Here is a 142,185-nt window from a genome sequence, read left to right on the forward strand (position 1 = left end):
CTGGTTCTCACTCTTCACTGTTTGGAGTGGGGTCTTTCTGTTCACTGCACTGTTTGCCAGATTGTAGGCATGCGGAGATTGCAGAAGTCAACTTTTCCCATGGACCTGGGGATCAGAACTCAAGGACTCAGAAAGCATTTTATCTGCAGCTATTTCCCTGCACAGTACCTAGCCTTTCCATTCTTATGTGGATGCCCAAGAGAGATGAACACGTGTCCACGTCACAGTGGTTTTTCACAGCAGGGTCTTGCTCTAGCCCAGGTTGACCTGGAATTCACTTGGTAGTCTCAGGGTGGCCTTTAAACTCAATGGCAGTCCTCCTACCTCTGCCTTCCAAGTGCTCAGATTAAAGCAATGTGGGCATCACCATGGCTGGCTATTATTATTATTGTTTTTTTTTTTTTCAAGGTAGGGTCTCACTCTGGCCCAGGCTCACCTGGAATTCACTCTGTAGTTTCAGGGTGGCCTCAAACTCATGGCGAGCCTCCTACCTGTGCCTCCTGAGTGCTGAGATTAAAGGAGTGAGCCACCACACCGGGATATTATTATTTTTTTTTAACTGAGCAAGTTATTTTTTATTTTTATTTATTTTATTGTCTTCATTTCTTTTTTATTTTTATTTTTTATTTTCAACTCCCATGATTGTAAACAATATCCCATGGTAATTCCTCTCTCCCCCCACTTTTCCCTTTGAAACTCCACTCTCCATCATATCCCCTCCCCTGCTCAGTTTCTCTTATTTTGATGTCATCATGAGTAACTTACTTTATTAAAATAGTTGGCATCTGCAATGCTGACTTCAACCTCCACTCTTGGCTAAATGCTGATGGAAGTATTCTGCTTAATAATCTCAGGAGGACTGTGTAAGTCAATGAGTCACTTGTGGAATCGCATCTGGAAGCGATCCCTTGTCTTGGAACCTTCATCACAAGGTGTGTTCCTTGTAGTCATCCTCAGTGTCTTGGTGGGCATAAGAACTGGTCCTTTCACTTAGAGGCTCTTGCCCCGGGCGCCTCTAATCAAGTCAGCACACACCTCCAGGTCTTGACGCTGTGGCTGGGGAGGGTGATCCGGATTCTGTGATTGGCCACCTCTGGCTCACCCGTCTCTTCCTGCTATCTTTAAAGGCCATGACCTACTTGTTCCTCAGCAGGGTGAACAACTGAGAGTCAGGAACAGGAGAGATGGAAGCTCTGCTGCACCCACAACCGTGTCTCAGAAAGGCTATTCTTTTTAAAATATAATTTTATTTGCAAGCAGAGAGATATAAGAGAGACAGACAGCTGGGCCTGGTGGCACACACCTTTAAGCCCAGCACTCAAGAGGCAGAGGTAGGAGGATTGGCATGAGTTTGAGGGCACCCTGAGACTACACAGTGAATTCCAGGTCAGACTGGAATAGAGTGAGACCCTGTATTAATAAAACAAAGCAAATAGAAGAGGAGGAGGAGGAGGAGGAGAGACAGAGAGTATGGGCATGCCAGGGCCTCCAACCACTTCAAACGGACTCCAAATGCATGTGCCACATTAGGCTTTGCAGGCAACAGCCTTAATCATTGAGCCATCTCTCCAACCTTTTTTTTTTTTTTGGTAGGGTCTCACTCTATCTTAGGCTGACCTGGAATCTGGAATTCAGTATGTAGTCTAAGGGTGGCCTCAAACTCAAGGCCATTCTCCTAGCCCGGCCTCCCAAGTGCTGGGATTAAAGGTATATGCCACCACGCTCAGCTACCCTGGTTGCTTTTGAAGGAGAGTCCTAAGCCGGCCTGGTACTCACTCTGTGGCTCCGGCTGGCCTTGAACTCATGTCAATGCTTCTACCTCAGCCTCCTACTGCTGGGATTGTAGGCATGAGCCATTTTGCTTAACCAGACCTTGGGTTTTGGTCCAGGTTAACAGGCATCAGGAAAAGACTTCTGGTCAGTTTAAACCCCAAGAGCAATTTACTGAAAAGTTTCTTGGTAGTGGCTAAATGGTATAAAGCATTTAAAATTCAATATGCAATTAGATATAAAACATATGCTAGATTTCCAAAGCTAATACAGAGTGTAAAAAAAAAAAAAACACCCTTTATAGTTGGCAATTAAAAAAAAAGAAAATTACACTGAGGACAAGAAAACCGAGTATGATACAAATAGGTAAATTGAACATAAAATTCATCAACAAGCTAGAAGCAGTCAGTCGTGTATGCCTTCAGTGCCAACACTTGGGAAGCTGAGTAGAACCGCTGTAAGCTTGAGACCGGCCTGACCCAGAGCATGACCCTGCCTGAAAACAGAGTGACATGAGTAAGTCACACCATGATTGGCAACAGATACAATGTGGGCTGGCTGAGCCGTGGCCGTGCCTGTGCTTCTCTTTCCCTTCACGTGAGATACAGTTCCAGGCCACGGGCAGCCATGACTCCTGCCACTGGAAAAGGCGAGTCTTGTGTCTTTTTGTTGTTAGAGGTGGTGGTGGTTTTTAGATAGGGTCTCACTATGTAGCCCAGGCTGGTCTTTGATCCAATGTCCTTAGCCTCCTCTTATTTTGAAGAATACATTCCCATAGTTATAAAAATTAAAAGAAATGATAGGGCCGGGTGTGGTGGCGCACACCTTTAATCCCAGTACTCGGGAGGCAGAGGTAGGAGGATCGTCGTGAGTTCGAGGCCACCCTGAGACTACATAGTGAATTCCATGTCAGCCTGGCCTAGAGTGAGACCCTACCTTGAAAAAAAAAAAAATAAACAAAATAGACACTTTGTAAACACACACACACACACAAAAATAACTCCTTTATGATATTTGGACCTGTTGGGTTAAATAAAGACACATTAAGATCCATTTCTCCAGTTTTCTTTGTACTGTGTGTGTTAAGATTATTTTCAGTTTTTAAAAATTTAATTGATTTGTATTTATAATAAAATTTATAATATTTTGAAAGAGAAAGAGAAAGAATGAGCACACCAGGGCCTCTAGCCACTGCAAATGAACTCTAGATACATGTGTCACCTTGTGCCTCTGGCTTACGTGGGACCTGAGAATTGAACCTGGGTTCTTAGGTTTTACAGGCAAATGTCTTTACCATCTCTCCAGCCCTTTTTTTCAGTTTTCTGAGGTAGGGTCTTACTGTAGCCCAGGCTGACCTAGAACTCACTATGCAGCCTCAGGGTGCCCTCAAACTCAAGGCGATCCTCCTACCTCAGCCTCCTGACAGCTGGGATTAAAGGTGTGCACCACCACGCCCGGCCCTATCATTTCTTTTAATTTTTATAACTATGGGAATGTATTCTTACTGTGCATATTAGATTCTTTTTCCATTTTTTAAAATTTATTTGAGAGAGAAAGAGACAGACACAGAGAGAGAGAGAGAGAGAGAGAGAGAGAGAGAGAGAGAGAGAGAGAGAGAGAATGGGTACGCCAGGACCACTTGCCACTGCAAATGAATTGCAGAGGCATGCACCACTTTCTGCATCTGGCTTTACGTGGGTACTGGGGAATCAAACCTTGGTTGTCAGACTGGACAAGGAAGCGCTTTAACCACTGAGCCATCTTTCCAGCCCCATGTTACATCTTTTTTTTTTTAATTTTTTTTGTTCATTTTTATTTATTTGAGAGTGACAGAGAGAGAAAGAGGCAGGTAGATATATATAGAGAGAGAATGGACGTGCCAGGGCCTCCAGCCACTGCAAACGACCTCCAGACGCGTGCGCCCCCTTGTGCATCTGGCTAACGTGGGACCTGGGGAACCGAGCCTCGAACCGGGGTCCTTAGGCTTCACAGGCAAGCGCTTAACCACTAAGCCATCTCTCCAGCCCCATGTTACATCTTACATTAAGCATGTCACTGTGCTCTTACTGTCGGGTCTAGATTATCTATAAGGATAAGGGCTATAGGGTAAGGTAGTAGTAGGTTGGCAATGGCAGTAACTAGTGAGAGAAGTTTGACAGTCCCATTTTCTTTTTTCTTTTGGTTTTTCAAGGTAGGGTCTCACTCTAGCTCAGACTGACCTGGAATTCACTATGTAGTTTCAGGGTGGCCTTGAACTCACAGTGATCCTCCTACCTCTGCCTCCCGAGTGCTGGGAATAAAGGCGTGCGCCACCATGCCCGGCTGGTAGTCACATTTTCTATCAGACCAGGAACATCCTGGACTACTTGCTATTGCAAAGGAAATGTGGTCTGACTTAAATGTCAGTTATATATATAGCTGTATATAGCATGCATAAACAGAACTCAGATGGATGTGAGGAAGGAAAAGGAAAAGTGAAGGGCTGGGGCCTTTTTTTTTTTTTTTTAAGTTTTGTTTTCTTGGTGTCAACCCACTCCAGGGGCATTCCATTCCAAGAGGTCTAGGATGATGCTCTGGTCTTTCCAAGCCAAAAAAAGGAACAAGGTCCTGAGCTGGAGGGATGGCTTAGCAGTTAAGGCACTTGCCTGCAAAGCCAAAGGACCCAGGCTCGATTCCCCAGGACCCACGTAAGCCAGATGCACAAGGGGGCGCATGCATCTGGAGTTCGTTTGTAGTGACTAGAGGTCCTGACGTGCTCATTCTCTCTCCCTCTTTCTCTCTCAAATAAATAAATAAAGTTAAAAAGAATAAGGTCCCGCTACTCCAGAGGCAGATATGATCCTTTTCCAACTTCCTGTTCCCATTTCCTTGCTAACAGAGGAGGGCCCGTCTCCCCGTACCCCCCCCTCACCGAGGTAGGGTTTCACTCTAGCCCAGGCTGACCAGCAATTCACTCTGTAGCCTCAGGGTGGCCTCGAACTCCCCGCGATCCTCCAACCTTGGTCTCCCAAGTGCTGGGATTAAAGGCTTGTGCCACCATGTCCATCATGAGGCCCCTATTTTTAGCTAGGCACATGGCCACCCAGAGTCCAAACATTTCCCAACTGACTAGAATCTTGGTTTGGCTATGTGAAGTCAGGCTGAGAGGATGTAAACACAAGTGTCAAGTGACTTTCGGGAATTCTCCTTAAAGGGCCATGCTAGGCTTCTCCCCTCTTTCTTCTGGCTGGAACTAGGTGCGCTGCCCACACCTGAGGGACGGTGGAGGGAGGGCTGGGTTCCTTCTTGACAGCACTGTGGAGCTACTGTATCAGCCTCCAAGTGTCCTCTAGGAACATTTTTTTTTGTCTTTTCTTGCTTTCTTTTTCTTTGATGGTGCTGAGGATGTCTCCTGGGGCCTTGTGCAGGTCAGACTAGTGTCCATCACTGAGCCACACCCCCTGCTCCCCAATATGGGTTTGTTTTCACGAGGCAGGGTCTTGTTCTAAGCTCAGGCTGGCCTGGAACTGACTCTGTAGTCCCAGGCTGGCCTTGAATCCACAGTACTCCTCCTACATCTGTCTCCCAAGTGCTGTGATTAAAGGCATTGGCCAATACGCCCAGAAATTATTTTTGGTCAGAAAGAAGGAAATGTTATGTATTTAGGGCCATATATATCGAGTTTTTTTTTCCCCTTCTGTGTTTTGGTAGAAAAGTAGAAGAGACAGCAGAAACTGGGCTGCAGAGATGGCTCAGAAGTTAAGGTGCTTGCCTGCAAAGCCTACCAGATTTAATTCCTCAGGACCCAAGTAAGCCAGATGCACAAGGTGGTGTTTGCACCTAAGAGTTCATTTGCAGTGGACAGAGACCCTAGTGTGCAAATTCTCTCTCTGCCTATTTCTTCCATAAATAAATAACTGAAAATATTTTTTTTTTAAAAGAGAGACAGCAAAAACTGAAGAAAAATAACCATAGAATGTCAAGTTTAGTCAAACACGAATCTGCGCATGAATAAGCCCTGAAGCAGAAACCGGGTACCACTGGCAGGTACAGTGATGGGCAGATCCCTAGCCAAGAACTACTGCCAGGCGTGGTGGCACGTGCCTTTAATCTCAGCACTCGGGAGGCAGAGGTAAGAGGCCACCCCGAGACTACATACTGAACTCCATGTCAGCCTGGGCTAGAGTGAGACCCTACCTCAAAAAACCAAAAAAGGATTAGAGAGATGTCTTAGTGGTTAAGGTGTTTGGCTGTGAAGCCTAAGGACCCAGGTTTGATTCTGCAGGTCCCACATAAGCCAGATGTACATGGTGGCCCATGTGTCTGGAGTTCATTTGCAGTGGTTGGAGACCTTGGCAGGTCCATTCTCTCTCCTTCTCTCTAATAAATAAAATAAATCTTAAAAAAAAAAAAATGCCGGGCGTTGTGGTACACGCCTTTAATCCCAGCACTTGGGAGGCAGAGGTAGGAGGATCCTTGTGAATTCGAGGCCACCCTGAGACTAGGTGAGCCGTCAGCCTGGGTTAGTGGGTTAGAGTGAAACCCTACCTCGAAAAACCAGAAAAAAACCCTCAACCACCAAAAAAAAAAAAAAAAAAACCCCAAAAAACAAAACAAAACAAAAAAACCACCCACACAAACAACAACAAAAACAACCCACAACTACTGACCTGCACCCTCCACATGCACATGCAGGGCAGGCAGAGAGAAAAAGAGCCGGGGGACGGGACAAGTGCTCTGGAATGCCGTCTCAGGGCCGCTGCACTCATGACCTCACACTCCACACAGGTCTCCACTATGCTGGGTGCGTCAACCTCCGTCATGGATGTTGGAGCAGGGGGGTGGGGGGGACCCATCAGAGGGACAGGTTGTAAAATAGGGATTCTGTGGAGGTGGGGGGGGGGCAAGAGAAGGTAATAGGATGACCAAATACACCAAGTGCACATGTAAGGATTTTTTTGGTCTGGATTTTCGAGTTAGGGTCTCACTCTAGTCCAGGCTGACCTCCAACTCACAGTGATCCTCCTACCTCTGCCTTCTGAGTGCTGGGATTAAAGGCGTGCGCCGCCACGCCCGGCTCTACGTGAGAATTTTAAGGAAAACCAAAAGCCAGCCGGGCGTGGTATGGCACAGCTTTAATCCCAGCACTGGGGAGGCAGAGGTAGGACTTCGGCTGTGAGGCCAGTGAGAGACGGCGACACGAGAGTAAGCCACGCAGGGCCAGGCCGGTACAGCGGCGTGGGCCACAGAGCCTTCCCCTGCGCTAAGAGCAGCCCGAGCCCAGTGCGGGGAGGGGGCGGGGGATGAACACCGGGCACCAGAGCGTCTAAGCAGGTCTACAAAATTCTGTCCCGAATCTTTCAGCATCCTCTTTATTTTTTCTTTTACTACATCCATCTCTTCGCACAAATCCATCACTTTGTTTGACAATAAACTTTCTCTTGAGCTTAGGCTGTTTCTTGCAGAGGCTGAGACAGTCCGACCCGCTGTGCAATTTACAAAGTAAATGTCAAGTACAAGGAGCCAAAAAGCAGGATTAAATCCCTGCTTCTGGTCACCTCACTTTCCAGGGCGTAAGGAAGAACAGAATACTGGACCCTATGTGGGCAGGGAAGGGGAGGAGGGACCCCACAGAATGCTCTCTGGAGAGGGGGGGTCTTCAACATGGTCTGTTCTCCCTGGCCCTGGGCCAAGCCCACTAAGCAAATTCAGCACAAAGAGCACATTGTCTCCAGGAGCAAAGCCCTCCTAGAAGACAGCTACTTTTTTAAAATTTCTTTCCTATGTTGCATGAAATTCCCCGAAGCAATCTTCGGCCACTGGCAGAAAGCAGCCTGGGAAGTGACTCACACCCCCCCCCCCCCCCACGGCGCACCTGTCTCCTCCGGCTCCCCTCAGCACTGGGGTCTGTTTCCTGTCGTCAGGGAGACCGACTCCTCCGGGAGCCTGCTGCTGCCTGCTGCGAACAGACCCCTCGTATTGTGTCCCTGGCAGTGAACTAGCGCTGCGTACTCTTTCACTCTGGGAGGCAGGACGGACGTGCAGACAATTCAGGAGAGGTGTGGACACCAGCGTAAGGCAGGGCAGGCAACCTGGACCAGCTATGCGTCATCTGAGGACAATGCTAAGCTCTGGGTTGGTGCCCACCTAAGCAGTGCCAAACTTTAGTGAGGCTTCAGCAGGCTATGAGGAACGAGACTGACTTTTGTCACAAAGTAGAGCCTCCGTGGGGGTCAGAGGTAGATGACAGCAGTGGTGTCGCCGGGCAGAGACAGGTGTTTCGGGAAAAGGTCAGCCACAGTCTACACGCTCCTATTCATTTAACCAGTTTTTCTGCTGACGCTTTGATGCTGGCCTTCTTGGTACTTATAACCTGTTTTCAAAAGTGAAATTAAATAACAACAAAATCCCAAATGGGATTTTGAACAAATAAATAACATATTTACACGAGTATATCATGTGGAGAGATCCCAGCATGCCCGAGATGGGGAACCAGGACTGCCGTAGCTGGCGCGGGCTTGGATCTGGCTCCCAGCCAGGTACAGAGAGGTCTGCCGTGGAAGCCGATGAAAGGGTGCGGTGAGGTGGGGTCGGCCGAAGGTGCTGAGGCGCTGCCGTCATGCGCAAACCCGCCGCTCTCCCACACAGCATGGTGCAGGCAGGGGCGCGCAGAAGCTGATAATCCACCTGAGGAGTTGCTCCTGGGGAGGCCAAGGGCCTCATCTGAGCATGGGCACAGGTGGGCATATCCAGGCTTCTGTCCCAGGAAGCACAAAGTTCTTCAAGCCAGTTGTAGCAGGACAAGGAACCAAAGTCAAGAACGGTCTCTTGTGGCCTTGAACTATGTGACAAGGGGGATGTGGAATTCGTTTGTATCAAAGATCAGGGGTCTTCTGGGTGGGCTTGGGTCCCTGTCGGCCTTGTGGAGCAGCTTGAAGAGCCCGGTTCCTATGTTCATGGGGATGCCCATGATGATGCACTCGGACACGCCTGCAGACAAGCAGTGCGAGGTCAGAGACCAGAACCTGGCGTGGGGCCCAGCTCCACTGCCTATTTAGGCCAGTATCACTTTCCTTTCCGCCTATGACAGTGGGGGAGGGGCATCAGAGAAGCACTGTGCCCCTAGGACGGTGCCCACCCTCAGCCCAGTGGTGCGCTGGAGACCAGGTCAGCTCAGAGCGTCCTCCTCCCTCACCCGAGTCAAAGGAACGTGATGGCTCCTCGTTAGAGAACACTCAGCATGGACAGCCAGGACAGGCACGGAGCCACCTGTGCTTCCTCAGCTTAAGGTTTTTCGAGGTAGAGTTACGCTCTGGCCCAGGCTGACCTGGAATTCACTCTGTAGTCTTAGGGTGGCCTTGAACTCATGGTGATCCTTCTACCTCTGCCTCCCAAGTGCTGGGATTAAAGGTGTGCACCACCACACCTGGCTCAAAAATATTTTATTTTTATTTATTTGACACACAGAGAGGCTGAGAGCAAAAGAGAGAAAGAAAGAAAATGGGCATGTTACAAATTCCACACACATGCACCACCTTGTGCATCTGGCTCTTGTGGGTCCTGGGGAATTTGAATCTGGGTCCTTGGGCTTTGCAGACAAGCACCTTAACTAAGCCATCTCTGCAGCCCATCTCCTTCTTTTTCATTTCACCCTTACCACTCCATTCTCAACCTGTTTTCCTGCATTATTCTGGGGTAGGAGGTTGAACTCAGGGCCTTGTGCATGCTAGGAAAAAGTACTCTACCACTGAACTATATTCTGTCTCTCACATGTTAAGCTAGTTTTTACATTAATTTATAGCAGTTACTAACCCTGTGCCCCTTTATTAATTTGCAAGTAGAGAGAGACAGACAGAGAATGGACATGTCAGGGCCTCCAATTGCTGCAAACAACTCCAGATGCATGTACCACTTTGTGCACTTGGCTTTATGTGGGTACTGGGGAATTGAACCCAGGCCATTAGGCTTTACAGGCAAGTGCCTTAACTGCTGAGCCATCTCTCCAGCTCAAATTAAGAGTCGTTCCCCCCTCCCCCCAGTGCTAGGAATTGAAACCAGGGCCTCACACATTCTAGGCAAGCACCCTACTATTGAGCCACATCCCAGACCCCTGTGCTTTTCTTAAAAGTATAAAGAGGAGCTGGAGAGATAACTTAGAGGTAATGGCACTTGCCTGCGAAGCCTAAGGACTGACGTTCAACTCCCCAGGTCCTACATAAGCCAGACTCAATGTGACCCATGTGCAAGGTGGCACATGCCTCTGGAGTTTGACTGCACTGACTGGAGGTCCTGGTGTGCCAATTCTCTCTCTCCTTAAAAAAAAAAAGTTTAAGGGCCAGGTGTGATGGCACATGCCTTTAATCCCAGCACTCAGGAGACAGAGGTAGAGGATTACTGTGAGTTCAAGGCCATCTTGAGACAACATAGTGAATTCCAAGTCAGCCTGAGCTAGAGTGAGATCCTACCTCCAAAAAAAAAGGGGGGGAGAGTTGGGGAAGATGGCTCAGAGATTAAAGGTGCTTGCTTGCAAAGCCTAACAACCTGGGTTCAATTTCCTAGTACTCATGTAAAGCCAGATGCACAAAGTGGCACATGCATCTGGAGTTTGTCTGCAGCAGCTGGAGGCCCTGGCATGCCCATTCTCTGTCTGTCTCCTGTCTCTCTCTGCTCGCAAATAAATACTTAAGAGAAAAATTCGAAAGAGCCAGGCATAGTGGCACATGTACTTGGGAGGCAGAGTTAGGAGGATCACTGCCAGTTTGCCAGTTTGAAGCCAGCCTGGGACTACAGAGTGAGTTCCAGATCAGCCTGGGCTAGAGTGAGATCCTACCTAAAAAAGAAAAAAAAGAAAAAAAAAAAGAGCCTGGCATGGTGGCATACACCTTTAATACTGGCAGTAGGAAGGCAGAGGTAAGAGGAGTGCTGTAAGTTCGAGGCTAGCCTGGGAATAGAGTAAAACACTACCTTGAACAAAATAGAGACAGACAGACAGACAGACTAAAATAAACCTAAAAAAATGTTAAGAGTACCAGAAGTGGTGCATGCTTGTCATGTCAACTACTTGGGAGGCTGAGGTAAGGTTGTGAGTTTGAGGCTTGCTTGGGTTACACAGAAGACTGTTAAAATTTAAAAAACTGAGCAAGAAGCTAATACTTGGGACAAATCCCAGGTGTGCTTGGTGAACGTAGCTTACCCTTCCGTCTTGTTGGGCAAATCCACGCACAAGCAGAACAGACCAGGAAGCAGCTCTGAGTCCCGAGGACTGGCTCGGAAACCTCACAGGAGTGCAGTGCCTGCTTTGGGTCTGAGTGGCCGAGGGCCTGGGCCAGGTTCTAGATCCTCTTACACCCTTGGCCTCTCACCAATTCCTACCACCGGCCTGCAGGTCTTGTGGACTCAAATGAGTTAAGGCAACGCCTAGTGCTTGATGCCTAGTGCTCCGGGGGAGACGCTGATAGCCCCCTGTCACACTTCGTACCTCCTGGGCCAGCCTGCCTCATGACACATGACTAGAGGCAGCAAGGTCCACTGCCCATGTCCTGGCACTGCGGAAGTGCTGGCTACCTGCCCTGCCCTGCCAGGGGCTGGGATACTTGGAGTGTGTGGTACCTGGCTCAAAAATGGCGTGTTCCCTGCCTTTCCAGGAGGGAGGTCAGCAGTCCACTGCTGTTACTGGGCGGCTGCCCAACTACTGTCAGCCCTGGGTCACACAGGGTGTGTGTGAGTCATAGCTTTAAGGGCTAAGATCCTCACAGACTCAGGGTCCATCTTTTCTTTTTGGACTCTAAAGTATCCGTACCAACAGAGAAGCCAGCTCACAGGCAGGCGATGTGGAGGCCCAATTCTGTGACCTGTGACTTTACTCCTGAAACAGTAAAAGCTCTGCCCGCTCAGTCTGCTCACTGCCCAGAGGCCTTAGCTCCAGCCTGAGCCACAAGCAACAGAGCCATCTGAGGACGCAAACTTACCGCACACGGAATCCTTCTGTCCAAAGTAGGCGGCGTCAAAGAGATGGTCAGCTGTCTTCTCAAAGGAGGCCAGCATCAACACGCTCTCCTTCATCTTGGCCAGGCCAAACCTAGTGATTCCCAGGACCTCGCCCTGCATTAGGGGACATAGTAAGGGGGGTCCCAAGCTACTCACAGAACTGAGCCAAAGTACTGTACCTCTCACCATCACAATCAACAAAACTGGGCACAACTGAAGGCCTTCAGTTTATCAGCCCGGCCTTGTTATCACATGAGACAGGGTTACCATGGAGCCTTATACTTGCTCCAAGATGCTGCGTAACAAAGGATTAGAAAGCCTTTTTTTTTTTTTTTTCGAGGTAGGGTCTCACTCTAGCCCAGGCTGACCTGGAATTCACTATGGAGTCTCAGGGTGGCCTTGAACTCAAGGTGATCCTCCTACCTCTGCCTCCCGAGTGCTGGGATTAAAGGTGTGCGCCACCATGCCCAGCTAGAAAGCCAATTTTTAACAGAGAAGGATGGGATACTTCTTTATACTAAACGCCCCGCACTGTGGTACAGGCTTGTCTAGGAAATTCATGGAAACTTGCTGCCCTACCACACTGCTGTGGGGAGTACAGTTCTTCAGAAAAGAGGGAAAAAATTACCAACCACCTCCAGCAGTCCCACCTAGCCTCCTACGTGCCTCTCAGCCTACTCTGCTTGGAGACGGCTACAGACGAAGCACACCGAATGGGCTTAATGAGGAATCAACACCCCGGGTCGCCATGAGCATCCCGAGGCTTTTGGCAGAGGCCAGACTGGCTGTAGGATAAAACTGAGGACAAGGACGCACACGTGCTCCAGCCTCGTCCTCACTGCAGGGGCCGAGGTGCCCAGGAAGTCGTACTGCTATGATGGGGTTTAACCGAACACCTGGCCCTACTGCCTACTACAGCCTGGTTTCTGGCAACGTCTCATTATCTTGACAGCAGTTGCCACAGCACCACGGGCTCAGTGACAACCGCGCAGGCTGGAGCTTCCCTGCCACACACCTTGTAGGTCATCAGGTCGGAGAGCAGCATCACGTGCCTCCGGTCGATGCTCATGCCGTGGTTGACCATCGTGTACTGAATCTCGTTGATGATGGTTGTCCGCGCAGCCTCGATGCCCAGGGTTTTCTCCACCTAGAGAGAGATGGGCGTGAGTGGTGATGGCCGCTTCTGACGCTACCACTCTCTCACCTGCCTGGCCTTGCGGGCTTCCAGGCTGAACGGTACCTCGTAGGTGTTATTGGAGGTCGTCCGGGGGCCCTTCACACCGTGGGTGGCCATGACTGCCCGCAGGTTGTCACCCTCCACCAGTAGCTTGTACCTCTCCTTCCCGCTCTGCTCATCGATGTGGATGACAGCTCTGGACACCTCTGGGATGCCCTGGACCACCACCTGGATTCACACGCACAAAGCTCAGGGCCCTGCCACACCTCGGCCCAACCTGCAAGGACTCCATGACCTGGACTGCTGACCTCACCCGTCCTGCTCCCAGTCATACGCTAACCCTTGGCATGCCCACGGCTTCCTGGATCAGGGAGCAGACAGCCCAGGGGACTGTGCTGCTTTCTACAGTCTGACGAGAAAGCAGGAAGGACTCTAAGGGACGGGGCTGCAGTGGCAGAGCTAAGAGAGAAACCTGACAGAGTCCCCTAGGGATGAGGCCATGAAGAGCTGGGTGCTGACCCCAGTCTCAGCAGTGGTCTGCTCCCCAGGCTCCACTCTTGGTTATCTGTTTCCTCAGGAGACACGGCTTTACCTCACCTTGGGCAGGTCCTCTTTGAGGAACTGCAGCACGTAGTACATGGAACTTTTGCTGTTCTCCCGGGGAGTGACGCACACCACAGCCTCACCATGAACAGCCACGTCGCCAGGCTTCACCCGCAGCTTGGATGTGCAGATGGAGTACCGCACGGTCTCCGCGTTCACCTGCAAGGTGCCAGAGTCGCTCAGGACAGACGCCTGCAGGTTTCTGTGGCTGAGGTTCTGATTGCACAGTTGCTCTCCAAGGATCCTTTTTAGTTGTTTTCACTCTGTCACCCCTTGGCAACATTTTAAACTACCACAGATTCTGCTACCCCATGAATGAAAAGCCATGTTCAACTCATGACAGCCCATAAAGAAGCTCTGGGGAGGCTGCAGGGCAGAGGCCTGGAGGCTTAAAAGCTTCTATGGGGGCTGGAGAAGATGGCTTAGCAGTTAAAGCATTTGTCTGCAAAGCTAAAGGACCCCGGTTCGATTCCCCAGTACCCATGAAAGCCAGATGCACAAGGTGGCACGTGCATCTGGAGTTCATTTGCGGTAGCTGGAGGCCCTAGTGCACCCATTCTCTTTCTCTCTCTCTCAAATAAACAAATAATGTTTTAAAAAAAGCTTCTATGGAACTTCCTTCCATGTAACTATGTAGCTGAAGATGAGCTTGACCTTGAACTTCTGATCCTTCCATCTCCACCTCCCAGGTGCTAGCACTGGAGGTGTGCTTTCCACAATCTGTTTATAAGCTTGCTTTATGTCACTTGTGGGGTTTGACCCTTCTTGTGGTTCAGGGACTGAATCCAGGACTGCACGGGTAGTAGTACGGACTTCACTACTGAGCTGCACCCCAGCCTGTAAACTAATCCTGCTACACAAGCTGCCAGGCAGGTAGCAAAATGACAATGGTCCCTGAGAGTGGCTCACAGAAAATTCTCTGTGCTAGGATAGGCTTAACTTCCGAGAGTGAGAGAGGGAGAGGGAGGGAGGGAGAAAAAACACACACCAGAGTGAGTCTGCAGTGCACATCTGCCTCCGTGCCTCTGCCTGTCCGAGAAGGGCGGACACTGTCCAGCCACAACCTACCCCCACAAGTGGTGATACAAGAAGCCAGGTCAAAGCTGCGTGTGGTGGCGCACGCCTTTAATCCCAGCACCAGGGAAGCAGATATAGGAGGATCGCCATGAGTTCGAGGCCACCCTGATTAGTGAATTCACATAGTGAGCTCCAGGTCAGCTGGGGCCAGAGCAAGACCTTACCTCAAAACACCAAAAAAAACCCAAAAAACAAAAAACACAAAACCCAACAACAAAAAAGGCCAGATTAATCTACCCATGAGAAAAAGCATTCAGCAAACCAGCAGGAGCTGCGATGGGACACACAGGTCAGTACAACAGCTGGCCCTGTGGTCCTCCAAGACACGAAAGTCCCACTCACTATCCCAAACCACGTGACGGAGAACTGGCAGTGTGGCCAGCACCCAGTCTCAGTTTCCTATTTGTCTACCAGATGGCCATGTCTATGCCAGGGCAAGCTAAAGGAGGAAGGAGAACGTGGCGGCAAGTGGGGAGACCAGCAGAGACAAGGGAAGCTCGGCACCCCGGAGTCCGCCGCAGGCCCCACAGGATGACTCCTCCACACTTCATGACTCACTTCCAGTCTCAGAAGTCTGATCCGCTCCAGGGAGAGCTTGACAAGAATAAAGCAGTCGTCGGGAAGAAACACTTCCTCGATGTACTCTGAGATCTGCGGTGGCAAAAGGGCAGAGGGTTAGCAGTCCCCTCCCTGCTCCAGGCATCACGGGCTCGCTTCTGTGGCGGGCTCCCCGGAGGGCCCTGGCGCGTCCTCACAACGCTGCCATCTTCTTTCTCTTACCTCCCCTAGGAGGGTTTTCTCGATTCTGCCTTTCACGAGGCGGGCGTAATCTGCGTCGTCATCCTTGTCGAGCTGCGCTGTGATGATTGGAGTGCTGCAAGAAGGAAAGGGGATTGGCGCACCAACCTGGGGCTGGGCGCGTGCAGCGCCGCTGCCAAATCCGAGAGCTGGGTCCGGCCGCGACTCCCTGAGCACTCGCCGCCTCTGCCTCTGCCTCCGCTCTCATGCGGGCTTGCTAGTGTGAGGAGCTCCTCAGACCGCCCCTCCCACCAGGGAAAGCTTTGCAGAAAAATCTTCCTGACCTAGGGAGACCGCCTTTCTTTCTGGTCCTGCCCGGCCTCCACTACATCATTTTGACTTATTTCAGTGGCTTTTTATTTTATTATTGTTATTTTTGGTGTTGTTTTGAGGTAGGGTCTCACTCTGGCCCACAAACTAACTACATCGTCTCAGGGTGGCCTCACACTCATAGTGATCCTACCTTTGTCCCCTGAGTGCTGGGATTAAAGGCGTGTGGCACCACGCCCGGCCTTGAGTGACTTCTTAAAAATCCATGCCAGGTGTAGAAGTGCACACCTTTAACCCCAGCACTCCAGAATCAGAATCAGGGAATCACTGTGAGTTCAAGAGCAGCCTGGACTAGAGTAACTTCCAGGTCAGTGTGGGTTGAGAGCCTACCTTGAAAGAAATTAAAAAAAAAAAAAATAGCCATGCATGGTGGCACACGTCTTTAATCCCAGCACTTGGGAGGCAGAGGCAGGAAGATTGTCATGAGTTTGAGGCCACCCTGAGACTACATAGTGAATTCAGGTCAGCCTTGGCTAGAGTGAGACCCTACCACAAAAAAGGGCTGGAGAGATGGCTCGGCGGTTAAGGTGCAAAGCCAAAGGACTTCAGTTTGATTCCCCAGTACCCATGTAAGCCAGCTGCACAAGATGGCACATGCATCTGGAGTTCGTTTGCAGTAGTTGGAAGCCCTGGTGCACCCATTCTCTCTCTCTCACTCTGCCTCTTTCCCTCACTTCCTCTCTCAAATAAGTGAATAAAATTAAATTAAAAAAAGGGCAGGGGGCTGGAGAGATGGCTCAGCAGTTAAGGTGCTTGCCTGCAAAGCTTTATGACCCAGGTTCCATTCCCCAGTACCCAGGTAAGGGCAGATACAGAAGGTGGCGCATGTGTCTGGAGTTTGGCTGTAGTGGCGGGAGGCCCTGGTGTGCCCATTCTCTCTCTGCACTTCTTTCTCTCTTAAATAAATTATATGTATCTACCTCTCTATCTATGTAATAAATTAATAAATAAAAATCCGAAATACGATCAACCCAAGTCCCCCGCCCCCTGAGTATTAAACACTGAGCTGCTGATGAGTCACAGGTATGCTTGGACGTGAGGACATCGGAACTGTAGGAAGCCAGGTACCTGATGGCCTTGGACGCGTTGATGATTTCTTTAATTCGGGGCACACCCAGGGTGATGTTCATGGAGGCCACCCCTGCAAAGTGGAAAGTCTTCAGGGTCATCTGGGTGCCTGGTTCGCCAATGCTCTGTGCACAGAGAGCGCCCACTGCAGAGCCTGGCTCCATCTGCGCTCTAGAAGGAAAAGGCACGGGTGCACACAGGAGCTGGGGACAGGCTTCTGCTGCTTCCCTTTCGACAGCAAATACACACCTGCCACAGGATGAGCCTAGCATGGGCTTGGGACAGGTGTCAGTGGGGGAGGGGGGTTTTACATGGTCGGAGGTGCTGCCAATGCAAGAAAATTCTGCATGACCGTCATGTGATGAATGGGACAGGTGTCCACTGTCTGGAGTCTAAGTGGCTTCCTCACAAATGGTACTAAAGGTGGGCATAGCAGCTGGCATCTGCCATATCCACTCGAGGAAGAAAAGACTCGAGAAATGCCTGCAATGTCTTCCAGGTCCAGCTCCACTGGAGGTGCTCGTGAGCACTGATCAGTCGCGCAGCCTCTGGCAAGGAGGATGCCTGTGCGTGCAGGACTCGGAGCCCATGCAGAGCACAAACTACTGGACCCCGTGTGGAGAATCAGTATCTTACCTCATGTACTTGTCCCTACAGGTCTCCAGAAACTTTTCTATTTGGGTGGGGGTGATCCGGTCCAACTGGTATAGCACGCGGGGCTGCAAGGCAAAAATAAACAGTCAAGCCCTGTGGCACCTGCAGAAGCTGGGTCCCGGCACGCCCGGAAGGCCGTTACCTCAGTTGTGCCGTTATCGTTAATGCCGTATTTATCTCTGGTTTTCTTGATCCTCTCGGAAACCCCCTTGATGAATTTTTTTATTTCCTGAAACACAGAGCAACCATCAGCTGCATGCTTCTGGGTAACCTGCGTGGCACCGCCACTTCATAACTACAGGAGTGGATAGAAGCTGCCACAGAAGGGCAACTCCGCACAGGGTGTCTATTTCAAAGTGCTTTCGAGGAGCGTGGCACGCGACTCATGCCTAGGCCACACATGCTTTAGCTAAGGTGTTCCTTGGGCCACTTGACTCCACCTGTTCAACGGCCTTGTTCTCTTTCCTACATGTGAGAGCACCGCTCATGTCCTACACCCTACACTCAGAAGAGGCATGACTGGACCAAATATACTTTCTCTCTCTCTCTCTCTTTTTTTAGTACTTTATTTGAGAGGGACAGGGAGAGAGAGGGAGGGAGGGAGGTGGGGGTAGCAGAGAAAGACAAAGATGCAGACGAAGGGAGTAGGCATGCCAGGGCCTCTGGCACTGCAAACCAACTCTAGATGCATGCACCACCTTATGCATCAGGCTTACATGGGTCCTGGAGAATCCAACCTGGGTCAGCAGGCTTTGCAGGCAAGCACCTTGACTGTTGGGCCATCTCTCCAGCCCCCATATGTACTTTTTAAATCTCAAGACTGACTTATTCTTTTGTGTGTGCGTGTATGGCAAGGTGTGCGTGTGGAGGCAGGTGACAACCCAGGTGTCCGTCTTTGCCTGCCACCTGGTTTGAGGCAGGCTCTCGTTTGCGCTGCCTTCATCAGGCCAGTCAGCCCATGTGCTTCTGGGGATCCTCCAGACTCTGCCTCCCATCTTGCCACAGCAGCCCTGGGATTATAGGTGTCCTTGCCAGTACACCCAGCTTCGCGTGGGTTCTGAAGATCCGAACTCAGGTCCTCATGCTTATGCAGCAAGCACCTTATCTGCTGAACCCACTCCCCAGCCCCCAACTGATGGATGTCTTGAGGGTCTATTTCTCTGGAAGCTGTGATGATCACTATAAACATCACCTGCTAAAGCACACAGTACATGCATTTCAAATATATGCACTAGAATTACCTACATTTAAAAGAAAACATTCAGGGCTGGGCATGGTGCATGCCTTTAATCCCAGCACTGGGAAGTACAGGTAGGGGGATTGCTGTGAGTTTGAGGCCACCCTGAGACTCCATAGTGAATTCCAGGTCGGCCTGGGCTAGAGTGAGACCCTACCTTGAAAAACCAAAATAAATAAATAAATAAAAAGAAAATATTCAGCCAGGTGTGGTGGTGCACGCCTTTAATCCCAGCACTTGGGAGGCAAAGGTAGGAGGATCGCAGTAAGTTTGAGGCCACCCTGAGACTACACAGTGAATTACAGGTCAGCCTGAGCTGGAGTGAGACCCTACCTTGAGAAATCAAAAATAAATCATAAATAAATAAATAAAATAAAAATGTGACCACAGAACTGAGATACCTGAAACAAATGTGTTCAGCAGACTGAAACATAAATCTACTTTTGTAAAAATAAACTCCTGGGGCTGGGGAGATGGGTTAGCCATTAAGGCACTTTCCTGCAAAGCCAAAGGTCCCAGATTCAGTTCCCCAGGACCCACGTAAGCCAGATGCACAAGGTGGCACATGCACCTGGTGTTCATTTGCGGTGGCTGAAAGCCCGGTTGTGTCCATTCTCTCTCACTCAGATAAATAGGTAAAATAATAAAGAAATTCCTACACATTACCTACTGAGGGCTTCTGTCTTCTTAGCTCCTAGCTACACTCTATCTCAACCTCGTCAGGGAAATCTCGAGCTTCCCATAGATTACCTAGCAATTCCTAGTTACTGTCTTTGCTGAGTGCAAAGTACTAGCATTTTTTTTGTTTGAGATACGGTCTCATTATGCTGCCCAGGCTGGCCTTAAACTATGTTCAAGTGCTTCTTCCATCTCGGTCTCCTGAGCAGGTGGGAGTAGAGGTCCATGCCATCATTTCTGGCTGTGAGGGTTAAAACACTTGTGTCCACACAGTCCATGGTCCATATGCCTTTTCCAGCCTGCTGCTGCCTGGCTGGAGACCTCCCTCAGGCACCAAGGTATGAGCTCCACCACGGGAGCAGAGGGTACTGGGTACTTTCTGTGACACTGTCTTTGCCCATGGAGGAATTTAGTGTGGCTGGACATGGTGCACGTTTATAATCCCCAAACCCAGGAGGATGAGGCAAGAGAATGTGGACTTCAAGGCCAGTCTGGGCTACAGAGTTAGGCCCCATCTTAGAGAAGAAAGAAAAGAGAATCATTCTGTCTTCCACAAGTCTGGGTGGCCAAGGGCTACTACCTGAAGGTCCATCACACCCTGGCTGCCCCTTCCCCATGGCACGGCCTTTCCGTGGCCCACTGAGCTAGTCTCTTCTACTGCACAGCGTAGACACGTGCAGGCGTCCGTCCCTGCAGCTCAGCCATCCTTCTACACACAGAAAGGACTTTTACTTAAGAAAAGATGGTATGGGGGCTAGATAGATTGCTCAGCGGTTAAATGCACTTCCTTGAAAAGCCTGATGGCCCAGGTTCGAGTTCCTAGTACCCACGTAAAGCCAGATGCACAAAGTTCGTCTGCAGTGGCTGGAGGGCCTGGAAAGTCCATGCTCTCTCTCTCAAATAAATATATTTAAATAAATAAATAAGAAAGAAGGAAGAAAGGAAGGGAGGGTGGGTCCTGTGTGATAGCACATCTCTTTAATCCTATTACTCAGGGGGGCAGAGGTAGGAGGCTGGAAGTTTGAGGCTGGAAGTTTGAGGCTAGCCTGGAACTACAGAGTGAGTTCCAGGTCAGCCTGAAGAAAAAAAAAAAAAAAAAGAAGGGATGTTATAAGAACTTGGACCTTCCCAGAAGCTGTTGTTACAGAGAAGCTCTCCAGACTCACCCACCATGAGCCAGGGATACACTTGAGACCTGCGGGAACCGGGGGACACATCTGGGGACAGTGTCTTTATTGCAAAGGAGAGATGGAAAGCAGACGGAGCGGGCAGTTTCTTTCCACACCTCTCAAGACAAAGAGCCTCTTCCACCTTAGTGATTTTCACCCTCTGCCACTATCTGGCCCAGGAACTGGCACTCCATCAGCAGGGGCTCAAGGCTGCCTCACCTGTTAGCACAGGTAAACACATGCAGCACTGAAGACCGAGTAGACATGCCTGTGAGGAGCTTTGCATGCGCGCGCGCACACACACTCTCTCTCTACTACTCAGCAGGCAAAGGGAAACACGTTTCAGTGGCTACTCATGTGGACATGCTCGCAGGGGCCTGGTTGAAAAGAACGCTTTCTCTTACAAGAAGGCTAGGACACACGTTCTGTAGGACAGGGTTAAAGAGAAGTCAAAAGCTCCAGTGTGAAACATGCAACTAACTGATACTGAATCCAGGCGTACGAGACTGAGGTAACCTGTAGCATGGCAACTGGCAGGCAGTTAGTCACACGGTCAACCAATTGTTAAGAGTCTCACTCTCATTCCAAAGAATGCCAGGGGCCCAGGGGCCAGCCTCTGGCAAGGGCCAGGGCCCTCAGAGCAGCCTTAGCTGAACCTTTCTCAGATCTGTTCTGGCCAGCGGGTTTTATACCCTTCTCGGCAAATCAGAGTTCATCAAACAACGAGCTCGTGGACAAAGGACGTGCTCAGCTGCCTTGGCATCCCCAAATTAGCAACGTGTGTGGACTAAGCCAGGGCTCACTAAAGACACTGGCCACCCACAAAGCAGGTCACAAGAAGAAAGACACCAGGCCCGTGTTTGGCTTGTATCTGCCGGAACCGGGACAGAGACGCGTAGCCTCCAGTGCTGACGGGGCGGGCTGCTGCTGGCGCTAACCCTGTATGCTTGACAGCCACACCATGCTGGCACGTTACCTCGTTGTATTTCTCATAACCTGTCTCAGTGAAGATCTTTAAGGATGAACAAGAAAATAAATCGCATAAGCATGTGGAAGAGACAAATTGCAATTCTTATCTATTAAAAGAAAAAAAGGAGGGACAAAATGCCTGCAGAAAAACCAGTACCAGTGCTGTTGGGTGAGTCACACTCTAGAGGACCGTGTATTTCCGCCTCGCACACCTCCACTCGGGAATACAAGTGGGGGCAGAGCTCCCCTGGCAGACACACACCCCTTGGCCTACTGTTCTCTGGCTGCAGTTGAGTCACAATCCATGCACAAAGGTGACCATTTGCTGGTTTCTGTGTCCCTTTGCTTTTGATCGTAACCGTGATTATAAACACAAAGGAAAAATCTTGCCTGAGCAGGTCTGCTCGATGAAAACCCAAAAGGCAAACCAACCAAAAGCCCTCCAGAGTCACAGCCAGCGAAGGATGGGATGACTCTGGATCCCAGAGGCAAGGGCCTAAGTGACAATGACAGGAACTCATGACTGGGGAGCAGTGGCTCACAGAACAAGAGTGAGGGTGGCGGGCGGGGGATGGGCCACGGACTCAAGCAGATCAGTTCTCTTTTCCCCACGAGGGAGTCACTTGTGAGAAAGACATGGGATACATCCTTTGCTGGGACAGTGAGCTCTGCCTGGCTGTGCCGACGTCTCAATAAAGGAGCTGAGTGGCACGTACCTGCAGGAAGCTGTCTTGGCAGCAGAGGAACTCGTTCTTCTTCATAATGGCCTCGGTGGTCAGGGTGAGCTCGTTCTTGCTGAGAGCAGGCTCGCTCTGACACGGGAACACTGCCTGAGGGTCAGCAGCACACAGTGTTATGTGGGGCGGGAGGGGGATCAGGGCAGCAGAAGGTTGCAGATTCCCCCCCCCCCTTTTTTTGAGGTAGGGTCTTGCTCTGGCCCAGGCTGACCTGGAATTCACTATGGAGTCTCAGGGTGGCCTCGAACTCATGGCAATCCTCCTACCTCTGCCTCCCAAGTCTGGGACTAAAGGCGTGCGCCACCACGCCCGGCTCAAGGCTGCTGAACTCAAGGGACATAAAACCTAACTGAGCTTCTAGCAGCCCGTGGACTCTTTCACATGAACAGACAGAGCTCCATGCTAGGGCAGTGACCAGTTCCATTACTTCCCAACTCTCCCCCTAGCCCAGGCTTGCATGGAAGACATTGTAGCCAGGCCTGGTGGTCCAGGCCTATAAACCCCAGCTACTGGGGAGGCTCAAGGCAGGAGTGTCACAAGTTCAGACCTGCCTGGGTGACTTACTGAAAACCAGCCTTCAGTGGCAGGGCACTTGTCTAGCAGGTGTGAGGTCTGAGGTTTATTCCCAGGACCACAAAATCCAACCATCCAAGTAAGCATTTCAACAGTGAAGACACTATAATGGTTCTTCTCAAGCTCACAGGGCTTCCCTGAGCTTAAGTAGCCATATGTTATTTTACTGAGTTGTGACCCACTCTCTACTGATGGCTTGCTTCTACTGTAAACAATCTGAATTTTTTTCTTTGCACATTAAGACCACTTTTGTAGGTCAAGTTTCTGTAGGAACATCTGGGTTAAAGGGCATGCAAGCTTAAGTCCAGATCAAAACTGTCAAACTACCCTCCAGACATTTTGTTGGCTGCAGGGATGGCTTAGTGGTTAAGGTGTTTGCCTGTAAAACCAAAGGACCCAGGTTCAACTCCCCAGGACCCACATAATAAGCCAGATGCACAAAGGTGCCTATGCATCTGGAGTTCCTTTACAGTGTCTGAAGGCCCTGGTGCACCCATTCTCTCTCTCAAATAAATTGCAGCCAGGTGTGGTGGCGCATGCCTTTAATCCCAGCAATCGGGAGGCAAAGGTAGGAGGATTGCTGTGAGTTCGAGGCCTCCCTGAGACTCCATAGTGAAGACCAGGTCAGCCTGGGCTAGAGTGAGTGAGCCCCTACCTCAAAAAACAAAAACAAAAACAGAAAAAATTGCATTTCTGGTCATGGTGGCACACCCCTTTAATCCCAGCACTCAGGAGGCAGAGAGGCAGGAGTATCGCTGTGAATTCGAGGCCACCCTGAGACTCTGTAGTAGATTCCAGGTCAGACTGGGCTAGAGTAAAACCCTACCTTAAAAAACAAAAATAAAAAAACTGCATTCCCAGCTGAAATAGGTGAAGAGAGCAGCCATGGCCTATAAACCTTGTCCCTGGTGCTCTGTACTAGACACAAAGGACAGCAAAGCCTTGTGCTGGAGAAATGGCTTAGTGGGTAAAGCACTTGCCTATGAAGCCTAAGGACCCAATTTGAGTCCCTAGAGCCCATGTAAGCCAGATGCACAGGCTGGTATATGCTTATGGAGTTTGTTTGCCATGGCTAGAGGTCCTAGTGTGCCCATTCTCTTTATCTCTTTGTCTCTCAAATAAATAAAATATTTAAAAAATAATTTTAGAAAATGAAAAGGGAGTTGGGCATGGTAGTGCATGCCTTTAATCCCAGCACTCAGAAAGGAGGCAGAGGTCAGAGGATCACTGTGAGTTCAAGGCCACCCTGAGACTACATAGTAAATTCCAGGTCAGTCTGGGCTAAAGTGAAACCCTATCTTGAAAAACCAAAAAGAAAAGAAAAGGAAAAACAAAAACCTCTTCCACTGGCAATGTATTACAACCAATACTAGACTTTCAAATGAAAACATTTTTTTCTCTTTCAATCCTGGAACATTACATAGACTAACATAAAGATGAAAGATATTAACGCAGGGCTGAGGAGAAGCCTGAAGTATGGACCAGGTACAAATGGTACCTACCTCCTAACAGTGCCCTGAGAAGCGCCCTTCAGAGTGCTCCAACTTACTCTGATGTTATCCAGGACCCGTTTAAACTCCAGTGGTTCATCTTTCCCCTCCATGGCCGCAGGATCTAAGCCATCTCCCCCGTAGATGAACTGGATGATGTCACCGGTGGAGCTCCGCACAGTCAGATCATACTGGGAGCAGAGGTCTTCCAGGGACTTGACCAGCCTTCTCTAGGGGAAAGGAGAAGGCTTAGCCATCTGGGGAGCACTGCTCACCCGTGCAGACGATGAGGCACGCAGCACAAAGGCACAAGAGGAAGGTATTTACTTCGTGCGTCAGTGCATCTACGTATGTCTGCAACAGAAACCCTCGCCCAGCCCCCAAAGGCCTCTGCAGACTCTGTCTTCCTAGCCGTGCCCTCCTGCTGCCTAAGGTATAAATTCATGCAATGGCTTTGCATTTCTAAACACAACTTAAGCCAGGAACCCTGTAGACATCAATGTAAATTACAGAGAAATCAGGTGCAGGCTCTGTTCTAGGAAGGTGGGGGCGGGAGGAGAAGAATGGGAACGCTGGGGCCTCCAGCCACTGCAAACGAACTTCCAGGCAACTCCAGGCATGTGCACCCTTTGTGCATCTGCGTAACATGGGTCCTGGGGAATCGAACCTGGGTCCTTTGGCTTTGCAGGCAAACGCCTTAATTGCTAAGCCATTCCTCCAGCCCGAGACCTTATCTTTTTTGAAAAACCAAACCACTAAAATAAAACAACCCCCCCCCCCCAAATACTGGTACTTATGGGCATCTGAAATGAAATCCTTTGCTGTGGCCTATGGAAGGACAGAAGGGAGGGAAGGATTCTGGCCCGTTTGCTAGTCGGGAACATTTGCAGCCAAGCTTGAGCAGAACAGCCAAGTGGCCCTCTGGCTTAGCCCTGTACCCGGCCTGTCTCCCTGCTGCTGAACAGCGCTGAGAACAGCTTCTCCCTAGTGCCCAAGCCAAAGCCTGGGGAGTGAGTGCACTTGCCAGTAACGAAGGACAGGAACAGTGGCTGGGTGCATGGGAATGTCGTCATCACACCCAGGTTCACACTAGGCAACAGGCTCGGGAGCCTGAATAGGGGCCCTGAACACACTTCCAGCTCATGCTCCCCGCAAGCACAGCTCAGGCACTCATGGCTCTGGCCTGGTTCCAATGTTCAAGATATACAGGATAATTTGGAACATATATAACCGTTTTTTGGTTTTGTTTTGTCCTTTATTTCTAGGGCATTTCTAAAATTTCCCCTTTAATACCGAGACTGGCCAAATTAAAGCTCCGTGTACAAAACATGCAGACCCTCAGCAGTCTCAGCCCGCAGAGCCCTGGCCCTTCTACCGTTGCTGGCCTGTTTCTGCAAGTTACCTGCATGTAGCCGGTTTCAGCTGTCTTCACGGCTGTGTCGACCAGACCCTCCCGGCCAGCCATTGTGTGGAAGAAAAACTCAGTTGGTGTTAAACCAGAATAAAAGCTATTAGCCACAAAGCCCTTGGCAGCGGGGAGCTAAAGAGAGGTAGAGAAAAAAAGGAAAATCAAATAAAAAGACTTCAAGGCCCACAGTTCTAAAACCCATCTTCAGAAAATCCCCCATCTTCAGGCTATAAATACTTGGGCAATGGCTCCTGAACCAGCAGGGGCCGGCACTGGCACCCGTTGCTCAGGGAAGGGAAACCCAACCTATTATCCTGAAATGGCAAAGACCCTGGAGAGCAGCTCACCTATTTTATGGGGAAACCACTGCCTTCAAGACATCCCTCCTGTGGGCTCAACCTGCCTACTTCCAAAACATCCCCAAGCATAGCTACTGCTGATGGAGTTTCATTCTGAACACTGAAAATGTACAAGTTGACTGTGGTTGACAAGTGTGCAACTTGATGACTATATTAACAGTCACTGAATACCATGACATAGAGTGTATACCGATGTAAAAAGCCATATGGAAACAGCCATTGACTTTTGATAGAGATAGAGCTGTGTTCCTCAGGAGTGAAATCTAGACAAACAAGCCTTCAAGGTTCAATCGGATGCACTATCACTTACCTTGGAGTGTTTTTCAAAATGAGGCAAAGACCTGTTTTCAAAGCCGTCTGGCACTCGAGAGCCACTGATGGCTTGCTGTCCCACACAGGCAATCATCTGTGATATGTTAATGAAGGAACCTGGGAAACAGGTAAAAATGTAACATCACGCACTGCAGTGGGGGAACAGAAGAATGAGGGACAGAACAGGAACGCGGCCGAGCACGGTGCTCATCCTCCCGCGTTAAGGCCTGCGCAGCGAAGGCCAGAGCTGTGTGTGCTAAGACACTGCGTGGCCAGCAGTCGCAGGAGGAAGGCAGAGCTGAGGGAGGGCTCGAGGGCATGCCCGCGCTGGGCGAAAGCTGGGGAAGAGCCACTGAGTGAGGCTTTCAGAGGCAGCAGAGGCCAGGCTGGGCTCCTGGAGGACTGGGGATTGGACATGAAGGAAGACGAGGAGGAGGAGGAAGAACAAAGGAAGGGAGACCCCAGCTATGCGCCAGGAGCTGGAAGCAGAAGGTAGAAGGCAGCAAGGTCACAGTGTGGACTTTATTCTATAAAAATCCACACTTAGTGCTGCAGAGATGGTTCAGTGAGCCCATTTTCTCTTTTTTCTTCAAATAAATTAAAAAAAAAAAATTTAAAGAAAAAAAAAGGGTTGGAAAGTTGGCTTAGTGGTTAAGGCATTTGCCTGCAAAGCCCAAGGAGACTCATGGTTGACTCTCCAGGTCCCATGTAAGCCAGATGCACAACGATGCAAACATGCAAGATGGAACATGCACACAATGGGGTACATACACCTGAGTTCGACTGCAGTGGTTGGAGGCCATGCTGTGCCATTTTTCTCTCTCTCTCTCATACACACACACACACACACACACACACACACACACACACACGGTTTGCCTCAAAAAAAAGAAAGAAAAAAGAAAAAAAAAAGGGGCAGGGGGCTGGAGAGATGGCTTAGTGGTGAAGGCCTTTGCCTGCAAAGCCAAAGGAACCAGGTTCAATTTGGCAGGACCCACATAAAGCCAGATGCACAAAGTGGTACATATGTCTGGAGTTCATTTACAGTGGCTAGAGACCCTGGCATGCCCATTTTCTCTCTCAAATAAATAAATTAAAAACAAAACAAAAAACTAACAAAGAGAAGGCTGGCGTTCTGAGTTTGAACATGGGAGATTCTGAGTTTGAACACAGAACTATGAGTCTGTATAACTATGAAGTTAACATCTGCGGTTGGTGCTGTAGATCACTGATAAAGCAAATGTTTTGAGGTGCTGGGTTTGATCCTAGGCCAGCAACACATACACAACAATCTGATGAATTATGACTAGTTAATGTGGCTGGAAGACAGATGACATTTTCTTCTTGGGTGTACCAAGTGGAAGTTGTCCACACTCTGTTAGAGAAGCCCTAACCCATGCTCATGTAAGCAACAGAGAGAAAGGGAGTGGATCAGACATCAAAACAGAAGTGACCAGCTGGAAAAAGGGTTCAGTGGGAGGGGGAGGTGGTATGAGCAGGTAATGGGGGTGAATACAATCAAAATACATTACATAGATATATAAGACGCTCAATAAAAAAAAGTAAATCATCGTATTTTTAGGAAAGAATATTTTGCCATGTTGATATATTTTTAAAAACTCTCTAGACTTCTTTGTAGCATCAAGTTTTATCAAAGCACCCTCAAAGTCAGAGTCTACCTACATTAACAAAACCAGTTCCTCCAAAGAAGTTTAACTTCCTCAGATGTAAATAATTATGATTTAAAAAGATACGCCTTTAAAGAAATAAAGACCCTGTATGAAGTTATAGCTATTGAAAGTATCTGTTCTTGGGCTGGAGAGAAGCCTTAGTGGTTAAGGCGCTTGCCTATGAAGCCTAAGGACCCAGGCTCAATTCCCTAGTACCCATTTAAGCCAGATGCACCAGGTGGTGCATGCATCTGGAGTTTGTTTGCAGTCGCTATAGGCCCTGGCACGCCCATTCTCTCTATATATATCTGCCTCTTTCTCTCTCTCTTTTAAACAAGTAGATACATAAAGATAAAAGTACGTTTTCTTGCCAGGTGTGATAATGCATGCCTTTAATCCTAGTACTTGGGAGGCAGAGGTAGGAGGATCGCTGTGAGTTCGAAGCCACCCTGAGACTCCACAGTGAATTCAAGGGAAAAAAAAAAAAAAGCACGTTTTCTTCTGGTGTTCAGATGAAACATGCACTGTTCGCATGCATGTGGAGGTCAGAGGACAACCTCGGGTGTTCCTCAGGTATCATTTTTACTGAGCACCTTTTAATGAGACAGGGTTTCTCAGTGGCCTGGAACTCCTCTAGTTAGGCGAGGACGGCTTGCCAGTGAGCTCCAGAGATCTGCTTGCTTCGCCTTCCCCACCACACCTGAAGATTTAACTAAAGAATCAACACACCCTCCTGTCTACAAGGCAAGCCCTTAAACAAATCGAACTATGCCCCAGCCTGAAGCTACGTATCCGGGGGATCACCCTGAAGCATGCCCGTGAGGGTCTGTGCACCTTTGGAGCCGCACAGGGCCATGGTGAGAGGGCTGTTGCTCTTGTCCAGCTCGCGCAGGCAGGCGCTGCCAGCATGGTCCCGGATCACAGACAGCTCCTTCAGAATCAGGGCCTGGGGAGAAGGAGAGCCATGCTCCAGGTCTGCAGACTACAACGTGTTCAATCGGACATTCACAGAAAGCCTAACAGCATTCGGCATCAATAACACTGATAAAGCTCATTAATCTTATGACAATCACAAGGCTACAGCAAAGTCGGGTGTGGGGGCTCACACCTTTAATCCCAGCACTTGGGAAGCAGGGGTAGGAGTTCAACACAACCCTGAGACTACACAGCGAATTTCAGTTCAGTTCAGCCTGAGCTAGAGTGAGAACTTACCTTAAAAATTTTTTTTAAAAAGCCAGGAACACCCCCCCCCCCGCCAAAAAAAAAAGCCAGGCGTGGTGACGCCTGCTGGTAGGAGGATCACCGTGAGTTCAAGCCCACCCTGAGACTACACAGTGAATTCCAGGTCAGCTTGGGCTAGAGGGAGACTCTACCTTGAAAAAACAAAAACCAAAAACCAGAAAAAACCACAAAGAAACAAAAAAAAAGTGAGCTGGAGAGATGGGTTAGTGGTTAAGGCGCATGCCTGAAAAGCCAAGGGCCCAGGTTTGATTCCCTAATATCCACGTAAAGCCAGATGCACAAGGTGGTGCATGCATCTGTAGCTCATTTGCAGTGGCCAGAGGCCCTGGTGTGCCTATTCTCTCTCCATCTGCCCCTTTCTCTCTCTCAAATAAAAAAATAAATAATTTGAGCTGGGGAGATGGCTTAGCGGTTAAGACGTTTGCCTGCAAAGCCAAAAGATCCCAGTTCTATTCTCTATGATTCATGTAAGCCAGATGCACAAGGGGACACATGCATCTGGAGTTTGTTTGCAGTGGCTGGAGGCCCTGGCCCACCTACTCTCTCCTTCCCTCTCTGCCTCTTTCTCTCTCAAATAAATAAAAAAAAATTTAAAAATCAATCAATCAATAAATAATTTTTAAAAATGCTACAGCTACATAAATTCTTTCCTTTAAAGGTTCTGGAATAGTGAGGATGGTAAAAATTGTAACAAGCGGGTATGGTGTCACACGCCTTTAATTCCAGTGTGTGGCAGGCAGAGAACTGCACGTACTACTTACACAATCCGCCCACTTTGTTTTCATGGCAGGCTCTCGCTCTAGCCCAGGATGACCCGGAACTCACCAGACTGGCTTTGAACTCATGGCGATCCTCCTGCCTCAGCCTCCCGCATGCTGGGCCTAAAGGTGTGTCCAATTTGCCTACTTTTCTCCCCCATGCACACATTTCAATTCCCATGGGCTACTTTATGGGAACATTCTGGACGATGAGGGTAAGCACAGATTGCCAGCCCTCACCTTACCATTTAATATGCTGGATCAGGAAGGAGTCATGATCCTACCAAGGCCTCAAGTCATTTTCCTCTTATAAAAAATATTGTATTGCTGGGTATGGTAGCCTACCTCTTTAATCCCAGCACTTGGGAAGCAGGAGGATCACTGCCAGTTCGAGGCCACACTGAGAATACAGGTCAGCCTGGGCTAGAGTGAGACCCTACCTCAAAAAACAAAAACAAAAATAAATTAAAAAAAATTTTTCTTTAGTGGGCTGGAGAGATGATTTGGCAGTTAAGGAGCTTGCCTGCAAAGCCAAAGGATCCCAGTTCGATCCTCCAGGACCCACGTATGCCAGGTGTACAAAGAAGCACATGCATCTGGACTTCGACTGCAGTGGCTAGAGGCCCTGGAGTGCCCATTCTCTCTCTCTTTTACTTTATCTGCTTCCTCTCTCTCTTTCTCATATAAATAAATAAAAATAAAAATATTTTTAAAAATTAAAAAAACAATTTAGCTAGGTGTGGTGGCACATGCCTTTAATTTTAGGCAGAGGTAGGTGGATCCTTGTAACCTTGAGGCCAAACTGAAACTACATAGTGAATTCTAGGTCAGCCTAGAGAAAGACTCTTATCTCGAAACCCCCCCCCCAATTTTTTTTTAATTTGTGCATTTATTTGCAAGCAGAGAGAGAGAGACAGAGAGACAGAGACAGAGAGAGAGAGAGAGAGAGAGAGAGAGAGAGAGAGAGAGAGAGAGAGAGAGAAGGAAGGGAAGGGCAGGGCAGGGCAGGGCAGGGCAGGGCAGGGCAGGGCAGGGCAGGGCAGGGCAGGGCAGGGCAGAGCAGAGCAGAGCAGAGCAGAGAAGAGAAGAGAAGAGAGATAGGGAAGATCAGCATGTCCGAAGGCCTCTGTGCAGCAGGATTTACATGGGTACTAGTGAACTGAACTTAGGATGTCAGGTTTGCAAGCACCTTTAACCACTGACCCATCTCCCAGCCCCTGCAGCCATTTTCTACATGACAACAGTGAGAAGCGTGTCCACTAAGCTCTGTCTAAGCAGCAGTGAGACCGAGGATGAGCTCATCACAGAAGGGGAGGCTCTAAGGCTCGGGCTTGTGACTCTGAGACCAGGGGCTACCCAGAGAGAGGCTATGTCAAAGCACCTTCACAGAGAAAGAAAAAGTATCTCGCAACAAGTTAGTTTCTCCCTATTTCTTTTTGTTTGTTTTTCTTTTTCAAGGTAGGAGCTCATTCTAGTCCAGGCTGACCTGAATTCACTATGTAGTCTCAGGCTGTCCTCGAACTCACAAGGATCCGCCTACCTCAGCCTCCTGAGTGCTGAGATTAAAGGCATGAGCCACCACAACCAGCAGTTTCTCCCTATTTCAAAAGATGTATTCCACCAGAAATGTCCCTTTTTTGAGGCAGGGTCTTACTAAGTTTACCAAGCTGACTTTGAACTCTCTTTAGTGAAAGGTGACAGATTTATACTATCTGAAGAGAAATCAGAATACCAGCTTTGACCTCTGAAATCTCTCTGCATTAGCCTCTGAGTGGCTGGAATTATAGGCGTATGCCATCATTCCTAGTTTGGAAAACTGTGCAATGCTCAAAGAGCCTTTCTTCCACACTTGGGTGAGTTAAAGGTCATAGCTACAGACGGCAGGGGAGAGGCAGGTGTGGTGGTGCAAGTTTGTAGTCCCAGCACTCAAATCTGAGGCAGGAAGGCCTTGAGTTCGAGTCCAGCCCTGGGCTGTACATTGAGACTGTCTCAAAACAAAACACAACAAAACCTTGGTGTCTCTATGTCTCTAATTGCTGATCCCGGTGTTGAAAAGACTTCAGTGTGCCAGCAGCTGATTCTGACCTAAGCTAGAGGAGCCATCCGCTAAGGAGTTTCACAGGTAAGGGGTGGTGGGCTGGTAAATGACTAGCAGACATGGATATTGCCTGTCTGTGAGCCCTTACTGACCACCCAAACTCAAGAGGAGTAGTGTGCACTCTGCCAAAGGACGCTGAAGACACAGAGGGCGGAGCCCGGAAGAACAGTCTCAGAGGGGCTTGGGTGAGCTCAGCCCCAAGGGAACGAAAGCTCTCCCTCATGAACAGTAACAGACGCCAACATGGGGCCAAGATGGCGCTTTCCTTCTATGTGCCCTGCCACCTTCTCTGAGTGGCTTTGGGCGCAGCCTAGCACGGAGCGCGCTCAAGGCAGGCCTCACCTCCAGCGTCTCCTCGGCGGTGCAGCCCGGCTGCTGCTGCAGCTTGCCCGTGTTCAGGGCCTCAATGTACTCGTCACACTTCTTGTAGCCGGCGCTCAGCAGCTCATTCTTGGCCTTCAGCAGTCCCTGGCCGGGCGTGACGTCACCGATCCCAATGGAAAACCCGCGGTTGGCTGCAGAGGCACGGACCGGGAGAGTGGGACAGCGGTGAGTCTTTTTAGTGACACGGCGGCATAGAGTTCACACCTACTCCGTGCAGCCTGCACGGCAGAGCACACGCAACCCCACAGGAACCACGTTCTTCCCAGACATACACACCTATGAGGTGGTGTCATTACAAATTAGGAACAGTGAGGTTAGCAACTAGCAATAAACTAGAATTAGAGCCGGGCGTGGTGGCGCACGCCTTTAACCTCAGCACTCGGGAGGCAGAGGTAGGAGGACCACCGGGAGTTCAAGGCCTCCCTAAGACCCCGTGGCAAATTCCAGGTCAGCCTGAGCTAGAGAGTGAAACACTACCTCAAAACAAATTAAATAAACTAGAATCAACATAGCAACGTGCTGTAAAAGTTATGTGAACATGCCTCAATTTCAAATGACGTCGAGTGCTGGACTCGCCCTGTGATACCACAGGGAAATGTGGTAACTAAAATTGCCAAGTGAGGCGCTCCCGTGGCGCAATCGCTTAGCGCGGTACTTATAAAATTGCCAAGTGAAATCAGACAAGCTCTCATAACGCGATTAAATAGAGGCCTTTTGTTTCCGTCCCTAAAGTCACTTTCTGGGTGGAACGCAGCTTGCTTGGCTATGACGTAACGCAGAGGCAGAGCAGTGAGGAGGCTAACGAGCGGCCCTCCGGCTCTGACTGCACCTGGCTTGGGACAAGTCTGCCAGCCCCCCCTTCTCACGGCCCCTCTAAAGCAGAGGAGACACACCGGCGCAGGAGGGGCGCGTGGCTCAGTAGCAAAGTGCCTGCTGAGCACATGGAGACCGGGGTTTCATCCCCAGCCAGGGGCGAGGAGCGTACATGTGAACTCTACCGGAGGGGAGAGCAGGCCTAACCTTCACACATGAAGAAACCAAGTGGGTGGTTGTGCGGTCAGTGGCTTAGCTGGGCACAAAAGGAGATGCCCAGGATGTTTGCAGGCAGAGGGTGAACAAGCTTACAGGCTCAGAAATGAGCCCACCAGGTTCTGTAGACACTCACAGGAGAAGAGAATGTGCTGGATACAAGGACACCTGGTGCCGAGTTAGGAAAGGCTCGAGGCTGCCTCTGTGGGGGTGGTGGCAGTTCCTCCCCAGGAATGGAACCAGAGGCTCTGGATTTGGCAATTCTAGCGACAGCCAGAGGAGACAGAAGACACTGAGGGAAAGCCATGGTGTATTTCACAGTGAGGAGCCCTGTGTCCATCTCCTGTCCGACTCTCAGGATCCTCCCAGCCAGATCCTATCCCTCAGGGAAGAACCAAGTTTAGAAGAGACATCTCTGAAGAAATTAAGTCACCCTAGAAGTAAGTGTTACTGGGGCTGGAGAGATGGTTTAGCAGTTAAGGCACTTGCCTGTGAAACCGAAGGACTCAGGTTTGATTCCCCAGTACCCACACAAGATACGCAAGGTGGTACATGTGCCTGGAGTTCGTTTAAGGTGACTAGAGGCCCTGGCATGCACATTCTCTCTCTCTTTTTGAGGTAGGGTCTCACTGTAGTCCAGGCTGACCTGGAATTTACTATGTAGTCCCAGGGTGGGCTCAAACTCACAGCAATCCTACCTCTGCCTCCTGAGTGCTGGGATTAAAGGCGTGTGCCACTATGCCCAGCTTCTCTTTCTTTTAAATAAATAAATAATAAAGTGCTAAAAACAAGTTTTGGAGGGAGGACAAATAAAAAGCACTTGACATGTACAAACTCAAGGAGAAAAGCAAAAGGCCTGGAAATATTAAACCATGAGGTTGGCTGAGCTGAAAGGCTACAGGGCTCCCACAGGCATGCTGGATGTAGCCCATAAAGGGCCTTGAACACAACGCGGCCCCATCTTGCAGGCAACAGGAAGCTACCCCAGAGTTTGAGAAAACTGAAATGCAAACCCAAATTTACAAACCAGTCAGTGCTGAGTTACTTTTGCTGATATAAGCACACATGGCTTTCTGTGGGGGTGGGGGGAATGAAATAACAGTAAAAGAATGAACTATCCTAATTCCTAAAGCCCCAACGGCTGCAGGGGCAACCTGAGCGAGGACGCCGAGACACTCACACAGGTAGACGGGAGCCAGCCTGGCCAGCCGTGACATGGCGTCTGCAGCCTCGTTCTGTCCCCAGTCTCGCAGCAAAATGTAGAAGATGTTGTTCTTGGAGCCGGACCCCAGGGTGCCTTTGTCCATGCTGCCGCTCATCAGCTCGCTGTTCTGGATCGTAACGTCTGCGGGAAGAACAGCAACGACGTGTACAGGTGAATCACTACTACCTGGTGCCATCCCACGAGAAGATGAGGTTGTGAGGAAAAAAAGTACATATGTATCGGAGATCAACGCAGAGCCAAAAGAAATTTTCCTTAAAAGTTTTCCTGAGGGAAAAGGCTCCAGACAGCTCGGGGCAGTTGACTTGTAGCACTGACCCTGAAACGTCGTGGCCCTCTCTCTCCACCTGTGAGCTTGGAGGGCAGCAGCAAGCACCTGTCATCTTGTGTCTTAGACATTTTGAGCATAAGTTGAAATAATTTATGGTAAATGCTTTGTAAACTGTAGTGTAGTAAACTAAAATACTGAAAAGTAACAGAGGCACCATCATGAAGAGCCAAAATAATAATGCAGTGAAAGAAACAAAGCATGATAAATAAGAAGGGGAGGGGGTAGGGCTGGAGAGATGGCACAGTGATTAGAAGCACTTGCTTGTAAAGCCTGATGGCCCAGATTTGATACCCTAGTACCCATGTACCCAGATGCATAAAGTAGCACATGCATGTGTCAAGAGGCCCGGGCATGCCCACTGCCTGTCTCTCCTTATAATAAATTAAAAATAAAAATAAAAAAGCAGCTGGAGTGTGGTGTCACTCAGGGAAGAGTACATAGCATATGTGTAAGTTGAACCCAAGATGTCAAGCATGCTAAGCGATCACTGTACACTGAGCTACACCTACAGGGAGTAGTCCTCCTTTCTCCCTTCCTTCTCTCTGAATGACAACCATCCCCCACAGGTAGGGTCTCACTCTTGTCTTCACTATATCATCTCAGGCTGGCCTCGACCTCATGGCAATCCTCCTACCTCTGCCTCCTGAGTGCTGGGATTAAAGGTGTGTGCCACCATGCCCAGCTACAGGAACTGTATTTGAAGAAAGTCAGTACTCTTCAAAACACTAGGGGCTGGCTGGTAAGATGGCTCAGTTGGTCAAGTGCGAACCACACAAATATGAATACTAGAGTTCAGATACCCATCACCCATGGAAAATCCGGGTGCATGTGCACTGGTAATCCCAGCACTGGGTAGCAGACAGGAAGGAGGACCCCCTGAAGCAAGTTGGCCAGCTAGTCTAGCTAAACTGGTGAGCTCTCGGTCCAGTGAGAAACCCTGTCTCCAAAAACACAGGTGGAGAGCAACTAGTCAACATCGACCTCTGAAGCTTCACACACATGCACATACACTACACCACACATGTAAACAAATGAGCTAGAACTTGGTAGAACTCCTGACCATCAGAGAACGCCCTAAGCCAGCTCCGCAATACAGCACCCTGGACTCACTCCTGGCAAAGCCCATTCTGAATGTATGCTATTCAAAGTAGCCTGTTGAAGGCTGCTTGCTGGGCACCTGGGGTGAGCTAAGGAGCTGGTGCTGGACAGTAACCAGGGCATGTTGGTCAAGATTCACTGTGCTGCTGTACTCGTTTAAACAGATTTGGAGGATCTGCATGCATCTAAATCCACCTTTTTTTAAAAGGGTTTTTTAGACAGTTTATTTTATTTTATTTTTTTGGTTTTTCGAGGTAGGGTCTCACTCTAGCCCAGGCTGACCTGGAATTCACTATGGAGTCTCAGGGTGGCCTCGAACTCATGGCAATCCTCCTACCTCTGCCTTCCGAGTGCTGGGATTAAAGGCGTGTGCCACCACGCCTGGCTCAGTTTTTATTTTATATATATTTATTTGAGAGAGAGAAAGAGGGAAGGAGAGAATGAGGGGGAGGGACAGAATGGGCACATCAGGGCCTCCAGCCAGTGCAAACAGACTCCAGATGCATGCACCACCTTGTGCATATGGCTTATATGAGTCCTGGAGAACTGAACCTGAGTCTTTGGCTTTACAGGCAAGTGCCTTAACTGCTAAACCATCTCTTCAACCCTTAAATCCACTTTCTATTATACCTAATACTCATACATACTATCAAAAAGATTTTTGGGGGCTGGGGAGATGTCTCAGCAGTTAAAGGTGCTTGCTTGCAAAGCCTGAAGGCCCAAGTCTGATAGGCCAGTACCCACCTAAAGCCAGATATACAAAGTAGTGCAGGCATCTGGAGTCCATCTGCAGTGGCAGGAAGCCCTGGAGCACCCATTTCTCATCCCCATTCTCTTTCTCTGATTGCAAATAAAAAATAAAAACTTAGGGCTGACATGTATTAATGCTACTCTCACTTTTGGTAGAGAATCTTCTCAGATGGCAGTGACCTTGGGATGACTCAGAAGGTATCATGGTGCTAAAAAGAAGTGACAGCAGTGCTCAGCACTGCAATATCTTTATCACATCTTCCAAGGCTCAGGGTCTAATGTGGAAGAGGTGGTGGAAAGAATGTAAGAGCCAAAGGCAGGGTAGGATTCCATACAACTTGCTCCTCCAGACACAAAAGGGCCTGGATATCCATGACCTCACAGTGCCTGACACTACCTACACAAGACCATCATAAGAGGAGGAAAATAGGGCTGGAGAGATGGCTTAGCGGTTAAGCGCTTGCCTGTGAAGCCTAAGGACCCCGGTTCAAGGCTCGGTTCCCCAGGTCCCACGTTAGCCAGATGCACAAGGGGGCGCACGCGTCTGGAGTTCGTTTGCAGAGGCTGGAAGCCCTAGCACGCCCATTCTCTCTCTCTCCCTCTATCTGTCTTTCTCTGTGTCTGTCGCTCTCAAATTGAGAGGGGGAGGGGAGAAGATGGAGAGTGGGGTTTCAAAGGGGAAAGTTGGGGGAGGGAGGGCATTACCATGGGATATTGTTTACAATCATGGAAGTTGTTAATAAAAAAAATTGAAAAGAAAAAAAAGGTTAAGGTCTAACAATCTCAAATGTCAGACTCAAGGTTGTCCCTTCTTGACAACCAATAATGCTCAGTGACCCTCAAATTCAAATAAAAACAGTACCTAAAAAAAAAGTTTAGGGCTGAGAGATTCCTTAGTTGTTAGGGTGCTTGCCTATGAAGCCTAAGGACCCAGCTTCACATGCATCTGGAATTCGTTTGCACTGGCTAGAGGTCCAGGTGCTTCCATTCTCTTTATCTGCCTTTTGCCCCCTCTCTGTTTTTCAAATAAATAACTAAACTAAACACTTAAATATAATTCCCAGCACTTGGGAGGCTGAGGCCGGAGGATCACCATGAGTTTGAGATCACCCTGAGACTACATAATAAATCCAGGTCAACCCGAGCTTGAGTGAGACCCTATCTTGAAAAAACAAAAAAAGAAAAGAAAAGTTGTAATACTTATTAGTTGTGCCAGTGAACATATATTCACACACAAGTAACAAATTAAATGCCTTAACTAACAAGACCCATGTAAGATCCATGTTACTGGTCTACTCCAAAAGGCAAAATAAAAGACAACTTCAGGCTGCAGCAATGGCGTAGTGGCTAAGGTGCGTGGCTGTGAAGCCTAAGGACTCAGGTTCGATTCTCCAGGTCCCACATAGGGCAGATGTACAAGGGGGCACAAGCGTCTCCAGTTCGTTTGCATTGGCTAGAGGCCCTGGTGTGCCCACTCTTCACTCTCTTTTTCTCCCTCCCTGTCTCAAATCAAACTTTAAAGACATTTCACTGACTGACAGGGATGAGTGACTTAGAACAGAACATCCACGTGGCAGCTGGCTTCTTGTCTGAAGAAAAAGCACTACACCTGTGAAGAAAGAGCTGTGCTGTCCTAAAGACAGACTTCCTGCCGGACGCCTTGAGCCCTGGCCCTGCTCACCCAGCGAAGCGCATCTGCCTGCCTGCACCCCGCACCCAGGCCTTGGACTCACAGGAGTCGTTGACGCAGAGGTCTTCCCCCTTGCCACAGTACTGCTTGCCCTTGGTCCGGAGGTTGGCCCTCACTGGATTGTCATCGCTGGGTCTGAGGATGACACTGAAGATCTGCTTTCCGGTCCACAGGGTGACAGGCTGGAGGACAGAAGCCAGCACATCAAGGGTCTCACCACCCTTCTCTTCAGTAAGGCAAGAGGGCCCAGCGGTGGTGCAAGCCAGGGGCAGCCCCGTGCCTTCACGCCACGGCCCACCCATGCGGACCCCAGCACCCACCTTCAGTATGGCGGGCAGCGGGAGGCGCACTTTAATTTTCTCATCCTTGCCAACCAGTATGGAAGCGATGATTTGGCACGCCTTGGCTCGGTCAAAGAATGTGTCCTTGAGGGTGAGGAGATAGGCACCTAGGTGCATCAAGAAACCACACAAATCAAACACAAGGACAGACGCTGGGGAAGCCACGAGCTTTCTCTCTACATGACGTTGGACTGTCACCCGCGGGAGAAATGGAACAGGGCAGCTTGTTGGTTCCCTCCTTCAACTAGACACACCGAAGCACAGTGCCTTCGTTTTACTCACTGCTTTAGCCCCAAACAGGAGGCAGATCCTAGGCCTTCACAGTGTTCAGTTTGGGGAGGATCTGAGTTTAAGACTGGTTGGGCTAAATGACACTTTGTCTCATATGCAATCCTCCCTTTAAAAAGGAAAGCATAAAAAAAAAAAGAAAAGAAAATGCTCAGTCTTGGTGGGGGCCCAATGAGCACCCATCGAGTCAATAAATATGCAGCCACTAAAAAATGTCTCAAATATACCCATGGGCAAACTCAGTATGATCACACAGGGCCGAGGCAGGAGGATCACAGTGAGTTCCAGGCCAGCTTGACCTACACAAAGAGACTCCATGTTAAAACTAAAACAAACTTTAATCCCAGAACTCCGGAGGCATAGGTAGGAGGACTGCTATGAGTTCGAGGCCACCCTGAGACTCCATAGTGAATTCCAGGTCAGCCTGGGCTAGAGTGAGACCCTACCTCAAAAAACCAAAAAAAAAAAAAAAAAAACTAAAACAAAACGGCCCTAGATGCAGGCAGCTAATCACTTTTCCAGTCACCATGGGCAGTGAGAGAGCATTGCCTTGTTCCAGTCTGAAGTCTCCTTCAAGGGGATTTCAAACTCACCTGTTAGAAAGTCCTGAATAGCAGCAATGAGGGGCTCCCCGTTCCTCGGGGTGACAAGGTTTGCTTTAGTCTGAAGGAAAAGCAAGGACAAGTGAGTCATTCTTGACCGCATAAGGCAGTAAAGGTCCACATCACAGGGTCAGACTGTGCTCAGATAAGGAGCAGAGATAAAGCTGAGATGGGAGCCAGGGGTCTTAATCTTTGCTTTGTCACAAATGCCCAGCTCCATCTGTGATGCAAAGAGAAAATTCCTTTTATTATTACTATTATTATTATTTTTTTAAAATATGTAATTATTTGAGAGAGTGACGAAAAAGACAGAGAACCTCTGAAAAAGAATTCTGGATGCATGCGCCACCTTGTGGGGAATTGAACCTAGGTCCTTAGGCTTCACAGGTAAGTGCCTTAACTACTAAGCTAGCTCTCCAGCCCCTCTTATTATTTATTTTGGTTTGTAGCAGGGTTTCACTCTCTAGCTTAGGCTGGCCTGGAATTCGAGGTAACCCTCCTGCCTCACCCCAAGCACTGGGATTATTTGTAGGAGTGTACCACCACATCTGGCTAAAAGAGTTTCCTCTTTGAGTGCTGAATATTGTGTTGCCTCTGTAATCAAACAATTCCATGCGTCTCCTCAGTGGTCCAGAAGAATCGTGAAAATTTCTCTGGCTTGAGACACTAAGTTCTAACAAAACTTAACTCAGCAATTTAGTTCTGTGGGGCTGGAGATGGAGCTCAGGGGCAGGACACCCACTGAGCATGCAGAGCTTCTTGCGAGTTCGAGGTCACCGAGTCTACAGATGAGTTCCAGGCCAGCCTAGACTGTGGCAAGACTGCCTCAAAACAAAAACAAAAACAAAAACAAAAACAAAAAAAAAAGAAAGAAAGAAAAAGAAAGAGTGAGCTGGGTGAGAGGCAGAGGTAGAAGAATTGCTGTGAGTTCAAGGCCACTCTAAGACTATGTAGCAAACTCCAGGTAAGCCTGGACTAGAGCAAGATCCTACCTTGAAACACTCCCTTGCCAAAAAAAGAAAAAAAAAAAAAGAGAGAGCTGGTTATGGAAGTGGCTCACACCTTTCATTCAAGCACATGGCAGACTAAGAGTATCCCTGTGAGTTCAAGGCCAGCTTGGAACACAGGACTTCCATGGCAGCTTAGGACAGAGTAAGATCCTACCACAGAAAGAAAATAAAAATTTCACATCAGCAATAAAAGTTACAGGAGCTGAGAAGATGCCTTAGAAAGGACTTCACAGCAGTGCCTGCTGGCCTGGGTTTGCTCCCTTATCTCCAAGTAAAGTCTGACGCACAAAATGGAGTATGTGCTTGCCATTTGCCTGGCACACACATACCCTTCTTCTCTCTGCTCACAAATAAATAAAAATATCTTTAACAGAAAACAGCCAGGTGTGGTGGCGCACACCTTTAATCCCAGCAATGAGGAGGCAGAGGTAGGAGGATCACTGTGAGTTCAAGGCAACTCTGAGACGACATAGTGAATTCCACGTCAGCCTAAGAGTGAGACCCTACCTCGAAAAAATAAAAAACAAACAAACAAATAAAACAAGAAATGAAAAGAAAAAGAAACAGAAGCTGCAGCCAGATGTGGTAATTCATTCTTATAATCCCAGCACTTTGGAGTTAGAGGCAAGAGAATTACGGTGAGTTCAGGAACAGTCTCTGATACATGGTGAGGTTTTTGCCTGTCCATATCCAGATCCTGCCTCTTAAAAAAAAATAGCGGGGAGGAGACTGGGAAGAGGGCTTAAGGGGTAAAGGTGCTTGCTTGCAAAGTCTGCCAGCCTAAAATGGATATACAAAGTGGAACATGCACCTGGAGTTTGCTTAGTGGCAACCAGGAGTGCCAATATGTTCTCTCTCTACTCACAAATCAATTAAAAAAAATTTTTTTTTAAGGGAGTGGAGGGCTGGAGGGATGGCTTAGCAGTTGCTTGCCTGCAAAGCCAAAGGACCCAGGTTCGATTTCCCAGGACCCACGTAAAGCCAGATGCACAAAGTAGCACATATGTCTGGAGTTCGTTTGCAGTGGCTAAAGGCCCTGGCGCACACATTCTCTATGTGCCTCTCTCTATTTTATTTTATTTTATTTTTTTTTCCCCCCACAGGTTCTTTTTTTTTTAAATTATTTATTTATTTATTTGAGAGCAGCAGACACAGAGAGAAAGACAGATAGAGGGAGAGAGAGAGAATGGGCGCGCCAGGGCTTCCAGCCTCTGCAAACGAACTCCAGACGCGTGCGCCCCCTTGTGCATCTGGCTAACGTGGGACCTGGGGAATTCAGCCTCGAACCGGGGTCCTTAGGCTTCACAGGCAAGCACTTAACCGCTAAGCCGTCTCTCCAGCCCGCCTCTCTATATTTTAAATAAATAAAATTAAATCAATTGAAAAAACTAAATATGGTGAAGAGCAATCAAACATACCTCAAGTCAACCTCCAGTCTCCACATGCATGTGCACTGCTCTGTCACTGTTAGCTGTGGTGCTGTTTTCATACGGGCTCTGCTCCCTCCTCTCCTAGCTGGGTGCCATGCCTCCCCACCCCCATGAGAATAAGGGCTCCCCTCCCCTCCTGACTGCACCCCACAGCCTTACATACCCCCATGAGAACAAGGGCCTCTGCTTTGGCCTCCTCCGTCTGAGGGAGATGAAGGTTCATTTCATCGCCGTCAAAGTCCGCATTGTAGGGGGTACACACACATTCGTTAAATCTGAAGGTCCGGTGGGGTTTGACCCTGGCCTGTGGAACACCAAACCAAACAGGAAAAGGATTTAGGAAGTCTTCCAAAAGCTTCTTTGTCAGAACACAGAAAATGACTGCTATAGAACTATAGACACTTCAAGGAAGTACATTTGTAGTATAATCTGTGGGTCAGTTGTTGCCGCATTCATGGAAGCTCTATTAGAGCAAACCAAATCAATGACATACTTTTGTTTTCTAGAGAGAGAGTGAGAATGAGAGAATTGGCACACCAGGACCTCAACCACTGCAACTGAACTCCAGATGCTTGTGCCACCTAGTGCGCATGTGTGATCTTGCACTTGCCTCACCTTTGTGCGTCTGGCTTACGTGGGACCTGGAGAGAGACTGAACATGGGTCCTTAGCTTTCACAGGGAAGTCTCTTAACCACCAAGCCATCTCTGTAGACCCTTGTGGTTGTTTTTTTTTTTGTTGTTGTTGTTTTGTTTTTAAGGTAGGGTCTCACTTACACACACAAGGTAGAGTCAGCCCAGGCTGACCAGGAATTCACTATGAAGTCTCAGGATGTCCTTGAATTCATGGCCATCCTCCTACCTCTGCCTCCTGAGTGCTGGGATTAAAGGCATGTGCCACCATGCCCGGCTCTTGGATTCTTATAACAATAAACACTTCTTTGTGATTTGTACTTGTAAGCAGACTAATATAATATGTGCTAGGGTTTCAAAAGACTATTGTAAAAACAATTTTTTTTTTTGGTCTCTGATTAAATGGGTAAGGTAAAACCAAAAGTCAACTTTCTGCCAAATCCATTTTACATAAATTTGTGCACAGAACACATGTGTTTGTACACACACAAACAATGTTTGTTTGCAGGTACAATTATACTAGTTGCTTTCACATTATTTTCAATTGGATCCTGCCCACTACATTGCTATGCATAACTACTGTACTATGCGTATTAAAAACACTGCTTGAAATTTAAGTTTTACTTAAACTAAAATGTGAACGAGGAAGGTGAAAGTTATAAGCATCTGAGTTGTGAGAAGTTCTGAATTTGGCTCCTAGCAGACCTTGTAAGCGCGCACGCGCACTCACCAGGTGGGCCATGATGCTCAGCTTGTGCAGCGAGGGCTGCCGGTTGAACAGCACCACGTCCCCGTCTATCAGGTGTCTCTCCACGATGTCACCAAATTTGAGCTCCTGAGCCATCTTTTCCCGATTTCCGTACTTCAAAAACCTGAATATACAGTGATGCACATGATCTTTGAATCAGAGTTCTCTCACCAACTCAACGTCTACCCTGTTGAACTTCAACAAGTCGGCCTGAGGCTGTAGCTCAGTGGTTGGGTCCTGGCCTAGCTCATGTGAGGACCCGGGTTCAATTCCCAGCACAATGAAAATGAAAGAAGGTAACAAAGTGAGATGCCACCATATTTCTGGAGGCAGGAGTCTTGCAATGCAGCCTAGGCTGGCCTGGAATTTGTGATCCTCTTGCCTCAACTGCCCACATGCTTGGATTATAGACGTGTGCCAAAATGGCTGGCTGATTGCACTTTCAAGGTAGGGTCTCACTCTAGCTCAGGTTGACCTGGAATCCACTATGCAGTCTCAGGGTGGCCTCGAACTCACCACAATCCTACCACCTCTGCCTCCAGAGTGTTGGGACTAAAGGCGTGCACCACCACACCCAGCTCATCCTTTTTATATTTTTGAGACAGTGTTTCACACTGTAGCCCAGGCTCAGGGTCACTGCTTGGATGGCTCCATTTTTAGTCATAACATTACTTTGTGTCACCAAGAAAAACGCTCTCAAATAAACTGTGACAAGTTGACTGTAAGACACATCCCAATTTTATAAAATGCTAATATATAGCTGTGCATGGTGGCACAGGCCTATAATCCCAGCTAACTGGGAGTAAGAGGCAAGAGGATCTTATGTACAAGGCCAGACTAGGTCACAGAGCAAGATTCTATTTTTTAAAGTTTGAGGAGGGGAACTGGAGCCATAGCTCTATAGAGGTACAATGCCTAGCGTGACTGAGACTCTTGGGAGGTCCCTAGACACATGGTAAGACTGGGGAGGAACGGATATTAAAATATGGAGAAAAAAAAAAAAGCAGGCTAAAGAGACGGCTTATCACTTAAGGCACTTGCCTGCAAAGCCTGAGGACTCAGATTCAATTGCCATGTACCCACATAAGCCAGATGCACAGGGTGGCACATGAATCTGGAGTTCATTGGTAGTGACTAGAGGCCCCGGCATGTCCATTCTCTCTCTCTCCTTCTCTCTTTCTCTCACATAAATAAAAATGTTAAAAATCAGTTCTTTTTTTTTTTTTTGAGGTAGTGTCTCACTCTAGCCCAGGCTGACCTGGAATTCACTTTGGTGTCTCAGGGTGGCCTCAAACTCACAGCAATCGTCCTACCTCTGCCTCCCAAGTGCTGGGATTAAAGGCATGCGCCACCATGCCCGGCAAAAAATCAGTTCTTTAGAAAAAGAAAATATGAAAAAAAAAAGTGTGCCTTAGAGTAACAAAAATACATTAACATTTCTTCTGCTCCCATGAGGTTCTCTTGACATAAAAGCCATTGGTGGTTAATCCTGCTGGCTACGCAAGCCAGGCTGGGTGAAATGAGCATCACTGGGTGTGGAGGATGTTGCAGGGAGCCCGAGAGCCAGGGATACAAAAATGAGTTCCTCTGGTCACAAGGCAGTCAGTGCACTTAGGTTGATCAATGACCCACGCCATGGACAAATGAGCACTTCACGTACACCCACGAGTCAGACAGGAAAGTATATACAGGGGTCCACTGCAATTTAACCAGCTATTATTTTCATGTGCCCAAATGTCACAGTCACTGACTGCATTCCAGAATGCAATCTAGGCTGCTATGAATGTCATCAGGAGAGGAGTAGCAGAGCATTACCTTTTCATCTGCATATGTCTCTGCTGGATGAAATTGGCTCCTGGGTGAACATCTGGGCCATTTCGAACCAGTTTCCTCAAAAAATTGATGTTTGCTTTGTTCACCTGCAAGATTACAACAAAAAACAGTAAGATACTCTCTGTTTCTAGAAGCTTGCCAACTAGACTTAACTGTTCCTTGTGTAATTACAGAGCATGGGGTAACCTTGGGTAGCTGGTGACCTGTAGTTATGTCTGTAGTCTTTTTAAAAATTCTTTGGTTTCTTTTGAGGTAAGGTCTCATTCTAGCTCAGGCCAGCTTCAAACTCATTATGATCCTCCTACCGCAGCCTCCCAGGGGCTAGGATTAAAGGCATGTGCCACCATGCTGGGCCTGATTGTTATCTTAAGACTAACAGACTAGCAAACAGGGACCAAGGTTTGAGGGACAGGATTTAGCTGTTATGAAGCCTGAGGACCCAGGTTCAATTCCCCAGTACTCATGTAAGCCAGATGCACAAGGCAGCGCATGCATTTGGAGTTCATTTGCAGTGGCTGGAGGCCCTGGCATGTCCATTCTATCTGACCCCCATTAAATAAATATATAAAATATTAAAATAGGTAGGCTTTATCTGATGTGTAGGGAGGGACTTTTCTACATATCTTGTGGTTTTCAAAGCAGGTGGCATCTTTTTTTTTTTTTTTAATTTATTTGAGAGAGAGAGAAAAAGAGGCAGGGGTGGGGATAATAGCATGAAAGGGCCTTTAGCCACTGAAAACGAACTCCAGATGTGCCACCCTGTGCATCTGGCTTACATGGATCTTGGGGAATGGAACCTCAGTCCTCTGGCTTCGCAGGCAAATGCCTTAACTGCTAAGCCACCTCTACAGCCCCTCACCTGTTATTCTTTATCAGAGGCCTCGAAGGTTTCAATGACAGCAGTGCCACAGGACCTACCCGAACTACTCTCCTTCTGTGACTTCCCAGACAACTGTGTCACGGGAAACCAAATAAGAGAAAGGTCTACTAGTCAGTACCAAGCCCACTGAGGAACACTTGGCAAAAGCTCTGCTGCGTTGGGCTGGGCAAGTGTCAAGAGCGCAGCCAGTACACATGCTCTTCTTCTCAGGCCCAGTAGCAACCTAGGGTTCAGCTGGTGGGGTGGTTGGGGTGAGCTGCAAGTATCATGAGGACTGTGAACCACTCCTTGCATGCATACTGCAGCAAGTTTTCTGGGTATGCAATAGCCTTAAAATGTATAAACTCAGCTTTTGATCCCAGCACGCTGGATGCTAAGGAAGGAGGATCTCTGTGAGTTTGAGGCCAGCCTGGAATACAGAGTTCCAGATCAGCCTGGGCTACAATGAGACCCTACCTCGAAAGGCATGGTGGTGCACACTCTTAGTCCCAGCTCTTGGGAGGAAGAGGCAGGAGGGTCACCAAGAGTTCAGGGCTACCCTAAGATTACATAGTGAATGCCAGGTCAGCCTGGGCTACAGCGAGACCCTACTTTGAAAAACCAAACAAACAAAAAATTTCTGAGACATCTGGGGGTGTGGTTAGCTGGCCCTCCAATATTGAAGGCCCTGGGTTCACTCTTCAGCCTGGCGGCAAAACCAACAGGATTCTTTTGTATTGCAGGTATCAAAAAGCTTTCTTTTCTTTCTCTTTTCATTTGGAACTATGTACAGCTTATAGCAACTTGATAAAGAATAACTCAAAAGCTGGGTGTGGTGGTGTATCCACTTAATCCCAGCACTTGGGAGGCAGGAGGATTGCCATGAGTTCAAGGCCACCCTGAGACCACATAGTGAATTCCAGGTCAGCCTGAGCTGCAGTGAAACCCTATCTAGAGAAAAAAACAAACCAAAAAAAAACTTAAAGCAAAATCAAAACATTTATTTTTTACAGGCTGTATTCCCAGTTCTTCCAAAACCTTAGAACTGGCCAGGCATGGTGGTTCACGCCTTTAATCCCAGCACTTGGGAGGCACAGGTAGGAGGATCGAGGCCAGCCTGGGCTACAGCGAGACCCTGCCTCAAAAAGACCAAGTCTGGGGCTGGAGAGATGGCTTGGCGATTAAGCGCTTGCCTGTGAAGCCTAAGGACCCCGGTTCGAGGCTGAATTCCCCAGGTCCCACGTTAGCCAGATGCACAAGGGGGCGCACGCGTCTGGAGTTCGTTTGCAGAGGCTGGAAGCCCTGGCGCGCCCATTCTCTCTCTCTCCCTCTATCTGTCTTTCTCTCTGTGTCTGTCGTTCTCAAATAAATAAATAAATAATGAACAAAAAATATTAAAAAAAAAAAAAAAAGACCAAGTCTGTTCTTGGGTTAGAGGGTGCAACTCAATGGTAGAACGCTTGTCTCCTGGTACGTAAAGATACATACAGTCATACATAAAGTGTGGGTGTCGTGAGTTACTGGGGATTTTCTTGGTCTATAACACAGAGTATCAAAATGTAAAAGGCTGGGTTTATAGCATGGAGCAGGGCCGCTGAATGGTACTTACCTTCTCAGGGAAAGTTAGAATTTTGGCCACATGAACTGGTACAGCAACCTCATCAATCCGGAGGTTAGGGTCAGGTGAGATAACTGTTCGGCCAGAAAAGTCCACTCTCTTTCCTGACAGGTTACCTCGAAATCGACCTAAAGAAATAAAAAAGAATGTCACAGGTCCCCATAACACACCACATGAACAGTGAGACTTAGGAGGGCCGATGACCTCCCACTAGACCACGCTGCCCGGAAGGGAAACACAGGCAGTGGCTGTCTCCTACAGACAGGCCTTGCTGAAAACCTACCTTGCTTCCCCTTGAGGCGCTGGACAAAGCCTCGAGTCCACTTCTTGGGCGCCATGTTGAGGGGAATGCCGGAGAGCTCGCTGTTGATGTAGAGGGCGCACTGCAGCTGCAGGAAGTCCCAGTCCTCCATGATCATCTGCGTCTTGGCTCCAGAGATACGATGCTACGGTGGACAGAGCAAAGTCATAAATGAACCCACTGCCTTTGGTTTTTCTTGCATTTCCTCGACTAAAGAATGTACAAGCTAATGAGCTGCACCAACCTTTTTAATAACATCATTTAGGAAAATGATTTCTGTCAATTTCATTGTCAGATCATCTTCATTGGTGCCAGACTTCAAGTCACTCACGACAGAGGGTCTGATACACAAGGGAGGCACCAGAAGTCTTGTGAGAATCAAATCTGAGGGCTTCCCAGCCTCTGGGTTCATTAGGAGCAAAGGGACGTCTTCAGCTGGGATACGCTTCAACAAATTCAGAACTACTAGAGGATTCAGGTTTTCCTGTGGGAGGGAGGGAGCAGGAGGGGAAGGAAGACAGCGTGTTAGTTTCCTGTAGGTTGGATAAGGTTTTCCTTCCCAATGCCTTTTCTTTTCTTTCTTTTCCTCCTTTCCCTTCCTCGGTCCTTTCTCCTCCTTTCCCCCTTTCCCCTTCTCTTCTGCTTTTCCTTCCTCTCATCTCTCCTTTCCGGAGATGAGGGCTCATGTAGCCCAGGCTAGCCTTTTTGAGGTAGGTACTCACTCTGGTCCAAGCTGACCTGGAATTAACTGTGTAGTTTCAGGGTGGCCTCAACCTCATGGTGGCCCTCCTACACCTGCCATCTGAGTGCTGGGATTAAAGGTATATGTCGCCATGCCCAGCTGAATGTTTTCTTTCCTTTTTTGGTTTTTCGAGGTAGGGTCTCACTCTGGCCCAATCTGACCTGGAACTCACTATATAGTCTCAGGATAGCCTCAAATTTACAGTGATCCTCCTACCTCTGCCTCCCAAGTGCTGGGATTAAAGCGTGTTCCACCATGACCAGCTCTTATCTTTTTGAGACTGGTTCTGTCTCATATAGCAGAGACTCTCCTCAAATTCACGGGGGCTGAAGGCGATGCTGGACTTCTGACCCTCCTTCCTCTGTACCCACCATGCCTGGCTTCACTGATAAGGGTCTAACCCAGGGCCTCATGCATGGCGGGCGGGCAGACATTCTACCTACTGAGCTGTGTCCTTAGCCTGCGCATGACTTTCTTTCTTTCTTTTTTTAATTAATTATTTATTTATGAGCGACAGACACAGAGAGAAAGACAGATAGAGGGAGAGAGAGAGAATGGGCGTGCCAGGGCTTCCAGCCACTGCAAACGAACTCCAGATGTGTGCACCCCCTTGTGCATCTGGCTAACGTGGGACCTGGGGAACCGAGCCTCGAACTGGGGTCCTTAGGCTTCACAGGCAAGCACTTAACCGCTAAGCCATCTCTCCAGCCCGTGCATGACTTTCTTGTACTTCACAGGAGGAATGGGTGGAACCTCTATGCCCCATACAGCACAGTTTTAAAATCCTTTTTACAATAAAACCGTTAACTGGGGCTGAAGAGATGGCTGAGTGGTTAAGGTGCTTGCCTGGGAAGCCTAAGGACCCAGGTTCAATTCTCCAGTACCCATCTGAGCCAGATGGAGAAGATGGCACATGCGTTTGGAGTTTGTCTGCAGTGGCTAGACGCCCTGGCCTGCCTATCTCTACCCCCCCATCTGTCTCTCTCTATTAAGTAAATAAAATATTTAATCCCAGTACTTGGGAGGCAGAGGTGGGAAGACTGCTTTGAATTTGAGACTACCCTGAGACAACATAGTGAATTCTAGGTCAGCCTGTGTTAGAATGAAACTCTACTGGCAAAAAAGAAAAAATAAAATAAAAAAAGAAAGAAAGAAAGAAGAACTAAAGGAGTTAAACATAATGACAGAAGTCTAAAATTACATCATTCATGAAGCTGAGACAAGAGCACTTGAGGCCATCCTGGGCTACACCATGTGACTGTCTCAACCTCCTGTGCTGCAACCAAAATACAAACAAAACAAAAACTAATGGGGGCAGGGAACTAGGGGAAAACCAAAATAAGTAGAGTTACAAGGCCAGCCCATATACACTTAGTGGCAGAAAACACCTGTTACAAAACCACGAGGCACTACCTGGAGCTGTCTAACAGCGGAACTCCCGTGAGAAAGTGGAGCAGAGGTGGGAGAGAACGTGAACGTGCGTGCACGCACACTTGCGCTTTGTCTGCCTGACGGAGGGAGACCTGGGCGGAGGGCGCGTGCATGCCGAGGCTCACCTGTGCCCTTCCCAGCAGTGGCTCAACTTCTTTGTTGTGCTCAATGGCTGTCTCAAAGGACTGAAGAAAATTTGATACCATGGGATCCACCACTTTCTTGTTGGTCTTGTATTTCTCATGAATTATCTTCAGTAAGCCACACTTCTTTACAGTACCTGGAACAGTTAATTTACTTACCAAGGATTGAAAGAAAACGTGAAGGCTGGAGAAATGACTTAGCGATTAAGGTGCTTGCCTGAGAGCCCTAAGGACCCACATGCTTGTGCATATGTCTGGAGTTCTCTGCAGTGGCTAGAGGCCCTGGCGCACCCACTCTATCTGCCTCTTCCTCTCTCTCTCAAGTAAATAAATAAAATACATTTCATTTTATTTTTTTGGTTTTTCGAGGCAGGGTCTCACTCTGGCCCAGGCTGACCTGGAATTCACTACATAGTCCCAGGGAGACTCATGGAGATCCTCCTACCTCCACCTTCCGAGTGCTGGGATTAAAGGCATGCACCACTACACCCAGAAAATATATTTTAAAAATAAATGAGGTTCTTAGGTTGGCCTACGGTTAGTCTAGCTAATGCCACTGATGCAGCCATGCATGGTTAAGAGGCACATTTCTGAGGTGTTCTGGGGTGCTGGGCTTACACCTAGTTCCCGAGGGAAAAAGCTGACCCCCAGAATTCGACTGCAAGCAGACCCAGGAAGCAGCAGACTGAATGAAGAGCCCCCGCCCCAGCCCCTGGGTGCCCCACTCACCGTTAAAGGCGCCACAGAACTGGCAAATGCTCTTCTTCCGGCACTGGTCGGAGATTTTCTTCTTCAGGCCCCGCTTCTGCAGGTAGGTCAGGCCGGGCCTCTTCAGGTAATCCAGAAACTGCTGCTTCTCCTCCGGGGACAGCAGGATGTGGCAGCAGGTCTTGCAGATCATCTTTGAGGGATTAAGCAGAACGGAAACAAGGCAGGAGAGGATGAAAATCCCTCCCCTTTAGGAACGGAACCCCGTGGTCCGACATACCACCTGAATGGCCCTGAGCAGATGTGCACAGGGTACAGAGGCACAATGAGGCGGCCCGTGTTCTCAGGACAGCACCAGTACTCGGCGCCGCGGTTGGTTTTACTTTCACCTTTGCTCTTTGCCCTTTCTTTTTTCCTTTTTTTTTCTTTTTTGTTTTTTTAGGGGAGAGTCTCATTCTAGCCCAGGCTAATGTGGTATTCACTATGCAGTCTCAGGGTGGTCTCGAACTCTTGGCGATCCTCCTGCCTCTGCCTCCCCAGTGCTGGTATTAAAGGTGTGGGCCACCATACCCAATGCTTCCCCCCGTAAATAAATAAATAAATACACACACACACACACACACACACACACACACACACACATTTATATATTTTTTGGTTTTGTGAGATAGGGTCTCACTCTAGCCCAGGCTGACCTGGAATTCACTATGTAGCCTCAGGGCGATCCTCCTACCTCTGCCTCCTTAGTACTGAGATTAAAGGTGTGCACCACCATGCCCAGCTCTACTGCTATTTTTTTTGTAAAAAGATTTTTATTTATTTGAGAGACAGAATGGTCATGCCAGGGCCTCCAGCCATGTAAACTCCCAATGCCCGTGCCACCTTGCACATCTGGCTTTATGTGGGTACCGAGGAATTGAATCTGGGTCCTTTAAAGGCTCTGTAGGCAAGCGCCTTAACCTCTAAGCCACCTCTCCCACCCCTGCTGTTGTGAGGTATTGAGAATTGAACCTAACGCTGTACATCTACCAATAAACTATATCTTGGCTATTCTCGGGAGGGGGGGCAGGGTTTGAGGTAGGGTATCACTCTATTTGAGGCTGACGTGGAATTTACTATGTAGTCTCAGGGTTACCTTGAATTCATGGTGATCCTCCTACCTCTGGCTCCCAAGTGTTGGGATTAAAGACGTGGGCCACCATGCCCAATATATATATATATTTTTGCCCTTCATTTTAACTTATTTATTTATGAACAAGAGAGAGAAAGAGGCAGATAGAGAGAATCGGTGCACCAGGTCCTTCAGCCACTGCAAATGAACTCCAGATGCATACATCACCTTGTGCATATGGCTTACGTGGGTGCTGGGAAATCGAACCTGGGTCCTTTGGCTTTGCAGGCAAGTGCCTTAACTGCTAAGCCATCTCTCCAGCCCTCACCCTTCCCTTTTTCTTTTTTTTTCCATTTTTTCCTGAAGTATGGTTCTGCTCTAGTCCAGGCTGATCTGTAATTCACAATGTAGTCTTAGGGTGGCCTCGAACTCATGGTGATCCTCCTACCTCTGCCTCCCGAGTGCTGGCATCAAAGGTGGGCACCACCACGCCCTGCTGATATATAGTATTTTCATAGTGTATTGTGTATATAGATATAGTTCAGCTGGTCGTGAACTTGCCATGCAGCCCAGGCTAGCTTCAAACTTGCAAACCTCTTGTCTCTGTCTTCCTAGTCCTAGGATTACAGATGTGTACTACCAGGCAGGTAGAGTTTGTAACCATCAGAATTTTAATTTTTGTTTTTATAGTGAGATGGGGTCTTAATACGTCCAATTTGGCTGTGAACTAGTGATCATCCTCATTCCGCTTCCGAAGTGCTGGGATTCCAAGCAGGTGCCACAGGCCTAGCTTATTGCTGCTGTTACACTGTGCCGCTTTTTCAAGGGAAATAAAAGAATACACAATACTAAAGGAGCTTAACCTACTATGAAAATACTACATATCAGCAGGATGTGATGGGGCACGCCTTTGATGCCAGCACTTGAGAGACAGAGGTAGGAGGATCGCCGTGAGTTCGAAGCCACCCTGCGATGACACAGCGAACTCCAGGTTGGCCTGGGCTGGAGTGAGACCCTACCTCAAAAAACCAAAAGTAAATAAATAAAATCACGTATTTAGTACAAAAACTCCCCCTGGATATATCCTTCACCACTTAAAATTCCTAGGCTCACTCCATAGTCCCTGACCAATCGTGGCAGAATCTGTCTCTCGGAAATCACGATCCGGGTGCTTACCTGTAAGATGCCGATGACAGCTCTGAAGTAGCCCACATGAAAGCACGGCAACTCCAGGTCGATGTAGCCATAGTGGCCTAGACAGTCGGCCAAGTTCTTCCCACAGGTCTCACAAGGACGGTCCTTCTCACTTGTACCCTGTGGAGGAAAGTACACCCGGCGTCGGGGAGAGCCCCGCCTTCCCACCTGGCCCCGGGAGGCAGCAGCAGGCCCGGCCATGCTGCTACGAATTCACATGAGCCACCTGAAGGCTGGAGGCCCCGCTTCGGCCTCTGGCACACAAGAGGGGCAGGGGAGAAGGGTACGTCATTCCCACTGCTTGAGGCATCCAGTGTCTTAGCAGGTCTTACCATCCTGTGGTCAAGCACTCCATATAGCAAGGGGGCATGGTTGTTGTCCTGGCTGTACAGGTTCTTGCTCACAACCTGGATGTGAGCCTGCTGGCGCATCTCCTCCGGGGACTTCACCCCAAAACAGATGTGGCTTCTGCAGCAGAAGCAAATGGGGGGGCAACAACATTAAAGCCTGTAACTGGACATGCCAATGACACACACAGCTCAGCACAACCAACCTGTTCTTACCACTGCTCTAGGGGCTCTTTCCCACCAGGGGGAAATACATTCAAAACACCCCTTACTGGGCTGGAGAAATGGCTCAGCAGTTCAGGCGCTTGCTTGCGAAGCACGATGGCCCAGGTTTGATTCCCCAGTACCCATGTAAAGCCGGATGCACAATGTGGCAAATGGATCTGGAGTTCATATACAGTAGCTAGAAGGGCCCTGGGACGCCCATTATCTCTGTCTCTCTCTCTCTCCCTGCTTGCAGTATTTCAAAATATCCCTTTCTCCTACAGGAATCCAGTTTCTACTTTCCTCTGAAGCAAATGGTGCTTACCTGGTTCACCCAGGTGACCTGCCTACTAACTAAGCCAGTGAGAACTTGGTCATCTCACTGTTCTGCTGGAACTGGCGGGCTCCCCCTCCTGGACCTAAGCTGGAAGTCCTCCCCTCCTTGTTCAGGTGACACCAGTACACCGTGCGTTTTCCTCCCCTGTGGCCACTCCTTTTTTAGTGTCTTTAAAACTTCTCAAAATTTATTTTATTTGTGTATCTGCATATATATGGGTGCATGCGTGTCATGAATAAACAATTTTCTATCCGGCTTTACGTGAGTGCACGCTGGGGAGTCGAACCTGGGCAGACAGACTGTGCAAGCAAGTGCCTTCACCACTGAGCCATCGCCCCAGCCCCTCTAGTGTTTTCTGAGGTCTGTTCTTGCACTAAAACCCTTAAAATTTCAAATACTGGGGGCCTACCCTCCACTTAACTGGGGTCATGACCCCCGCTCCCTCTACTCTCTTCATTCGACCCATTTCTCCTAAGTAGGTATGTCGAGGTCTTCCCAATCACTACAGGTGAGCCACTTCTAGTCAGCTGGAATCCTATACAGGTGCCTCCTCCCTACGGTTTTCACTTGGTGTTTTCAACTCAACATATCAAAAAAAAAAGTATACCTATACTGAACATGTACAGACTTTTTTTTTTTGAGGTAAGATCTAGTTCTAGCCCAGGCTGACCTGGATCCACCATGTAGTCTCAAACTGGCCTTGAACTCATGGCGATCCTGCTACCTCAGCCTCCCAAGTGCTGAGATTAAAGGTGCGCGCCACCATACGTGACCAAACTTCTACAGGAATTACCAATACTCCCTCCGAGGAGGACCCTCGCCGGCATGGCAGTGGGGGGAGGAGACTCAGGATAACTAAATGGGAATACAACCAATTTACAATATGCTCATGTTATTAAAAATAATAAAACCCTTCAAAGGTTGCTCACCGACTGCAAGATGCTTCCTTACTGCAGCATCCATCAGCCCACCCTCCGTCCCTCCAGTATGCTCCCCGAAAAGAAAGTGCCTGGCCTCTCTTGTGCCTGGCTACATTAGGTGCTCTCGGTCGAGACGGGGCACGTGGCTCAGCAGCTAAAGGCACTTACCGGCAAAGCTTGCTAGCCCAGGGTTTGATTCCCTAGTAACCAAGTAAAGCCAAAACCGATAAAGTGGCGAATGCGTCTGGGGTTTGTTTGCCAAAGTCAGAACCCCCTCTTGTCTGGGGTCTGTTCACTTTTGTCACACTGCATACCCAAGGCTGACCTGTCCACGCTCTTCAGCTGCCAGGCAGTGAAGACCATTTTCACGATGCACCTACGGCACCCAACACGACTGTCACCCATGCTGAGACACCGATGGAAAGCCAAGCATGGGGCCAAGGCCTCACCAATGAGCGTGGGCAGGAGAAAGCCCAGATCACATCGCTGAGCCTGTCACCCATTTCTAGCTGGCAACACTAAGCTTTTGTGGGTCAGCAGATCCTGCCTCCGTTTGTCAGGTGGTCCGTGGCCAAACTCAGATCCACATGGCTGCCCTGGCCGCAGGTGGGGGGACACTATGCCGACAACACAAGGTGTGTGTGAAGGGTTAATAGCCTTCTCTGAAAAACTAGAGGGAGCTAAAGAGTTAATAACTCTTCCTAAGACTAGCAAGCAATAAAGAAACTTCAAAACCAAGTCTTGACAAGCCTGTCCACTCTCTAATGATAAACTAAACTTCCCTTAGCTCAGAAAACCATGAGGGACCAGAAACTGTCAGGTGGGTTATTCTCCCTACACAATTTAGCTTAAAAAAAAAAAAAAGGCTTATTCTGAGCAAGGGCACAAATAACTATAGCTCCTTATCTACTTCCCTTGGATCTGCAGCTGGTACAGTCTGTTTTTCTTAGGATCCTCCTTCTAAGCTTAAACTCCAGCCTGGCCCAGTGGTTCAGCCTCCATCCCACGGGAAGGTTGCCGCTGTCCCTCGCTGCTGTTTCTCCCCCCACCCCTTTTTTTTTGGTTTTTAGAGGTAGGGTCTCACTCTGGCCCAGGCTAACCTGGAATTCACCATGTAGTCTCAGGGTGGCCTCGAACTCAGAGATCCTCCTACCTCTGCCTCCCCCGAGTGCTGGGATTAAAGGCGTGCTCCACCACGCCGGGCTCCTCGCTGTTTTTCTTAATAAACAGCCTGTCTAGAGATCAAAGTCCGGGGTCCTATTTTGCTTTTCTCTTACACTCTTACAGTGTGTGCGTTTGGGGGGTCATCGCGGGGCTGGGGGAGACTCGCATTTCCTCCCAGGACACCGCTCGCTACCGCTGCCTTTCCCGGCCGAGTACCGGGACCTCCCCGCAGGGGCTGAGCTCCCACCCCGCCACCCCGCCGCTCGGCACACCCCTGCTCCCCGCTGGGCCCCTCCTGCCCACTGTCCCTCGCCGGCCACCCTTCCAGACCCCGGACCCCGAGCCTCAGCCCTCCGCCCGCTCAGGCTGCCTCTTACATTTTCTTGGCCACATCCGTCTCTCGGAACTGTTCCTTCACCATGGTGCCGGCGGCCCGGGCGCCCCACTCGGGACCACACGCTCCTCAGCACCTTCCCCAGGCTGTACTGCAGGACTCCGGGTTAAAAAAAATAATAATAAAATAAAACGCGCCTGTGCCGCCCCACTCGGCCACCGTAGAATGCCGCACGTGTCAGCGTCCGCTTCCGCTCGGCGTGTTTGTCAGGAGAGGCTTCCTCGCACTTTGCTTGGCGCCCGGCTCCCCACACCGCCACCTGGTGGCCGCTTCTTGTCACTGCAGCGAGGAGTGTCTGGAGCTTTAAAAACTCCACCTAGGGTTCGTGCCCAGACCCAGGCTGGAGAAGTACAAGTACCCAGGAGCAAGGGGAAGAATGAAGAGCCAAAGGAAGGGTAGGACTCCTTACGATGCACTCACTCTTCCAGACACAAAATGGCCTAGATATCCATGAGCTCGCAGTGCCTGGCACTACCTACCCAAGACTATTATAATAGGAGGAAAAGACGGTGACATCAAAAATGAGACTGATTGAGAGGGGGAGGGGATAGGATGGAGAGAGTGCAGTTGTGTAGAGGAATGTAGGGGGGAGGGAATTATGGTTTAGTGTCTGTAGTTATGGAAGTTTTAAATAATAAAAAAAATTCTTTTAAACGTATGCAGTGGCAAATCATCATCAAGGTCTGTTGTGCAAAGTTTTTCTAAGGAGTCTTACCTTAAGTGGGGCACCAGCAACAGGAATAGAGGATTCCCCAAAAGTGTAGTTTGGCCAACCAATGAGTTTAATTGTGGTTATTTTAAAACTTTTATTTATTAGCCGGGTGTGGTGGCCCACGCCTTTAATTCCAGCACCTGGGAGGCACAGGTAGGAGGATCCCTGTGAGCTCCAGGTCAGAATGGAAAAACAAGACAGAACAAAATTATTTACTTGAGAGACAGAATGGGTGCAGCAGGGTCTCTAGCCACTGCAAATGAACTCCACATGCATGTGCCACCTTGTGCATCTAGTTTATGTGGATCCTGGGGAATCGAACCTGAGTCCTTAGGCTTTGCAGGCGGCTAAGATCTATCCCCAGCTCAACATAAAACCATGTGTAGGGGCCAGTGTGATGGCTCAGCGGTTAAGGCGCTAGCCTACAAAACATAACGATCCGATCTTATTCCCTAGTACCCACATAAAGCCAGAGAGGTACAAAGTGGCAGATGCAAAACAACATCAAAAAATTTAGCCGGGTGTGGTGGCGCACGCCTTTAATCCCAGCACTCGGGAGGCAGAGATAGGAGGATCGCTGTGAGTTCAAGACCACCCTGAGACTAGAGTGAATTCCAGGTCAGCCTGACTGAGAGTGAGTCCCTACCTCGAAAAACCAAAATAAGGCTGTTTACGGGGACACCAAGTAGGTATAATTCAGTATAAAAGCCTTGATCTGAAAGCCACTCGAGCTTAAGTAAACCCAAGCCAGGTCGAGCTGGTTTCCGACTCTGGATTGGCCAGTGGAAGCCCAGGGGCGGGGCTAAAGGCAAGAAAGAAGGCGCCTTAAGCATTTTCCGTCAGGCATTGACGCGGTCGGCCTCGCGGCCCTGGCCACGCCCCCTTTCCGGCACCGCCCGGGGTCCTTCCGTGTGCGTTGATATGATTGGCCGGCGGAGAGAGGCCCTCTTTTCCTCCTTTGCTGCTTGAGGATCACCGCCATCATGGTGAGTCTTCTCAGGGCCGCTCCGTCATCCGCTGCTAATCCGAGCCATCCCTTGTCTCACCGTCTCGCCGTGGGAGCTACAGCCGCCCAGAGCCCTGCCGCTCTTCTCCGGCTATGTCTTCCCGGGACCGGTTGCCTGGGGCTCGGGGCCGCCGCCGGTGCGGAGTCGGTGCCGGCTGGCGGGCTCCAGGGCCTGGACACTGCGCCAGCGTCTGCCGTCCCCGCGGGCCTCGTGGAGCGCTGTGGGTGGTGGGGATAGGACGTCCGGGTCTGGGACGGGCAGCTCCCGGGTGATGGCAGCCTGCGATGAAGAAGCGGTCACCGCCGCCCCGGCGAGCGGAACCGGCCCTACGAGTAAGCCCGAAAATGTGTAGGCAGAACGGAGCGTTAGATGCTCGTGGGGAAGTTGAGGCGTTGAAAAGGGCCCGGGTCTCCATTGCTCAACACCATCATCCAAGCCCGCTGCTCCGGTGTTTTTAGCTCCATCCCTGAGCTGTTTGGCTCAAGAGTTGGGTACCATCGGGGTGAAGTTCATCTGATCTCCCTAGCTGAGGTTGAAAGAGGAAGTTGTTGCTCTCTAGTTTTTATAAGAAATGCTTTTTTTAAATTAGCAGAACCTTGGAGAGTACCCGTGTTATTCCTGATACTGAGTCCATTCATAGTGGAGTAGCTTTCTTGTGAGCTTTTCAACACGTGTATAAAGGATCCTTTTCTGAGGATGGTTCTGCTCTTATGGGGACGAGTTTGCATTCTGTGGAGACTTTCAAGATATTTCTTATTTAGGCTGAGAGAGGTCAGCTGGTAAGTGCTTGCCTTACAAGCATGAGGACTTAAGAGTTCATTCCTCAGGACCCACCTAAAAAAATTATTAAAATTAAAAAAAAATTATTAAAATTATTTTTATTTATATGCAAGGAGAGTGCTCCAGAGCCTCAGGAACTCCGATACATGCACCAATTTGTGCTTTGGCATTTGGTACTGGAATCAAACCCAGGCCCCAAGCTTTGCAATTTTTTTTTTAACTTCTAAGCTATCTCCCCAGCCTCTAGGTTTTTATTGTCACAACCAAAGGGTACATCAGAGGGGTGTTAATCGTCTAGTGCTTAGAGGCTAGCAATTCCTGTAAGTCTTTCAATGTGTGTCCTACATAAATAAAAGCAAGCACTTTCACAGGTCCTCCCTTGGGCAGTGGGGCCAGGATTTGGTAGCTGGTGCTGAGAGAAAACCCTTGATTACATCCTTGCCCTGATACTGTACCAGTGGCAGCTGTCATTCAGGGGAACAAAAAGAACCCAGATCCCAAAACTAATATTGAGGTTGAGAAACATAGAATGGCACCCATAATAAAAAAGGGGATTGTAAGATTGACATAATAGGTGTGACTAGTGTGCACTTAATGATATTCTGTTTCTTAGCCACATTGTGACTATTGAATTAGTATAATTTAGATCTTGGGAAAACAGCCAAAATGGCATTAAGTTTTAATAACCTTGTGTGTTGTCTTTAGAATGACACAGTAACTATCCGGACCAGGAAGTTCATGACCAACCGTCTGCTTCAGAGGAAACAAATGGTAAGGACAAGTTGGTCAGTTGTGCTTTAGTTTGAAGATGAAGTTCATTGCATTGAGTACTAAACACTACTCCCTCTTCTAGGTCATCGACGTCCTTCACCCGGGGAAGGCTACAGTGCCCAAGACGGAAATTCGGGAAAAACTAGCCAAAATGTACAAGACCACACCAGATGTCATCTTTGTATTTGGATTCAGAACCCATTTTGGTGGGGGCAAGACAACTGGCTTCGGCATGATTTATGATTCCTTGGATTATGCAAAGAAAAATGAACCCAAACACAGGCTTGCCAGAGTAGGTGTCTGTTTATTTTGCTTATTTTTTTTCTTTGTTTATTTGAGGTAGGATCTTTCTCTAGCCCAGGCTGACCTGGAATTCACTGTGAAGTCAGGGTGGCCTCAATGCAGTCCTCCTCCCTCAGCCCCCAGAGTGCTGGCGATTAAAGGCATGTGCCTCCATGCCCAGATGATTTTTGATTCAGACAGGAATACTGTGGCATGGGATACACACTAGGCAGGCTACCTAATTTATAGTTGTGGCATTATGTTCTTGTTTCTTAAAGGTAGGGTTTTGCTGTTGGGCTGGCCTTGAACTCACGGCAATCCTCTTAACCTCTGACTCCCAGGTGCTGGATTCAAAGTGTGTGCCACCATGCCCAGTGAAATTACTTTTTTTTATAAAAAATATTTTTATTTACTTTATACTTGAGAGAGAAAGTCAAGAGAATGGGTGCACCAGGGCCTCCGGCCGCTGTGGATGAACTCCAGAAGCATGCGCCGCATTTGGGTCCTGGGGAATTGAACCTGAGTACTTTGGCTTTGTAGGCAAGCACCTTAACGGCTAAACCATCTCTAGCTTCCACTTTTTCTTTTTTTTGAGCTAGGGTCTTTCTCTAGCCCAGGCTGACCTGGAATTCACTCCGTAGTCTTCAGTGTGCAATCCTCCTATCTCTTCCTCTCAAGTGCTGTGAAAAAGTATGTGCCACCGTGTCTGGGTCTCTCCTGGAATTCACTATATAATCTCAGGATGGCCTCACACTCCTGGCGATTTATCTACTTGTGCCTCCTGAGTGCTGGAATTAAAGGTGTGTGCTACCATACCTGACTTATTTTTTTGGAGTAAGGTCTCTAGAGCGGGCTGACCTGGAATTCTATATAGTCTTAGGCTCTTTCTGATCCTCCTACCTGTGCTTACCAAGTGCTGGGGTTAAAGGGTGTGCCACCACACCTGCCACTTTTTGTTGTTTTTTGAGGTAGGGTCTTAACTCTAGCCCAGGCTGACCTGAGGATTCATTATGTGGTCTCAGGGTGGCCTTGATTCTGCCTCTGTTAGGAGTAAAGGTGTACACCACCACGCCCGGCACGTTTTTATTTTATTTTCTGTTACTATTTTTTTTATTTAATTTTTATTAACATTTTCCATGATTATAAAAAAAACCCCATGATCATACCCTCCCTCCCCCCACACTTTCTCCTTTGAAATTCCATTCTCCATCATATTACCTCCCCATCTCAGTCATTGTACTTACATATATACAATACCAACCTATTAAACGTTTTTATTTTTGAGGCCAAGTCTTGATAGGCCAGAGCCTTCACTCTATCCCTGGCTGACCTGGAACTCAACACTGTAGCCCCAGGCTGGCCATTCTTACCTCAGCCTCCCAAGTGCTGGACTTTTAGGTGTACACCACCATGCCTGGCATTGTTTGAGACATGGACTCAGTATGTAGACCAGCTCTCCTGGAATTTGTGGTGATCTTGCCACTTTTTCCTGAGTGCTTGGATTATAAGACTAGCTTTTAAATTTGAGGGGGATGGGATGTTGTTGGTCTCTAGTCTGCTCCCGCACTCACCTGCCTCAGCGTTCCAGTTGCTGAGCTCAGTGATGTGTGCTACCACACCTAGGGATGCTGTGCGGCTCTGAGGGTGCCTTGGATTCTTGGGAAATTGGTAGAATCTTCCAGGGAGAAACCTCAGACCCAGAGCAGTAGGTTGGGTTAGCCATAGTGTGAAGGGGAAGGGCAGACCTGTAAAAGCTTCATTGAGGAAGGTGAAGTCAGAAGGGAGGGGCTTGTGCTACCAAGCCCTCTGACCCCCAGCTGGTAATGAGCTTACCTGGATGTCCTCCTCCTCCAGCACGGCCTGTATGAGAAGAAGAAGACCTCAAGGAAACAGCGGAAGGAACGCAAGAACAGGATGAAGAAAGTCAGGGGCACTGCCAAGGCCAGTGTCGGTGCTGGCAAAAAGGTACAGTCCAAGGAAGGCAAATGAAAGTAATTGTTGGTCAGAAGTGGTTCCAAACAATAGGTTTTATTTTCTAAATAACCTTTCTTGATGTTTTTCTTTTCCCTCTTCTGGACACAGAAGGTAACGTTCTGAGCAGCTGCACACGTAGTGTAGTGTGGCCCACCTCTTACGCTCGTAGATCAGCACGCGTGGGGCCACATTGGTGCAGTGAGCTGGGGGCGGTTTGAAGCCCCGTCACAGAGTGTTCCTTTTCACCAATTGGCCTGGGATGTTCAAGGGGGAGCACATTGGTTCCCTGGTTCGCTTCAATTCTTACCACGGACACTGGATTGTGAAGCCTTTGCATCAATATGGCCCCTGTTTTTCCTGACACTGACATGTCAGTTGCTTTCCTCACTAGTTAGCCCGGATCACAGGGATTTTAGTGATAGCAGCTTTGTGCCAGCTTTGCCAGTTGTGAGTAGTCCGTGGAATTACGGTGTGGGGTTGTTGAATAATCAGTGTTCTGTGAACTTTTTCTCCCCCTCCTGTCTTGGATTTCTTGCTCATCAGAAATGACGTGTCCAGCAGGTACTGAGACCGAGCACGGTGTGGGGGTGCATCACCTTCAGTTTGCTTTGACGCTTTGCATGTTGGCTTTGGAACAAAAGATTTTAGAATGACCAGTTCCAGTACCGGTGCTGTTTAAAATGGTGTTTTACAAGCAAAATCAAAAACTGACATTGGCTTTGGAAACCCACTGCAATGCATGTTATGTGGTGAAGTCACTCACTAGAGGAAGGCTGCTTTTATTCAGCTTGCCCTTCAGAAGTGCCCTATCCCAGAGCCATCCTCCTCTGGCGCTGAAACCACAGATCCTGTTTTTTTTTTTTCTTTTGGCTTTTCAAGTTAGGGTCTCACTCCAGCCCAGGGCGACCTGGAATTTACTCTCTAATCTTAGGGTGGCCTCGAACTCAGTGACCCTCTGCCTCTTGAGTGCTGGCGTTAAAAAGGCATGTGTCACCATGCCTGGCCAGGCCACAGATTTCTCTTGGCAGCTGTGGTAGTAATTTGGCCCTTGAACTTGGACGAAGCCTGTTTTGGTAGTGTCTGCTCCAAGCTAGTGCCGACCATTCCCCTCTCTTATAATCTGTGTCTGATGCCCCCATTTTAGTAAGAATTTTGAGGTAGCTAGGTCACATTGAAGCCTTTGATAATGTTTTTCCTCACAAATAATTTGGTCAGAATGGTCCAGTAGTCCACTGTAGGCACATTTTGCACATTTGAACAACCAAGCTTGTAACGTGAAGTCAGTTAAGTGTGATGGAGTTGGTAGAGTGTGAGAATGGCCATTGCCCATGTGACTTCTCTTCTACTCCTTGCCTGATAAGGAGGAAACTGGTATTACCTGCCGGGGACCACCATCATGCTTGCAGTGATGAACAGACTGCCTCCATAGCTCCCTGTGGGTGCTGAAATTACAGAATTGCAGCCACCTTTGGCCCAGGCCCGAAGGGCATTTAGCAGAGCCCTCCCCCCCCATCACAAGCTGGCCTGGAATCACAATCACTATGTGGTCTCAGGCTGCCTGTCTCTGCCTCCCCATGTGCCACCACGTCCAACCACACTGAATCTTCACTCATCCTTGGGGTCTCTCTCGCATGTTAGTACTTAGCCTGAAACCCCTCATGCATGGAGGGTTTGGTGTTCCTCTGTCCACCAGCACTGCCCACAGCGAATGCTCATGGAAGCACTTGCTCTCTGCTTGGAGTAAATTCATCATAGCAGTGGTCCCTTGAATTCAGTTAAAATTGGTTTTCTTTCCTTTATATACCTCAGTTTGTTTTAAACAGAGGCACGAGTACTTACATGTGTAGCATTTTAAGCTAAATTCCACGTCAGTTTCATTACGAATTTGTATTTGTGGCTGTATGAGGTCTCCCTGTGTATAGCCCAAATTTAAAAACTCACTGTATCTTGGACTGGCTTTTAAAGTATCGAACTGAGGGCTGTAGAGATGGCTTCATAAGACAGCTTTAGACTCTTGCAGTCTAAATGAGACCCGGGTCTGTGAGTCGTGGTGCTGTGCCTGTCATGATGCTGGCCGGTACCCAGGGATTCAGGCTCAGATTTCCATCCACACGCACATAGTGGCAGCTGGATTTGGTACCACATTGGAGTTACCAATGCTGCCTTGGTAACTATCATTGGAACTGCAGTACCCAGACAACGTTCTCAGTCAGCACTGACGGGTGTAAGGAATGTACCGTGTGGTTAGAAAAGAAGCGCAGTCACTTTGGGACCTGCTTGCATGTACTTAAATGCTGATTTTGGACTTTGAAAGGGACCACTAATGAACTGTTTTTGCTCTTTCCTTTTCCCCTTTCCTGCCACTGGTTCAGTGAGCTGGAGATTGGATAACAGGTATCATTCAAGTTCTTAACGTAGAAGTTAGATTCCTTGTTCTGATGCACAGGTTTGAAGGGCATGTGGAACATATTTATAAGTAGATTTACAAGTGCACCAGAGCTGTAACCATAATACTAACTGATATGTTTTTAGTTCTAAGTTTTAGTAGTGTTTTAGCTTTTTTATTCCTAACTTGAATGTTTGTTTAATTTTCTGGTACTTACGTCACATTGTTCTTATAAATAACTAGTTACTAATTCTTGTTCTGCATGAGCATTACTTTTAGAAATTGTTGAAGACTTGGAAGGTGGTGGTTGCTGACTAATATCCTTTTTATTTTTTTGATTCCCAGGCAAAGGACTGAAGACTGACTGCGGTGACTACCACAATGCTGCAAATGTTTAAGATGACCAATAAACTGTAAAAACTCCCATGTGGGTGGCTTTTCTTTGGGAAGGGGGAGTTTGGGCATGAAAGTGTCCTTAACCTCTGAGCCATCTCCCCGGTCCTGCGTGCCTCTGCAGTACACCGACACTCACTGGGGGTGTTAGAAGGCCTGGAATCTTTGCAGGTTTAGGTTGCTGCCCACCTAAACATGTCCATTGAATGCTCATTGTAAGCCTGGAGTGAAGGGTTGGTGCATGGCCTTCTGAGTTGGGGAGGAAGTGGCAGGTGTGTGGACTCCACCAGGAACATTTGAGCCAGTCTGGTATGCACCGGTTCGCATTTGCCTGATGATATATGATTTATTTCCAGGAGGGACATGAAATCTGAAGTCCTAGATACCAACTTAGTCCATACTGCTGAAGTCATTTTCTGGCTTTACTCGGAAGTTAAACTTGCTGGTATGGTGGCATGTGCCTAGAGTCCTAGTGCTGTGAGGAAGACCCTGTTTCCAGATGAAAAAAACTGGCAACAAAAGCTGATGACTATGTCACCTTCATTTACCCTGAAATAAGTTGGATTTTGTTTTTCTTCCTCTAGTGCTTGGTGGTTGAATTCTCCTTCCAGACTTGCTGGCCACCCTCCAGTCAGTGTGCTATCTTTGTGGGTTGCTAACTCATACTGGTGTTGGAAATCAATTTTTGTTTGTTTTTTGAGGTAGGATCTCTAGTTCAGCCTGACCTGGAATTCACTATGTAGTCTCAGGGTGGCCTCCACCACCAGTGTTAGGATTAAAGGTGTGTGCTACCATGCTGGAAATCACAATCTAAGGGCCTGAAAAGGTATTTATGGCTTACGTTTTGTTTTTGTGGTGGTGTGGGTAGAGCCTAGGACCTTGTATATGCTTGTCGCTGAGCCCTGTCTGTCCATCCTATGGGTTTTAGATAACAACCCCTCTCACCACCACCACCAATGTTCTATCTACTGATAGGTGTGCACAGAAAATGGGTTCTCTTAGGAATCAAGTTTTGGAAGTGGAAGCTAAAACTAAAGCAAGGCGGTTGCTGAAAGACCTGGTTGGGCAGAAGATGAAACTGGGAGAAGAGCGTTAGGACATGCAGGAAGTGGAGAGCATGTGGAGGGTCCAGGCTTTGAACTCCAAGCTGCGAGGAAGGAGCCTTGACAGTTCTGTAACTGCAGCTGAGGGCTTGTTGGTATGTGACCTTAATGGCTCTTGCCTTGAGAAGATCTGATGGCTGCTAGGGCAGGACAAGACTTCCAAGTTATTCCCCTGAGGTGCCCAGAGTGTGGAGTAGTGCGTGGAGATCCGCTGTGGTCGTTGAAGGCAGCAAAGGCTGGAGTGGGAGGTTGGTTCATGGGACTGCGGGTGACGGGGGCGGAGGGAGGTCTGGAACAGGACTAATTGGGGTTGCAGATGGGGCTGACAGAACAAGCTCCAGTGACCTCTGAAGCAGGTTAGCTTTAGCGTCAAGTATAAGTGAAGCTGAATTGGGCTAGGGAGATGGCTTAGTGGTTAAGGTGTTTGCCAAGCCAAAGCACCCAGGTTCAGTTCAAGTCCCATGTGGGACAGATGCACAGGGTGGCTCATGCACTTGGAATTTCTTTTATAGCAGCTAGAGGCTCTGGTGTACCCATTCTCTCAAAATACTTAATACTTTAATCCCAGTACTGAGGAGACAGGTAGGATCACCATGAGTTCGAGGCCGTCCTGAGACAACAGTGAATTCCAGGTCAGCCTGGGCCAGAGTAAGACCCTACCTCAAAAATTAGTAAGTAAATAATAAAGGAATTCTAGGGCTGGAGAGATGGCTTAGTTAAAGCGTTTGCCTACAAAGCCAAAGGACCGAGGTTTAGTTCCCCAGGGCTCCATTAAGCCAAATGCAAAGGGTGGAGCATGCATCTGGAATGCTCTCAGTTTTTTTTGTTTTTTAAATACTTTATTTGAGAGAGGGAGCTAGTGGGTGCACCAGGGCTCCCGGCCACTGCAAGCAAAACTCCAGACACACGCACCCCCTTGTGCATCTGACTTACGTGGGTCCTGGGGAATCAAACGGAGGTCCTGTGGTTTTGCAGGCAACCGCCTTAACCCCTAGGCCTTCTCTGCAGCCCTCACAGTTAAAAGGCTTGAGGTGACAGGACTGTGTGGAGATAAGTGGAAGCAAGCACTTGGAGAAACCTGCTCTAAGTTGTGGACAGCTGTGCAACACTTGGTTCTGACTAGACCACTGCTTGGCTCTCAACAGAGTTTGGGCAAGTCTTTGTAACAGTGCCAAGTTGATTTCACTAGAAGGAACCAACCAAGAGAACACACACCCCGTCTATCGGCTCTGCTGGGAAGCTATGGCTTCATGAGAGGGAGGGGTTGAGCCCAGGGCCTTGTGCATACGAGGCAAGTGATATTCTCTCTACTGCTCTGCTCTAGGTTCATAGAGACTGGTGAGAAGGGAGGCTAGGGGTGATTCATTAAAAAAAAAAAAAAAAAAAAGCTTTGTGACCTGGAGAGATGGTTCAGTGGTTAAGGCGCTTGCTTGCAAAGCCGGGTTTTGATTCTCCAGTACCCAAGTAAAGCTGGGTGCACAAAAGGGCACATGAATCGAGAGTTCATTTGCAGCAGCTGGAGGTTTTGGTGCTCCCATTCTATCTTCACTTGCAAATAAAAATGGATCATGTTTCCAGGGAATATTTTGTGGGGATGAAGGGGTGCTGATTTTGGTTCGTGTCAATACCCTTGGGTTTATACCTGGCTATGCCTGACTAATTAGGAAGCTGTCTGCTGCTTCTCTTCCCTGGTAAGTTATTTTGGTTTGTCCTTGAAGATGGCATCTTACAGTATACCCTCATGACGTTGAAGTAGTGTTTCAAGTGCTCTGGAGCCTCTACTGGGAATAGCATGAGATCACAAATAGGGATATCCTCCAGAGAATGCCTCCAAGGTCCCTTAGGGCCACCTGGTACACTACTAAGGAGGCTGCTGTGTGCTGCCATGGCATACCGGGCCAGCCACCATCAGGAAAGGAACCTGGTCAGTTTAACTGGCTGCAGAGCTACTTGCTTTTTTTTTTTTTCTTCCAAGGTAGGATCTTGCTCTAGCCTAGGCTGATGTGGAATTCACTATTTAGTCTCGGGCTGCCCTTGAACTCACAGCAATCCTATCTCTGCTTCCCAAATGCTGGGCTAAAAGGTGTGTGCTACCATGGCCGGCTACCTGTGTTTTTGACAAGCTTTCAACCTGGGTATGGAGGTTACTCAGCTTTTATATCTGATAAGGAGGCAGAAAAGTGAAGAGTTAGGGCTGCAGAGATGGTTTAGTGGTTGGTTAAGCGCTTGCCTGTGAAGCCTAAGGACCCCGGTTTGAGGCTTGATTCCGCAGGATCCACATTAGCCAGATGCACAAGGGGCCGTACGTGTCTGGAGTTTGTTTGCAGTGGCTGGAGACCCTGGTGCACCCATTCTCCTTTTCTCTGACTCTCACTCTCAACTAAATAAAAATTAACAATTTTTTTTAAAGTGAAGAGTTCTTGGGTTGCTGCCTGTGGCCCCTGCTGGCTCAAGGCTGAGTGAGGAGTGGGGTTCCCGGGTTCCTAGTGGGGTTCCCGGGTTCCTAGTCTTGGTCCCTTTTCCCAGCTACGCTCTTGGTCCACCTAGAGCTGGATGGGGTCCGGGACACCACACATCCCCTTCCATCTAGTAAACGAAGGACCGACCTCCCAGCGTCCACAGGCTGAGTGGTGGCAGGATACAAGAGAGGTCAGCAGGGGACAGTCCTGGGAGGTCCTTGAATGCCAGGCTAAGGACTCCTCTTGTTCAATATTTTGGTTGAGTAAAAACATGTGGAGAATTAGATGTTCAGCAGTGGGTCAAGTGTCCTTGTCACATGCTGGGTTCTTCTACACAAAACACTTGAGCTGGCTGACTGCTCATCAGGCGTGGTGGAGAGTTTTGTGCAGGAGGAGAGGGCTGGATGAGGTGGAACCAAGAGCGAAGCGGGGGAAAAGGGACCAGACCAGGAACCCGGGACCCCGATCCTGGCTCAGTCTTGGGCCAGCAGGGTTCACGGGCAGTCCACGGACTCTTTTCCACCTCCGTGTCAGCTGTGACAGCCAGCCGAGTAACCTCCACAACCAGGCTGAGAGCTCGTCAAATACGGAGGTAGCTGGCTGTGGTAGCACACAGCTTTGATCCCAGCATTTGGGAAGCAGAGATAGGAGGGTTGCTCTGAGTTCAAGGCCAGCCCGAGACTAGTGAATTCTATGTCAGCCTGGGCTAGACAAGACCCTACCTTGAAGAAGAAAAAAAAAAAAAGCAGGTAGCTCTGCAGCCAGTTAAACTGACCAGGTTCCTTTTCCTGATGGTGGCTGGCCCGGTGTGCCATGGCTGCGCACAGCAGCCTCCTTGGTAGTGTACGTTACCTGTGCTTGTACAGGTGGCCCTAAGGGACCTTGGAGACATCCTCTGGTGGATATCCGTATTTGTGATCTCATGCTATTCCCAATCGAAGCTCCAGACAGACATGCGGGGTGCTTTTGGGAAGGCCCAGGGCGCACAGGCCAGGGTTCACACTGGCCAGGTCATTATTTCCATCCACGCCAAGCTGCAGAATAAAGCGCATGTGATTTAGGCCATGCACAGAACCAAGTCCAAGTCTCCCGGCTGCCAGAGGATCCACCTCTCAAGGGAGTCCAGTGCAGGTGGCTTTGAAGATGTGGCGGCAGAGAAGTGGCTCATTGCTGATGGCTGTGGTGTCAGGTACAGTACATCCCCAGCCGTGGCTCCCTGCATAAGTGAGCTCTGCGCTCGTTTTACTCCTGAGTGCTGGGGCTAAAGACATGAGCCACCATGGCCGGCTTTTTTTTTTTTTTTTAAGGTAGAGCCTTGAACACACAGCGATCCTCCTACCTCTGCCTCCCCAGTGCTGGGATTAAAGGCATGTGCCAGCATACCTGGCCTGTCCCATCTTTAGTAGACCTGAGTGGCACTCATGCATCTTGAAAAAAATTTTTTTTTCAAGGTAGGATCTCTCTACTTTGGGGTGGCCTCGAACTCACGGCAATCCTCCTACCTCTGCCTCCCAAGTGCTGGGATTAAAGGCATGTGCCACCATTCCTGGCAGTCATCTTGAAGTTTTAACAACTTTGTGGTGGTTTGGATGGGAGTGTATGGTCCCCATGGATACAGGTGTTTTATTAAGTTTGTAATTCCAGTCTCTGGCTGGAGGAGGTGTCACTGGGGACAGATCCTGGGATCCAGCCCAAAGGTGTAGAGAGAGCAGTCTCAGTTCTGGGCGTCCTGCTTGCTGCTGGTTCCTGCTGTCTGCTGGTATTGGTGTTTTGGCTTGCTGCCATTTCTTTCTGTTTGGACATAAAAGCAGTCTCTCCTGCCACTGATGAAACATCCCCCCACCCCCGATCTACAAGCTTAAAATAAACCCATTTCTCCCATAAAGTGTGTCTGGCTTAGATGTTTAATCCCAGCAAGGTGGAATGGAGTACAACCTCCTTGTTTGGACCATTTGGGGCTAACAGTTTACAAAGGTCCATTCTTCTGTTTCTGAGGAGCCCATATCTCTCAAATGGCACCGTCCCTGTCCTCAAGAAGCTGACAAATGAATGGCAGTCCTTTTACTATTGCCAACAACAAAGAGTACCGTGGATTTACAAGCATTTATTGTGGGCATACATACTATAGCCCAAGTCTGTTGCGTGAATTTACCATTTACATGCATTCTCAGAGAGGCACTATCACCCCATTTTTCTGGTGAGGAAGTTGAGGCACACAATATTAAGGTGGCACAGTGCTGTCAGTCAGTCAGGTCTGATGTTCCGGATGACCCCGAGGGCATTCGGAGAGTATATCAGACTTGGGTGCTGTCCCATGACGGGGATTTAGGGACTAGCTAAGGCAGGCCTCCCAGTCGTTCACTACAACCTTCTCGTATCATCTGGAAACTTTTTAGAATTGCAAATTCTTGGGCCTCACCTGCCCCAAGGGATGAATCAGAAAGCAAGGGTGGAGCTGGAGAGATGTTCAATGGTTAGGGCACTTTCCCTGCAAACCTAATGACCCGAGTTCGATTCCCCAGTACCCATGTAAAGCCAGATGCACAAAGTGGTACGTGCATCTGGAGTTCCTTTGTAGTGGCTAGAGGGCCCTGGAGCACATTTTCTCGCCTCGCCTCTCTCTCCTTGCAAATAAAAAAAAATATTAAAAAAGAAAAGAAAGTAAGGGTGGGGTCCCTGCATGCTGCCTGGGCTTTCACAAGCCAGGCTGGTGACGCTGGAACCGGTTAACACGAGAACCGCTGACCTAGGCAACACTGCAAAGGGAACAGCTGTGGAGGCTGGGAAAGGACGGCGTGTTACTGATCACCCATTCCCCACCCTCCTTTTGGTGAAAGAAAAGAGATTCCCGTGGCACACTCCCACGAGGGGGCGCTGTGGGCACAGGCTTGGAAGTTGATGGCTTTGTTGTCAAGGCGGCTGCCCTCCTGGAAACAAGAAGGAAGCCTGATGCCAGAGCCACTGGAGGGGCCTTTTTTTCTTCTCCGAGAAGGTCCGCTGGGGTGGTAATCTTGTTTACAGCACTCAGCCCTCATAGGGAAGTGGAACCTGGAGGGCTTGCCGCTGTCCGCACGGGCATGGCGATGTCTACTTACCTGGGCACCAAGGCCTCTGCAGACCCTTTGCAAACAGCGTCCCCCTTTTGTAGCCACCCAGCCAAGCAGCCTGTAGTTTCTTTTTCTTTTTCCAAGCTAGGGTCTCACTCCAGCCCAGGCTGATCTGGAATTCACTGTGTAGTCTCGGGCTGGCCTTGAACTTACAGTGATCCTCCTACCTCTGCCTCCAGGGTGCTGGAACTAAAGGCATGTGCCACCATGGCTGGAAGACGGAGAGAATGGGCGTGCCAGGGCCTCTAACCACTGCCAACGAGCTCCAGATTCATGTGCGGCTCTGTGCATGTGGCTTTTCGTGGGCACTGGGGAATTGAACTCGGGTAGTCAGGCTTTGCAGGCAAATGCTTTAACCGCTGAGCCATCTCTCCAACCTCACAGCCTGCAGTTTCTTTAGAGGGTGTGATACTAGAATCCCAGCAGCCAATACAGTGGCTTGGCATTCAACTCTACAGCATTGTGCCTCTACCTTGTTTTTGGACAAGTCTGGGTAGGAGGCTAGGGTATTGGGGCCTGGACCTGTCTTCAAGCTGTGGCTCTGACCCCTTTCTGCTTCGTGATCTGGAGCAGTAGCCCCTTTGCCTCTGGGTCTCAGTCTCCTAGATGGTAGAGTCGCTCTGAGAGGGTGGCTCCCAGCACCTCTTTCCGCATCTAAAATCCTGGCTCAGGAAGAAGAGGAGAGCAGGCGGGCATTAGCATTCTCCTCACTCTTCTTGGCCCACCACGATGTGAGCTGTTCTGCTCCACCATGTCCTTCCTCCCTGTCGTGAGAGGCTGAGCCTTCTGAAATGAGGAGCCAAAACAAACCCTTCCCCTTCTGTCTCAAAAATAAGCAAACAAGCTGGGCGTGGTGGTGCACGCCTTTAATCCCAGCACTCAGGAGGCAGAGGTAGGAGGATCGCTGTGAGTTCAAGGCTAACCTCAGACTACAGAGTAAATTCCAGGTCAGCCTGAGCTAGAGTGAGACCTTACTCCGAAAAACCAATAAATAAATAAATAAATAAAACGAGGCTGGAGAAGCCGGGCGTGGTAGTGCACGCCTTTAATTCCAGCACTTGGGAGGCAGAGATAGGAGGATCACCATGAGTTCAAGGCCACCCTGAGATTCCATAATGAATTCCAGTTCAGCCTGGGCTAGAGTGAGACCCTAACTCGAATAACAAAAACAAAAACAGAAAAAGGCTGGAGAAATTGCTCAGTGGTTAAAGGCACTTGCTTGCAAAGCCTGTTGACCTGGGTTTGATTCCCCAGTGCCCATGAAAAGCCAGCTGTACAAAGTAGCCCATGTGTCTGGAATCCATTTGTAGTGGCAGGAGATACTGGCGCACCCATACACACACTCAAATAAATAAATAGAAGTATTAAAAAGAATACATCCATATGGATGAGGCTTGTTTATAGCAGTCAGCCATCACATGGAACTTTCCTCACATGGAAACTAAAATCCTGCCCCCGGGGAGCTGAGGAAGAGCCTGACCCGTGCTGCTCAAAGACTCAGGATGCAAAGAGGCTATAAGCCCTACCCTGTGCCGTCCATCTTCTGTATCCATTTAAGTAAGTGTTTCCAGGGACTTGCTGCAAAGCACGAAGGTGGAACCTATCAAATTGGAATTTTTTTTTAAGAGCCCAGATCCTTAGACACCCAGGATTTGCCTCTATAGATTTCTAGTCTGTGTTGTTTAGAAGAAGGGAAGATTTACACCATGGTCTTCTCTCAGCAGCAGTGTGTGTTTCTTCAGAAAATACACCGCCTTGGACAAGCTTCAGCATTTCCCTCATGAATCTGGGGCTCAGTGTCCTATACTCGCAGTGGCTGCTCACCCAGGCAATGGGTGTTTGGTGTTCCAAGCCTGTAGATGTGCACAGCCCAGGCCCCCAAGGGAATTCCAGAGAGGGTCCGGCTCATCCCTGTGCTGGCTCCTGCTGTAACTGGTGATGTTCAGAGTGTTGGGTAGTAGTTGCCTATCCTGGGCTGCAGAGATGGCTTAGCGGTTAAGGCGCTTGCCTGCGAAACCTAAGGACCCAAATTCGATTCCCCAGGACCCACGTAAGCCAGATGCACAAGGGGGCACATGCATCTGGAGTTTGTTCTCAGTGGCTGGAAGCCCTGGCATGCCCATTCTCTCTCTCTCTCTCTCTCTAATAAATAAGTAAAATAAAATATAGAAGTTGCCTACCGTACTATAAGCATCCACAGTGGGTGATACATGTTAAATGAAATACCTTTTCCATCAGCTTCCTCAGAGAAGCAAAGGAAAGTTCCTGACTAATTTGGCACCTCCTCAGAGGTACAGAGAGGGTAGGTGACTTGCCTCTGACCCTCAGCTCACTGATGGTGGGGAGATGACTGAGCTTCGAGCCTCTTTCTCAGGATTCACGTGCCTCTGGACAGCAGGTGAGCATTTGCAGCTCAGGTGCCGTACACGCGCAGGTACGCGCGCATGCACACGCACGCACGCACAGAGTGCTAGGAAAGAGCCTAGGGCCTTGCACATGTTGGCTACTATCTGTGAGAGAGAGCGTGTGTGTATGTAAGCACGGGCATGCCAGGGCCTCCTGCCACTGAAATGAACTCCAGATGCATGCAACCACTTTGTGCATCTGGTTTTGTGTAGATACTGGGGAAACGAACCCAGGCCATCAGGCTTTGCAAAGCAAGCACCCTTAACTGCTGCACCATCTCCCCACATGCCCCCCTTACAGTTTTTGGTTACAAAGCATTATGGCGCAGCCTTTTCCACACTGTCCAGCTCACTGGCCCATGCCACCCTGTGGAGTCTGTCAATGGGAGGCGGAGACTTGACGCATCAACCCGTGGTACTCCCTGAGCTGACTTTGTCATCAGCTTAGTGGGTTAGGAAGGGACCTCCTGCTGCAGAATAACAGAACTCAAGCATAAACAGGCAAGACACAGAGCTCGTATGTGAAGCCCTCTAGCTGCAGAGGAACGTGAGGGTTGATGGATGCAGCAACTGAACAGCGTCAGCAGGGATCCAGATGGTTTCTCAGTTTCCCCTCAGCTTGGCTGGAGGGTGGGGGTATGCTGCTCTGTGGGATATGCCAATCACAGTGGGACTGACTAGGGCAAAGAAGTGCTCCAAGGGAGGCTGGGTGACACAGTGCTGGCTCAGGCCTTTCTTGATGCTCCCCACCCCACAACAGGCCTAGGACAGGCCACGCCTTCTACTCAAGAGCCTGGTCAGCAGGCATTTGTGGTGTGTCATTTTCTGATGTTATCTCATTGGCTGGGACTTGGTCTCCTGGCAAATCTAACTGGCCATGGAGGCTGGAGAGGGTAGGCCAGCTGTACTCCAGACCAGTACAGGTCAAGGTTTTGGGGGCAACTACCGGTTTTGCTTGGGCAGAAGGAACACAACGGATGCTCTGTAGGAATCCTTTGGACGGAGACCTCTGGAGCATGAGGAGAATCTATCAGAGAACGGGTAGGGGTCTAGCAGAACCAAAAGACAGGCAGTGCTGCAGGTCTAGCAGGGACTGGTGCAGGAAAATCATTCAAGAACAACTCAGCCTTAATGCTCCAATTTCTGTACATCCTCACCAACACTTGAGAGTACATGTAGTGTAGACCTTAACCGCCCAATTGACTATGATGGAGTAGCTCATATTTTTAAAAAGTTTTATTGATTTAGTGCAAACACACCGAGACAGACAGAGAGAGAGAGAGAGAGAAAGAGAGAGAATGGGCATGCCAGGGTCTTTTACTACTTGCAAAAGAACCCCAGATGTATGTATCACTTTGTGCCTCTGGCTCCACATGGGAACTGAGAATTGAACTCAGGCCAGGAAGCTTTGTGAACAAGCACCTTTAACCACTGAGCAGTTGCCCCAGCACTGCTTATTTTATTTGTATTTTAAAAAAATTTTATTAAGTAGGGCTGGAGAGATGGCTTAGCGGTTAAGCGCTTGCCTATGAAGCCTAAGGACCCCGGTTTGAGGCTCGGTTCCCCAGGTCCCACGTTAGCAGATGCACAAGGGGGTGCACGTGTCTGGAGTTCGTTTGCAGAGGCTGGAAGCCCTGGCGCGCCCATTCTCTCTCTCCCTCTATCTGTCTTTCTCCCTGTGTCTGTCGCTCTCAAATAAATAAATAAAAAATGAACAAAAAAAGATTTTAAAAAATTTATTAAGTAGAAACTTTGTATGGACGCATCATATGTTGGTATCATCATTTCCCTTCCATTGAGGGTCCTCCTCAGGGCAATGGTTGTTATTCCCCATGGAGATGCGGGTTGTTTTATTTTTTGGAGAGCGGCTCTCATTATATGGCCCAGGTTGGCATTGAATTCACTGTGTAGCCCAGACTGGCCTTGAACTCTAAAACTATTTATTTATTTATTTATTAGAGTGAGCAAGAGAGAGAGAGAGAGAGAGAGGATGCACCAGGGCTTCCTGTAACTGCAAATGAGCTCCAGACATATGCGCCACTTTGTGCATCTGGCTTTATGTGGGCACTGGAGAAATGGAACCTGGGTTCTTTGGCTTCGCATGCAAGCATCTTAACAGCTGAGCCATCTTTCCAGCCTCCTAAGCAAAAATAATTTTTTTTTTCTGTTTTGGTTTTTTTTTCAAGGCAGAGTCTTGCTCTAGTATAGGCTGACCTAGAATTCAATATGTAGTCTCAGAGTGGCCTTGAACTCATGGCAACACTCCTACCTCTGCCTCTAGAGTGCTAGGATTAAAGGTGTGTTCCACCATGCCTGGCTTTTCACATTTTTTTTGAAAGCTTCAATAAGTATAGATCATAAATCATGATAATTCCTACCTGACTCCCTTTCTCCCTCTCTCAAATTCACCCTTCATTGAATCCCTTCCTCTTTCTGATTAGTCTCTCTCTCTTTTATTTATTTATTTGAGAGAGAGAGAGAGAGTGAGAGAAATAGGCAGGGAGAGAGAGAGAGAGAGAGAGAGAGAGAGAATGGGTGCACCAGTGCATCCAGCCACTGAAAATGAACTACAGATGCATGTGCCCCCTTGTGTATCTGGCTTACGTGGATCCTGAGCAATTGAACCTGGGTCCTTTAGCTTTGCAGGCAAGTGCCTTAACTGCTAAGCCATCTCTCTCCTTTTCTTTCTTTTCTTTTTTTTTTTTTTTTTTTTGGTTTTTCAAGGTAAGGTCTTACTCTAGTCCAGGCTGACCTGGAATTCACTATGTAGTCTCAGGGTGACCTTGAACTCATGGCAATCTTCCTACCTCTGTCTCCCAAGTGCTGTGATTAATGGCATGCACCACCATGCCTCCTGGATGCTGCACTTCTAGTACTACGTCTCCTCCTCCTCCCTCTTCTTTTTGAGAGAATGGGCACGCCAGGGTCTCCAGCCACTGCAAACATACTCCCGACATGTGTTCCACCATGTGCATCTGGTTTATTTATGTAGGTTCTGGGGAATCAAACCTGGGTTCTTAGGCTTCACAGGCAAGTGCCTTAACCACTAAGCTATTTCTCCAGCCCTTTTTTGGTTTTGTGAGGTAGGGTCTCGCTCTAGTATAGGCTGACCTGGATTTCACTATGTAGTCTCAGAGTAGCTTCAAGCTCATGGCAATCCTCCTACCTCCCAAGTGTTGAGATTAATGGCATGTGCCACCACACCCGGCCATTTTGTGTCTCTTTTCTTATTAGTTTTTTATTTTTACTTTTGGGTTTTCAAGGTAGAGTCTCACTCTAGCCCAGGGTGACCTGGAATTCACTCTGTAGTCTCAGGGTGACCTCGAATTCACAGTGATCTTCCTACCTCTGCCTCCCAAGTGCTGGGATTACAGGCGTGTGCCACTATGCCCAGCTTGTCTCTTTTATTTTGATGCCATCTTTTCCTCCTGTTACGAAGGTCTCATGTAGGTAGTGTCAGGCACTGTAAGGTCATAGATGTGGAGGGTAATTTCTGTCTGGAGGATTGCACTGTAAGGAGTCCTACCCTTCCTATGGCTCTTACATTCTTTCTGCCACCTCTTCCGCAATGAACCCTAAGCCTTGTAGGGTGTGATAAGAAATGTCTTTGTCGGGCTGGAGGGATAGCTTAGCGGTTAAGGTGTTTGCCTGCAAAGCCAAAGGACCCAGGTTCAATTCCCCAGGACCCATATTAGCCAGATGCACAAGGGGGCCCACACACGTCTGAAGTTTGTTTGCAGTGGCTGGGGGCCCTGGCATGCCCATTCTCTCACTCTCTCTCCTTCTTTCTTGGTTAAATAAATAAATATTAAATAAAAAATAAATGTCTTTGTGCTGAACACTCCATTGCCATTTTTTTTCAGCATTATGGTAACTTTGGAGTCACTCCAGTGGTCACTGTCATGTGAAAAGAGAAGCTTCTCTAACCAAAAGTGAGAGTAGCATTAATATATGGGTGTAAACATTACAAAAGTGCTTACAGGGCAGTTTGGGGGGCATAATATGTACATTTAGCCAGACAAGAGCAGGCTTTACACCCTTAGGGCTATGATCTGTCCAGCCAGAGACTTTTTGAATAGGTTTTTATTTTATTTTATTTTATTTTTTTGAGGTAGGGTCTCACTCTAGCTCAGGCTGACCTGGAATTCACTATGTAGTCCCAGGGTGTCAAGGGTGTCAAGTCAAGGGTGGCCTTGAACTCATGGCTCCTCCTACCTCTGCTTCCCGAGTGCTGGGATTAAAGGCGTGCGCCACCATATCCCGCTTCCTTCCTTCTTTTGTGCTGCAGATCAAACCTAGGGCCTTGTGCCCTTGTACATGCTAAGCACATGCTCTACCACTAAGCTACGCTTCCAGCCTTCATTATTTAGATTTCATAGTCACTAGTGGTTTTGAACATCTTTTCATAGGCTTATATAGGTTTATTTATATACCTTCAGAAAAACACCTTTTCAGGGCTGAGGATGTAGCTCAGTGGATAGAGCATCTGCATAGCACAAATCTCTGCATTTGATTCCCAGCACTGCATAAATTGGGCATAGTGGTGGACACTTGTGAGATAAGGGCAGGACAATCAGAAGTTCAAGGTCTTCCTTGTCTACATAGTGGGGTTCATAAAATGCAGTCACACACACACACAATAAATAAATAAAAAAACAAAAAAAAAACCAGAAAAATATCCTTTAAAATAATTTGCTTGGTTAAAATTAGTTATTTGATTTTTTTACTGGTGAATTATAAAGGTTCGTGTGTGTGTGTGTGTGTGTGTGTGTGTGTGTGTACAGGTGCGTGTACAGATACTAGGAGAACTTTTGGCTTCATCTTTGACTGTCCGCCTCACTCTTTTTGTCTGTCCACCTCGCTTGAGGCAGGGTTTCTCTCAGTCTCACTCTGCTGTGCTTTGCTTACCCTCACCGTGACCTTCCAGGAAATTCTTCTGTCTCCCTCTCCCATTTTGCAGTCAGCATGCTGGGATCATACAAGCCGGGCAAGGTTCCCGCTTGTTCCATGGAGTCTGGGAATCAGCTTGAGCAGCCATCTCCTTAGCTCCTTAGTATCTTCTGCTTCCTTCCTGTTTTGTTATTATTATTTCATTTTTTTGAGGTAGGGTTTCACTCTAGCCCAGGCTGACCTGGAATTCACTATGGAGTCTCAGGGTGACCTCAAACTCATAGTGATCCTCCTACCTCTGCCTCCTGAGTGCTGGGATTAAAGGTGCAATACCATGCCTGGCGCCCTCTCTCTCTCCCTCTCTCTTTTTTTTTGATTTTTTTTTTCTCTCTCTCTTTTATGACTTTCTGAGGTAGGGTCTCACACTAGCTCAGGCTGACCTGGAATTCACTATGTAGACTCAGGGTGGCCTCGAACTCTCAGCAATCCTCCCAACCTCTGCCTCCCAAGTGTTGGGATTAAAGGCATGTGCCACCACATCCAGCCTTCTCTCTCTCTCACTCTTTAAAGATTTGTTTATTATTATTTTTATTTATTAGAGACAGAGAAAGAAATAGAGAGACTAGCCACTGCAAACAAATTCCAGATGCATGTGCCATCATGAAAAATCTGACTTACCTGGGACATGGAGAATCGAACCTGGGTCCTTAGGCTCTGCAGACATGTGCCTTAACTGCTAGGCCATCTCTCCAGCCCTCTCTCTCTCTCTCTTTTTGAGGTAGTGTCTCACTCTAGCCCAGGTTGACCTGAAACTCACTCTGTAGTCTCAGTCTGGTCTCAAATTCTTGGTGATCCTCCTGCCTCTGCCTGTAGAATGCTGGGATTTAAGGTGTGCGCCACCATGCCCAGCTCTCCTTTTATTGAGAGAAGTTCTCACTTTAGCCCAGGCTGATCTGGAACTCAGTCTGTAGTCCCAGGCTAGCCTTGAACTCACTATAATCCTCCTACCTCAGCCTCTCAAGTGCTGGGATTAAAGGCGTGTGCCACCACACCCGGCTTCTATCATCTTTACTAGCCACAGAGGCAGAGGCGTTTGTGGTGAAAGTCTATAATTTGTACCTCGCTATGTCCCTGAGGCTCCGAGCAATGTCTGGTACATAGTAAATTAAGTGCTTGTTAACTGACTGAATGTTTGGTGGCCACGTGGGAAGGACTGGCCTGGAGCAGAGGCAGAAGCACAGCCAAGAGGCTCTGGTAGGAGTTCTGACAAGGGCTGCCGGTGGGAATGGTGATCTGTGGGTCTGTGAGGTGCCAAGGCTTAGAAGCTTTCCCTCACTGCGGGTGCCAACTAACAGAGCTCCTAGATTCCACTTACCAAGCCCTGTTCGCATCTTGGAGGAACTCAGGCATACCGAAGGAATTCTGTGTCCCTTAGTGAGCGCTGTGGCAGGCTGAAGGCTTATCGTGGTGACAGGGACGCACACAAGATGTTTTCTCAGTAGTCACCTTGCGGTTGGTAAATAGGTGGCTCCTGTCCAGGGCATTGCCAACTAGTTTATATGTGGAGATGCTGGCTTAGTGGTTGATGGGAAGACAGGTCTTCAAGGATCTTCTAGTTTCCTCTCCCAGAGTCCATTCTATATAGCTGTTTCCACGAGTTGTGTGGGTATCTTGGGAAGTGTTTTTTTTTTAATTAATTATTTATTTATTTAAGAGAGAGAGAGAGAGAGAGAGAGAGGGAGAGAGAGGGACAGAGAGAGGGAGAGAGAGAGAGAGAGAGAGAGAGAGAATGGGTGCAACAGGGCTTCCAGCCACTGTAAAGGAACTCCAGACACATGTGCCACCTTGTGCATCTGGCTTATGTGAGTCCTGGGGAATCAGACTGAGGTCCTTTGGCTTTGAAGGCAAGTGCCTTAATTGCTAAGCCATCTCTCCAGCCCATTGGGAGGTATTTTTTAAAAGTATTTTATTTCTTTTTTTTTTTAAATTATTTATTTATTTATTTGAGAGTGACAGACACAGAGAGAAAGACAGATAGAGGGAGAGAGAGAGAATGGGCGCGCCAGGGCTTCCAGCCTCTGCAAACGAACTCCAGACGCGTGCGCCCCCTTGTGCATCTGGCTAACGTGGGACCCGGGGAACCGAGCCTCGAACCGGGGTCCTTAGGCTTCACAGGCAAGCTCTTAACCGCTAAGCCATTTCTCCAGCCCTATTTTATTTCTTTATTTATTTGAGAGAGAGAGGGAAAGGCAGAGAGAAAGAGCGAATGGGCACACTAGGGCCTCCAGCCACTGCAAACAAACTCCAGACACATGTGCCCCCTTGTGCATCTGGCTTACTTGGGTCCTAGGGAATTGGACGGGGTCCTTAGGCTTTGCAGGCTAATGCTTTAACTGCTAAGCCATTTCTCCAGCCCATGGGAGTTGTTTTAAACATTTTTTTAATTGATTTTTTTTCCTGTTTTTGTTTGTTTTGCTTTTTGAGGTAGGGTCTCACTGTAACCCAGGCTGACCTGGAATTCACTATGTAGTCTCAGGATGGCCTTGAACTCATGGCGATCCTCCTACCTCTGTCTCCCAAGTGTTGGGATTAAAGGTGTGTGCCACAATGCCTGGCTTTAAAAAAAATTTTTTATTTATTTACTTGAGAGAGCAAGAGAGAAAGAGGGAGAGAGAGAGAGAGAGAGAGAGAGAGAGAATGTGTGTGTGCCAGGACCTCTAGCCACTGCAAAAGAACTCCAGACACATGCACCACCTTGGGCTTATGTGGGTCCTGGGGAATCGAACTGAGGTCCTTTGGCTTTGCAGGCAAATGCCTTAACTGCTAAGTCATCTCTCCAGCCCCCATGCCTGGAATTTTTTTTTTTTTTTGAGGTAGGGTCGTGCTCTAGCTTGGCTTTTTATTGATGTTTAAAATACTATTTATTTATTTTTTAGATCAGAGAGAGAATATGAACGAGTATATAGGGGCCTCTTGCTGCTTCAAACTCCAGATGCATGCACCACTTTTGTATCTAGCTTTATGTAGGTTATGGGGAATTGAACCTGAGCTGACAGGCTTTGCAAGCAAGTGCCTTTAACCATTGAGATATCTTCACAGCCTTACTGATATTTGTTTTGAGAGTGGCATTAATATATGGGTATGAACATTAAGAAAGGTGCTTACAGGGCAGTTTGGTGAGCATAGTATATGCATTTAGTCAGACAAGAGCAGGCATTACACTCCTAGGGCTCATGACTTCCCCGGCTATAGGTTTTTGATTAGGTTTTCAGTACCAGGCATGTATTCCCTCCCATCAAGCAGGCCTCCAGTCCAATTAGAGAGCAGTTGGATTCCCTGTTTGGTCACTTGGCCTGGCCGGCCAAACTCAAGGTTTGCCATATCCACTATTTTCACTGCTGATGACTTCTCTCTCCCATAGGGCTGCATGAAGCATGTCTTTTTCCAGCTGTCTGTCAGCTGGTCTATAGGGAAGAGGCTTATAGCTCAGTTGCAGCTTGATTTCTCAGTGACCTTGCAGCCAAAGCATGTGGAATCTTCAGCAACAGGGTCTTACCATCTATATCAAGAGCCTTGGCATTCATATATATTTTTTGTTTGTTTGGTTTTTTTGAGGTAGGGTCTCACTCTAGCCCAGGCTGATCTGCAATTCACTCTGTGGTCTCAGGGTGGCCTTGAACTCATGGCGATCCTCCAACCTCTGCCTCCCTAGTGCTGGGATTAAAGGTATGCACCACCACACCTGGCTATAAAAATATTTCTTATAAGAGCTGGAGAGATGGTTCAATGGTTAAAGGTGCTTGCTTACAATGCCTGATGGCCTGGGTTTGATACCCCAGTACCCGCATGTAGCCAGATGCGCAAGTGGGTGCATGCGTCAGAAGTTCACTTACGGCAGCAGGAAGCTCTGGTGCCCCCATACTCACTGCACCTGTGTCTGTCTACCTGTCTCTCTCTCAAATAAATAAACAAGTCAATAAATAAAAAAAAATATTAAAAAGTAGCTATTTGGGGGCTGGAGAGATGGCTTAGAGGTTAAGCGCTTGCCTGTGAAGTCTAAGGACCCCGGTTCGAGGCTCGGTTCCCCGGGTCCCACGTTAGCCAGATTCACAAGGGGGCGCACGCGTCTGGAGTTCGTTTGCAGAGGCTGGAAGCCCTGGCGCGCCCATTCTCTCTCTCTCTCCCTCTATCTGCCTTTCGCTCTATGTCTGTCGCTCTCAAATAAATAAATAAAAAATGAACAAAAAATATTGTTTTAAAAAAGTAGCTATTTGGGTTGGGGAAATAGCACTCGCTTTGCCAGGCTTGCTGGCCCGGGTTCAGTTCACTAATGCCTGCGTAAAACCAAAAGCATAAAGTGATGCATGCATCTGGAGTTCATCAGCAGTAGCAAGAGGCCCTGGCACATCTATTCTCTCTCTTTGGCAAATGAATAAAAATTAAAAAAAAACAGTTTTTTAGAATTTATTTATGTATTTGTATATATGTGTGTGCACGTGTGTGTGTGTGTGTATCTATGCTACGGTCTTGCTGCTGCAGAATAATGCCAGACACAAACACCACTTTGCATCTGGCTTCACATGGGTGTTGGGGAATCAAACTTGCACCAACAGGCTTTGTAGGCAAGTGTCTTTAACTGCTGAACCCTCCCTCAAGCCCCACATTTTGTTATTGCTGTTTTTCTTTTTCTTTTTCTTTTTGATATAGGGTTTCACTTTATCCTAGGCTGACCTGGAACTCACTCTGTAGTCCTAGGCTGGCCTAGAACTTATGGTGATCCTCCTATCTCTGCCTCCCAAGTGGTAGAATTAAAGGTGTGAGGAGAGGCTAAGGTCAGAGGATTGCATGAGTTCAAGGCCAGCTTGGGCTATAGAGTGAGTTTTAGGTCAGCGGGGCTATAGTGAAAATCTACCCCCAAAACATTTATTTTTCTCTTTTGGTTTTTACTTTTTCAAGGTAGGGTCTCACTTTTGCCCAGGCTGACCTAGAATTCACTAGATAATCTCAGGGTGGCCGGGCGTGGTGGCGCATGCCTTTAATCTCAGCTCTCGGGAGGCAGAGGTAGGAGGATCGCCATGAGTTCAAGGCCACCCTGAGACTACATAGTGAATTCCAGGTCAGCCTGAGCCAGAGTGAGACCCTACCTCGAAAAAACAAAATAAATAAATAAGTAAATAGATAATCTCAGGGTGACCTTGAACTCACACCATCCTTCTACCACTTTTTTTCCTTAGAACTACACTTTAATATTGAAATAAAAGCAATAACAGTTATTTTTTTATTAAAATATTTTATTTATCTATTTATTATTTGCAAGCAGAGATAGAGAGAGATACCGAGAGACAGAGAGACACATACAGAGAGAATGGGCGTGCTAGGGCCTCCAGCCAGTGCAAACAATCTCCAGATGCATGTGCCACTTTGTGCATCTGGTTTACATAGAACTGGTGAATGGGGTCTGGGTCGTTAGAATTTTCAGGCAAGCACCTTAACTGCTAAGCCATCTCTCCAGAACCAAGAGTTATTTTTAATTTGTTTTTAATTTATTTGAGAGAGACATAGTGGCACTTTTTACGTGGCAATTGATTCTCATTGCCAGAAGACCCTTGCTGTAGGGAACACACCACCAACTTGAGTAAAAACAGAACCAAAACAGTCTCTCGTGGCTAAAAACTATTTGCTTGCCTGGAGTCACGTGGACAATCTGATTTCATGTTGGTTTCCTCCATGCTGCTCATGAATCCTGGGAGTTCTGGAAAATCCTCACCTTCCTGTGACGGTGGCTGGTTGCGGCAGTCAGAGCCTCTGGGTGTCAAAGTGAGGCCAGACACAAGGCCCCTCTTTGTGAAGGGGAGGCTTGTCCCTGGATGGCCCTGTGTGCTACCAGTTTTGTTAAGAAGATGTCCTTGCTGGTATCTGGATGCCAACTAGTGATGGAAGAGGAAGGGCCAAGCCTGCTTTTGCTTAGGAAGTTCTCCAAGGCCCTGTCCACACTCTATTTCCTTTTTAGAATGCCTGTCCATGCTCTGGCTCCTCAAAGACAGTAGGGGCCAACAAACCCCCTCCAAGCAGTTTTTTTTTTTTCCTAAATGGCAGCCAGCATGGGCCGCCAGCATGGTTCTGAGCAGTTTTGGGGACAATGGGGAGAAATCCATTTCGTTTGCAGTGGCTCAGTCATCGGTATCTTACAGGCACTCGCCTCAGGGTGTGGGTGACATTTGGAATAGGGAGAAGTTGTTTTTTTAGGCAATCTCAACAGACTGGCCTTTTTTTTTTTTTTTTTTTTAATGTGGGAGCGAGGGGGCGTGGGGCCAGATTGGCTCCCCAGAGCCTCCAGCCACTGCAATTGAACTCCAGATGCATGCACCCCCTTTGTGTGCACGTGTGACCTTATGTGCTTGTGTCGCTGTGTGTCTGGGTTACCTAGGACCCGGAGAGCCAAACATGGGTCCTTGGGCTTCGCAGGCAAGTGCCTTAACCTCTAAGCCATCTCTCCTGCTGGAGGAGCCGGTTTTATTACCCTTCTAATTCCTTCTGTGGGTGTGAATCCTCTGTGAGGGGCTCCCTCAACTGGGATGGCACCTGCCGCGTCTGCCACCCTGAGCCGGCACCTGCTGCAGCTGCAATGGCTTGGTGCCACCCCACGTGTGGAGTCCTTTATTTCTCATTGCCCCTTGGTGGGTGGTGACCAGTGGGCTCCTTTCTAGGATATCTATGAATACATAAATGACATGAGTTTACAAGCCGGATGTGGTGGCCTGTACCTGTAATTCCAGTACACCAGAGGCTGAGGCAGAAGAATCACATGTTTGAAGCCGGCCTGGGCAACACAGCAATAAGCTGTCTCAAAACACAAACAAAAAAAAAACAACAAAACGCGAATTTATAAAGAAAACCAAATCCCTCTCAAGGACATACAGCAAACCATTGTGATGAAAAACTTTAAAAGCTTCTTTTTGAATGCAATGACGGTCACAGCTCATAGCAGATCCGATTGCCAGTGGGATTCAAAGTAGTGAGGGACAGTCCCCGAGCGTCCTGAGGTATCTGTGACAGCTGTAATGTTGTAAGAAGACAGTTGATTGCCGTTGGCCACTGAGTCACACTGGTACTGCTCAGACTGTGGGGTTTGTTGCTGACATTCACAACCGAAAAATCTTAGAGAGCTGAGAAAAATAAAGATGTGATTTCTTCCCCCCATTCATGTTTCTGGACCCCTTGTTTTCTATCCATGTATCCCATAGGTGGTACTTGTGGGTTCCAAGCAAGAATCCCTGAGGGATAGGTAATTAAAAAACAAAACAAAACAAAACAAAGCAAAGCAAAACAAAACAAAACAAAAGCAACTTCTGGCTGGAGGGAAGGCTCAGTGGTTAGGTGTACTTCCCGAGCAAGCATGAGGGTCTGACGGGTTTAAGACCACAGAGTTCCAATCTCTAGATCCCATGTAAGCAGCTGGGTATGGCCACATGCACCTGAAACCCCCCGTCCTGCAAGGGAGCAGAGAGCTGAAGAGTCTGGAACCTCACAAGCTCTGGAAACACCAAAGACTCCCGCTAAAAAAAGGGGGGTGGTGCTGGAGGGATGGCTTAGCAGTTAAGGTGCTTGGCTGCAGAAGCCTAAGGACCCCAGGTTCGATTCCCCAGTACCCACGTAAGCCAGATGCAAATGGTGGTGTATGCATCTGGAGTTCATTTGCAATGGCTGGAAGCCCTGCTGAGCCCATTCTCTCTCTCTCTCTCGAATAAATAAATAAAAATAAAAATAGACTCTATAAAAAACAAGATGAAAGCCGGGTGTGGTGGTGCATGCGTTTAATCCCAGGACTCAGGAGGCAGAGGTAGGAGGATTGCTGTGAGTTCGAGGCCACCCTGAGACTCCATAGTGAATTTCAGGTCAGCTTGAGCTACAGTGAGACCCTATCTTGGAAAAGCAAGACCATGAAGGAAAGCCATGTAACAGTGTACCCAGTGTTCAGCTCTGGCTACTGAGAGTGAGTACCCTTTACCACAGACAAGCACACACACACACACACACACCACACCACACACATACACATGCCACACCAAAAATAAAAACCTTCCACCTATGTGTATATAAAATTATATAAACCAGGTGTGGTGGCGCATGCCTTTAATCCCAGCACTTGGGAGGCAGAGGTAGGAGAATTGCCGTGAGTTTGAGGCCACCCTGAGACTCCATAGTGAATTACAGGTCAGCCTGGGCTAGAGTGAGACCCTACCTCAGGAAAAAAAAATTATATAGCTATATTTGTCCTCATTCTTTTTTTTTTGGTTTTTCAAGGTAGGGTCTCACACTAGTCTAGGCTGACCTGGAATTCACTCTGTCCTCTCAGGGTGGCCTTGAACTCACAGCGACCCTCCTACCTCTGCCTCCCGATTACTGGGATTAAAGGCGTGTGCCACCACGCCCAGCTGTCCTCATTTCTTTTTTTTTTTTAATTTAATTTTGATTAACATTTTCCATGATTATAAAAAAAATCCCATGGTAATACCTGTCCTCATTCTTATATATCAGAATCCTACTACTTCAGGAAAAAGAAATATATAGCTATATTTGTCCTCATTCATATATATCAGAGTCGTTCTACCCACACAGTCACTGAAGCCACCTCATATACTGGACATGAGTGCACACACACACACACAGCCACCACAGGCATGCCCAGAGAGATTGCATGCGCGCGCGCGCGCGCGCGCGCGCGCGCGCGTGTGTGTGTGTGTGTGTGTGTGTGTGTGTGTACGCATGTACACATGTCCGGTATATGACGCCCCCTCAGAAGCGTACACGGAACTGACATCTATGCAGGTCCAGGGATCTGGACATGTGCTAACATACATAGCTTCCTCCCCAGGGCTTCCAGTTCCCATGTGCTCACAATCAGGGCCCAGGCAGGGTGAACGGAGCCCCTGGGCTCTGCAGGGTCGCTGGATGATGGCTAACATGGGCAGAAGCTGTCAGATTTATGCCATCTGGACCCTGCCCCCAGATACCAAGGGGCTCAACCCAGAGGGACACGAATACTATCTAAGACACAAGCCAAGGAACTAACAAAGCCTTAATCTGGCCCCTCATGGGGCCAGGGATTTGGCTGAGACCGCTGCCAGAGAGCCTTCAACCTCGCTTGTCTGACCCTCAGGGAGCAGTGGACCTTTGAGCCTTGCCACTGTACTAGGAGGTCACTCTCCAAAGACAGCGTTCTTCGTTGGTAATGAACATTATGTCTGCAGAAACGAATGGCCCCACCTCCTATTCAGTTTATGTAAAATAAAACAGGCCATATGCTGCTGCTTTCAGAGTTTGGGTGTTTAGATTAAATGTTGTTCAATGAATATTCAAACCCATTTGCTCCCGAGTTGTCCCGCTTTCATCCCTTCCTTCCTCGACGCCCCCTCCCCGCTGCAGCACCCAGGGTATTAAGCCATTAGAACCGAGTGTGAACATCCAGGCATCTGTCTTCCAACGGAAAGTTGGATATTAAAATGCCGGAGCAGATGACAGTATAAATAAAGACATACAGTGAGAGGCCGGGCTGGTGATTTTTTTGTTTGGTAATTAAGACTGAGGTGGGGGAGGTTTGACTTGAGTCCTGTGTGATGGAGAAACAGAGGTGGAGAGCTGAGAGCCGGCCGCCTCCTTTACCCCTCACTTTGCCTCAGCCCAGAGACGGGGCTCCGCGCTGCTCTGCGCGTAATTGGCTTGTTGATGAGGGCCAACTTGGTGGTGTCGTGATGTGAAATGGTCTCATTTTTCTCCAGCCACTTCTCTCTGCTGAACTCTGTCAAATTACTCTTGACACCAGCTGGAGTGGAGTCCATAGTTTCATAGCTACGCGGTTCAAAACCACAGGGCTGGAGGGATGCCTGAGCGGTTAAGGGGCTTGCCTGCAAAGCCAAAGGACCCAGGTTCGATTCCCCAGGACCCACATTAGCCAGATGCACAAGGGGGCGCATGCGTCTGGAGTTTGCTTGCAGTGGCTGGAGGCCCTGGCGTGCCCATTCTCTCTCTCTCTCTCTCTCTCTCCCTCTTTCTCTGTCAAATAAATAATAATAAAATATTAAAAAAACCCACAGGCTCATTCAGGGCTGAATTCTCCCCACTGGGTGTGTGTGTGGGGGGGTCACATTTGGACTTGGAGCATTGCAGCAGCTGGGGCAGTATGTGTTCTGTCCTTCCTCTGCCCATCCAGAGCTTTGGCTCTGCTCTGGGGTTGGAGGCGGGGCTTCCTGGGGTGGTGGTGGGAGAACTGATCCCCACGGAGGCTCCAAGGTGGCTTCAGCCTGGTCCTTGCTTCTGGACTGCTGTGGTAGCCTCCATGTAGACCACGAGGCTGGTGTCAGGGACAGAAGCCAGCTTAGGCCGGTCCCACACACTTCCCAGATTCCCTTCTTCAGTCTCCTGAATGGTGCATGCACCTAGTCTCTTTTTGTTAAAAAGAAAAAATTTCTCTTTTAGAGAGATAGAGAGAGAGGATAGAGAATTGGCGTGCCAGGGCTTCAGCCACTGTAATCAAACTCCAGATGCTTGCACCACCTAGTGGGCATGGGAGACCTTGCGCTTGCCTCTCCTTTGTGCATCTGGCTAATGGGGGATCTGGAGAGAGATGGAACATAGGTCCTTAGGCTTTGCAGGCAAGAGCCTTAACTGCTAAGCCATCTCTCCAGCCCCTAGTCTTCTTTATTATTTATTTATTTGAGAGCGACAGAGAGAGAGAGAGAAAGAGGCAGATAGAGAGCGAGAGAGAGAATGGGCGCGCCAGGGCTTCCAGCCACTGCAAACGAACTCCAGACGCGTGCGCCCCCTTGTGCATCTGGCTAACGTGGGACCTGGGGAACCGAGCCTCGAACCGGGGTCCTTAGGCTTCACAGGCAAGCGCTTAACCGCTAAGCCGTCTCTCCAGCGCCCTTAGTCTCCTTTTTGAGTGAGCCGTTGCTGCTCCAGGGCTGACCCAGGGTTCTGGCCCACCCTGTAGCCCCTGCACCAGCATCAGGTAGGGTGGTGGGAGCAAGGGTGTAGAGGCCGCTCCCCTTTTCTTCCCAGGCCCCCACCTGGTGTGGGTGGGAGTCAGGTCGCTTTGTTAGGCAGTTAGGGTACTCCCGACAGGGAGGTCTGCAATCTGAAGTTTCTAGAGATCAAAGGATGATATAACTTCTTATCTCTTTTACGTAGTTCCCTAGACCTGTTTTTCCATACCCGAGCCCCTCCCTGGGAGGGAGGTCTCTCTTTCTGGAATTCAAAGCTAATCCTGATATTGTGGGTGGTCAAGTTTACACCCCAGAACTTGACATCATGGCTGGCCTCTTCTTGAGCTAGCCTCTAGCCCAGATCAGCTGTCTCTCTGGCTCCCTTGAGCCCGAAGGGGAACCCCACCACAATAAGGTTATAAACAGACGAGTGCGCGGGGACAAGGCTCTCTCTGGACTGCCTCACAATCACTCTTGAACCTCCAGGCTCTGGTGAGCTTCCTCTTGTCTCTGCCCGGCTGGGCTGAGACAAGAAAGCCCTTGATCCTGCTCCCTCCTGGGCTCTCTGCCTCCCACATGGCAGGAGGTCTTTTTACTTTCTTTTCTTCCCTATCTTTCTTTTTATGGTTCTTTCAGGCTCACTCCATGGGTTCTAAGACCATATGTGTGTATTCATTTTCCTTCCTTTGGTTTTATATTTCCTTCCATAAATATAATAATTTTAGTATTTATCCTTCTCAGTCTTATTCAATTTTTATTTTTTAAAAAAATTTTATTTATTTGAGAGAGACAGAGAGAATGGGCGCACCATGGCCTCGAGATGCATGCACCACCTTGTGCATCTGGCTTACATGAGTCCTGGGGAATCGAGCCTCGAACTGGGGTCCTTAGGCTTCATAGGCAAGCGCTTAACCACTAAGCCATCTCTCCAACCCTTATTCTTTTTTTTTTTTTGGTTAAAAGTAGGTATGAACCAAGGGTTTGGGGTTCAAGGACTTTCCTGAATGCCTAACACTCCGTTTCAGATAGTGTGAGCTTTTTCATTTTCGGAGCTCTCCAGGGACACATGTGTACTGTGAACCACGCCCATGTAATCCTGGGCTCCGCGGGACCATGACACTCTGGGCCCTGCTCTCCCTCCTAGGCTCTGGACCTCTGTCTCTGCAGCACTAGAGAGGGTTGTAAATGCTACAGCTCAGTGGGCACCCAATGAGGCGGGGAAATGCCCCCTCCCATCTCTTGGGCACTTCCTTTCCTTTCATAAGAGATTTCTCCTTTTCTCCATAGGTGTGTGTGTGTGTGTGTGTGTGTGTGTGTGTGTGTGTGTGTGGCCCATAATTTAGAATGGTGGGTCATATTCTTTTCTTCCTTTATTTTTTGGGGAGGGGTTTCAAGGGCCTCACTCTGGTCCAGGCTGACCTGGAATTTGCTATGTATTCTCAGGCTGGCCTCGAACTCACTGAGATCCTCCTACCTCTTTCTCCTAAGTGCTGGGATTAAAGACCTGTGCCAGGCAAACCCATTTTGTAAGAAGGGGCTCAAGCTCATTCTTTTTTTTTTTTTCCTTGAGGTAGGGTTTCACTCTAGCTTAGGCTCCATCCTCCTCCTCCTTCTTTTTAAATAGTTTATTAATTTATTTGAGAGCGAATGGGTATACCAGGGCCACTGGCCACTGCAAATGAACTGCAGATTCATGTTGCCACCTTGTACATCTGGCTTACGTAGGTACTGAGGAATTGAACCTGGGTCCTTGGGCTTCCCAGGCAAGTGCCTTAACTGCTAAACCATCATTCTAGCCCCCAAGCCCGCCCTTTCTTTCTTTTTCTTGGTTTATCAAGGTAGAGTCTCACTCTAGCTCAGGCATGCTAATGATGTTCAAACATCCCCATAATCCAAGGTCTTTTAACTGAGCCTAATACCAAAAAACCCATAATAGCACAGAATAAACATTCACATTGCAAAAGATGGCATTGGGTGTAGCAAAGAAATATTCAACCAATACGTTTTAAACAGAGCAAACATCAAACTCTAGCTCCAAGTCCAACAACTCTAGTCAGTGACATATCTCCAAGTCCAATAATTCTAGTCAGCAACAAATCTCTGGAATTCTAATTCCACCTTTCCAGCTAGGCTATTCACAGTCCTGGAAAACTTCATCCAAGCCGGCAGCTTTCCTTAGCAGCCATTTTTCGGTCCCGGCATCTCCACTGAGTCTCCACTGCAACCCACAGTCCATCTTCAAGGACTCTACTGGGTCTCCAAACCTGCTTCACATTGCCCATGGCCATTTCCAAAACATAAGACCTTGTTACAAATTTAATGATCTTTTCTCTCCTTCATTTCTTTATTTTATTTTATTTTATTTTTGAGGTAGGGTCCCATTCTGGCCCAGGCTGACCTGGAATTCACTATATAGTCTCAAACTCATGGCGATCCACCTACCTCTGCCTCCCAAGCGCTGGGATTAAAGGTATGTGCCATCACGCCTAGCCCCTGCATTTCTTATAATCCATAATACCAGGTAGGGTGCCAATTTGTTAATCTGGGGGGAGGAATAAAGCAGACGTTGAAGAACAGGACACTCCTTTAGCATTTAGGCCCCTTCAAAAAGAGTCTACATTCTTCCTGTTGTCCCAATGCAGGTTAGCTGGCCCATATCTCTTATACAATTGCAGTTGAACAGGCAGCAGTTTTGGCCTAAAATTTTCATTTCTATGTCATATCCCTATGCTTACATCAGTCTGTTTCTACCCAAAGCAACCCTGCACAACTTCTCAGTACACGGCATAACAATAAGCCTCTCATACAAACTGCTTCTAGGCCAGTCCAGGCAAAGCTCTTTCTCACCCTCACAAACCAAACCTCACAGTCCATAGTTCTATCTGCATTCAGGTCTTTCAACTTTGACCAGAATAGCCCATCAGGCTGTACTTACAGCACCGCAAGTTTCAAATCCTTCCACAGTCTTCTTGAAAATCAGCTCCAAAAGGCCAAAGCCACACAGTCAGGTTTCAAGCAGCAATCCCATTCCTTTGGTACCAACTTTACTATTGCAGTCAAGCTTGCATTGCTGCCAGAAATCACCCAACCAAGAGCAAGTTGTGGGGAAAAAAAAAAAGGTTTATTTTGGTTTACAGACTTGAGGGAAAGTTTCATGATGACAGGGGAAAATGATGGCATGAACAGAAGGTGGACATCTCCTGGCCAACACCAGGTGGACAACAGCCACAGGGCAGTGTGCCAAAAACTGGCAAAGGGAAATTAGCTACAATACCTATAAGCCCACCCCCAACAGTACACTGCCTCCAGGAGGCATTAATTCCTGAATTTCCATCAACTGGGAACCTAGCATTCAGAACACCTAAGTTTATGGGGGGACACACACCCGGTCCTATTTTGGATGAGTTGGGAGGAGGGGATAATCCCTGGGTTCCCTGTGGGCTGGGCAGGGAAGACATGTCAATGTCAGAGCGCTAAGCAGGCAGGAGGAGGTGGCTCTGATGTCACAGAAAAAGCACTGACAGAGGACTCACCAAATTCTAATGTTGTAGCTAATGAGATATCATCCATCTATCTATCTATCTATCTATCTATCTATCTATCTATCTATCTATCTATCTCAGAGTGTGCCAGGCATCTCTTTAGGTACTTTACATATTTAAACACCTCAGATTCAAATTTAAATTCAAAACAACCCTATAAGAGAGGTGCATCGCAACACGCCTTTAATCCCAACATACAAGATGTATAGGTACGAGGATCACTGTGAATTCAAGGCCAGCCTGGGACTACAGAGTGAGTTCCAGGTCAGCCTGGGCTACAGTGAGACTCTTACCTTGAAGAAAAAAAAAAAGGAAGAAAAAAGATTAAAAAAAGAAAAAGAGGCACATTACACAGAGAGGGTAGTGACTCGCTGAAGCCCACAGAGACAGTGGTGGCGGAATGGCTGCGTGACCTGGGCTAGGCCTCCGGGCATCTTGATAACAGAGCCTCCTGGCCATCCATCTGCCTTTTTGTACCTGGTTTGGACCCTGGAGTCCGGCTGTGGACCTTTCTGAAGCACGTGAGGCTGCCAGGGGTAGAGCTTTTCTTCAAGGAACAAAGGAGCTGCCCTAGCCAGCCTTTCGTGTTCCATCAGGCCGGCCATCAATCCCACCCGAAGCACAGCTTGGGACCCGGCTGCAGACCCTGTGGTCCGTGCCCCGTTTATATGCGCCTGATAAATGAGCCTGCTGCAGAGGCTTGGAGGGCATCTGTGGAAAGTGGTTCTGAGCACAAGTCTTTAAGACCTTCCTGCGCATCCCATCCATCCTCTGCTGCCCTGGGAGCAGAGGATGCTTGCAGCGCTGCAACGTCGTGGTCCAGAGGTCTGCGGTTATCCTGAAGAAATCGGTCAGGGTCTCTCGGCGAACGGAGCCTCGGGACAGTGTCTATTCATTTTTTTCCCACCGGATTCTCATCAGCTAGAAGGGCGTAGGTCAAGGTCAACCGCATTAGTCTCAGCACTGAGACTATTAAAGCCAATTCCTGACCTCTTGGAACCATGTTATAGAGCAACACATGTATTATTTCAATCTCCACCCCTCCCAGAGAGGTGGATGTTATTAAGTCCATTTTACAGATGAAAAAATTGAGGCCCAAGCAGCAAAACTTTTATCAACCCCAAATGTTTCTATATTGTTCCTTGTGTTTCTCTGTACTTTTATTTTCTTTCTTTCTTTTCTTCTTCTTCTTCTTCTTTTTTTTTTTTTTTGTTTAGATAGGGTCTCACTGTAGCTCAGGCTGAGCTGGAACTCATTCTGTAGTTCCAAACTGGCCTCCAATTCACAGCACTCCTCCTACTTCTACCCACCCCCCCACCAAGTACTGGGATTAAAGGTGAGTGCCACCATGCCAGGCTGCTTTTATTTTTATATATTTATTTATTTATTTAGTTTGGTTTTTCAAGGTAGGGTCTCATTCTAGCCCAGGGTGGCCTCGAACTCACAGCAATCCTCCTACCTCTGCTTTCCAAGTGCTGGGATGAAAGGCGTGTGCCCGGCTGCATGTTTTTTTTTTTTAATCTTTTTGTGTGTGTCCATGGAGGCTATGTGCATGTGCATGTGCAAGCTTGTTTGTGTGAGCGCAGGAACATGTGTGCTGTGGAGTGAGTGTGGCAGTCTGAGGATGACCTTGGGTGTCAGTCCTCTTCTTCCAGCTGTTTGAGGCCGTGTCTCACGGTCACCGCTGCATCCGTCAGGCTGCCTGGCTTGCAAGCCTCTAGCATTCTCCTGCCTCTGCTTCCTGCCTGCCTGCCACTGCATCTGGCGTGGCATGAGCTCTGGGGATTTGAACTCAGGCCGACACGCTTGTGTGACAGGCTCTTTACCCACTGAGCCAGCTCTTCAGCTCCTGTCTACAGATTGTCTGGTAGCAGTACTTGCCAAGAGGCTGAGGTGGCTAGTCTGACCTCAGAGAGCCCAAGTTTAAATCCAGCCCCAACATTTAGTAAGTCCTTGAACAGATCAGGAAAACCCAGAAGCCTGTTTCCACTTTGTAAATTGGGAATAATAATAATTTCTTTCTTTCTTTCTTTCTTTCTTTTTTTTTTTTCTGAGGTAGGGTCTTGTTCTAGCTAGCTCAGGCTGACCTGAAATTCACTCTATTGTCTCAGGTGGCCTTGAATTCATGGCAGTCTTCTACCTCTGCCTCCCAAGTGCTGGGATTAAAGGCATGTACCACCATGCCCAGCATTTAAAAAAAAATTAAAATATATTTTATTTATTTATTTGAGAGAGACAGAAAGAGAGAGAGAATGGGTGCACCAGGGCCGTTAGCCACTGCAAATGAACTCCAGATGTATGTACCCCCCTTGTGCATCTGGCTTACGTAGGTCCTGGGAAATTGAACCAGGATCCTTTGGCTTTGCAGGCAAACGTCTTAACTGCTAAGCCATCTCTCCAGCCCAGGAATAATAATTTCTAAATCACAGAGCTTTTTTTTTTTTCTTTTTTGGGCCTGGCAATTGAACCTGGCTGCTTAGCTAGCTAGGCAAGTGCTCTATGTCTTCCTCCTCACAAGGCAAAGCCCAAGGGCCCAAGTTCGACTCTTTAATACCCATGTGAAGCCAGATGCACAAGGTGGCGCATGCGTCTGGAGTTCATTTGCAGTGGCGATAAAGTTCCTTTCTGCTTCTTCCCAAAGAAGCCTTCACCTTTCTTCCTTAAGCAGGCCCTTCTGCCTGGCGAAAGCTGACTCTCAGGGTCATCTGCAGAGCCCTGTGTCCCTGGGGTTCTCCTGGTGCAGTCAGCTTGTCCTGCAGTGCTGAGAACAGAACACAGACCAGGCGGTGAAAGTCCTTGCTTTTGGCCTGACTTTCTGGAGGCGGAACTAGCTCCTTGTACCCTCCTTGTGTTTGGATACAGCATGTTGTCACGGTCTCCACCCAAGGCCTGTCCCACAGGGGCCTTGGAGAGGTGGACATTGGTGCAGGCCTCACATTGTAAAGGGTTTCCCACATGCACTCTTGGTTGGGGTAGGTGGGTTCCAACAATCCTTTGGTGAATGTACATGGTGAAAATTCTCTCCTTTCCTTTCCTTTCCTTTCCTTTCCTTTCCTTTCCTTTCCTTTCCTTTCCTTTCCTTTCCTTTCCTTTCCTTTCCTTTCCTTTCCTTTCCTTTCCTTTCCTTTCCTTTCCTTTCCTTTCCTTTCCTTTCCTTTCCTTTCCTCTCCTCTCCTCTCCTCTCCTCTCCTCTCCTCTCCTCTCCTCTCCTCTCCTCTCCTCTCCTCTCCTCTCCTCTCCTCTCCTCTCCTCTCCTCTCCTCTCCTCTCCTCCCCTCCCCTCCCCTCCCCTCCCCTCCCCTCCCCTCCCCTCCCCTCCCCTCCCCTCCCCTCCCCTCTCCTCTCCTCTCCTCTCCTCTCCTCTCCTCTCCTCTCACCTTCCCTCCCCTCCCCTCCCCTCTCCTTTCTCTTCTCTCCTCTCCCTTCTTTTCTCTCCTCTCCTTTCCTTTCCCCTCTACTCCCCTCCCCTCCCCTCCCTCCCCCTCCCCATCTTTTCCTTTCCCATCCTTCTCCTTCCCTCCCTCTCTCCTTCCCTTCTTTCTCTTTCTTCATATTTCAAGGTAGGGTCTCACTCTAGCCCAGGCTGACTTGGGATTCACTATGTAGCTTCAGGGTGGCCTTGAACTCATGGTGATCCTCCTATCTCGGTCTCTTAAGTGCTGTGATTAAAGTCATGAGCCATCACTCCCAGCTGGTTCTTTTATTTTTTCCCTTTTTAGGGTAGGTTAAACAAAGCCTTATTAGGAAAAAAAAAAGCGAGCTGGGCATGGTGTTTCTCTTGGGAGGCAGAGATAGGAGGACTGCCATGAGGCATTGCAAGAAAATGCCTTTAACTGCTGAACCATGTCTCCCACCCCACTTTTCTTTTTTATGAATTTTGGTTCTACACAGTGATTTAGGAAATAGAAGAGTTGATCTTCCTCACTTGGAGGTTTTGACTTCAGCCTCCCCACTCCTATTTTTATTTATTTATTTATTTATTTTATTTTCAAATTATTTTTTATTAACAACTTCCATGATTATAAAAAATATCCCATGGTAATACCCTTCCTCCTCCCACTTTCCCCTTAGAAACTCCACTCTCCATCATATCCCCTCCCCCTCTCAATCAGTCTCTCTTTTGTTTTGATGTCATGGTCTTTTCCTCCTCTTATGATGGTCTTGTGTAGGTAGTGTCAGGCACTGTGAGATCATGGATATCCAGGCCATTTTGTGTCTGGGGGAAGCACATTGTAAGGAGTCCTACCCTTCCTTTGGCTCTTACATTCTTTCTGCCACCTCTTCCACAGTGGACCCTGAGCCTTGGAAGGTGTGATAGAGATATTGCAGTACTGAGCACTCCTGTCACTTCTTTCCAGCACCATGATGCCTTCTGAGTCATTCCAAGGTCACTGCCATCTGAAAAGAGAAGATTCTCTACCAAAAGTGAGAGTAGCATTAATATAAGGATATGAACATTAAGAGAAGTGCTTACTGGGCACTTTGATCAGCATAGTATGTACATTTAGCCAGACAGCAGCAGATGTTATACCCCTAGGGTTCATGACTAGCCCTGTTTTAAGTTTTTGGTATCAGGGATGTATTCCTTCCTGTGGAGTGGGCCTCCAGTCCAGTTAGAGGGCAACTGGTTTCCACCATAACAGATGTGCCACTATTGCACCTGTTGGCTCATTTTGCCTGCACTGTTGAGTATCTTCACTGGTGATTTCTCTCTCTCCCATTGAACTGCATGCAGAATGGCTTCTGCCAGCTTTCTGTCAACTGGTCTATATGGAGGAGGTTATTAGCTCAGTTCCAGCAGGATTTCTCAGGGGCTTTGCAGCCCAAATAATGTGGAGTCTTCAGCAATAGGGTCTTACCATCTATTCCTGGTGGGAAACCAAGGTCCTCGGCAATGGTCTATAATGTTTTGGGGGCATCAGGGACCTCCCTGGCTAACAACTCACTGGAAGGTATCCCATCCCTGGCACTGAAAATTTTCTAGCAACAATCTACAGCTCCTGAGTATTCCATTGTCCAAAAAAGTAGGTTTCTAAATGATTTATTTATATCCTCTTAGATTTTGATTAGCCCTCCTTCCATCTTTCCTTTATTCAGTCTCTTCACCTGACCTCACTTTGGGCCTTCTCACCCCCATGGATCTATTCTTCTACTTACATATATACAATACCATCCTATTAAGTACCCCCTCCCAGTCAGTTTGGGCTACAGAGTATTGTCTAGCACAGCCTGGGCTGGAGAGCCTTTTTCAAAAACAAATTACTCCTCACCCCCCTCCCCAAAGCAAGAAAAGCCAAATGAAAAGAATGTGCAAGGAAGGATGTCCAGGGAGGCAGTTTACTGCTAGCGTCCATTCTGATTGGCCAGGGCCAGTTCCGCCCTGAGGGTTCCTGGTTGGTTTAGTACTTCCCTTTATCCGCATAGCACAGATGAGAAAACTCCAATAGGTAAAGGCCACAGCCAAGGTCTCTGGACTTTGACAACCAGTAAGCTTTACTCTCTGCCCAGGCTGGCCCTCTTTATGGCAAATTAAATCATGCTGGCTTTAAAGACCCCATTACAACATCTCGGTTTCTTTTCTTTTTACCACCTTGGAAGGTGCCGTAAAAATATTAAAACCAAATGCCGTCATCTTTCAGACCATTGCGTTTATGAGATGTAGTTTTCAAATGAATAGAAATAATCGGAAACTCCCTCCCTGTTCCATTCTATGAGGGCATTTCAGATTTATACAATATTTCTGAAGGCTCTTATGATAGGGCATATGCACTTAGGGCATTAATGAAGTCGGCTCGGTGCTTGCTGGTCTCATTTCATGGAGCTAATTGTTAAGTGTTTTGCATACTTACAATTGAACTAAATTATCCCAAGCTAGTTGGTTTCAGGAAGTGTTAATTATATTTCAGTAAAGGAAAATCAACTCTAAAAAATCATCCACTTAGAGCTTATCTATTTATGAACATCTCATTCTGGAGCTCTTAAACATATATTTTAATGCCATGTGAATATTGTGATTAATATTTCTTTACCAAAGAAACCTTTATTCTTCCCTTGAATAGGCCCCTTCCCCACCCCTGCCCTCACTCCAGCCTTCTCGTTTTATTCAACAGCCTAGTCTGGAAGTTGAAAGGAACCTGCCTTTGTATTTCCAGCGCCTTGAATCTTTAAGTTGGGTGCCAAGAACAGCATTAGCCCCATTCACCCCGACACCGACTACTGGTCCTCTGTAAATGATATGAAGTAATTAACTTACGGGTGCTATGTAGGCTGTTTAGGACCAAGCACCTCCTTGCTCCTGGGATCTGAGGTTGTTCAGGGCAGGGCTTTTCACCTGGGACTCAGGATGGAGTAGTTGTATGACAAAGGGTAGAAACTCAGGCTTCAGAGCAGGCCTGGAGAGGTTGGGGAGGCTCTTGCATGCCCTTGTCTTCTTCCTCATTGGATCAGAGCCTGAATGAACACACAAGTGCTCTGAATTTCCTTTCCATTGGAAGCACAATTTCTTCTCTATTTTGAGGTAGGGTCCTTACTCTAGCCCAGGCTGACCTGGAATTCACTAGGTAATCTCAGGGTGGCCTCGAAACACACAGTGATCCCTCTACCTCTGCCCCCACTCTAAATTCTGGGATTAAGGGCATGTGTCAGCACACCCGGCTTTCTCTTTGTTTTTAGCATTTTGTTCATGAACTATTGTTTTTATGTTAATTATTTGATCCTAGATTTTTGAAGTGGATTAATTTTTTATAATAGAATTAGTAGTATTATACAGTCCTGCATGAGTGCATTCACTTATTCAGTACACATGCATTGAACTCAAAGACCCATTTCGTGGGGGCTTGGTCATGGGCTGGACATGCGGAGCTGAGGCCCCTGCCTGCGGGGACTCTTACAATCTCACAATCCAGTTGAGCCTCTGGATCCCTGGGGGACCCGTTCCATGACCTTCCTTGGATACCCAAGTCCCAGGATTCTTGAGTTCCTTACATAAAGTGATGTAGTATTTGCTAATAACCTACCCTCATCTACCCCTTTACTGGATTTACTGCTAATACCAAATGCAGTGCAGATGCTGGGCAAACACTTGCTATTGTGAACTAAAGTTTCCAGAAAAATGTTGCATCTGCTGCACCTACTTCCAGTGAGGATGAACGGACAGATAAAGCCCTGTGATCACAGAGAGATGGAATGTTGCAAGTCAGAGCCAAATTTCCCTGGGCTGCCTTTAGCCCCTTGACAGCCATTTATTGCCCACCTCTGTGTCTGAACTAACATCCATGTGACTATCAGTTGATCAGGTGTGACCTTCTTGGAACATGCTGACAGACCACCAGCTTCTACCAATCCAAGGGCTAAGCATGCATTCAGAATACCATCTAGCACCTATGGTGGAGATTTCCCCACTTTGCTCTAACCCGCCTACTTGGTGGTCAGCTAGTGTATTTGAAGAGTGCCTTCATTTATGACTTTCTTTTGTTCGGTAACTATAAAACCTCCATGAAATCGTTAACACATTGGAACATGGGATTTGGGGTAACCTAAGCCTATATTCTAGGGCCTTGGTCACTCATCTTACTCATCTTTGGCTCCAGAATAAACTATCTCTCATCCCCTTTGAGGTGAGAGCTGTGTCTTTTATTTATTTATTTATTGGTTTTTTGAAGTAGGGTATCACTCTAGCTCAGGCTGACCTGGAATTCACTATGTAGTCGCAGGGTAGCCTTGAACTCATGGCGATCCTCCTACCTCTGCCTCCCGAGTGCTGGGATTAAAGGCGTGCGCCACCATGCCCGGCAAGAGCTGTGACTTTTGCATCAACACTCTCCTGCATTATACAGCGATAACCATGAGGCAAATGTATGTGCATGGTCAGCACAGAGGCAGTTTCCTTTTTTCTTTTTGTTTTTGTTAAAGATTTTATTTTTATTTATTTATTTATTAGTGACAGAGAGAGGGAGAGAGAGAATGGGCACACCAGGGCCTCCAGCTACTGCAGACAAACTCCAGATGCGTGCCTCACCTTGTGTACCTGGTTTACATGGGACCTGGAGAATCAAGCCTGGGTCCTTAGGCTTCACAGGCAAGTGCCTTAACCGCTAAGCCATCTCTCCAGCCCCTTTGTAGTGCTTTCTACCCAAGGTTCTGAATCTTTGGATGCAAAAGCCATCTGAGGGGCTTGTTAAAACACAGGTTAGCCAGGTGTGGTGGCGCACGCCTTTAATCCCAGCACTCGGGAGGCAGAGGTAGGGGGATCACCATGAGTTCAAGGCCACCCCAAGAATACAGAGTGAATTCCAGGTCAGCCTGGGCTAGAGTGAGACCCTACCTCGAAAAAACAAAAACAACAAACAAACAAACAAACAAAAAAACCAAAATCCAAAACCACAGGTTATTGGGCTGCTGTAATGATCTTCTCGTTGCTGGGACAAAACACCCAACCGGAAGCAGCTGATCAGGAGAAAGGATTTATTTTGGCTTACAGATTTTTATTTGCTTCTCTCTCTCTCTCTCTCTCTCTCTCACATACACACACACACACACACACACACACACACACACACACACACACACACAGAGAGAGAGAGAGAGAGAGAGAGAGAGAGAATATGAATGGGTGCACCAGGTCCTCTAGCCACTGCAAATGAACTCCAGATATATACATTACCATGTGCACCTGGCTTACATGAGTTCTGAAGAACTGAACCTGGGTTCTTAGGCTTAGCAGGCAAGTGCCTTAACCACTAAGCCATCTCTCTAGCCCTTGGCTTACAGTTTATTTTTGAGGCAAGCCCAACAGATTGCCTTTTATTAAATGCGAGAGACAGAATTGTCACACCAGGGCCTCCAGCCACTGCAATCGGACTCCAGATGCATGCAGCCCTTGTGCGCATGTGTAACCTTACGTGCTTATGTCACTGTGAGTCTGGCTTAGGTGGGACCTGGAGAGTCGAATTTGAGTCCTTAGGCTTCACAGGAAAGTGTCTTAACCTCTAAGCCATCTCTCCAGCCCTTGGTTTAGAGTTTTAAGGTGATCCTTCATTAAGTAAGGCATGAGCAGAGGCTGGACATCACCTCTGCCACAGCTGGTGGCAAACAGCAGCAAGAGAGGGCACCAAACTAACACTGGCAAGCCAGGGCTAACAAATCTCAAGGCCCACCCCAGGGACACACCTCCTCAAAACAAGACTCCACCTCCCAAGTTGCCACCATCTGGGGAACAAGCAATCAGGAGACATGAGTTAACGGGGGACATGTGATTCAAGCCACCACATGGGTGCTCCCCCAGCGCTTCTGCTTCCGTAGGTCTAGAGGGGAGTTGAGAGGTTCCAAGGAGGTCCTGATGCTCCTGTCTAGGGGTGTGGTGGTTTGATTCAGGTGTCCCCCATAAGCTTAGGTGTTGTGAATGCTAGCTCCCCAGCTGATGGATATTTGGGAATTAATGCCTCCTGGAGGGAGTGTATTGTTGGGGGCGGGCTTAAGGGCTTTATAGCCAGTTTCCCCATGCCAGTGTTTGGCATATCCTTCTGTTGCTGTGGTCCACCTTATGTTGGCCAGGGGGTGATGTCCACCCTCTGCTCATGCCATCGTTTTCTCCTGCCATCGTGGAGCTTCCCCTCGAGCCTGTAAGCCAAAATAAATCTCTTTTTCCCAGAAACTGCTCTTGGTTGGGTGATTTCTACCAGCAATGCGAACTGACTGCAACAGTAAAGTGGTACCAGAAGTGGGATTGCTGCTAGACACTCGACTGTGTGACTTTGGCCTTTTGGAGCTGATTTTCAAGAGGAATGTGGGAGGATTTGAAACCTTGACCTAAGAGATGCCTTGCAGTGCTGTAAGTACAGCTTGATGGTCTATCCTGGTCAGAGCTGAAAGACCTGAAGGCAGTAAGAGCTATGGACTGTGATGTTTGGATGTTTGGCTTATGAGGGTGAGAAAGAGCTTTGCTTGGACTGGGCTAGCAGTTTGTGTGAGAAGCTTGCTCTTGTGCCCATGTCCTGAGAAGTTGTGCAGGGTTGCTTTGCGTAGAAATGAACTGGTGTGTGCAGAGGGATATGGCACAGAAAGAAAAATCTTTGGGTGAACTGTTGCCCATTCAGATGCAACTGAGAGATTACAACCTTTGAGACTGGGCTAGCTGACCTGTGCTGGGGCAACAAGAAGAATGTCGACTCTTTTGAAAGGGCCTGAGTGCTCAAGGAGTGTCTTGTTCTTCAAAGTCTGCTTTATTCCCCCCTGGATTAACAAATTGACATCCTACCTGGTATCGTGGAGTATAAGAAATGCTGGAAAGAGGGTCATTGAGTTTGCAACACGGTCTTGTGTTTTGGAAATGGCCATGGGCAGTGTGAAGCAGGTTTGCTGGTTGCCTGCATAGAGACCCCATGGGGCCATGAGGATGAACCGTGGCTTGCAGTGGAGACCCAGTGGAGATGCCAGGACCATGAGATGGCTGCCAAGGAGCTGCTGGCCCCAATGAAGTTTTCATGGACTGTGAGTAGCCTAGCTGGAGGGGTGGAATTGGAATGCCAGAGACTTGTTGCTGGTTAGAATTATCGGACTTGGAGATTTGTCACTGGCTAGAGTTGCTGGACTTGAAGCTACAGAATTTGATGTTTGCCCTGGTTGTTTTAAATCTTGTATTGGTTGAATGTTTCTTTGCTATGCCCAATGCCACCTTTTGCAGTGTGAATATTTATTCTGTGCCATTATGGGTTTTTTGAGGTTATTTTTTGGTATTATGGCTCAGTTAAAAGATCTTGGACTATGGGGATGTTTGAGCATCATTGGGATTGATAAAAACTATGGGGACTTTTAAAGTTAGAAGAATGCATTGTATTTCACATCATGTATGGATATCAGTTTATTGGGGCCAGGGGCGGAATGTGGTGGTCTGATTCAGGTGTTGCCCATAAACTTAAGTGTTGTGAATGCTAGCTCCCCAGCTGATGGAGATTTGGCAATTAACGCCTACTGGAGGGAGTGTATTGTTGGGGGTGGGCTTAAGGGCTTTATAGCCAGTTTCCCCATGCCAGTGTTTGGGCACACCCTCCTGTTGCTGTGGTCCACCTTATGTTGGCCAGGGGGTGATGTCCACCCTCTGCTCATGCCATTGTTTTCCCCTGCCATCATGGAGCTTCCCCTCAAACCTGTAAGCCAAAATAAGTCTCTTTTTCCCAGAAGCTGCTCTTGGTTGGGTGATTTCTACCAGCAATGTGAACCAGACTGCAACAAGGGGTCACCCTTTGAGAGCTGCTATAGTCAACTCCTGGGTGTAGGAGGTTACATCTTGACATCGATATGAGGAACTATTTACCTAAAATGGGGTCCTAGGGTGCTTAGGATTAATCCTAGAGCTCCAAATCTGAACTTGTGTCTGTTAATTAACCAACGAAATTAGCAATCCATACAGAAGAGAGTTAAAAATATATTTATTCATTTGCTAGGAGAGAGAGAATGGGCACACCAGGGTCTCTAGCCATTGCAAACAAACTCTAGGTACATGCCCCACTTTGTGCATCTGGCTTTAGGTGGATACTGGGGAATTGAACCCGGGTCATAGGCTTTGCAGGCAAGCCCCTTAACTGCTAAGCCAAGGTGGCGTTTGCAACTGGAGTTCATTTGCAGTGGATGGATGCCCTGGCATGCCCATTCTCTCTCTCTGTCTGTCTCTTTCTCTCAAATAAATAAATAAAAATTAAAATATTAAAAAAATGCTCCTTCCCACTGGCTGAAAGATTGGGAGAGAAAGAGAGAATGAAATGAACTTCAGATGCATGTGTCACTTTGTGTATCTGGCTTGAAGTGGGTACTAGGGAAATGAATCCAGGCTAGCAGGCTTTGCAAGCAAGCATTTTTAACTACTGAGACATCTCCCCAACCCTCCTTCCACTTTTTCTTTTCTTTAGAGAGAGTGCACAGGGTAGAAAGAGACTTGGTGCGCCAGGGCCTCAGCCACTGCAATCGAACTCCAGATGCTTGCGCCGCTTTATGCGCATGTGTGACCGTGTGCTTACATGACCTTTGTGTGTCTGTCTTATGTGGGATCTAGAGGTTGAACATGAGTCCTTAGGTTTTGCAGGCAAGTGCCTCCACTGCTAAGCCATCCCTCTAGCTCCCACCTTCTTTTAAAAATATATTTATTTATTTGAGGGGGGGGGTGGGAGAGAGAGAGAGAATGAATATGCCAAAGACTGTAGCCACTGTAAACAAACTTCAGACGCATGCGCTACCTTGTGCATCTGGCCTTAGGTGAGTACTGGAGAATGGAATCCAGACCCCTAGGCTTTGCAGGCAAGTGCCTTAACTGCTAAACCATCTCTCCAGTCTGCCTTTTCCTTCTTCTTCTTCTTTTCGGTTTTTCCAGGTAGGGTCTTGCTCTAGTTCAGGCTGACCTGGAATTCACTCCGTAGTCTCAGGGTGGCCTCGAACTCATGGCGATCCTCCTACCTCTGCCTCCCGAGTGCTGGGATTAAAGGCGTGTGCCCCCACCACTGAGGGCACAAATCCGATCTTGAGTAGTGCCTACCACACTTCAAGGACTGTTGCACGGAGACACAACGGCTGACTGGCGCAAATACAGGAACTTTCCCATCATGGCACAAAGTTCAAGGGAACCATCGGTCAGTTGGGTGCATCCGCTGGCTCCAGATTCCTCATCTCACGGGGAAGAGGTGTGTGGCAGAGGAGGACCAGAGAGGAAATGTCGTTCAAGGACAGGCTGTGGGTGAAGGCAAGTTGCAAGTTTCCTAGGCTCCAGTAACCTGAGAACACGCCTTATTAGTGCATGGCTTCCCGAGGTTGAGAAAGCATGTATGTAGAGAAAGGAAGAGATTTACAGCCCTGCAAGTGACAGGAAGCGGACAGATTGGTCCTTGATCACCTCTCAGTCCCTGGGAGGCACACCCTTCTTTATTTTTCCCACCTGGCTGTCTTCATAGCAAGGCTGCCTCTGTGGTCAAAGAAGCTATTGCTTTTTTTTTTTTTTTTTTTTGAGGGGAGGTTTCGAGGTAGGGTCTCCCTCTAGCCCAGGCTGACCTGGAATTAGTCTCAGGCTGGTTTCGAACTCACAGCGCTCCCCCTGCCTCCCGAGTGCTGGGATTAAGGGCGTGCCCCACCATGCCCCGCCCCGCACAAGCTGCCCAATAGCACTCCTTTCGCTTGTCTTGCCCTGGGGGCGAGGGGGGCGCAGCGCAGAATATCGGAGGAGGCTGGTCAGAGACAAGCAACCCCGGCAATGAGAAGGAAGGCTGGGGTCTGGGGTCCCACTTCAGTTGCAGCAACCTAAACGCGCACTCCCCCAATTCAGCCCGGGACTGGGCGCACCCCAAGTGCTCAGCCGCAGCTCGCGGCGTTGTCCTGATAAAGAGGGGGTGATGAGGTAGCAGGGGGCAGGAGGAGGCAAAGGGCTTTCTCGCCACTCTTCCTCCCACTGCCTTGAAGGCGATGGACGATGGGTACCAGAAAGATGGGTTCGGGCTCCTCTCACCCCTTAGACACCTGGACTAGTTACCCCCAGCCCCTTGCTAGAGGCTAATGTGTGTGTGTGTGTGTATGTTGGGGGGGGGGAGTTGGCGCTGTTCCTAGTGTCTTTTCTTGCATCCATTCAGGTGGCAGTTCAGAGCCAATTAAAATTTATAAGCCACAGGTAGTGAGTGAAATCCCAAGGATTAGTTTGCGCAGCGGAGTGTTAATCTGTGCAAAATCGTGGGCGCCCCCCCCCTCCATGGTTGTAAACGCTCTGATAGGTCTCACGGGGTTGCGGGTGGGCGTGGCTCCGCTTCCTCTGAGCCCTGGGTTAGAAATTTGGCCCCCAGCTGAGCCTGGGGGACCCCAGACCCCAGCCCTCCTCCTCATTGCCGGGGTTGCTTGTCTCTGACCAGGTTCCTCCAATATTCTACACTGCGCCCCCCTCGCCCCCAGGGCGAGACCAGGGAAAGGAGTGCTAATGGGCAGGCAGGTCCAGCTGACCCCCCCGGGACTTACTTTCCTGGGCTTTGTAATTACAGCCTTTCCCAATTAAGAGGCTAAATGATTCTGCATGCAAATGAATGATGTGCAGTGCGTACTCAGGCCAGCTGCCCTCCCAGCCTTCAAGACGGCCCAAAGAGCAGGAGACAGGACACGCCCCGGATGAGGTTCAGGTCAAGACTCCATGTTGGACGGCGAATGAGTCTGTAGGTTTTCTGGTGGGCTTTGGAACCAGAGGCCTTAGCTCAGGAGGACGTATAGAGCGCTTCATGGCCTGGAGGGTTTCAACTGCAGTGTTCCAAGTCATAGAGGTGACCCTGGAACCTGGAGGACTTATATGTTGTGTCCAGATCGTGAGGCAGTGGGCAGCCATTTAATGTGATGGCTAAGGACTGGAGCCAGATAGACCTGAGTTCAAGTCCCTAATCTGTACTTGGCAGCTGGATGTCTCTAGGCATGTTTCTTTGTTCCCTTACCATGAGAATGGGGCTCAGAATATCTATCTACGGGCCGAAGAGATGGCTCAATGGTTAAGGTGTCCGTCTGCAAAGCCTAAGGACCAGGGTTCAGTTCCTCAGAACCCACGTAAGCCAGATGCACAATGGTGGTGCATGCATCTGGAGTTCATCTGCAGTGCCTACAGCCCTGGCATGCCCATTCCCTCTCTCTCTCTAATAAATAAATAAAATTATCTATCTACAATGTGGAGTGCTACCACAATGTATATGAGATGATGAGCTCAATGCTTGAACCAGCCTAACTGCAACAAGGGTGGCTTTCAATGGTACTGTTACTAGCAATGAGAATAACGATATCTTCTAAGGTCCTGGGTTCCAATTTTCATGTTTGCCTCCTTTGGCGTCTACCAGCCCTATCTGCCCATGACAATTACATGTCTTGTCCACCTGTCCTGAGAATTGTGACAATGAGGCGAGATGGTGGGTGAGACAGCTTTGTTACCCATAAGCTGAATTGGAGGCCCCAGAATCTTCCAGGGATAACATCTTAGTTCACTTTCCTTTGCAAGCAAGCGCCTTAACCAAGGAGCCACCTCTCCAGCCCTTTCTGTTGCTGTAACAGAAGACTTAAGGCTGGGAATTCTTTTTTCTTTTTTTTTTTTTTTCATTTTTATTTGTTTACTTGAGTGTGACAGAGAGAGAAAGAGACAGAGAGAGAGAGAGGGGGTGGGAGGGAGAGAGATTGGGCACGCCAGGGCTTCCAGTCACTGCAAACGAACTCCAGACGCGTGCACCCCCTTGTGCATCTGGCTAACGTGGGTCCTGGGGAATGGAGCCTCGAACCGGGGTCCTTAGGCTTCACAGGCAAGCGCTTAACTGCTAAAGGCTGGGAATTCTTTAAAAAAAAAATCTTTTATTTTTAGTTGAGAGAGAGAGAGAGGGGCAGAGAGAGGGAAAGAGAGAGAATGGATGCATCAGTGTATTCAGCTGCTGTAAACGAATTCCAGATGCATATACCACCTGTGCATCCGGCTTACATGGGTCCTGGGGAATTGAACCTGGGTCCTTTGGCTTTGCAGGCAGGTGCCTTAACCCCATCTCTTTAGTCCAAGGGAATTTTTTTTTTTTTTTTTTTTTTTTGTGAAGTAGGCTCTCACTCTCACAGGCTGACTGTGGTCTCAGGGTGACCTTGAACTCACAATGATCCTCTTACCTCTGCCTCTGCTGGAATTAAAGGCATGCACTACCACACTCAGCTAAGGCTGGGAAATTTGTAAAGAAAAGGGCTTTCAGGCCCAGAAAGCCAAGCGTCACATGTTTTCTCTCATATGTGGATACCAGCTACAGATGATTGGGCTTCTGCGTGAGAATGAAAATACTTAGTAGCAGAGGCCAGTAAGTTAAAAAGGAGACATAAAGGGAAGAGAAAGGAAGGGAGGAGGGTACTTAATAGATTGATATTGTATATATGTAAGTACAATGATTGTGATGGGGAGGAAATATGATGGAGAATGGAATTTCAAAGGGGAAAGTGTGGGGGTTGGGGAGGGAGGGAATTACCATTGGATTTTTTTTATAATCATGGAAAATGCAAATAAAAATTAAAAAATTAAAACAAAACAAAAAAAAGGGCTTTATTTGGGTTCACGGTTTGGAACGCTGACACGGCCTTCTGTTTGGCTTCTGGGGAGGGCCAAGCGCTGCTCTGTGCACGGAGGGAGAGCGGGAGGAAGGCAGGAACTTGACAGGACATGGGGACAAAGGAGCTGACTCAATTTCAAAAATATTTATTATTTGAGAGAGAGAGAATGAGAAAGAGGGAGAGAGAGAGAGGGAGAGAGAATGAGAATGAGTGCGTCAAGGCCTCCACCCACTGCAAACGAACTCCAGACGCATGTACCACCTTGTGGATCTGGTTTACATGGGTCCTGGGGAGTTGAATGGCTTTGCAGGCAAGTGCCTTAACCACTAAGCCGCCTCTGCAGCCCCCCGACTCAATTTTTAACAACTTGTTTTTGGAAAATCTTACTCTTCCTTTCATGAGAGTGGAGCCCCAAGACTCTAACCAACTTTTTTTTTGTTTTTTGTTTTTTTAAAAATTTTTATTGTTTATTTATTTATTTGAGAGCAACGGACAGAGAGAGAAAGAGGCAAACAGACAGAGAGAGAGAGAGAGAATGGGAGCGCCAGGCCCTCCAGCCACTGCAAACGAACTCCAGACGCGTGCACCCCCTTGTTCATCTGGCTAACGTGGGTCCTGGGGAGTTGAGCCTCGAACCAGTGTCCTTAGGCTTCACAGGCAAGTGCTTAACCGCTAAGCCATCTCTCCAGCCCTGTTTTTTGTTTTTTGAGGTAGGGTCTCACTCTGGCCCAGGCTGACCTGGAATTAACTATGTAGTCTCAGGGTGGCCTCGAACTCTCGGTGATCCTTCTACCTCTGCCTCCCGAGTGCTGGGATTAAAGGTGTGCACCACCACGCCTGGCTTCTTCTTCTTCGTTATAGTCATTGTCTTCTTCTTCTTCAACTCCGTGTTTCTTGCACAAGCTGCCTCTAACCAAATCTTTTTTAAAAATGATTTTATTTTTATTTATTTATTTTGAGAGAAAGAGAGAGAATTAATGGATATGCTAGGGCCTCCTTAGCCAGTGCAAACGAACTCCAGATGCATGCACCACCTTATGCATCTGGCTTATGTTGTTCCTGGGGAATTGAACCAGAGTCCTTTGGCTTTGTAGGGAAGTATCTTTATACATATACATATATATATTTTTATTTTTATTTTATTTTATTATTGTATATATATATGTATATATGTATATATATATAGAACATAAAAGGAAAAAATCACACACACACACATATATGTGATTTTTTTCTTTTATTTATTAGAGAGAGAGAGAGAGAGAGAGAGAGAGGCAGATATATAGAGAGAATGGGCATATCAGGGCCTCCAGCCACTGCAAATGAGCTGCAGATGCATGCATCCCTTGTGCATCTGGCTTATGAGGGTCCTAGGGAGTTGAACCTGGGTTCTTTGGGCTTGCAGGCAAATGCCTTAACCTCTGAACCATCTCTCCAGCCTGCAGTAAGCATCTTAACTGCTATGCCAACCCTCTAACTAGCTCTTAAAGGCCCTACTACCTCTTAACAATGTTCCCTTGGGAACTCAGTCCTCACATGAGATGTCGGGTAGCCATACTCAAACCACTGCAGAAGACCCCCTTGCTCCCCTCAGTCTCAGAGGACTCAGGGACATTAGAGGGAGTGAAATCCAAGTTTATTGTTGCCAGCAACAGAAATTGACTGTTTGATTTAAGTAGTAAAGAAATTTGTTTACCAGGCATGATAGTGCATGTCGTTAATCCCATCTACTTGGGATTTGAGGCCCATCTGGACAATTTAGCAAGAATGTGTCTCAAAATGAAAAGGTCTGAGCCAGGTGTGGTGGTGCATAACTTTAACCCCAGCCCTCAGGAGGCATAGGTCAGAGGATCACTGTGAGTTCAGGCTTCACAGGCAAGTGCCTAAGTCACTAAGCCATTTCTCCAGCCTTAAAAACTTTTTTATTGACAATTTTCACACACACATAGTCTATTTTTTTTATTACATTTTACTTTATTTTTTTTATTTATTTGAGAGAGAGAGAGAATGGACGCATCAGGGCCTTCAGCCAGTGCAAACGAACTCCAGACGCATGCGCCACCTTGTGCATCTGGCTCACGTGGGTCCTGGGGAATTGAACCTGGGTCTTTTGGCTTTGCAGACAAGTGCCTTAACCACTAAGCCATCTCTCCAGCTCACACAGAGTCTATTTTGATCATAATCCCCTCGTATTACCTTTTTTGTTCCCCTGCCCCATCCTCCCTTCCAGACTCCCTTCTTCTTTTCAGCTGCTCCCTCTTCTATTTTGATGTTTTTTTTTTTTGGCCTCCTCCGTCATCCATCATGACATGTTGATGGGCCCAATATTGTGCAGGTCTTGAAAGGTAATATGACAGCTGCCGTGAGGTCATGAATGCACTGGCCACTTTGTGTGAGGGCTCCTGTAAACAGTTACTCATTTTATTGCTGGGACAAAAAAAAAAAAAAAAAAAAGATCAGAAGCAGATCATGGAAAGAGAGGATTTAGTCCAGCTTGCACTTTCAAGCTGGGGAAGTTTCATGATGGCGGCGAAAGCACGGCAGAGCAGGAAGGCCGGGTTACATCTCCACATCAGCGGGAAAGAATTATGAACTGGGCTTGGATCTAGGCTATATCACCCGAAGCCTGGTCCCAGGGACACGCCTCCTCCTCCAGCAAGGCTCCACCTCCCAAAGCCTCATAAACTTCCCAACTTGCCAACAGCTGGGGACCAAGTTCAAAATACATGAGCCCTAGAGGGACGTTTCATTCAAACTGCTAAGGTTCGTTTATTTCAGGACCTGCCCAATGTCACGTTACTGGTATGTGGTGAAGCTAGGATTCTAGAATCCGGAATGCAGGCCACCCTTCTTCCACAAGGTTTACAGTGGAAGGAAGTCATTGGTTGCGAATTACCTGGTCAGGGAATGGGCATTGTCTTCTTAGGGCCCAGAGTGCTTTGCTTGCCTCTACTGACCGGGCAGAGGGCAGGGTCAAGGGTTCAAGATGTGGATCTGTTATTGTTGATGAGTCTCAGAGACTTCCTCTGGCTGGGACTTGCTGCTTCTTCCTAGTGGGGATGGAAGATGCTTCTGGAAACCTGGGAGTTGTTCTCCTCCCCACCTGGTCCCAATTCTCACTTCTCACTACCAAGTGCCAATCGGGTCAGACGAATGTCTGCAATGAACATCCTCCCCCTTTTGAAAGCCTCCCCTATCCCTTTAGGGCCAGTTCAAATGGTCCTCCTCCCTTCTGGGCAGATTTCGTGTCAGTGAGCCGCATCCCTTTGTTCATGCACAGCCAGAAGCCCAGACAGAGACAAACACCGATTCCCTCATCGAGAGCAGGCCGGGCATTTGCATTCTCAGATATCATCCACCGGAGACAACAGGAGTCTGGAACTGTCTGGGGGAAAGCCCAGAGCTCTCCTGCCCTCATTTCTCACCGTGTAGATGGGCGGGCTTAATGGAGAGGTGTGTCCCATGGCTAGACTACAGTGTGCAGGCAGGAAGTCAACTGGACAAGGTCTGGAGTCAGGACTGGTTAAAGGCAGCCTTATCCTGGAAGGCAGGCACGCTCTTCACTGTACGAACACCACCACCATACCAAGAAGGAAGCTTCACTGGTTGGTTGTGGAAGCCATGGACGCTGCCGAATCCCGCTACGTGGTGAGGGGCTGCAGGTGGTGTCTAGACGGGGACTCAAGCAGGGGGCTCAGTGGGTTTAGGGATGCCTGCCGAGTTTGGACTGGGCACTGGGAAGCCTGGTTCAGGAAAGGCCAGAGCTAGAGTTAACAAGTGGGGAAGAGGAGAAGGCCGGGAGAAGCCAGGGCTGGGGACACTGACATTTTTCTGGCAGGGTCTTTCATGAGCTACAGAGTGAATATAAAGAATCACAAGGGCAGAGTTGTCAGCAACCAGCGTATTGATTGACTGATTGACTGATTTGAGGGAGAGAAAGACATAGAGAGAAAGAGATAGAATGGACACACCAGGGCCTCTCAGCCACTGCAAATGAACTCCAGATGCATGTGCCACCTTGTGCAGCTGGCTTACATGAGTACGAGGGGAATCGAACCTGGGTCCTCAGGCTTCACAGGCAAGTGCCTTAACTGCTAATCCATCTCTCCAGTCCCAGAGTATATTTTTACTCTGGGGCATGCATGGCGTACTTCATATACCACAGAGGAGGTGGGGTCTGCAGGGCTGTGAGGGGTGGTTGATGCCAGTCAGAAGGGCACCATAGGGTGATTGCTGTCTGTGATGTGCTGGTGGCGAGGATATTCCCCAGGCAGCGCTGGCATCGTGGGCTGCAGAGGGGGCACCTAGCACAGGACCCACTGCTTCATTGACTCAGCTGCTCTTACAACACGAGTGGCCAGGAACATACCAACAGTGCCCCTTGGCCTTGCTGCTTAGCCGTGGGAGATTACTCCTTGCAAGGGACAGCTCTGTCACCAGAGTCACTGCCAAATGAACTTACCTGCACGGGAGTAAGGTGGGGTCAGCTGCTGTCCGCGGACACCTTCTCCCAAGCTTTTGAAAGAAACTGCCCTAAACAATTCCCCTTTTCCCACCTTCCCAAGACTACAGCCTTTAGAGCCTATTAGTTAAGAGAGGAACTAATTTGTGTAATGGAAAAGTCACGGAGAGAGAATGTGGTGTAAATGTTAATCGTTTTTTTTTTAAACTTCACATTATGTGATCCGTTAACATTAATATTTAATTTAGTGCAGTCAAAAGATTAATGCTTGTGTTTATATCTAAAAAAAAAAAAAGGCAAGGATGCTTCAGGCTGCTTTTCAGCTTGGATGAGCTTTGGGGAAAAAAAATAAAATAAAACAACAAGTCATCCAGCATAGATGAAATGTATTCATGCTGTAATAATACAAATACCCTCTCCCCTACCCGCTCTCCCTCTTCGACTCCTAAAAATAAGCCACAGGGTTCTAATGGGGACGCTGATTAAATATTCGGCTCTGTAATTTATGCCCAAGTGAATCCCAACAGGAACCAGAGGCCCTGGAAATCTGTTGTGAAATAATTATCCTGAATGACATTGTAGAGCTGGTCTGCAAGGGTGCTGTCAATAATGCATTAGCCCAAATCTGTTTGAAATATGGCAAGGAAATTACACGATCTTCATGGGAACCTGAAAGAATTATCAGTAAACAAATTTAATCAACTTGATGTTATGCATACCACTCAACCTCTTATTATCTGATCATCTGGGTTTAGAACACGCAGGGGAATTGGATGACATGGGATGCGAGGCTGGGGCTGCGTGTGTGTGTGTGTGTGTGTGTGTGTGTGTGTGTGTGTGTGTGTGTGCGCGCGCGCACAGGCGTGCTGGACGGAATCAGCCTCAGGTCTTCTCTTACTATATGCATTTCATTTGCATTTTCTCTCTCTGCCTGGTTGTTGGCTGTCAGCTCCTTCCCTAGCCTGCTCCTCCGACTCCCGTTCATCCCCAGTGACTGCTCACCCTGCCTCTGAGGAACCCTTCCTCCTCTTCTGACTTCAAGGAAGGATGGTCACCGGTCATCCTGTCCAGTAGCCCAGAAGCAAAGAGGTAGAAAATGCTGTGACCTGGGAAGACGCTTCCCATCGTTCCACAGATGAAAGGTCCCCATGACCTTGGATTCTAAATGAAGTTTTAACACTTATTTGCTAGGTGATCTTTCTTATATGACTCCTGGGCTGTCTCTGCACCTTAGTGTAGTCACCTGAAAACTGAGGCTTAGGTGAGATGGTCTGTGTGATATTATATCTTGGTAGAAGGCTGAAAGCATCTTATGCATATAGTTATTAATTTTTTCCTCTTTGCTATATCTTCCACATCCAAAAACAAAATGTCTTTTAAAAAAAATTTATTAACATTTTCCATGATTATAAAAAAAATCCCATGGTAATATCCTCCCTACCCCTCCCCCACTTTCCCCTTTGAAATTCCATTCTCCATCATATTACCTCTCCATCTCAATCATTGTAGTTACATATATACAATACCAACCTATTAAGTACCCTCTTCCCTTCCTTTCTCTTCCCTTTACTTCTCCTTTTTAACTTACTGGCCTCTGCTATTAAGTATTTTCCTTCTCACTCAGAAGCCCAATCATCTGTAGCTAGGATCCACATATGAGGGAGAACATGTGGAGCTTGGCTTTCTGGGCTTGGGTTACCTCACTTAGTATAATCCTTTCCAGATCCATCCGTTTTCTGCAAATTTCATAACTTCATTTTTCTTTACCACTGAGTAGAACTCCATTGTATAAATGTGCCATATCTTCATTATCCACTCATCAGTTGAGGGACATCTAGGCTGGTTCCATTTCCCAGCTATTATAAATTGAGCAGCAATAAACATGGTTGAGCACATACTTCTAAGGAAATGAGATGAGTCCTTAGGATATATGCCTAGGAGTGCTATAGCTGGGTCATATGGTAGATCTTATAAAAACCAACTTAAGAGAGAAAGTTTAATTAATTAATTTATTTTTTGAGGTAATGTCTTGTTCTAGCCCAGACCAACCTGGAATTCACTATGTAGTCTCAGGTGGCCTTGAACTCACAGCAATCATCCTATCTCAGCCTCCCAAGTACAGGGATTAAAGGTGTACCCCACCATGTCTGGGAGAGAGAGAGAGAGAGAGAGAGAGAGAGAGAGAGAGAGAGAGAGAGAGAGGGAGAGAGGGAGAGAGAGAGAATGGGTGCACCAGATCTGCCAGCAACTGCATATGAAATCCAGTCAAATGTGCCACCTTTTTTTTTCCTAGGCGGGTTCTCCCTCTAGCTCAGGCTGACCTGGAATTCACTCTTGTAGTCTCAGGGTGGCCTCAAACTCTAGGCAATCCTCTTACCTCTGCCTCCCAAGGGCTGAGATTAAAGGTGTGCTCTACTACGCCCGGCCTAACATGGGCCACTTTTTATGCCTGGTTTTATGTGGTGTTGGGGAAGGTAACTCAGGCTGGCAGGCTTTGCAAGAAGGCACCCTTAATCACTGAACCATCTCCCCTGCCATCATGTGTTATTTTCTCTCTCTCTCTTTTTTAGTGTGTGTGTGTGTGTGGGGGGGGGTTAGATATATGGTCTCACTCTAGCCCAGGCTGATCTGGAACTCACTCTGTAGTCCCAGACTAGCCTCAAATGCATATTAATCCTCCTACCTCTGCCTGGGATTAAAAGCATGTGCCACCACGCTTAACTGTATTTCTTATGTCATTTCTTAGGCAGAGGGATGGTGGATTTACTTTTCTTGTGGTTTGAATATCAGTTAAAGATAACTGGAGAGACAGTAAATAGAATAATAACCTTTCAATGAGTTCATCCTGGCAGCTTGTGGGTGTGCTGCCTTATATGACAAAGGGGCTTCAAAGATCTGATTAAGGCCCTTGGGGTGCTGAGGTTACACTGGGTTGTCCAGCTGGGCTGAATCTCATCACAATTCATGGAAAACTGAAGCCTTTCTTGGCTCTGAGCAGAGAGGGGATGGCTGGAAGATGAAGAAGAAGTGGAGGCAATCAGAGGTGCTAAAGGAACTGGACCCAGAAGCTTGAGAGAGAGAGAGAGAGAGAGAGAGAGAGAGAGAGAGAAGAGACGAAGAAGAGAGAAGGACGCCATGACTCAGGAAATGCAGATGGTGTCTGGAAGCTGAGAACCATGGAGAAATGAATTCTCTTCTGGAGTACAGAGCTGATGTCACATGTTCACATCTTTCCAGAATTCTGGCCTAAAACAGCATGATAATAATTTGTATTGCTTTCAGCCATCAAGTTTGGGGTACTTTGTCATAGCAGCAAGAGGAGAAGAAACAGAGAAACAGTGTGTGAGAGAGACAGTGGGGGCGAGGCAGTTGAAGAGAGAGAGCTGCAACCTTGCATGAGCTGCTCATGAGTTGAGTTGAATGAACACTTTATTTATTTATGTATTTATTTTGTTTGTCAAGGTAGGGCCTCACTCTAGCCCAGGCTGACTTGGAATTCACTGTGTAGTCTCAGGGTGGCCTCGAACTCATGGCGATCCTCCTACCTCTGCTTCCCAAGTGATGGGATTGAAGGTGTGCACCATCATGCCCAGCTGAATGAACACGCTGGAATATAGCTACACTTGAGCCATCTGCCAAGACCCATCCAAGTAATAATAGCTCCAGGCAAGTTTTTGGGATGGACCACAAGGGGAAGAGTTGAGGGGGATCAGAGAATGTCCGTATGAGCAGTTCCCAGTAGATGTATAGTGGAGTAGCCCCTTCCCAAGAAGTCTCCCAGAGAGCTCATGAATGTCTTACAAGGTAAGTTTGGGAACTTAACACCTAGAGTTCATCAGATCTGATAAAGGGAGACCCATGTAAGAGATAGGCTAGCCAAATAATGGATGGCCTCCAAATCGTAGTACCTTGTGCCTCTGAAGATAAATATTTATGGCTCATTCTCCACGTCTGTCTCTGCTCACCCTAGTGGAATTCATGTGGCACGACTGTTGCAGCCAGGTTTGCATTGCTGGCAGAAATCATCCAACTAAGAGAAGCTTGTGGGAAAAAAATAAAAGATTTATTTTGGCTTTCAGACTCAAGGGGAAGCTCCATGATGGCAGTGGAAAATGATGGCATGAGAAGAGGGTGGAAATCACCTTCTGGCCCACATAAGGTGGACAATAGGAACAGGAGAGTGTGCCGAACACTGGCAAGGGGAAACTGGCTATAACACCCATAAGCCCGTCCCAACAACACACTGCCTTCAGGAGGTGTTAATTCCCAAATCACCATCAGCTGGGAACCTAGCATTCAGAGCACCTAAGTTTATGGGGGGACCCCTGAATCAAACCACCACAATGACACTTATTAGGTCAAGTCACATGACTCTATGTAGGGACAGAAAAGCAGAAGCTCATTAAGTGAATGGAAGGGGCTAGACGTGGGGATATTTCGGGATCACCACTGACGCCTATCAATCTTCATTTCTGCCCCTTCCTCATGGCAAGATTATTGCGTGACTTTCTGTATCAGTTACCATTCTCATTGCTGTGAAAAAAATACCCGACTATACTCAACTGAAGAGCGTACAGTCCATGTTGGAGGCGTGCACGAGACAGCTGTTCACATGGGATCTGCAGGAGCTGGGAAGATGGATCAGTGGTTAAAGGTGCTGTGTTTCCAGTCAGGAAACTGACAGAGATGAATGTTGGTGCTCTGCTTGCTCTCTCCTTTTTATTTGGTTCAGGCCTGTAAGGAACAGTTCTCACCACATTCAGTGTGGGTCTCCCCGCTTCAGTTAATGCCATCTAGAAGCACCCTCACAGACATGCCCAGAGGTTTGACTCCTGGATAGTGATTCTAGATCCTGACAAATTTACAATCTATATTAACCACCACAGAGACCTAGCTAACAAAGGAGGAATCAGGATACAACATTAGTATGCAATTATGATTTTTTGTTTGTTTTTTGAGGTACGGTCTCCCTGTAGCTCAGGCTGACCTGGAATTCACTCTTGTAGTCTCAGGGTGGCCTCGAACTCATGGCGATTCTCCTACCTCTGCCTCCCAAGTGCTGGGATTAAAGGCATGCACCACCACTCCCAGTTTACGATTATAATTTTTGAGGCAGACTGGACTTTCGTTTCTAAATACTAAAAATGAAAGGCGGCTAGGTGCTCTTCCTGTAATGTGTTTATAAGATAGGAATCTGAGGTTCATCAGGACGTGGATGGAGGCAGGGCACAGGAAGGCACAGAGCTGTTCTTCATGTGTGGTCCACTAATTTCAGACTCTATTAAACCAACTGCCTGTACATTTAATCTTCAACTTGATTCCTTGAACTTGTCGCTGATCTTACCTTCGTTTTGTGTATAACAAAACTGGGGCTCAGAGGGGTTAAGGAACATGTCCGATGGCACACAGGTCAAGCAGCTCGTTAGGACGCAAACCAAGATTTACCTGTCTCTAAGGTAGATTCCTTGAGGAGCCATCTTTGCTTCATTGTGCATTGGGCCTGCTCTGAATGAGCCTTCTGGAGCAGACAAGGAGAGACATGCATACAAACAGGCCTTTTCCCTTTGTGGGCAACAGGACACAGACCCTCAGGTTGTGGCAAAAGTCTGTTAATCACTTTTTTTTTTTTTTTGGTTGTTTTGAGGTAGGGTCTCGCTCTAGCCAGGCTGACCTAGAGTTCACTATGTCATCTCACAGCGATCCTCCTACCTCTGCCTACTGAGTGCTGGATTTAAAGGTGTGTGCCACCCTGCCCAGCTGGGGAACATTTCAGATTCAAACTATACCACAAAGGGAAAGCAACATTTCCGGAATACCTACTCAGTGCCAGAGTCTACTACAGACCTGACGTGCATTTTCTCATCTCACTTCCAGGGAAATGCTTCCAGGTCAGACAATGCATGTTCACGTTGTAGATGAGCCAAACGGAAGCACTGGGAACCAGGGGGACTTTCCCTGTGTCAAGAAATGAGTAGGCGAGATGTGCATCCAGAGCAGTCACTTCTCAAAACTCTCTCCAACCAGCAACAATGTCCCAGTGAATGAGTTTTTGTTTTTGCATATCGAGGTAGGGGTCTCACTCTAGCCCAGGCTGACCTGGAATTCACTATGGAGTCTCAGGGTGGCCTCGAAGTCACAGCGATCCTCCTACCTCTGCCTCTTGAATGCTGGGATTAAAGGTGTGTGTCACCATGCCCTGCTCCCAGTGAATAAATTTTGAACGGGCAAGAGGCCATGGCGGGGTGACATGACTTGAGGAAGGCTTCCAGAAGGAAGGGGTGTGGTGGAAGCCAGTGGGTGTGTCAGGTGAAGGTGGCGAGGGGAGCGTGTATCCAGGGAGTTTAGGGACAAAGAGTGGGCATGTCTGATTGGCACGGAGAGTGTGTAGAAACAGTGGGGGTGAGAGGAAAGGCAGGTGGGCACCAGATGGGGAGTGTTTGGAATGCCTGGCTGAGGACTTTGGCTTTGTTTCCTCGGGCCCCGGAGGCCTCTTGGAGCATGGTCTGGCATGCGGAGGGAAGGAGCAGTTGGAAGTTGAAAGCCTGGGTAACTGGCTGCTGCTGGGCCCTGTGCTGGGGCTCTGGGTCCAGAGAATCATTATCCCCTTAGTTGATGGAAAACAAGGGAAGGTTTCAGTTAGGCAGAAACGGGGCTGGAGAGATGGCTTAGTGGTTAAGGCGTTTGCCTGCGAAGCCTAAGGACGCAGGTTTGACTCTGCAGATCCCACATAAGCCAGAGGCACAAAGGCGAGGCAAGTGCAAGGTCGCACATGCCCACTAGGTGGCGCAAGCATCTGGCATTCAATTGCAGTGGCTGAGGCCCTGGTGTGCCAATTCTATTACTCTCTCCCTCTCCCTAAAATAAAAAGAATTAAAAAAAAAAAAAGGCATGGCCAGGGTTGGGGGAGAAACAGGAAGGTTACAGATGCATCAGGCTAGGGAGGTGGCACAGGGGAGCCACTTTGGCACACAGCGAGCCTTGTTCACCTCTCAGCCTACTCTCAGCGTCTATGGGACTCTGGTCACATGCTTGTGTTTTTCTGACATATAACAAGCAAGCAACTCCCCACCAACAGCACCACAGAACCCCCATAAAACTGTGTTATAGAACCTGCAAATTTCCTCACACCAGGCTTTAACATGCTCCAACATGCAGTCTCTTTAGTATTCTGGCTTCCGTGAGCCCCTTCCTTACAGGGGAATAGAGAAACAAAGCATGTCAATCGACTGGTTTCCTATTAGCTAAAATGTTCTCACATTGTTTTTATCTTCCAGCTGGGACTGGTTGAAGCAGACCCTTGGGGAATCCATGCTTTTTTTTTTTTTTTTTCAAATAAATACTCATTCATTTGGCATTCCTTCCTTTTCCTTTCTGCAGAGCGACCCCTGGGTATTGGGGATTTTATCATATTCTCAGGCCACAGGGACAGGGCATGTGATCTGTACAGCATCTTCTGTGTCCAGAGGCCAGACTGGCCCGCTCCCTGGGGGACCACGGGGGCTCTTCTGGTCTTCTGGGAGATGAGATGGTAGAGTCTGTGCTAATGGCCATTTGAGCTCAGGGCAGAAGTTTCCATCCATGGTGGCCTATTTATTTATTGATTGATTTATGTTTTGAGATAGACTCTCACTGTAGAGTCCAGGCTGTCCTAGAACTCTGTACATTGCCCAGGCTGACATTGAGTTCTCAGACCCTGCTGCCTCAGCCTCCTAAGGTGTTGGGATTAGAGGCAGGATCCCACCATGTACGACTGGCCTCTTTCTCTTGATCTCAGTCCTATTCCCTTGGTGGGAATGCAGTCTGGTCCAGCCATTGTGGAAATCAGTGTGGAGGTTCCCGAGACAGCTAAAAATAGATTTGTCATATGACCCAGCTATAGCACTCCTATGCATATATCCTAGGGACTCGTCTCATCACCTTAGAGATCCTTGCTCAACCATGTTTGTTGCCGCTCTATTCACAATAGCCGGGAAATGGAACCAGCCCAGATGTCCCTCAACTGATGAGTGGATAATGAAGATGTGGCACATTCATACAATGGAGTTCAACTCAGCGGTAAAGAAAAATGAAGTTATGAAATTCTCAGGGAAATGGATGGATATGGAAAGGCCTAGAAAGCCAAACGTCACATGTGCTCTCTCATATGCGGATCCTAGCTACAAAGGATTGGACTTGTGTGTGAGCTGGAACCAAAAATTTGTATCAGAGGCCAGTAAGCTAGGAAAAGGCTACAAGGGAGGGAGGGGAGGGAAGGACTTAAGGGGATGGCATTGTGTATATGCAAGTAGAACAGATTACAGGGAGTGGAATGGCCTAAGTGAGGCCAGGGGAGAGATTGAGTGAAAGAATGGTTGGGGGGAGGGTTAATCAAAACTCAAGATATTATATTTCTTAAAATTTTTTGTTCACTTTTTATTTATTTATTTGAGAGTGATAGACACAGAAAGAAAGGCATATAGAAAGAGAGAGAGAACGGGTGCACCAGGGCTTCCAGCCACTGCAAACGAACTACAGATGCATGCACCCCCTTGTGCATCTGGCTAACATGGGTCCTGGGGAATTGAGCCTCGAACCAGGGTCCTTAGGCTTCACAGACAAGTGCTTAACCACTAAGCAATCTCTCCAGCCCCAAGGCATTCTAAATAAGACATATGAAAGCCTACTTTTTGGATAATGGCACATCCAGAAGCCAGAGATTGTTACTAGAAACATTTTTCAGTGCGTTTTTGGCCAGGGAGGTCCCTGTTGCCTCCAAAACATTACAGACTATTGCCAAGGCCCTTGGTTTCCCATGAGAAACAGATGGTAAGACCCTATTGCTGAAGACTTCACATGCCTGGGAAGCAAGGTCACTGAGAAACCAAGCAGGGGCTGAGCTGACAACCTTCTCCCTGTAGAGTAGCCCACTGTCAGCTGCACTGGATGCAGCCCTATGAGATTCAGAAGTCACCAGCAGTGAAAACAGTGGACACTGGAAGCCTCAAGTTTGGCCAGACAGGTGCCATAGTGGCATGTCTGTTCTGGGGGAAACCAACTGCTCTCTAATTGGACTGGAGGCCCGCTCTATGGGAGGGAATATGTGCCTGGTACTGAAAACCTAATCAAAAGCCTTTGGCAGGGGAGGTCACGAGCCTTACAGGTGTAAAGCCTGCTCTTGTCTGGCTTAATGCATATATTATTCTCACCAAACTGCCCTGAAAGCAGTACACTTAATGCTCATATTCATATATTAATGCTACTCTCACTACTGGGTAGAGAAGCATCTCTTTTCAGATGGCGATGGCCACTGGGATGACCCAAAAGCCAACATAGTGCTGAGAAGGGACGGATGAGTGCTCAGCACTGAAACATCTCTATCACACCCTCCAAAGCTCAGGGTCCATTGAGGAACAGGTGGCAGAAAGAATGTAAGAGCCAAAGGAAGGGTAGGACTTCTTCCATGCAACTGTCCGGACAGAAACTGGCTTTGATATCCATGACCTCACAGTGCCTAGCAATACCTACACAAGACCCTCATAATAGAAAAAGACGATGACATCAAAGTAAAAGAGAGACTAACGGAGAGAGGGAAGGGATATGATCATGGAGTTGTGAAGGGAAAAGTGGGGTACAGGAGAGAACTATCATGGCTTATCATTTTAAGTATAGAAGTTGTCAATAAAAAATTATACATTAAAAACATATGAGGCTTAATCATAAACACATGAGGCTATGAAGTACATATTATAATCCAAACCCTCATACCCACTGACTCCTTTGCTCAAAGCAGCCTCTTTCTTTCCTTCCTGTCTTCTTAACCTTCTTCCCTTTCCTTTAAAAAATTTTTTTTAGGGCTGGAGGAATGCCTTGGCAGTTAAGGCATTTGCCTGCAAAGTCAAAGGACCCAGGTTCGATTCCCCAGGACCCACGTTAGCCAGATACATAAGGGGGCACATGCTTCTGGAGTTTGTTTGCAGTGGCTGGAGGCCCTGTCATGCCCATTCTCTCTGTCTTCCTCTGTCAAATAAGTAAATAAATTAAATACAATAATTTTTTAAAAAGACATTTAAAAAATTTGAAAGTATTTTTATGTATTTATTTGAGAGAGAGGCAGATAGAGAAGGGCGGGGGGCGGAGAATGAGAGCACCAGGGCCTGTAGCCACTGCAAATGAACTCTCGACACATGAACTGCCTGTGCATCTTCCTTATGTCTGTCCTGGGGATTCGAACCTGGATCCTTTGGCTTTGCAGGCAAGCACCTTAACCACTAAGCCATCTCTCCAGCCCCCCTTTCTTTTTAAAGAGAAGTACAATCTGAACCCACACTAAAGACAAAAAAAGGGTCTCTGTTAGCTGGACTATACTTTTGCCCTTTGATATATGACAGTTTTCTACAATTTTGTTGAGGAGTGTGAGGCCCGCCCTCGCCTCTCTTGCATCTATGACATCAGAAAGAGCACAGGAGCTGTTTGTTTGTTTGTTTTCACCAGGTAGGGTCTCACTGTAGCCCAGGCTGACCTGGAACTTACTCTGTAGTTCCAGACTGGCCTTGAACCTACCTCAATCCTCTTACCTCTGCTTCCTAAGTGCTGAGATTCAAGGTGCACATTGCCACTCCAGGCCATGGCTTTGAAGGCTGCCTGTTCCACTATCCAGGGAATGTCACTGCTTCTCCTTAAACTCTTTTGGCTGGTCTGCCCTCAAAGCAGGGAATGATCAGAGGCAGAAGTGGGAAACGCAGAGGAGGTGCACTTGACTTTTCCTCCAGTGGCCCATCCATTTAAACATCCATGCCGTTGGAGGAGTTCTTTCCTTCTTCTTTCTTTCCTTCCTTCCCTCCCTCTCTTCCTCTTCCTTCATTGTTTCTTCCTTGTGACAACTTCCCTGCCTTTGCCTCCCAAGTGGTGGGGCTCTTCCTTCCTTTCCTCCCTCCTCGCCCTCCCCCTTCTTCCTTCCTTCCTTCTTAAAATTTTTTATATGTGTGTATGACATGTGTATACATGTTTGTATTTATGTGTACATGTGTGTCTGTGTGTGTATGCATGTGCAAGCCAGAGGTTGACATTGGGTACCTTCCTTGATTGTTCTCTGTTTTATTTACTGAGACAGGAGTCTCTCACTTGAAGCCAGAGCTTACTGACTAATTCAGCTAGTCTGGCTGGCCAGCCTGCCCTCCACCGCCTCCCCCCCCCCCCACTGGGGATTTTCTGTCTCCACCTCCTGAGCACTGAGGTTACAAGTGGACCACCATGGCCACCCAGCATTTACATAGGTGCTGAGGATCTTGACTTAGGCCTCATGCTTACACGGCAAGCTTCTTTTCATTTCATTTCATTTTTATTTATTTATTTAAGAGAGAGAGGGAGAGAGAGAGAGAGAGAATGGCCATGCCAGGGTCTCTAGCCACTGCAAACAAACTCCAGACACATGCGCCACCTTGTGTATCTGGTTTACATGGGTTCTGGGGATTGAATCTGGGTCTTTAGGCTTTGCAAGCAAGCACCTTAACCACTAAGCCATTTCTCCAGTCCCATGACAAGCTTCTTGATCCACTGAGCCATTTCCCAAGCCCACACCAAGGTTTAGTAGGGAAGAAAAAAGACATAGATTTTGTGTGTGTGTATTTAATTTTTGTTTATTTTTATTTATTTGAAAGTGACAGTGGAAAAAAGAGACAGAGAGAGAGAGAAAGAGAGAGAGAGAGAGAGAGAGAGAGAGAGAGAGGGAGAGAGAGGGAGAGAGAGGGAGGGAGAAGGAACTGGCGCGCCAGGGCTCCGTCCACTGCAAACGAACTCCAGACGCATGCGCTCCCTTGTGCATCTGGCTAACGTGGGGCATGTATAATAGAGCCTTGAACCAGGGTCCTTAGGCTTCACAGGCAAGCGCTTGACCACTTAGCCACCTCTCCAGCCCAGATTGTATATATTTTATGCACCTTATCTCATTTGATTCCCACTATAGTCTTTTTTTTTGTTGTTGTTTTTTCAAGGTAGGGTCTCATTCTAGCTCAGGCTGACCTAGAATCCACTATGTAGTCTCAGGGTGGCCTTGAACTCAAGTCGATCCTCCTACCCCTGCCTTCTGAGTGCTGGGATTAAAGGCGTGTGCCACCATGTCTGGCTAAATAACAGTCTTTAGAAAAAATAAAAATAAAAAAAATATTTATTTGAGATAGAGAGGAAAAGAAAGAGAGTGTTCGGCCATGCCAGAAACTCTAGCCACTGTCTTACTTTTCTTCCCTACTAAACCTTTTATGTACCTATATGCCCAGCGTCATGTAAAATTGTTTTGGGCAAAAAGGAATGCAAGTGGAAAAGGCATTCTAATACACTGCTGGGTGGGCCACTAACCCTTCTCTCCTGACCCTACTGCGTGTGCAGGATGCTGGCACACAGAAAACCAAGACCGACCTCTCTCTCCTCTCTCTCTCTCTCTCAATCTCTCTCCCAAATAAATTACTTAATTAATTTAAAACTTAAAAAAAAATGACTGGAGAGATGGCTTAGTGGTTAAGGCACTTGCCTAGAAAGCCAAAGGACCCAGGTTCAATTCCCCAGGACCCACATAAGCCAGCTGCACAAGGTGGTGCATGTGTCTGGAGTTTCTTTGCAGCAGCTGGAGGCCCTAGTGCACCCATTCTCTCTCTCTCTCTCTGCCTCTCTCTCTCTCTCTCTCTCTCTCTCTCTCTCTCTCAAATCAATAAATAAGTTTAAAATAAAATTCAAAAGAAACAAGACAAAGTCTCAAAATAGAAAGAGCCTGAACCCTGGGGCTTAAACATGAGCCTTGTCACTTTCTCATTTTCTGAACTTCTAAGTAGCTTATGCTTCGGCTTCCTCCTCTGTGACATGGGATAATAGCACTGTCCATTTCAAAAGACTGCAGTGGGAGCCGGAGGGATGGCTCAGCAGTTAAGGCACTTGCCTGCAAAGCCAAAGGACCCAGGTTCGATTCCCCAAGACCCATGTGAGCCAAATGTACAAGGTGGTATATACATATGAAGTTTGTTTGCAGTCCATCTCAATGGATGTTAGAGCTTGTTCATTCTTGCTGCTACCTCCCAGCTGATCTGTGACAAGATGTGACGCCCAGACTCTGCTCATGTCATGCTTCCCTTGTCATTATGAAACATCCCCTCAAAACTGTAACCCTAAATAAAGTCTTTCCTCCCATAGGCTGCTTTTGGTCAGGTGTTTTGTCCCAACAACGAGAAAGCAACTACAATAATTATTTTTCCTTTTTGGTCACAAGGATGCTTAGTTTGTAGCTCTATAAAATGGGTTATTTTGCCTCTCTGCAGGCCAGCCATTCCCCTTGCTTTTATATTTCCTCCATTTTCATCCTTCCCCTGTTCACTTTGTCCCATCGTTGGATGTCTTCATTCAAGCTGCCTCCCCCTTGAACATAATGAACTATTGGATTGGGGCATAGACCGACTGAGCAATTCTAACAGGCAGATGAGCCTGTACAATGTACTGACAGAGTGATAGAGATTAGAGGCAAGGTAGCAAGATAGTCTTCTTGTACAGCTAGTTAGACCCAAAAGAAAATAGATGTCGACCTTCCCTGGACAGACTGGAAGGCAGCGCCAGTCTGATTCTAAACCTGGGGCTGGGGAGATGGTTCAAGGTTCAAGGCGCTTACTTGAACCTAAACCTGGTTCATGATGAAAGACAGACTGATTGAGAGGAGGAGGGGACAAGATGGAGAGTGGAGTTGTGAAGGGGAAAATGTGTGGGGGTGAGCAAGGAATTATTATGGTTTATTTCTATAATTATGGAAGTTGTCAATAATGAAAAAAAATTAATTAAAAAATAGATGGTGATCAGAGACAACTTCCTGTTGATTCCTTCAGGAGTCTTCTCTGCTCCCAAGTCTCTTTCTGTGTTAATGTTCTGCTCCCTGACCCATTGGTCAATCAAGGTCCTTCTTACACATTTGGAATTGCCCAAGGAGACTCATCCCAACTGGATGTCTAATTTATATTTCTAAGGTCATAAGAAGACTCAATCCAAGTCACCATAGGGATTTACTTGCTCAGGATCCCCCCTACCTGGGGAGCTTTTCTGTTTTACTTTCCTAAAATAAATTTTTATTTTTGTTTGTTTGTTTTTTGTTTTTTTTTGAGGTAGGGTCTCCCTCTAGCCCAAGCTGACCTGGAATTCACTATGTAGTCTTAGGGTGGCCTCGAACTCATGGTGATCCTCCTACCTCTGCCTCCTGAGTGCTAGGATTAAAGGTGTGCACCACCATGCCTGGCAAATAAATCTTTTTTAAAAATTTAATTTATTTTATGAGAGAGTGAGAGAGAAAGCAAGAGAGAGCTAGCGAGAGAGAATTGGCACTCCAGGGCCTTTAGCCATTGCAGTTGAACTCCAGAGTGTACGCCACCTTGGGCACCTGAATTATGTGGGTCTACAGTGTCGAACATGGATCCTTCGGCTTCACAGGTAAGTACCTTAACTGCTAAGCCACCTTTCCAGCCCCAATAAATCTTTCATAACTTACCCTTCTATGAGTCTACATTTGTCAGCTCTTTGCTAGGCATTAGACAAAGAGCTGGAGAGCCACTGGCTTGTGGAATTCAAGTGTCTGGCATTGTGACCCCTCAGCTATACCCACCCAGAGCCCAGAGGCTCTTCATTGCTCTCAATGTTGCTCTCAACCATAGGAGGCCACGAGCTCACCGTTATCACTGTGTGTAAGGAGATGCTGGAGGACAATTTGACTTTAAGATCTTGTCAGCTCTGAGGTTTACTGATAAGAGATAGAAATGGATCATTGTTTTTCAGTGTTCGTAGCTATCTCTTGACAAGCATCACATGCTTCTAATAACATCCTTCTTCTCCCAGGCCTGCGACACCGGCTATCCAGTCTCTGAGGCCAGGGGACACAGGCTGCCCGGTGCTAGGGTTGCAGGACATTCACAGCCTGCGACTTGAGGTGGATAGAGTCAGCAGATAGGAGGGTCTTGACTGGTAATAATTCATTACAATTTGAAACAAACCTGATAGGGATGCTCTCATTTTGAGAATCAATTGGTTTACGCTTCGTCAGCCGTATTGAGCAGAGTGTAAATGGCCCTTCTGAGTCCGTAGGCCTCCAGTGAGAGGAATTGGCATTCCTTCCTTCCATCCAGCCAGCCAAGGGAACAGAGAGCTGCCTGCCAGGAATGGGCGGGCGGAGGGGGAGGGGCGGCCAGCCAGACGGGGAGACAGAGATGCACGTGCTTCTTGACAGCTGTCTTCGTCCCAGCGTCCTCTTCCTCGGCTGTGTGAGGACCCTTTCACTTGCCACCTCCGGCCGGTGCTGGAGTGGCGGTCCTCCAGCTGAGGTGTGTGCGTGCGTGTCAGGGCATGAGCGAGTCCATGTTGCCTAAGGCTTAGCCAATCTCTGCACCGCGTTAGATCAGGACTGTGTATGCTTGGCCCGGTATTGTGAGGCTGGATGAGACATTGCCTGGGAAGGTGAAGAAAAGCCATTTTTATGAGTTTTCCTGAATAGCGTGTGAGCTGCAACAGCCACTTTTGGTTGTCGTGTTTTGCTCGTGACAGAATCTGGCTGTGTAACCCATCCATGCTGGCCTAGAGCTCCCGGGCTCCAAGGGTCCTCTCCTGCTTCAACATCTCACCTCGGCTCCCCGAATGGCTGGGACTACAGCCAGACTCCCGAGCTTGCTCCATTTTTGTGACCCTAGCTCCTAAGCCATCCAGCCACACTGATCGCCCCGCCCACATGGGGCAGAGAGAATTGTCCTCATTGACAGCTGTGCGAGTGAAAGCAAGGCCGCTGTTGTAGCCACTAGGTTCCGGGTGACAAGTCACACAGCTCTGATGACTAACTAAAACAGTTCATCTCCTACCATTTTGGACTCTGGATGAATTATCTGTCATTGCCAACCTAATTAACTTACTTTGAATTAATTAAATTAAATTGACTAAACTAAGGGTGTGTGTATATGCACCAGGCTTTCTTTTTATTTTCAAGTTTATTTTTATTTATTTATTAGAGACAGAGGGAGGGAGGGAGGGAGGAAGGGAGGGAGAGAGGGAGAGAGGGAGAGAGAGAGAGAGAGAGAGAGAGAGAGAGAGAGAGAGAGAGAGAGAGAGAGAGAGGGAGAGAATGGAGGCACCAAGGCCTCCAGCCACTGCATGCAAACTCCAGATGCATGTGCCCCCATGTACATCTGGCTTACTTGGATACTGGGAAGTCAAACCTGGGTCCTTAGGCTTTGCAGGAAAGTTTCTTAACCACTAAGCCATCTCTCCAGTCCGACCTACCAATTTTTAGTCAGTTTCTGTGTTCTATAAATGTGAAGCTGCTCTCCATTGTTATTCTACCATTATCTCTTCGTTGGACTGAGTTGAATACCTTTTAACTCTTTCCCCTTCCTTGTATAGAGTTTTACCTGGAGAGGGAAGAGATGCCTGGCTCATCGTCAGAGCTGTAAATGTGTTCTCAGCTTCTTTGACCTGAGGAGGACTTTAGAGACAGTTGGGTCCATTTGAAACAAGAAACCAGCGTTCAAGAAGGTGATTGCAACTAAGGGCCAGTGCCCAGCCGGGAAGTGTAAGAGCACACATTCTGAGGACAGACAGACTGGACTGGAACCTGGTAATCACTTTACCACTTGAGCTGTCTCCCTAGTCCTGATTCTGTCTTCTTACTTCTAAAATGAGGAAAAGATTAGGATTTATCCCTCAAACCTTTGCAGAATCCTTCTTGTGGGAATGAACTATAAGATCAAACTATAGGAATGAACGCCGTGAGTTCGAGGCTACCCTGAGACCACAGCATGAATTCCAGGTCAGCCTGAGCTAGAGTGAGACCCTTCCTCAAACAAAACAAAACAAAACAAAACAAACAAAACAAAACAAAACAAAACAACAACAAAAGTTAATCTTGCAACTGTGTAACCCACCTGCCTGAAACAATGCGACTAGGTTTCCCCTGCCTTGCTGTACCTTTGGCCCCTATCAGCACAGATGAGCAGTGTTAATGGGCAGTGTTTGGAGATGCTCACTGATCTTAAACTCTGTTCCTTAGCTCAGGGGCGGAGCTGGACTCTTGACTCAGCAAGCACGCCTGTGTAAGAAGTGCTGATCGTACGACAGCAAGGTCAGGAACAAGGGGCCCACGGATTTGTCAAAGGCAACAGATAGGATCAGTGTGACTGCATTTATGATCAGTGTGTGTGTGTGTGTGTGTGTGTGTGTGCTGGAGCATCAGAGCCCGGCAGGTCATGCCCCCAAATCCCTGCCTTTACAACTGGTTAAGGACTATCTAAGGTTGAAAGCTCCTTACGCTTTGCTCACACGATATACTACGTGCTCACAGATTACTGATCTTGTCTGTTCAATGAAAATGCCAATGAGTACCTGTGATAGTTAAAGTGTTGTCAACTTGATCTGTTTGGTAATCCATAGAAATCCCTTTTGGGTGGAACCTTGAGGTTGCTTCCAGGAAGGATGAACTGAAGGAGGAAGTCCTTCCCCCAGGGTGAGCCCTTCCTCCAGTGAGGGCGCCCTGCTCAGAGGGGGACTTCATAATAAGGAAGCTCTGGGTGAAGAGAGCCCCTTCCTTCCTTCCACGTGGCTGCTGGAGCTGCTCGCTGCCTTCCAGTGTGGACTGAAGACCAGCGTCCACTGAAGACCTGTGTGGATTGAAACCCAGCAGCTCCTCAGGAAGCTTCCGGGCCTTCCGGCGCCTTCTGCAGTGCCCAGTCGGGACTGCTGAGGCCTCTGGCCACGTGGACTGAGCAGCTACCGGGGTTCCGATTCTTCGGCCTGCAACTGCGATTGGACTACCGTAAGCTGATCCAATAATGTCCCCTTTAAAAATAATTCATTCTAGCAGTTCTGTTCCTCTAGAGAACCCTGACTTCCACAGTACCTGTGTGCCGGGGAAGCCACCGCCATAGCAGCATGAGAGCAGCGGCCACGGCAGATGCGGCAGGCTTACGAAAGGCCTGAACTCCTTCTCTTCTCTTCCCTTTCTCCTCAGGCTGCTGCTAGAGGCACCAGCCCACCCCTGGGATGGGGGTACCAGGGGTAGCTCCCCACCGCTTGGGCTCTGCTCCCAGAGTTTGCCCACTTCTGGAGAGGAAAGTTCCAGAGATGAGTCTTCTCTAAATTCAGGGCTATGGCCCCCAGTTAGGCCTCTCTTGTTTCTCTTTACAGAAAGTATTTATGTATTTGATACAGAAAAAGTGAGAGAGAGAAAGAAAGAAAGGAAGAAAGAGAGAAAGAAAGAAAATGAAACTGGGCGTGGTGGCGCATGCCTTTAATCCCAGCACTCGGGAGGCAGGGGTAGGAGGATCGCCATGAGTTCGAGGACACCCTGAGAATACAGAGTAAATTCCAGGTCAGCCTGGGCTAGAGCGAGACCCTACCTCGAAAAAAAAAAAAAAAAAAAAAAGAAAATGAATGGGCTCACCAGGGCCTTCTGCCTCTGCAAATGTATTTTAGACATACGTAACACTTTTTTTTTTGTTTTGTTTTTTGAGGTAGGGTCTCACTCTGGTCCAGGCTGACCTGGAATTAACTCTGTAGTCTCAGGGTGGCCTTGAACTCACAATGAGCCTCCTACCTCTGCCTCCTGAGTGCTGGGATTAAAGGCATGTGCCACCACGCCCGGCAACACATAACACTTTGTTTATATGACCCTATATAGGCACTGGGGAATTGAACCCACATCTGCTGGCTTTGCAAGCAAGCACCTTTAACTGCTGAGTCCAGCCCACCCTCTTGTTTCTCATTGCTGCCTTTGCTGAGAATTAAATCTTTATTTTATTTATCTATTGATTTATGAGAGAGAGAGTGAGAGAGAGAAAATGGGTGCACCAGGACCTCTAGCCATTACAAATGAACTTCAGACACATGCCACCTTGTGCATCTGGCCTACATGGGCACTGGTGAATAGAACCTGGGTCTTTAGACTTCACAGGCAAGCACCTTTACCGCTGAGCAATCTCTCCAGGCCCTCAATTTTTTTTTGGCCTTAGGTGGCAGACTGGTCCGAAGGCATGAAGATTCCCTCCGTGCATATCCAACAGCTTTGGACCGAAGACTCTAGTGCACAGCTGGCCACTGAGGGCTGGTCTGTAGCTCCCACTGCTCAGGCCATGGGTTGGGTAGGAACAACCACAGAGTGGTCAGAAGCTGTTGTGTAGACACTTAGGCAAAGTGGAAAGGTGGTGAAAATGAACAGTTTCTTAAAAAAAGAGTAAAAAATAAAAAGAAATTAAAAAAAGGAGGCTCTAGCTTCCCACTCAGGATCAGAGAAGTTATTTACATAAAGATCCAGATTACAGGGCTGGGAGGGATGGCTTAGTGGTTAAGGTGTTTGCCTGCAAAGCCAGAGGACCCAGGTTCGACTCCCCAGGACCCTCGCTAGCCAGATGCGCAAGGCGGTGCACACGTCTGGAATTTGTTTGCAATGGCTGGAGGCTCTGGTGTACCCATTCTCTCCCTCCCTTTTTCTCTGTCAAATAAATAAATAAAAATAAAGTATTTATAAAAATAAAAAAAATCCAGAATACATAAAATAGCACTGAAATATCTCATAAGCATTTATTTCTTCACAGGGTGCTCTGAGCCATCGGTCATCCAGCTAGTAAGAGACCGTGCATTTCCAGTAGGCCAGATCACTGCTGCTCAGAAAATAGAAAAGGCACTGGTGGTCTTGTGGCTCACACGCACCTCTGGGATAGGTTTTGTGTTCATCCGCTGGGGTCTGTGGCTCCTGTTGGTCTACGTTCTGGGCATGATTCCCAGGAGTCCCAGCCTGTACCTTCTACAGGTCTCCACTGAGAACCAGGAGACAGGGCTCGGAGCTGCTCCTGACGCCTCCACATTCCTCTCTTACCCTCCTAGACTGGGTGGGGCTTGCCGACTCAAGAAATGGTGAAAACGGCATCTCTGGGTTGAGTGAGAGATTCTGTCACAAGGGAACAGGTGCATGAGCAAGAAGAGGCGAAGGCTGGACCTCGTCCTCTAGCTCAGTGCTTGCTTACCAAGCCCAAGGCCTCAGGTCAAGGCTTCAGGGTTGACAACCCAAACCCACACATGTTTCTCTGCTGAAAGGAGTGGTCTTAATGATGTGGGGAGAGAGGAGAGGCGTCTGAGGTTGCATCCATGAGTACGCAAGAGAGGGGCCTGGTGAAAAAGGGGAGGCTGGCCATCACTAGGTGTTTTGTGGAAACCTGGCTGCCCCGTACCTTCTGGGTCTTCGGGTCCTGTTCACTAAGACAGAGGCAGGAATTCTTGGGGACGAGCACTGTGGTTTTGTCCATAGGAAGTCTGGTTTTCTTTTCCTTTTAATTTTTTTATTTTATATATTTATGAGAGAAAGAGAGAGAGAGAATGGATGTGCCAGGATCTCTAGCCACTGCAAATGAACTCTAGATGCACGTGCCACCATGTGCATCTGGCTTACGTAGGACCTGGGGAATTGAACCTGGGTCCTTAGGCTACGTGGGTAAATGCCTTAGCCACTAAGCCATCTCTCCAGCCTGGAAGTCTGGTTTTCTAGTGGCCCTCCGAGGGGCCTGGGATAGGCTGGGTGACCCCTCTGAGCCCCTGTATCGGTTCTTTCACAAGACTCTGGTGATGCTACTTTATAGAGGTGTTGAAAATACAAACAAAAAGAAAGAAAGAAAGAAAGAAAGAAAAAAATATAAACAAGACCGTGCAAGCTGAACCCTCAGGATGAAAATAAAAGATTCCATCAACAAATGACAATCATGTTTACCATTTCAATGTATTTTCCAGCAGTCTTTCCTCCAAGTATATGCATAAATACTCAAAAGCGGCATTATGCTTCAGGAACTGTTCTGTAACATACTTTTAGCAATATATATATATATATTTTTTTTCCATGTCATTATTTGGTTTTCTATAACATCATTTAAAAACTGCATGCAGGTCATTCAAGTACGTGGGCTTGTACTCTGTTTAGCCAATTCATTGTAGACAGCATGTAAGGGATTCCATACTGTTTTCCATTATAGACAGCACTGTTATTAGCTCCCTAGGGGCTGTGTTTTTACCTGTATTCCTTTTGGAAAATTCCACGTGCAAGGAAGTTTTAGCCAAACTGTGGATGAGCTGTTTCAAGTGGAAGACAGAAGTAGCAGATGTGGATGAGGAGGGCACAGACAGGCTGGCAGAACAGCGGCACCCACAGGTGCAGATGCATGCCTGCATTCTTTTTGGATGCAGGATTCTGGGAGCCAGAGATAAGTTCTACCTATAGGACATCACTCCACCAATTAAAAAAATTTTTAAAAATATATTTTACTTTTATTTATTTATTTATTTGAGACAGAGAAAGACAGGGAGAGGGAGAAGGAGAGAGAGAATGGATGTGCCAGGGCCTCCAGTCACTGCAAACAAACTCTAGATGCATGCGCCACCTTGTGCATCTGGCCTACGTCGTCCTGGGGAATTGAACCTGGGGCCTTTGCTTTTGTAGGCAAGCACCTTAACCACTAAGCCATCTCTCCAGCCCCCCATTTTTTTTTTATTATTGACAACTTTCATAATATTAGACAATAAACCATGGAAATTCCCTCCTCTCCCCCAGTTTCCCCTTCACAACTCCACTCTCCATCATGTTCCCTTCCCCTCTCAATTAATCTCTCTTTTATTTTGATGTCATTACCTTTTCCTCCTATTATACCAGTCTTGTGTAGGTAGTGTCAGGCACTGTGAGGTCAGGGATATCCAGGCCATTTTGTATCTGGAAGAGTGCATTGCAAGGAGTCATATCCTTTCTTTGACTCTGACATTCTTTCTGCCACCTCTTCTGCAATGGACACTGAGCCTTGGGAGGTGTGATAGAGATAGTTCAGTGCTGAGCACTCCTTTGTCATTTCTTCTTAGCATGATGGTACCTTCCGAGTTATCCCAGAGGTCACTGCCATCTGAATATATATATTTTTATTATTTATTTATTTGAGAGAGAGACAGAAAGAATGGGTGCACTAGGTCTTCAGCTGCTGCAAACCAACTCCACATGCATACACCACTTTGTGCATCTGGCTTATGTGGGTCCTGGGGAATCGAACCTGGGTCCTTTGGCTTTGCAGGCAAGTGCCTTAACCTCTAAGCCTCCAGCCCTGCTTCAGGTTTTTTGTAGATATTATTATTTTATTATTTTTTTTATGAGACAGAGCGAAAGAGAGAGAGAGAAAGAGAGAGAGAGAGAAGTGGCATGCCAGGGTCTTTAGCCTCTGCAATTGAATTCCAGACGTGTGCACCATTTTGTGTGTACGTGTCACCTTGTGTGTCTGGCTTATATGGGACCTGGAGAGTCAAACATGGGTCCTTAGACTTCACAGGGAAGTGCCTTAACTGCTAAGCTATCTCTCCAGCCCCTTATTTTTGTTTTGAGAGTCTTGCTATGTGGTTCAGTAGCCCAGGCTGGCCTCAAACTTGGAATATTCCTGCCCCAGCCTCTCTAGCACTGGGATTACATGTGTGTGCCACCATGCCCAGCTTTTTTTTTTTTTTTTTTTTTGAGAAATGATCTCATGAAGCCAAGCCTGTCTCCAAAGTTGGTATGTAGCTGAGGATGACCTTGAATTCCTGGTCCTCCTGCCTTCAACCCCCAAGGGCTGTGATGACAGGATATACATCACCACACTGAATTCTTTTTTCCTCTCCCCTCCCCTTTCCCTCTTGAAGTCATAAAAATTGTAAATCAAGCCGGGCATGGTGTGCATGCCTTTAATCCCAGCACTAGGGTGGTAGAGGCAGGAGGATCATTGTGAGTTTGAGGCTACCCTGAGACTACAGATTCAGTTCCAGGTCAGCTTGGGCTGAAGTGAGACTCTGCCTCAAAAAAACAAAATAAATAAACAAGTAAATTAATTTAAAAAATTGAAAGGCATTAAAAGATGGTACTATAAAATTAGCTTCTCAGTTGTAGTAGCAGCAATCCAAGTGCCCAGGATCCTCGCTGGCAAATGACTGCCAATGCTGGATAGCACAGAGCTGTGCCAGATATTCAGAACGTGGTCCAGACACCAGCGGCAATGGTATCTCCTGGGAGCTGACTGGGAAGCGAGACTGTGAGATTCCCCCGTTGTCCCCCAGACATCCTGAGTCCGAATTTATATTTCAGTTAATCCCCAGGATGGTCCCTCTCTACGCTTCAGTTTGGGAAAACCTGGTCTGGATTTTAGGCCATGCTTTGAGGGTGTCTGTGGAAAAATGAATATATTTTGCATGCAAAATGGAAGCTGCTAGGAAGCCATGAAAACACTGAATATTTCAAGGACTATTGTGTGGGGGATGGGGAAGATAGAACCCCGGTGGAGAAGCTAAAACCACAGATGGGGTACCAACAGCTGTTACCCTACTTAATCCTCATGACAAATGACTAGGAACTGGAAGTAAATCAGATAATCCTGCTTTAAGACTCGCCTCAGTTTATTATCTGTAAAATGGACCAGAAATATTGGCTGCCTGGGACAGACACGAACTGTACTTACTGCCTCTGCTACAGCATTTCTGGGCTCCGCTCTCTATAACTTTCTTTTAAAAGTGGCCAAGACTGCCTTGGGAAGGAGAGCTATCCCTGATTTCAGCAGGCTTGTGGTTTGAGGAGACAGGTGGCATTTTTCAGCCCACACAAATGAACCCAGCCTCTGGACTCCTTCATTCCACTGAAGGCTTATTTCATTTATTTATTTATTTTATTTACAGCTTCCAGTTGATTGGGATCGATCAGTCCTCAAACCTTTTCATCAAGAGAGTGAAAACAGAAGCCAGGAGGTCTGTTCCATCCTCTCTCTCTCAGAAGGTGGTGCTGGGTGTCTGGCCACTTCTCCACTGCTGGGATACAATCCAACCAGAGAGGTAAGGCTGGTAGCTTGGTCTACAGAAACCTTTTGCATCTCTCTGCAAAAAAGCCCATCACAGGCTCGCTAAGCCACATCTGTGCTTCTGTCAAATAAACAAAGACTATCTACGCTCTCAGGCAGCCACTAACATTAGCCGAGTAAGGGCTCTTTGGGGACCAGGCAAAGGAGGTTCACATTCGAAAATGAACTTCTGTCCGTGGATTTATAGCGCCGCTTTTCCGATGGAGAGGGGGAAATATTTTTTCTCTGGGAGATTAGGATTTACTAGTGGATTCAAGTGTAACTTTGGAGAGTGGCAGAGGTATTAGACGTGGTAGTATCACAGTATTGTTTTATTGGCAATTAGACTTCAAACTGGCATGAATGTATGAAAATAAGTCTCAATTATGGGCCCGTGAAGTTTCTCCACCATCTGTTAACAGTTTGCTCCTTATGCCATAACATGTGTACCTTTGGAGGGAAAATGATTTAATAGACCAAGAGAGGAGGTACGGCTCACCAAATCATGCTGGAGTTTATAGCTAGTGCCTGCACTTCGGATTTCTGATGCAGGAAGAGCAAACTTGAGCTTGTGCGCATGTGTGAGGAATACACACACATGTACACACACACCTCTATGTGTACACACACACACACACACACACACACACACACACACACACACACGTGTCTTTGAAGGCCTCAAGGGGTCAGAGAAGGAATTTAACTCCAACAGGGGAGAGCTTAACTGTCTCACTTCACAGTTGCAGAACATCAAGTCCAGGGGATCCTGTAACTTGTCCCATGAGGCTGAGCTGGAGGAATGGCCAGTTGGACAATGGTGCTGTTGTCCTCTGAGACACTCACGGCACTGGATTCTGTGGTGTAAACACTCATGGATGACACCTAAATGAAGTCCCTAACTGTGGGTGCACATATTCACCTTGCATGAGCCTGTCGGAGCTGGCTCCAGAGTCTCATTGGCCAAGGCATGAGGGTGCTGCAAGGAATTAGTGGTGCATCTGCCTAGAACCTTCTTTCCCTTCTGGTAACAGTGCTCTGATCATTCCCCAGGTTAGCTCTGGTGCTGTGAGTGAAACGTTCCCTGTGGCTTCATGTGTTTTGAATACTTGGTCCCCAGCTGGTGGCAATCTGGGAGGTGGAGGCTTCCAAGGAAAAGGTGTGTCACTGAGGGTGGGAACTTGAGGTTTGCTTTTTTTAATCCCAGCTTGCCAGTGCTAGCTAGCTTTTGCTTGTTATTTCCCACCTTCTGTGTGGCAAGATGTGAGGCCCAGCCAATGCCCTACTGTCCTTTCCCTGCTGTGATGAAACGTCCCCTTGTGAAGATAAGCCACAATGCACCCTTTACTCCTATGTCTGCTATTGATTGGGTGTTTTGTCCTAGTGGAGTGAGGTAGCTACAACAGTACCCTATGCCTGGCCCATTGAGCTTGCAGAGGGTGACCTCATCACTATCTCCAAAGAGGGCTCATGACCCAGCACCAGGCCACCCAGTGTACCTGGCCTCCCTGCATACTGGCTGAATAGGGATACTGGTGACCCCACGTGGTTCTGATTGTCAGGTCCAAGATTGATGGGGATACAGTTAAGAAGGCCAAGAGACAGGGAGTACAGGCTCCTGGACTTATCCCTGCTACAAGCCTCATTCCAGGACCTTTTGTTTAGGAGAACCAATAAGTTCTCATGTCTCTTTATTGATAAATCATGCTCACAGACAGGGTCCTTAGTGACAAGTTTGTCCCTGGGGTTTATGCTAGTATGTAGCTAGGATCTTTGGGGCTTACTGATTGGCCAGACTGTGGCTTTCACCAAGCATGAACTCTGTTTGTTTCTGCCACTCTTTTTAAAAACATTTTATTGACAATCTCTGTACATATAGAAAATATACCATGATCATAATCCCCTCCAACCACCTTCTCTTTTCTCTCTTTAAAATCCCCTCTCCACTGAATCCCTTCTTCTTCCCAACTAGTCTCTCTTCTATTTTGATGTCATCATTTTTTCCTCCTATGATGCAGATCTTGTGTAGTAGCATCAGCTACTGTGAGGTCATGAATACCATGGCCACTTTGTGTCTGGAAGACGGCATTGTAAGCCCTCCTCCCCTTCCTTTGGCTCTTACATTCTTTCCGCCAACTCTTCAGCAATGGTCCCTGGGCCCTGGAGAGTGTCATCGATATGCCTCACTTAGTGCTGGACCCGGCACTGTCCCTTGTTCTCAGCACCTTGGTGAGTTGAGTCAATCCAGTGGTTACCTCCATTTCAAAAGAGAAGCTTCTTTAACCCAAAGTGGAGGTAACATTTTTATTTTAATTAATTAATTAATTATTTGTTTTTCAAGGTAGGGTCTCACTCTAGCTCAGACTGACCTGGAATTCACTTTGTAGTTTCAGGGTGGCCTCGAACTCATGGTGATCCTCCTACCTCTGCCTCCCAAGTGCTGGGATTAAAGGCGTGTGCCACCATGCCTGGCTGGAAGTAACATTAATATATAGGCCTAAACAGGTATTTCTTTTATTTTATTTATTATTAGAGTGAGAGAGAGAGAGAGAGAGAGAGAGAGAGAGGGAGAATGGGTGTACCAGGGCCTTTAGCCACTGCAAACAAATTCCAGTTGTATGTGCCACCTTGTGCATCCGGCTTTTGTGGGTGCTGGGGAATGAAATCAGGGTCCTTAGGCTTTGCCAGCAAAGTGGCTTAACCACTAAGCCATCTCTCCAGCCCTAAGTATTTAGAGGACAGTTTGGTGGGCATAACATATCCATTTAGTAAGACAACAACGTTAGTTCCCCCCACTAGGGTTTATGACCTCCCCAGCCATAGGCTTTTGATTAGGATTTCAGTGCCAGGCAGGAATTCCCTCCTGTGGCCTCCAGTCCAATCAGACAGCAGTTGGTTTCCCTCAAAAGAGACATGCCACCATTGTGCCAGTTGGTGTATCTGGCTTGGCTGGCCAAGTGTAAAGCTCATTTGTTATTTCAAGGTAGGATCTCACTCCAGCCCAGGCCGACCTGGCACTCACTCTGTAGTCCCAGGCTGGCCTCAAACTCACAGCGATCCTCCTACTTCTGCCTCCCAAGTGCTGGAATTAAAGGGGCATGCCACCATGTCAGACCACCTTAATTTTTTTTTTTTTTTAAAAGTTATGTATTTGCTGAGGAGGAGGAGGAAGAGGGAGAGAGAAAGTGAGAGCAAGCTAGAATGTGGGTATGTTTGGGCCTCTTGCGGTTGCAAATGCATATACCACTTTGTGTACCTGGCTTTACCTGGGTACTGGGCAACTAAACTGGGCTGGGAGACTTTGTAAGCTAGTACCTTTAACCACTGAGCAGTCTCCCCAGCCATCCGCCTCATTTATTTATTTATTTGTTGCCTGTGTTCCGTGCATGTGGCGGGTGTGATGTGCGGCATATGCACATTACGTGCAAACGCACGTTCTCCGTGCGCGTGCATGCTCTCGTCACTCACCGGTCTGTCCCTCAAATCAGAGCTGCTGTCCAGTCCATCAGTGGTCCCCGCCACTCTGGTCTCTACCCGCTGTGGACAGGGAGTGTAGACGTGTATGGCCGTACACACTTTTTACGTGGGTTCTGGCTCGTCAAACTTGGTGATCTCCAGCCCCGGAGGCCCTCATGCTTGAGCAGCAAGCTCTGTTAACCACTGAGCCAGCTCCCTACCCATCCATTTCATTATTATTATTTGACTTTTTATTTTTAAAAAATATTTAAAATGTACTATTTATTTAGTTGAGAGAGAGAGAGAGAGAGAGAGAGAGAGAGAGAGAGAGAGAGAGAGATAGCGAGAAAGAGAATGGGTGCACCAGGGCCTCTAGCCACTGCAAATGAACTCCAGATGCATGCACCCCCCTGTGCATCTGGTTTATGAGGGTCCTGGGGAATTGAACCATGGTCCTTAGGCTTCACAGGCAAACACCTTAACTACTAAGCCGTTTCCTCAGCCTATTATTTGCTTTTTTCCAGGTAGGGTCTTGCTCTAGCCCAGGCTGAGCAG

The 142,185-nt window shown here is 47.9% G+C and overlaps 2 protein-coding genes, 2 non-coding genes and 1 pseudogene across 8 annotated transcripts; 3 read left to right on the forward strand and 2 right to left on the reverse strand.

Moving 5' to 3' along the window:
* Window positions 1-6,869: 6,869 nt before the first annotated feature.
* On the reverse strand, window positions 6,870-57,138 carry Polr3a (RNA polymerase III subunit A). The gene is made up of 31 exons (XM_045137105.1): window positions 56,987-57,138; window positions 53,970-54,105; window positions 53,620-53,757; window positions 51,354-51,525; window positions 50,607-50,761; window positions 48,553-48,792; window positions 48,291-48,453; window positions 47,999-48,135; window positions 45,513-45,616; window positions 43,680-43,821; window positions 42,482-42,622; window positions 39,870-39,939; window positions 38,968-39,095; window positions 38,691-38,829; window positions 34,737-34,901; window positions 32,486-32,658; window positions 28,880-28,991; window positions 26,374-26,492; window positions 25,699-25,836; window positions 24,356-24,526; window positions 22,213-22,326; window positions 17,586-17,672; window positions 17,426-17,508; window positions 16,790-16,960; window positions 15,374-15,467; window positions 15,152-15,244; window positions 13,511-13,675; window positions 12,977-13,141; window positions 12,752-12,883; window positions 11,718-11,850; window positions 6,870-8,739 (listed from the first exon to the last, which is right to left on the reverse strand). Exons 1-31 carry the CDS (start codon window positions 57,028-57,030, stop codon window positions 8,591-8,593), a joined length of 4,173 nt encoding a protein of 1,390 aa, XP_044993040.1. The 5' UTR covers window positions 57,031-57,138; the 3' UTR covers window positions 6,870-8,590.
* A 1,473-nt stretch (window positions 57,139-58,611) lies between these two features.
* Rps24 (ribosomal protein S24) lies at window positions 58,612-65,339 on the forward strand. 5 transcript variants are annotated; one of them, XM_004657988.2, is made up of 6 exons: window positions 58,612-58,701; window positions 60,208-60,273; window positions 60,356-60,565; window positions 62,410-62,520; window positions 64,902-64,923; window positions 65,261-65,339. In XM_004657988.2, exons 1-5 carry the CDS (start codon window positions 58,699-58,701, stop codon window positions 64,902-64,904), a joined length of 393 nt encoding a protein of 130 aa, XP_004658045.1. In that variant the 5' UTR covers window positions 58,612-58,698; the 3' UTR covers window positions 64,905-64,923; window positions 65,261-65,339. The 5 variants fall into 5 exon arrangements, with proteins under 5 accessions (XP_004658045.1, XP_044993041.1, XP_004658044.1 ...); XM_045137106.1 differs by lacking the exon at window positions 64,902-64,923; XM_004657987.2 differs by lacking the exons at window positions 64,902-64,923; window positions 65,261-65,339 and adding an exon at window positions 63,073-63,093.
* Window positions 59,859-59,987, forward strand: LOC123455892. The gene has a single exon (XR_006634195.1). It is a non-coding gene; the product is annotated as a small nucleolar RNA SNORA30/SNORA37 family (small nucleolar RNA).
* A 2,894-nt stretch (window positions 65,340-68,233) lies between the features above and the next one.
* On the reverse strand, window positions 68,234-68,355 carry LOC123455887 (annotated as a pseudogene).
* A 1,270-nt stretch (window positions 68,356-69,625) lies between these two features.
* Window positions 69,626-69,764, forward strand: LOC123455886. The gene has a single exon (XR_006634192.1). It is a non-coding gene; the product is annotated as a small nucleolar RNA SNORA70 (small nucleolar RNA).
* Window positions 69,765-142,185: the final 72,421 nt, after the last annotated feature.

The sequence above is a fragment of the Jaculus jaculus genome, chromosome 18 (assembly GCF_020740685.1).
Source record: "Jaculus jaculus isolate mJacJac1 chromosome 18, mJacJac1.mat.Y.cur, whole genome shotgun sequence".
Lineage (NCBI taxonomy): Eukaryota > Metazoa > Chordata > Mammalia > Rodentia > Dipodidae > Jaculus > Jaculus jaculus.

Coding starts and splice junctions, on each gene's coding strand:
- Polr3a (XM_045137105.1), bottom strand. CDS start 57,030: ATGGTGAAGGAACAGTTCCGAGAGACGGATGTGGCCAAGAAAAT. Junction 48,793..50,606: donor CACTGCTGGGAAGGGCACAG/GTGAGCCTCGGC, acceptor TCCCTCCCACAG/GAAAACCTGAATCCTCTAGT. Junction 17,509..17,585: donor ACGATAACGGCACAACTGAG/GTAACGGCCTTC, acceptor TTTGCCTTGCAG/CCCCGCGTGCTATACCAGTT.
- Rps24 (XM_004657986.2), top strand. Junction 60,274..60,355: donor TGCTTCAGAGGAAACAAATG/GTAAGGACAAGT, acceptor TCCCTCTTCTAG/GTCATCGACGTCCTTCACCC. Junction 60,566..62,409: donor CCAAACACAGGCTTGCCAGA/GTAGGTGTCTGT, acceptor CTCCTCCTCCAG/CACGGCCTGTATGAGAAGAA.